A 144,179-nucleotide genomic window follows, 5' to 3' on the forward strand; every position below is an offset into this window, starting at 1 on the left:
AAAGATTGGAAGAGGGAAACTCTTAGACCATGGTGGACTGGGCCTCATACTGTTATTCTAACAACTCCTACAGCCCTTAAAGTTTCAGGTATCACCCCATGGGTCCATCACTCCAGAGTTAAGGCCAACTCAGAAGAACCCACAACCTGGTGAAGTGATCCAAATCCAGTCAACCCACTTAAACTGACCCTCAAAAGGGGAACTGGCCCCTGTGACTTCCAGCCATACTCCAGCCACACCCCGTAAGCTGGCTGGCCTGTGCGCAGCAGAAGCCTGAGGAATCAATGCTTGAACCTAGCCCAGGGGTTTGGATGCAACTCTGCCAGCCCTTGCTCCTTACTGGTGTTATAGACCTGATCTTACTTCTTACTGTTGGGCTGATAGAGACTGAACCAATAAGCTGAACATGGGACAAAAGATGCATGCTGGGTCTCACATACCTCCTCTGGATGGGAGGATTACTAAGTATTGCCTGTATATTATGCTAACCTCTCTCACCCTCATATCTGCCGCTTACCCACTTTGCCCCCAGGATTGTTATATGACATTAAGGGGGTCAAGGGCATTCAGCACCTTCACCTCCCTCCACAAAGATTGCTACAAGGGAAAAACACTCACTCTCTGTCATTCAGCCAGTGCCCCAAGGACTGTAGAGATAACCCAAAATGTCAGGAACCCATGGCACAACAAGGGCCTCCAGAGAGGGAAGTGAGCTTGCTACACTTACCTTCCTCAATGGAGGATCTCAGACGGGGGAGAGGTGCAAGTCAGGGCCCTTCAAAAAGTTATAAAGGATACCCAGGATAGGGTAATACAAGCCATAAAGGTGACCACTCCCCCAGCAGCCTACGAAGGTTTGAACCTTTCAGCCTTCAATCAGATGCTTACCAATTCCCCCACTACAGCGTTGGGCCAACACTACTGTACAAGTCCCACATAAAATACATAATCACACCCAAACCTGCTGGATGTGCTTGCCCCTCAGCCAGAGGGCTTACTTAGCGACTCCCATCGCTTTGACCTGGGAAGCTCCTGAAAATCTCAAAACCAACACCTCTGTCTTAATTGAACCCCTGGCTGCTGGGGTCCGTCTCACAAATGACAACAATCTAATCTGTACAGTCCCTGAAGGTATGAAAGGTACCTCTCTATGCAGAAGAAATTTAACCTTAACCCCTGGGGTGTTATATCTGTATTCTAATACTGATAGAACTACTGATGCTTAGTGGCCAATTGAACTCAGATATGTTATTCTGTCTTCCTAACCCCAGAGATATCCATATACACTGAAGATCAGCTCCTAACAGCCTTTAGCCCCAAGCCCGGGCTAAATGGACAGCCCTGTTGCCCATTCTGATAGGCGCAGGAATTGCAATAGGAATAGGAACTGGAATAGGGGACATAGGTTCATCCATAGGACTGTATCATAGACTATCTCAAGAGATAAATGAAGACACGGAACAGGTGGCAGATTCTCTGTTAACCTTACAAAACCAAATAAACTCTCTGGTGGCAGTGACCCTCCAAAATAGGTGACCCCTTGATCTCCTCACCTCAGAAAAAGGAGGGACTTGCATTTTTCTGGGGGAGGAATGTTGCTATTTTGTAAACCAATCAGGAATAGTTATAACTAAGGTTAAGAAACTCAAGGAAAGAATTCAACTTAGACAACAGGAAAGTATCAATCAATGGAAAGGATGTGATCTCACAGATTGGGTATCCTGACTTCCTGCCCTGGTGGGGCCCCTCCTCTCCATAATTTTACTTCTATCCATCAGCCCCTTATACTGAATGCCATGGTACGTTTTATTGAAAACACTGTTACTCGCCAAACTATTGCACGTATCTTAGCCTTCCGAGAGTACCAGCTTGTAAAACTAAAAGCTGATGCCTACTAAAGGTTTTTTTTTTAAGGCATCAAAGGGGAGAATGTTGGAGAAGTGAATAAAGTACGCTAAAGATGGACGATGGTGCTAAAACAGACTCTGGTCTCTAGCTTAGGGACCCCTCCTCCGTGTTCTTCTTCCTTTGTTTGCTATGTGTGCTAAAACCCCCACAGATATGGAGGCTGAAGACTGTAAATTGCCCTCTCCACTTGCATTCTGTGCTCAGACCTTTGGAGAAACAGTCTTCTCTAAGCCCGCTGGTGTTAAATAAATCTCCGATCCACCAAGATCTCCGAGTGTCGCTTGGTTTTTCCGCCAGCATTCCAGCCTGGTTCCATAACATGATGAATTTGCTAATATGTTTGAAATATATTCAGAAATGTTTCTGTAGCAGGAGCTAAGGAGTTTATCAGTTACAAATCATAATTAATATATCCCCTCCTCTTCCACCTAAAACATACCCAATGGAATAATATGTGTGTATCATTATCATGCACCTTACAAGACCAAAATTATTTTGATTCCAAAATTGTAATCTGGACTATTGCTTGGAACACATTATCCTCTTTGTCAATATTAAGGGAGGTCTAGAAAGACCTCAAAGGCATCACATGGAAGTGAGTCATGAAGAGTCACTGTAACATAAAAATGTTGGCAAAAGATGGTACAATACTCACTCTTTCAGTAGAGTAAGTGATAGGATATTTTTAATGCTCCTCAACTTCTCATCTCAAGGTCTGGTGAGTAGGAGTTTCATGGAAGAAGTGAAAGGAATGCAAACAATCCTCATCCCTTGAGGTGCACTGAGGGGCAGGGTACATTTGGAGTATTGGGGCTCCTTTGACTTTTGAGAGATAAACTGAATCAGAGCAGATTTTAAAGAAAGGAAGCAAAGAGCAGAAAGAGTTGGTTTGACCATTGGCTCCAGGAGGGAGGGATTAAAGAAGTGTTTGATGCTTTCCTTGCATTGTCTAACTCTAATCAGTAAGAGAAAGAGCAAACCAGTTATGAGACAAAAGCTAGTATGCATTTAAAAAGAGGAATTCTCAATCAGGAGGATGCATTAGTCATAGTGGTTACAGTCTGATGTCAGGCAAATGCTGTCCTATTTTAATGATAATGAGTCAAAAGGAAGTTCAACTGAATAAAGTAAATTTGAGTTTTATATTCTGTTGGATGTGGAAGGTAAAGGAAAGATAGACTTCTAGGAATTTTTCTCAAACGTTATAAATTTCTTCACATGAAGCAGACTTCTTATTTTTTTTTAATGTTTATGCACCCTTGAGAGACAGAGAGAGACAGAGCAAAGCAGGGGAGGGGCAGAGAGAGAGGGAGACACAGAATCCAAAGCAGGTTCCAGGCTTGGAGCTGTCAGTACAGAGCCCTACGCATGGCTGGAACTCACAGACTGTGAAATCATGACCTGAGCTGAAGTCAGACACTTAACCGACTGAGCCACCCAGGCACCCCGAAGCAGACTTCTTGATAAGTAGCTGAAACATATATTATTAATATTTTCTAAGTTAGTATGTCTCTATTTTCACATTTAAGATAATTTACTTTAATATTTAAAGCTTTAGCATTCAGCATTAAATAAATTTATGATCAAAAAAAGAACTATTGCAATTTATATAGTGGATTATCCTACTTTTGAAATATTTTGGAAAGAAGAAAGAAAAAATAATCAAATATATCTCTATATTTGAATTTCCATATAATTTGTATGGACTTGAATGATTATGACTATATAGAGTTTTATAAAAATGCAAAATTCTGTATTGTTGCTTTTAGCTTCATTTTATGAGTTAATGAGGCAATTATGCTGAGAAGCCAAAAAGATAATAGATAATCTAGATCTTTCTTTTATGCAATGTTTTCTTGACTGTACTGGAGTAACAGAGGAAGGTACAAACTGCTTTTGACCTTCCAGGGCACTTGGAATTAAATACAATATGTCAGACTTATCTTAGCACACACCATTATCATACTTCCCAACATATTAGATATGGCCCTTGCTTCCCAGTGGATGAAATGCCAGCTACAACAACATGTGACCAGTTATACTGCCATCTTAGTAAGGAAAACAGATCATTAGAAGGTAATGATTTCCATTTACATAAGCTCTATCAGTGAAACTGATTCTTCTGCTTCTATTTTTTGTATTGTTTTGCATTTGTGGGAGACTATTGTTACTCCCATGCCACCCATGCCATTTGCTCTCTTTTCAAAGTGAGCTTTCACAAACTGATGTAAAAGATTCTTAGCCAGAGTGATGTTACTAAAATGGCAATTTAGGTTGCTCTTAATTTCACCTTTCCCTCACAAGAAGAACAACTAGCAACTATTCAAGAACAAGACTCAGTTAAGAGAATCCTAAAACACAGGGGTGAGGCTGAAGTTCTGTCTCTACTACAAAGACCAAGATAGACTGTATTAGAGGGTAAGAGAAGCAGCTACACATTGACCACATTATCTCTCCTCCAGGTCAACATAATACCATACAGAGAGGTCTCTCCTGAGCCTCCAGTCCCTCCACTATGAAAAAAGAACCCAGAGGGGACAATCAACCTCCTAGACATTATGGGTTACTTTGTGGAAGACTCTACTCGGATTTTGTCCCCATAGGGGTTGCAGGGGAATCTGTGGGGTCTCAACCACTGGGAATCTAAATGTGACAGAAAAGGAGGGAAGATCTTGCAGCAACAAGCAGATGGATTTTGGTGGACTGAATTCATATCTGCAATACCAACTAGTAATTCCAACCAGAGACTTTGCTCATCTGTAGAATTAAGTCAGGGATACAACCTGACTAGCAAACCTGACAGGGTGCAGATCTGCTTGATTCAGACAAGAAGTTTTTAATAGAGTTTTCCTGGTCCCCAAACAAGGAGTTTTACTGGCTCTTACAAGGAGTTTTGATGTTCCTAGAGCCTGGTGTGCCATGCATATACAAGAAGATGAATGACAGCCCCACCCACTTGGGAGAATGTCTTCCAGCCCCATCTGACCAGATAGGGTAGCAACAACTCCTGGAAGCTGTGGAGCCCAAGAGCACTTGAGCCAAGAGGCAGGCAAGCAGAACTGATCACTTCCACAATAAAGGAAATACTGAGGTTGAAGTTCCCATGCCATGCACAGGCAGGGGGATTAATGCATAGACAAGGCTGAGGATAGCTCTTGGCCCCTCCAACATGAGAGCCTATTGGAAAATTAAGAGTAGCCTGGAGTGGCTCCTCTTCCCCCTTCCCAGGCAAGGAAGATGAGATATAGCCCCATCTACCATGGAGAATGTCTTCTAGCCTCATCAGACTAGAAGGGTTGGAGACAGCTCCTGGAAGCTTTGCAGCCCAATCACACTTGAGTCAATAGGTAGACAGAACTGGTAGTATGCAGAGCAAAGCCAGTGGCCTTGTTTGGTCAAGGCAATGGGGTGCAGGTGCATTTGAGTTAAGACAACAAGGAAAGATTTACCAGATTTAAAGATAATTCTGCTATATCTGTCAAGAAATTTATTTTGTAGCTGTTTTCATTGCTGAGTACAGGTTTCATACTGTCTCACCAGGGAACACAACTAGAGCACACAGGAAGCTGCATAGGCCATTCAACAACCTGCATACACTGGCACTTGAATAAAGAGCACAACCTATGGTTTCCCCCATCTATCAAGCAAAACCCTCTATTCACCTTACCAGGGAATTCAGTGCACACTTTGGCCCTGACCCACAAACAATGAGCTATACTAGCCCAGGGTCTTGTTCTGATGCATTGTTACAGCAAGGAAGTTAATTTAGAGCACTATCCATTACTGAATATGGTACCCAGTCCTGATCATCTAGAAATCCTGACCAGAGAATTGAAGCAACCATAGAGCTCACCCTACAGCCTCACTTGGGTAGGGAACCAAAACAGCAGTTCTATCCAATTGTTCTCAGCAAGAGGCACAACCCCATCCTCAGATCCTGAACAGTTGACTTGCCCCAAAATATACCACAAGAGCAAGACCACCTGTCCAAGGACATTACCAGAAGACATATCCAGAAACTCAAATTGAGCTCACTGGTAAAGAACTGCTTCTGTCAAAGCAAACCCATAAACTCTTGAAGAGGAACCCAATTACTCAAATGTACAGATATCAACATAAGGAATCAAGGATCATAAAAATTCAGATACAGATGACACCACCAAAGGAAACTAATAAAGCTCTTATAAATGACCATAAAGAAAAGGAGATAGGGGTTCCTGGGTGGCTCAGTTGGTTGAGTGTCCGACTTCAGCTCAGGTTATAATCTCACAGTTTGTGAGTTCAAGTCCCATGTTAGGCTCTGTGCCTATCCCATGTCCCAAGTTAGGCTCTGGAGCCTATCTCCAGGCTCTGTGTCTCCCTCTCTCTCTGCTCCTCCCCAACTCGTGCTCTGTCTCTCTGTCTCTTTCTCTCTCAAAAATAAAAATAAAACATTACAAGACATGGAGATATATAAACTGGCAGACAAAGAATTCAGAATAATACCCTTAAGGAAGTTTAGTAAACTACAAGAAAACACAGACAGACAACTTAAATAAAACTGGAAAACAGTGCATGAACAAAATGAGAAGTTTAATAAGGAAAGAAATTTTGGAGTTGAAAAATACAATAACTGAACTGAAGAATTCCATAGAGAGTTTCAAAAATGGAAATCACTATGCAGAGAGTGAATAGGTGAGATAGAGGATAGAACAATAGAAATTACCCCACCAGAAGAGCAAATACAAAAACAAAAAAAAGAATGAACAAGAATGGATAAAGTCTGTGGGAATTATGGGACACAATAAAAAGAAACTATATTCACATTATGGGAATTCCAGAAGGAAAAGAGAAGGTGAAAGAAAATATATTTAAAGAAATAATAACTAAAACTTCCTGATCTGGGGACAGAAATGGACATATAGATCCATGAAGCTCAAAGGATTCTAAATAGGTTGAATATAATCAGGCCTACATCAAAACACATTATAATTAAATTGTCAAAATTCAAAGACTAAGAAATAATTTTAAGAGCATAAAGAGATAATAAGTTTTTAAACACTCTTCAGGCCAAAATAGAATGGAATGACATATTCAAAATATTGAAAGAAAAGAGTATCAACCAAGATTTCTATACCCAGCAAAGTTGTCCATCAGAAAAAAGGAAGGGTAAAGACTTTCCTGAACAAAAAAAACTGCAGGAGTTCATTACTACCAGAACTGCCTTGCAATAAGTGCTAAAGGATGTAGTTGGCTAGAAGTAAAGAACACTAATTAACGTCACAAAAATATAAAAAGGTAGCATAAATCTCACTGGTAATGATAAATATATAGTCATAGTTGGATTCTGCAACATGGTAACAATGGTGTATAATCCACCTAAAATCCTACTTTTAAAGTTAAAGAAATAAACATTACTATGTTCATTAATATTATAATATGTTTAATGTAAAAATAATCTAATTTCAATAATTGTTTATTAGTTGCACAGTATAAAAAAGCATGTAAGCTCTAACAGCAATAACTCAAAATGTGAGAGGGAGAAGAAGTAAAAGTGTTCAGTTTGTACATTCTTTTGAAGTTAAATTACTCTTAGTTTAAAATAAGTTTTTATGGACATATCAGACAAAGGGCTAGTATCCAAAGTCTATAAAGAGCTCACCAAACTCCACACCTGAAAAACAAATAATCCAGTGAAGAAATAGGCAGAAAACATGAATAGACACTTCTCTAAAGAAGACATCTAGATGGCCAACAGGCACATGAAAAGATGCTCAATGTCGCTCCTCATCAGGGAAATACAAATCAAAACCACACTCAGATACCATCTCACACCAGTCAGATGGCTAAAATGAACAAAACAGGAGACTATAGATGCTGACAAGGATGTGGAGAAATGGGAACCCTCTTGCACTGTTGGTGGGAATGCAAACTGGTGTAGCCACTCTGGAAAACAGTGTGGAGGTTCTTCAAAAAATTAAAAATAGGCCTACCCTATGACACAGCAGTAGCACTGCTAGGAAGTCACCCAAGGGATACAGGAGTACTGATGCATAGGGGCACTTGTACCCCAATGTTTATAGCAGCATTCTCAATAATAGCTAAATTATGGAAAAAGCCTAAATGTCCATCAACTGACGATTGGATAAAGAAATTGTGGTTTATATACACAATGGAGTACTACATGGCAATGAGAAAGAATGAAATATGGCCTTTTGTAGCAATGTGGATAGAACTGGAGAGTGTTACGCTAAGTGAAATAAGTCATACAGAGAAGGACAGATTCCATATGTTTTCACTCATATGTGGATCCTGAGAAACTTAACAGAAGACCATGGGGGAGGGGAAGGGAAAAAAGTGGTTAGAGAGGGAGGGAGCCAAAACATAAGAGACTCCTAAAAACTGAGAACAATCTGAGGGTTGATGGGGGGTGCGAGGGAGGGGTGGGTGGGTGATGGGTATTGAGGAGGGCACCTTTTGGGATGAGCACTGGGTGTTGTATGGAAACCAATTTGACAATAAATTTCATAATAAAATAATAAAATAATAAAAAATAAATTAAAAATAAAATAAAATAAGGTTTTATGTGTTTAGGATATTTTATGTTAGCTACATGGTAACCAGAAGGGAAATTCCAGTAGTAATCACACAAAAGAAGATGATAAAGAACTCAAAACATACCTATAGCAAGACATCAAAACACAAAAAAAGAGGGCAGAAAAAGAAAAAAAAGGAAAAATGAAACAACAACAAAAACAACCTGAAAACAATAGATAAAATGACAACAGTATGTACTTATCTCTCAATAATAACTTCAAAAGTAAACAGATTAAATTCTCCAATTAAAAGACAAAGATTTGTGAATGGATTAAAAAAATACAGGATTCAACAGTTTGCTATCTACAAGAGATTCACTTTCAACCTTAAAGACACACATGGATTGAGAGTGAAGGGATGAAAAAAGACATTTAACCAATTGGTCAGTAAAAAAATCAGGGGTAGCTATACTTGTATCAGACTAAACTTCCACCTACACTTGAATTTTACTATTTTCTCAAAAGGGGAATGTACTGAAATGTACTTAGTGGTAACTATAGTTGCTGATAAATACATACAAAAAAGTTTATCTTCTTTTCCATTATAGATGTGGCTTTGTCTATGTATATATTGGTGATAAAGAGCTGCCTTTGCAAGGGACAATCTGTAATTCATTGTTGATGTGTCCTACTAATAGAATATAATAAATTAATTTGTATACTGTCAACACTAAGAAGGGCTCCTGCTGGCCCAACACATTTTTCACTCCATTCTCTTCTTTCTTTTATGATTTCTGAGGGAAAGTTAGATGTAATTCTTTGTTTCTCTATAACTAACTAAGTCGTTTTTCTCCATTTGGTTTCCTTCAATATTTATTCATCTTTGATTTCCTATAGTTTGAATATGATATACCTAGATGCACTTTTTTTTTTTTTTTTTTTTTTTTTTTTTTTTTTTTTTTTTTTTACTGCTTGGTGTTCTGTGATTTTCCTGAATTTTGTGGTGTCTGACCTTAATTTGGAGAAATTCTCAGTCATTATCACTTTAACTATTTTTTTTTCTGTTTTTCTTTGTTTTTTTTTTCTTTTTTCTTTATCTGGTATTCCCATCATGTGTTTGCTATACCTTTGTTGCCCCACAGAGTTGATTTTTCAGTTTATTCAGTTTTTCACTTGTTAGGATGAAGTGACAACTTCCAAGCTTCTTACATGATGGAACAGAACAGTAATACCTTCTTTGAATGTCCATTTACCTTGCTGCTAAGGACTCTGAGTTCTCTGAATTATCTTCTTAGTTTTCTTAGCACTCGGCCTCTCTGCTCTGGCTGCCACTCAAACCTTACCATTTATTTTATGATTTTGCCAAATTTTGCTTCTGACAGTTAAGCACCAACATGTGGCTTCTGTTATTTCATTCTCTTTGCTATCACAGTATCCAGCTCTATAATAGCATTGCCTCTTTTTAGCCCCAAACTCCAGTAGCAAACCACTACTGAGAATCTCAGTGGCACTTTTGTCCCTCCCACTGTTACATTTGTTATTATTTTGATAAATGGAGTATCCTTTGGTCTCTCCCATGAAAATAGCTGGTAAGATTTCCAGATTTACTCTTGTCTGGCATGTCTTATTATCTTTACATTTTGATTCTTCTGTTAAACATTTAATCTGGCAATTAAGGCAGATTAAAATTAAATTAGTGAAGTATTACTTTGAGTGAAGATTGCTTTCCCCATTGTCCACAATCCATTTTACCAATGTATTGGCAATGTCTCCTTGGTTCTCCCCAGGGTAATACAACCTGTATCATGAGGGAATACTCCAATATCCATGAACTCTCCCTCATCTAACTTTGTGTTCTGCATCACATAATCCAGGATTCTCAGAATCCAGCTGTATACATGTCCACTGGTTCCCAGTTTATAACTAACTGAATTATGCAGCTTTTTTTTTCCTTTTTTTTTGTAGTGCCAGTCCTCCTTTACCAAGCTCAGAGCATTTCTAGTAAGGGCAAGCTGAAACTAGATAGTTGCTATTTTTTTGGTTGTCAGGTGAGGCAGTGGGGATAGATCTTGAGTAGGGGCAATAATTGTCTTGTAAGGCACTTACCTCATTTTAGGCTTCTGTATGATCTACGAGTAAGGATAGGGGGAGATTCTTTTAATAGGAGTGTGTGGGCTACTTTTGCAGACCCAGCAAGTTAAGTGTATGTTGGCATTCAAAGTTATGACATGTATCCACCCAGGTATTTCAATCATAAGTCTCAAGGTCTTACTAATTCCCTGTTTGGCCCTCAGATTGCCATATGAAAGTTGGCAGGGCTGGAGATTTATCTAAAACTTTATTACTTTTCAAATTAAATCCTGAGACTGGTTCTTTGTTCTGTTTGCCTTCTAGCTGTAGGGCAGTCACATCAAGGAGATCCTTTGGCTTTCATATTTTGCCTGAATTAGTAATTAACCCCCTAACTCTGATATTATCTCTTTTAGAAGTCAGTGCTTAGCAACAGATACCAAATTTCCAAATTCTTATAGTTATCATTTCCCTTACACTAGATACATTGCACTAGCCAGCTCATCTCTTTTACTTGTATTCTTTCTCAGTTTACATTACTGAAAGGTTAGAGTTAGATTGCCACTGCATAGCAATAATTATCCATATACCACATACCATAAGTGACAAGGTTCTTATTGCCATGCGGCCACATCCAAATTACATTTCAAAGTCTGCTCCCTAGGAATACTTTTAGTACCAAGGAACAGAATATGAAATGAAGAGTTTAGTTGTTTAGTGAATACTATGATGTGCTACCTGGCTCTTCCCTTTGGAGCTATACAAACATTCTCCCATTTGCTAAGACTGGTGCCTACAGATGGTTCAAAAAGGAGTACCTTCACAGGATGCTTTATGTTTTTTGAAAAGAAAACATATCATCTAACCCAAAGTTATGTGTCCTTGTCAAGGGACACCTACATTCAATGACTGCTCTATGTAGAGGGGAAAAGCCCGATCCCTTACTTCAATTCAGGTCAACTATGAAAGGTCACTTCTGCTCTGCACTCCCTGTGGGACTGGATAAAGTCTTAGCTGTAATTACACCACAGTTCAACTTTTACTGCACTCTTACTCCCTTAAAGATGTTGTTCAGAACAGTTATCAATAAGGCTTTTGCATGTAAATCTCAGCTTCCCATAAATACAGACCTAACACGTGCACTAAATTTGTTGGGAAGTATTCTGAAGAAATGTAACTAGGATAAATAAGGAAAGCAGAAGTGAACAAAGGAAAAGGTTGACTTATAGTGTAGCTTCAAATGAAGCTTTAAGCACTTGTATGGGAAAACTTGAAGCTAGAGCTAGAATAGTCCCTCAGAACTGTCCTAAATTGTAAGGGGGTTAAGCCAGTCATTGGCCAGGTCTGTCACTTAGGAAAGGTCATAACCTTAAGGCAGCTCCTGAATGTGAGAACACTTTCCAATGAGGACACAGTTGTGGGCCATAAGGAAAAATAGTCTCTAGAAGCTAGGGATGAGCCCATTGACATCAAAAAGGATTTGGGAAGCACACCACAGTATTCACTTCAGTGTGTAAAGGTGTACATTTTAAGATTTTTATATTATCTAAAAACATTAAAATGTATATAAATTATCAATGATTATAACTACGTATCAGTTTCTTTGTCGTTAAGATCTATGAGCATTGGCAAGCACTCCATTGCAAAACTTGTGAAAATTCAGTGATCTTACTAATATTTCTTGGAAGGAGGTGGGTGTGTTCTCTTAGTTAATTATGGTTCTAATTTGGTTTCTGAGCCATCTTATCATACACTAATGGTTAATTTTGTGTGTCATTTTGTCTATTCCATGGCACCTAGATATTTGGTTGAAAACCAGTCTAGACGTTGCTGTGTACACTTTGAGTAAAGAAAAATCACCCTCTGTCATATTGTCTGGGCTTATCCAATCAGCTGAAGGTCTTGAAAGAAAAAATACTAAAATCCTTTAAGAAAGAGGGAATTCTGCCTCCAGATTGCCTTCAAACTCAAGTTGGAACATTAAGTCTCTCTTAAGTCATATCTAGGCTGCTTATCTGGTCTGAAGATTGCCAGCCCCCATAATTGAATGAGCTAATTCCTTATAATCAATCTTTCTCTCACTGTCTCTCAAACTTTTTCTCTCCCTCTCTCTTCTATCTATCTATCTATCTATCTATCATCTATCCACACATCCTATTGGTCTGTTCCTCTGAAGAACCCTAACAAGCCACACCAGACCAAATCATGTTCTATGTGTCGTTATTAAATACTACCTCAACTGCAATGTGTAACTGAATTTTTCCCTTGATTTTCACATGTATATACATACACACAAACATGCATAATCACACAAATACTAAAAGTTCAAAAAGAAATACAGTGTATTTTTGCAACATAAATGATTTAAAATATAATATTGAAATTTTATCTAAAATATTTCATATATCCTGTTTTATTCAATCAGAAAAAATAAAAATTGATCAAATTTTTAAAAAGGCAATGAAAATACATCTACAGATAATTCAGATTTTGAAAACACATGTGATAAACAGGTCAAGAACTTAAATGACAAGAGCAAGGCCTTCATCAGAGAACTAGAAATTATAAAAATCAATACAATGAAAATTTTAGAACCAAAAGAAATTACCCAGTAAGTGGTTTTAACATAAAATAAGATACAACTGAAAAGAAAATTTTAAATTGATATATGTCAGTCAGAAGAAATCTGAGTCTCTAACAGTGAGAGGCAAATGGATGGAAAATGTAGAAAAGAGCACAAGGAATGTATAAGACATTGTAAAGTATCTAACATAGACATAATTTAAGTCTGAAGAGAAGAGAAAGACAGAAAAGGGCAGGAGTACTATATGAAGAGATATTTTTTTTAAAAATTGACAAAATATATTAAGTCACATATTTAAATTCACAAAGACTCTTAAGCAAAAAATACACAGAAAAATCCATAGCTGTGCAAAAATTGTAAAATTGTTAAGTAACAAAGAAAAAGAATTTCTTGAAAGTAACCAGAAGATCAAAGATAACTTTAAATTTGAAAGAACAATAATATGTCTGATGGCTGACTTCTTAACCAAAACAATGCAAGCCAGAAACCATGTGTTAGATGACTAAAATAAAATAAGTGTTGGAACACCTGGGTGGCTCAGTCGCTTAAATGTCTGACATCTGATTTCATGATCTCACAGTTCATGTGTTCAAGCCCTGCATCGGTTCTGTGCTGACAGTACAGAGACTGCTTGAGATTTTCTCTCTCTCTCTCTCTCTCTCTCTCTTTCTCAATCTCTCTGCACCCTCCACTGCTCATTCTCACTATTAATAAATAAATAAATAAATAACTTAAAAAAAGGGTTAACTTTCTCTCCCTCTCTTCTGCCCAATACTAAAAGTGTTATTCAGAGGTATGTTTTTAGGTAGAGGCAAAAGATGCATGAAGGAATACATTAAGAGAAAATATATGGGAAAGTATGAATGTCATATGTATAAAATGATTATGCCTGATATTATTTAGAACCCAGAGAAAATAAAAATTATTAAAAAAAAAAAAAACAATAGCATAAGAATCCTGAAAGGGCAAATACAGTTAGAGCTGTAAGGTGGTTTTTTTTTCAATTATTTGGGATATAGTTAAAGTATTGATTTATAGTAAGTCTATTAATTCAAGAAAAGAAATTATAATGCCTAAAGAAACCACTGTAGAAGAATGTAAAACTAGTAAGTTAAAACAGGAAAATTTTAGAATAATAAAACTTACTAAATTAATCTAAAAGAAGACAATAGAGGAGAGCAAAAGGAATATAGAAATGGTGGTGAAGTAGAAGACCAATAATAAATACTTGATTTAAATCCAGATTAGAAAACAAAGGGATAGAAAAAAAATAGATCAAGCACAACCACTTAAAGAAGGCTAGCATAGCTATACTAATATCCTATAATTTAGGATATACATTAAACAATAAGCATTAGTGTTGATAATCAGGACATTTTATGAAGATAAAAGGATCAACTATCAGGAAGGTATAGGGGCACAGGGATGGCTCAGTCAGTTAAGTGTTGAACTCCTGGTTTTGGCTCAGGTTATGACCTCATGGTTGTAAAACCGAGCCCTGCTTTGGGTTCTGTGCTGGGTTTGAAGTCTGCTTAAGATTCTGCACTTTCCCTCTGCACTTCTCCCACTCACACATGAGCACTCTCTCTCTCTCAAAAAAAAATAATAAAATAGAAGGTATATATTTCTACATTTGAATGCTTCCAATAATATAGCTTCAAAATATGTAAACCCTAAATTTTCAAAAATAAAAAGGTAAATCAACATAGTTGGAGATTTTAATACACTTTATTCAGCAACTAATAAAACAAGTAAACATTAAAAAACACACATAAACGACCTGAGAAGATGGTGGCATAGGAGGACGCTGGGCTCACCTCCTCCTGCGATCGCTAAGATTCCCACATCTGCCTAAATAACCCAGAAAACCACCAGAAGACTAGCAGAATGGACTCTCTGGAGTTAAGCATAGTCAAGAGGCCCACAGAAGAGGGTAGGAAGGGCAGAGAGACGGTGCATGCTACTGTTATGCCCAGAATTCGTGATCCCCAAAGACCACCAGGGAGCCGAGTCCGATGCAAAAGCAAAAGAGCCTTTATTCGAGCTAGCTCGAGCTCAATCCCCTACCTGCACTGACACATCGGTGAGATACCAGGGAGAGAGAGAGAGAGTTTCAAAAGCACAAAGGTTTTATAGGGGTCTAGGGGCAGCCGATTGGCTGGGGAAGGGGCGTGGCCTTGGCCGATTGGCTGGGGAAGGGTCAGAGTCCTGTTATGCAGGTCGCTGGGCGTGTTTTGATCAGGAAGTTTGAATGGGTGAGAGGGAGGTTACTCAAGGGGAGGAGGCGTGGTCTAGGTGAAGGACACAGAACAAGATGGAGTCTGCCGGCATAGGCCCGCCCTTTCATTCCCCCCTTGTCATGTAGCTTACAGATCCAATCATGGGACCGGCTGCATTTATGGTGACAAGGGGAACAGAGTTTGGAGGTTTTACGCTAAGTTCTGGGAAGCATGTGTCCCTGGGGTGGCTCTGGGAGGTCTGATTAAGTATTGTCCCCGAGCTGGTGTCTATGATCTGCCAGGTGATGTTTTGGGGGGCGTGGGGACTCCTGGCAGCATGAGCAATGACAAGCAGAGTTGACAGAGTTACCAATATTAGGTGGGTCGAATGCTCTGTAGCTTGAGCTTGAGCAGGTTGTGTTGGTCCCGACTGATGGCCCATCGCGTGACGAAGTCCTTCTGGATCGAGGAGGGGTCCGCTGGCCGAACGTGGGTGTGATGGACCCAGGTCGCGATGCCGTCTACTTTGAGAGCGGTGGGGGTTGTCAGCACCACGATATAGGGTCCCTTCCAGCGCGGCTCGAGGGTCTCTCGGTGGTGCCTCTTGACATAGACCCAGTCTCCCGGCCTGTACTGATGAGGTGTCAGGGTCGGGCCAGCCTTGTAGATGGCACGGAGGCGCGGCCAAATGTCCTCATGCGCCCTCTGGAGCCCTCTCAAGGAAAGAAAAAGTTCTTGATCTTTAAACTCAGCAAGAAGTTCAGCTCGAAGGCTGGGAATAACAGGGGGTGGGCTGCCAAACATGATCTCGTAGGGAGTAAAACCCAGAGTGTAAGAAGTGTTTCTAACCCGGTAAAGGGCGTATGGTAGGAGAGTCACCCAGTCCCTGCCAGTCTCCATGGTTAATTTGGTAAGGGTCTCTTTTAGGGTTCTAGTCATTCTTTCTACCTGTCCTGAGCTCTGGGGCCTATAAGCACAATGTAATTTCCAGTTTGCCCCCACCGCCTTGGCTACTGCCTGTGTTACCTGCGAGATAAAAGCTGGTCCATTGTCTGATCCTACCATGGCAGGAAAACCATACCTGGGTAAGATGTCTTCTAGTAGCTTCTTAGCCACCGTCTGAGCTGTTTCATGCTTGGTTGGGTATGCCTCCACCCAGCCAGAGAAGGTGTCTGTAAATACTAAAAGGTATTTATAACCATACTTTCCTGGTTTGACTTCAGTGAAGTCGACTTCCCATTGGGCTCCCGGTCTGGTGCCTCTGAGCCTGGTTCCTTTTTTATTTGATGTGGCTCTCGCGTTGGTGAGTTGGCAGGTCTTGCAGGCAGATACAACTTGCTCTATTTTGGTGTCCTGTTGGTGAATCTTGATTCCGGCATGTCGGATTAAGTCTTTTAATTTTCGGGCCCCCATGTGAGTAGACCAATGCATGTGCTCTAATATTGAGACTCCGAGCTGGTCTGGCAGCACGAGCTCCTTGTTAGGTGTATACCACCATCCCTTTATCTCCTGGGTCATGGGGAGTTTCTTGATCTGCTGTAACTCCTCCTGGGAGTACTTGGGCTGGGCTGGTAAAACTGGGTCTCCCGGGTCTGGTAGTTGTATGGTCATGGTGGGGACTGGAGTAAGGGCTACTGCCTTGGCTGCCTGGTCAGCCTTTCGATTACCTCTAGCTACTGGGTTATCAGCTTTTTGGTGCCCTTGGCAGTGGATAATGGCTAGCTTGGCAGGAAGCCATAAGGCCATAAGCAGGTTAAGTATCTCCTGCTTATTTTTTTATAGTCCGTCTTTCTGCCGTCAGTAACCCCCTCTCCTGATAAATTGCCCCATGAATATGAGCTGTGGCAAATGCATAACGGCTGTCTGTGTAGATGTTAAGCCTTTTTCCAGCTCCCAGCATCAGCGCCTTGGTGAGGGCTATGAGCTCTGCTCACTGGGCTGACTTTCCGGAGGGTAGAGCCTCCGCCCATACGGTGTCCATTTCGGTGACCACCACTGCACCCGCATACCTGTGTCCGTCTTGCACAAAGCTGTTGCCATCAGTGAACCAAGTAGCCTCGGCATCGGGGAGGGGCCGGTCGGTCAGGTCCGTCTGGAATCCATGTACTTGTTCCAGGATTCCCGCACAGTCATGTAGTGGAGCACCTAGGTCAGGGTCGGGCAGCAGGGTTGCAGGATTGAGGGCTGCACTGGGGTGGAACTGCACTCGTGGAGGGTTGAGTAGGAGGCTCTGGTAATGAGTCATATGTGTATTGCTCATCCATCTATCCGGAGGCTGTTTCAGGACCCCTTCAATGGCGTGTGGGGTCGTGATCCAGATCTCCTGTCCTAGGGTCAGTTTGTCTGCATCCTTGACTAGGAGTGCTGTCGCCGCAATAATTCTTAGGCATGGCGGCCAGCCGGCAGCCACTGGGTCTAGTTTCTTAGACAGGTAAGCCACTGGGCGGTTCCAGGGGCCTAAGGCTTGAGTTAGAACCCCTTTTGCTATTCCCTTATGTTCGTCTACAAAGAGGTGGAAGGGTTTCATAATGTCTGGTAGGTCCAGGGTTGGGGCACTTAAGAGAGCCTTTTTTAACTGATTAAAGGCAATTTCTTCTTTTTCAGTCCATTTAAATGTTTTCCCTTCTTTGGTAGCTTCATATAGGGGCTTGGCAATCTCAGCAAAACCTGGAACCCAGAGGCGGCAGTAGCCGGCTGATCCTAGGAATTCCCTCACTTCTCTTCGGGAGGTGGGAGTAGGGATCTTTAGGACAGTTTCTTTTCTGGCATCTGATAACCGCCACTGTCCGCCCTCCAGGATATATCCCAGGTAACTTACCCTCTCCCTGCATATCTGAGCCTTCTTTTCGGATGCCCGGTACCCTAAGGCCCCCAGGGTAGCCAGCAGGTCCTGGGTCCCTCGCTCACAGTCTTTGGCCGTGTTGGCAGCAATCAGGATGTCATCTATGTACTGTAGGAGGGTGAGGCCAGGGTGCTCCCTTCTGTACTCACCAGGTCCTTGTGTAGTGCCTCGTCGAAGATGGTGGGTGAATTTTTGAATCCCTGAGGTAGCCGTGTCCAGGTGAATTGCCCACTGTAGCCCTCCTCCGGATCATGCCACTCAAAGGCTAACAAGGGTTGGCTCTGGGGTGCCAGCGGCAGACTGAAGAAGGCATCATTTAAATCTAGTACAGTATACCAGACCCTGGAGGGTGCCAAGGAGCTCAAGAGAGTATATGGGTTGGGAACAGTTGGGTGTATGTCCGCGACCCTCTTATTTACTTCCCGGAGGTCTTGTACCGGTTGATAGTCATTTGTGTGAGGCTTTTTGACCGGCAGTAAGGGGGTGTTCCAGGCAGACTGGCAAGGAACTAGTACCCCTAGGCTTCGTAGTCTCCGGATGTGTAGCTGGATCCCCTTCCGGGCCTCCTGAGACATGGGGTATTGTTTGATCCTTACCGGACTCTCTCCTGGCTCGAGCTCTACCAGGACTGGGGTCCTGTGAGCGGCTAGTCCCATCCCCCCCATCTCTGCCCAAACCGAGGGGAATTCTTGTAGCCATCTGTCTATATTATCCTCTCTCGGGAGCGCCTCCTGGTGGAGGAGGTATTCATCCTCCAGTTTCATGGTCAGGACCTGGATGGGGTGGCCCTTGCCATCGGTGACCTGAGGCCCCCCTTGTCTGAAAGTTATCTGAGCTCCAATCTTGGTCAGTAAGTCCCGTCCTAACAGCGGGTAGGGGCATTCTGGTATTACCATAAAGGAGTGGGATACCCGGCCCATTCCCAAATCTACTGTTCTTCGGGTAGTCCATGAATACTGGCTCATACCAGTTGCCCCTTGTACCCAGGACTTCTTGCTGGCTAGTTTTCCTTGTGGGGTGTGGAGGACCAAATGTTGTGCTCCGGTGTCGACAAGGAAGTCAACAGGGGTCCCTTCCACTTTAAGAGTTACCCTGGGTTCGGGGAGAGGGTCCGAACCCCGACTCCCCTAATCACTTAGTTCATCTAGCTGTAGGACTTTTACTCGATCAGTCTTGCTTCCCTTCCTGCCGGCCCTTTTTGGACAATCTCGGGCCCAATGCCCTATCTCCTTGCAGTATGCGCACTGATCCTTCTGCAGCCTCTGCTTCCCCCCCTTGGTGGTTCCTTTACCTTTTCTTGCATCGTCTGCCAGCTGCCGGAGACGGCGGTCTCGTTCCTCAGGGAAGTCAGCAGTGGTAGCTAGTAGTATTCTGGCCAGGTCTCGATCTGCTTACTGCTGGCAGCCGCCATGACGCGAGCCTGCTTGTCCTCGGGAGGCTCCTGGTTATTATATACCTTTTCGGCTACCACCAGTAAGTCCTGCAGACTTTTTTTCTCCTAGTCTATCTATTTTCTGTAATTTTCTCCTAATGTCTATGGCCGATTGGTTTACAAAGGCCATGATAACAGCTGCCTTGCTTTCCGGAGCCTCTGGATCCATGGGGGTATAGGTACGGAATGCCTCCATGATCCGTTCTAAAAAGGCAGCCGGAGATTCATCTTTTCCCTTTGTACATTTCCTACCTGGCCAAATTGGTTGGCTTTCTAGCAGCCATTCGGAGACCCCCCATTAGAGTCTGGCAGTAGACCCAGAGCCTCTCCTTACCTTCTGCCATGTTGAAATCCCACTGGGGCCGAGTTAAGGGGAAGGAGGCATCTATCTGAGCCTGGTTGGTGGTGGGATTCCCATCTGCGCCCGGAACTAGTTTTCGGGCCTCATTGAGGATTCTTTCTCTTTCTTCAGTCATGAACAGGACCTGCAAAAGCTGCTGGCAATCGTCCCACGTGGGCTGATGGGTAAAAAGAACAGAGTCTAATAAATCAATAAGCCCTGCCGGTTTCTCAGAAAACTTAGGATTCTGAGCTTTCCAATTGTAGAGGTCACTAGTGGCGAAAGGCCAATAGTGATGGGGCTGATTCCCCTCCACGTCTGGGGGTCCAGCGGCTCGCAGGGGCAGAAGAGTGGAGTCAGCAGCAGAGGCGGATTGCTCCCTCTGACACCTTTGTCTGGTAAAGGGCGGGCTTCCCACTGGAGCGTTTCCGCCTCCCGCTCTCGGAACAGCGTCTCCCTCCCCCGGAGGGGGAGGATGGTGTTCTTCCGGCATCCTAGAGGGGTTATAAGGGGGAGAAAAAATTAATTCTTCTTCAGTACCCCCCTGTAAGACAGGGTAGAGGGGTGCTGAAGGCTGGATAAGACTTTTCTTCTTCTTTGTCCCCTGCAAAGCAAGAATGGGCTTTGGTTCCAGAGGGAGCGGGGCTAGGAAGGGCTTAAGCCAAGAGGGTGGGTAGAGGCATAGTCTGAGTCTGTCCCATAACGTCCGTCCAGTAAGTCCACAGAGCAAAACAGAGAAACACAAAAACAGACAAACAGAGGGCCCCTAGAAAGTCTTCCAACTCCATGGAAGCAAAACTGAAAGCTAGCTTTTGAGGGGATTCCACATCCCTCCAAAACCAATGAGGGGATTCCATGTCCCTCCAAAACCAAAAGCTAGAAAACGGCCTCACGCCGACCAGCGGGAGCGACCCGCCTCGTCTCAGACCTTTGAGGGGATTCCACGTCCCTCCGAAACAGATGAGGGGATTCCACGTCCCTCCAGAAGGGAGAATCAGAACGTCTTCCGAAACTCCTGGCCCGTGGTCCTCCAGTGTGTCCACTTAGACCGCGTCGGGCACTACCAGAATTCCAGAAATGAGCTCACACAGAAAAGACAGAACAAACAGACAGACACTAACCGTGGCCAGTCAGGCTCTCTGGGTCGGGGGGTCCCTCGGGGTCTTGGGGATCCCGGGCCGAGCTCCCAAATGTTATGCCCAGAATTCGTGATCCTCAAAGACCACCAGGGAGCCGAGTCCAATGCAAAAGCAAAAGAGCCTTTATTCGAGCTAGCTCGAGCTCAATCCCCTACCTGCACCGACGCATCGGTGAGATACCAGGGAGAGAGAGAGAGAGAGTTTCAAAAGCACAAAGGTTTTATAGGGGTCTAGGGGCAGCCGATTGGCTGGGGAAGGGGCGTGGCCTTGGTCGATTGGCTGGGGAAGGGTCAGAGTCCTGTTATGCAGGTCGCTGGGCGTGTTTTGATCAGGAAGTGTGAATGGGTGAGAGGGAGGTTACTCAAGGGGAGGAGGCGTGGTCTAGGTGAAGGACACAGAACAAGATGGAGTCAGCCAGCGTAGGCCCGCCCTTTCACTACATAGACTGGCGGGAGGGAGCCTGGGCAGTGGAGGGGCAGCCTGCCCAATAAGGCAAAATCCCGGAAGTTTGGTTTGCAAAAGCAGAGGGGCCAGACTCCATGAGTTCTGACAGCCAGCAGGACTTAATATCTCCAATGTTAAAAGTCAACAGCTCTGCTCTCAGAGAGTGGGGAGGGGGAAGGATCCCGGGAGGGAGGGTTGTTGAGCCACGGAAGACAGAGCTCAGCTCATTAGGGGAACAAAAGTGTTGGCAAGCACTATTTCCCTCACCCATCCCCCGGCTGAAATTCCAAAGGGAACCAGTTCCCATCACCGAACTTTCTTGCACCACAAAAACGCCCAACAATGAATGTGCTTCTGTTAATCCATCCCTCCCATGGGCCTGCCTCCCTCCCCGTGCTGCAGGGCCCCTCCCACAGAGGACCATGAGGGCAAAGCTAGCTAAGCCTGCCCCTCCCACCCCTGTGCACCTTGTGGATCCACCCCCACTAATACACCCTTGGCCAGGTCCCATCAAAGCAGCACCACCAGCCTGGCAGTGTGCAAGTATCCCAGACAGGGGCCACAACACTCCACAGTGAGTCCTGCCCCTAGGAGAGGGGAAGATAGGTACACACCAGCCTGACTATGCCCAGGCACTGGGCTGGGGGCCGACATCCGATCTGACTGCAGCCCCGCCCACCAACACAAGTTACCCCAGAGAGCACAGGGGAAGTGCCCTGAGTTTGGAGCTACCACAGGAACTAGCCAAAATGACAAAATGGAAGAATTCTCCTCAAAAGAAACTCCAGGAAGTAGTGACAGCTAAGGAATTGATAAAAAATGATTCAAGCAATATAACAGAACAAGAATTTAGAATAATAGTCATAAAATTAATCGCTGGGCTTGAAAAAAGCATAGAGGACGGCAGAGAAGCTATTACTACAGAGATCAAAGGAGTAAGAAATAGTCACGAGGAGCTAAAAAATGCTATAAATGAGGTGCAAAATAGAATGGAGGTGGCCATAGCATGGATTGAACAGGAAGAGGAGAGAATAGGTGAATTAGAAGATAAAATTATGGAAAAAGAGGAAGCTGAGAAAAAGAGAGATAAAAAAAATACAGGAACAAGAGGGGAGAATTAGAGAACTAAGTGATGCAATCAAACGAAACAATATCCGTATCATAGGAATTCCAGAAAGAAGAAGAGAGAGAAAGGGGCTGAAGGTATCTTGAACAAATCATAGCTGAGAACTTCCCTGATCTGGGGAAGGAAAAAGGCATTGAAATCCAAGAGGCACAGAGAAGTCCTTTCAGATATAACTTGAATCAATCTTCTGCACAACATATCATAGTGAGACTGGCAAAATACAAGGATAAAGAGAAAATTCTGAAAGCAGCTAGGGATAAACAGGCTCTAACATACAAAGGTAGACACATAAGAATAGTAGCAGACCTATCTATTGAAACTTGGCAGGCCAGAAAGGAATGGCAGGAAATCTTCAATGTAATGAACAGAAAAAATATGGAGCCAAGAATCCTTTATCCAGCAAGCTTGTCATTCAGAATAGGAGGAGAGATAAAGGTTTTCCCAAGCAAACAAAAACGGAAGGAATTCATCACCACTAAACCAGCCCTACAAGAGATCCTCAGGGGCATTCTGTGAGTGAAATGATGCAAGGACCACAAAGTACCAGAGACATCACTACAGGCATGAAACCTACAGACATCACAATGACTCTAAACCCATATCTTTCAATAATAATACTGAATGTAAATGGACTAAATGCTCCAACAAAAAGACATAGGGTATCATAATGGATAAAAAAAAAAAAAAAAAAGACCCATCTATTTTCTGTCTACAAGACACTCATTTTAGATCTGAGAACACCTTCAGAGTGAAAGTGAGGGGACGGAGAACTATCTATCTATCATGCTACTGGAAGTCAAAAGAAAGCTGGAGTAGCCATACTTATATCAGACAAACTAGACTTTAAACTAAAGGTGGTAACAAGAGATGAAGAAGGACATTATATAATAATTACAGGATCTATCCATCAGGAAGAGCTAACAATTATAAATGTCTATGCACCGAATACGGGAGCCCCCAAATATATAAAACAATTACTCACAAACATAAGCAACCTTATTGATAAGAATGTGGTAATTGCAGGGGATTTTAGTACCCCACTTACAAAAATGGATAGATCATCTAGACACAGGATCAATAAAGAAACAAGGGCCCTGAATGATACATTGGATCAGATGGGCTTGACAGATATATTTAGAACTCTGCATCCCAAAGCAACAGAATATACTTTCTTCTTGAGTGCACATGGACCCTTCTCTAAGATAGATAACATATTGGGTCACAAAACAGCCCTTCATAAATATAAAAGAATTGAGATTGTACCATGCACACTTTCAGACCATGATGCTATGAAGCTTGAAATCTACCACAGGAAAAAGTCTGGAAAACCTCCAAAAGCATGGAGGTTAAAGAACACCCTACTAAAGAATGAATGGGCCACCCAGACAATTAGAGAAGAAATTAAAACATATATGCAAACAAATGAAAATGAAAATACAACAATCCAAACACTTTGGGATGCTGTGAAGGCGGTCCTGAGAGGAAAATACATTGCAATCCAGGCCTATATCAAGAAACAAGAAAAACCCCAAATACAAAATCTAACAGCACACCTAAAGGAACTAGAAGTGGAACAGCAGAAGAAGAGAAATAATAAAGATCAGAGCAGACACAAACAACATAGAATCTAAAGAAACTGTAGAGCAGATCAATGAAACCAAGAGTTGGTTTTTTGAAAAAATAAACAAAATTGATAAACCTTTAGCCAGGCTTCTCAAAAGGAGAAGGGAGATGACCCAAGTACATAAAATCATGAGTGAAAATGGAATCATTACAACCAATACCTCAGAAATACAAGCAATTATCAGGGAATACTATGAAAATTATATGCCAACAAATTGGACAACCTGAAGAAATGGACAAATTCCTAAGACCCAACCACTTCCAAAACTCAAACAGGAAGAAATAGAAAACTTGAGCACAACCATAACCAGCAAAGAAATTGAATCAGTTATCAAAAATCTCCCAACAAATAAGAGTTCAGGACCAGATGGCTTCCCTGTAGAATTCTACCAGACATTTAAGACAGAGATAATACCTATCCTTCTCAAACTGTTCCAAAAAATAGAAAGGGAAGGAAAACTTCAGACTCATTCTATGAAGCCAGCATTACTTTCATTCCCAAACCAGACAGGGGCCCAGAAAAAAAAGAGAACTACAAGCCAATATCCCTGGTGAATATGGATGCAAAAATTCTCAACAAGATACTAGCAAATCGAATTCAACAACATATAAAATAATTATTCACCATGATCCTGTGGGATTCATTGCTGGGTTGCAGAACTGGTTCAACATTCGCAAATCAATCAATGTGATACATCACATTAATAAAAGAAAAGGTAAGAACCATATGATCCTGGCAATCGATGCAGAAAAGCATTTGACAAAATTCAGCATCCTTTCTCAATAAAAACCCTCAAGAAAGTCGGGATAGAAGGAACATACTTAAACATCATAAAAGCCATTTATGAAAAGACCACAGCTAATATCATCCTCAATGGGGAAAAACTGAGAGCTTTCCCCCTGAGATCAGGAGCACGACGGGATGTCCACTCTCAACCACTGTTGTTTAACATAGTGTTGAAGTTCTAAAAGCATCAGCAATCAGACAACAAAAGGAAATCAAAGGCATCAAAACTGGCAACGATGAAGTCAAGCTTTCACTTTTGAAGATGACATGATACTATACACGGAATACCCGAAAGACTCCACCAAAAGTCTGCTAGAACTGATACATGAATTCAGCAAAGTTGCAGGATACAAAATCAATGTGCAGAAATCAGTTGCAGCATTCTTATACACTTAATAATGAAGCAACAGAAAGACAATAAAGAAACTGATCCCATTCACAGTTGCACCAAGAAGCATAAAATACCTAGGAATAAATGTAACACAAGATGTAAAAGATCTGTATGCTGAAAACTATGGAAAGGTTATGAAGGAAATTGAAGAAGATATAAAGAAATGGAAAACATTCTGTGCTCATGGATTGGAAGAATAAATAATGTTAAAATGTCAATACTACCCAAAGCGATCTACACATTGAATGCAATCTCAATCAAAATTGCATCAGCATTTTTCTCGAAGCTAGAACAAGCAATCTTAAAATTTGTATGGAACCACAAAAACCCACAAATAGCCAAAGTAATATTGAAGAAGAAGAAGACCAAGGCGGGGGGGGGGTATCACAATCCCAGACTTTAGCCTGTACTACAAGGCTAAAATAATCAAGACACCATGGTATTGGCACAAATACAGACACATAGACCAATGGAATAGAATAGAGACTATAGAATTGGACCCACAAAAGTATGGCCAACTAATCTTTGACAAAGCAGGAAAGAATATCTAATGGAAAAAAGTCTCTTTAACAAATGGTGCTGGGAGAACTGGACACCAACATGCAGAAGAATGAAACTAGACCACTTTCTTACACCATTCACAAAATAAACTCAAAATGGATAAAGGACCTGAATGTGAGACAGGAAACCATCAAAACCCTAGGGGAGAAAGCAAGAAAAAACCTCTCTGACCTCAGCCACAGCAATTTCTTACTTGACACATCTCCAAAGGCAAGAGAATTAAAAACAAAAATGAACCATTGGGGCCTCATGAAGATAAAATCTTCTGCACTGCAAAGGAAACAATCAACAAAACTAAAAGGCAACCAACGGAATGGGAAAAGCTATTTGCAAATGACATATCAGACAAAGGCATTATCCAAAATCTATAAAGAACTCGCCAAACTCCACACCTGAAAAACAAATAATCCAGTGAAGAAATGGGCAGAAAACATGCGTAAACACTTTTCTAAAGAAGACATCCAGATGGCCAACAGGCACATGAAATCATGCTCAATGTCACTCCTCATCAGGGAAATACAAATCAAAACTTCATTCGGATATCACCTTACACCAGTCAGAGTGGCTAAAATGAACAAATCAGGAGACTATAGATGGTGGTGAAGATGTGGAGAAATGGGAACTCTCTTGCACTGTTGGTGGGAATGCAAACTGGTGCAGCCACTCTGGAAAACAGTGTGGAGGTTCCTCAAAAAGTTAAAAATAGATCTACCCTGTGACCCAGCAATAGCACTGCTAGGAATTTACCCAAGGGATACAGGAGTGCTGATTCATTGGGGCACTTGTACCCCAATGTTTATAACAGCACTTTCAACAATAGCCAAATTATGGAAAGAGCCTAAATGTCCATCAACTGAGGAATGGGTAAAGAAATTGAGGTTTATATACACAATGGAATACTACGTCGCAGTGAGAAAGAATGAAATACAGCCATTTGTAGCAACAGGTTGGAACTGGAGAGTGTTATGCTAAGTGAAATAAGTCAGGCAGAGAAAGACATAGGTTTTCACTCATATGTGGCCCCTGAGACCACTTAACAGAAGACCATAGGGGAGGTAAAGGGAAAAAAAAAAGAGGTAGGGAGCCAAACCATAAGAGACTCTTAAAACCTGAGAATAAACTGAGGGTTGATGGGGGGTGGGAGGGAGTGGAAAGTGGGTGATGGGCATTGAGGAGGGCACCTGTTGGCGTGAGCACTGGGTGTTGTATGGAAACCAATTGACAATAAGTTTCTTATTTAAAAAAATAAACAAAATAAAAAACACATAAATAGAAGATTTTGACAACTAATATAAAAAAGAGTACATCCATATGGCCAAGAAGCGTATAAAATAATATTCAACCTCACTGGTCACCATAAAATTAATTTAAACCACAATGTGAAAGCCTATACACCCAAAACTTTTTCTTGAAAGACTGACAATAATACATATGGCAAAGACAGAAACTTACATGTGCTGTGGTTGGAGAGTAAATTGTCACAATCACGTTGGAACAATTTGACATTACTAATTAAATTCGAATATAGACATAGTCTATATAGATAATTAAATTTACTAAAATATAGGCAACAGAAATGCATGTGTATATTCATTAAGAAATATATACAAGTTGTGCCTGGGTGTTTCAATCGGGTAAGCATCTGACTCTTGATTTCGGCTCAGATCATGATCTCATGGTTTGTGGGATTGAGTTCTGCATCAGACTCTAGGCTGACAGTGCGTGACCTGCTTAGGATTCTTTTTCTCACTGTGTCTCTCTGCCCTTCCCTTTCATGTGCAGGCTCTCTCAAAATAAATAAATAAACATTAAAAAGAAGATATATATAATATATATAATATATATAATTTATTATTATTATTTATTATATATTTATATATCTATAAAGAATATATCAATATATACAATATATAAATATATAATAAATATAGTTTATATAATATATTATATATAATAATTTATATATTTATATAATCTTATTTATAAAATGTAGTAAATATGTCTTAATATAATCTACAATATATCACCTATTAATAGTATCTTATATGTATTGTATCTTTATATTATATCTATATTAATATTTTATATATTTATTATTATTTATTTATTATAAATATGAAATATTCATAGCGACAATAGTTGTAAAAGACCAAAGACTGTATGTAACTCAAATCTCATCTCTAGTAGAACAAGGAAATCAATATTGGTAAATCCATACAGTGATTATATCAGCAAAAATAAATGAATGCCATGCACAATTACCTAAATGAATCTCACAAGCATAATTATAGGTGATTGAAGCCAATTAAAAATAATCCACATCAGGGTAGCTGGGTGGCTCAGTCATTTAGGTGTCAGACCTCAGTTCAGGTCATGATCTCGCAGTTCGTGAGTTCAAGCCCCGCATCAGGCTCTGTGCTGACAGCTAGGAGCCTGGAGCCTTCTTTGGATTCTGTGTCTCCCTCTCTTTCTGCCTCTCCCCAGCTTGCACTCTGTCTCTCTCTCTGTCTCAAAAATAAATAAACATTAAAAAAAAATCCACGTCATCTTATTCTATGTATATAAATTTCAAAATAAATTGTATTCCTATAAATAGGAATAGTGATTATCTTTGGCGGAGGGAACAGTAGTTAATAGGAAGAGAACACAAGGATTGTTCTGGGGTATAAAGTTTTAGTTTTTTAACCTGAATGGTGGTTTAATGGTAATTCATCTGCAAAGCTGGGTACTTAAGAGTTTTTCCTCTATTATATGTGTTTTAATTTAAAAATCTATTTAGAATATTGGGGGTGCCTGGGTGGCTCTGTCAATTAAGCGCCCGACTTCAGCTCAGGTAATAATCTCACAGTTCATGAGTTCAAGCCCCCTGTAGGGCTCTATGTTGACAGCTCAGAGCCTGGAGCCTGCTTCCAATTCTGTGTTTCCCTCTCTCTCTGCCCCTCCCCTGCTCACACTCTGTCACTCTCTCTCTCTCTCTCTCTCAAAACTAAACATTTAAAAAATTAGAAAGAAAAATCTATTTACAATATTAAGTACATATTATTGTCACAAAAAACCCACTATTTTTCTGATTAGTTTAAACCTGTTTTTACTAAATCATTATATCTTAGTTTATTTCCAGGCTCTTCTCCTGCAGAGTGGCTTCGGGTACTCTTGCAGGATGTTCAGCAATATCCTTCAGTAAAGAACTGAAGACGCACTGTCAAACATCTTAGAAGTTACATGAATCTTTCTGAATGGTCATAATGTCAGTTTTGCTTAAATATGTAAGTTTTATACAGCATGTGTTACCACTTATCAAGTTGTCTCATTCTATATTTGGTTATCCAATAAAAAATTATCTGGTCCTTTCTTAGGAATTCAGTCTTCTGTCTATACAAGCTGACCTTAAGTTAGTAGTGAGGAATTATTCTTTCCTGCTTTTACACCAGAAATCCTCTATTTATAAATACTCTAAAACACATGTTGGACATTATATTTTAAGTTTCTCTTGCCATTCACTAATAGGAGCTAAAAAGTCTGGTGATTTTTAATTGTTGAATATTTCTATCCTATCTGCTTTTCCCTGCTGTACCATCTTACTAGACATCTAAACTGATTTTCCTCTTCCTACATACAGAATGTAAGGGGTATTTGTGTGTACACATGGGAGTGTGTATTTCTAGGCAGTCCAAATCTCTCTTTGCAACAGAGATTCAAGTATCCTCAGGTTTCCTTCTGGCTCTTGGCTATTTTCTTACTAGAAATTGTCATTTCTGCTATTATGGAAGGAACCATCCATTAAAATATACTCTTTTTTTTTGTATTTATGTTAGGTTTTTGTCTGATTTGTACTGGACAAAACATTTATTCTTTCACACACATATGTATGTAAATGTGTATATGTTTCATACTTCAAAGACTTCAAGTAGACTTCATTCATCCTAGAGACAAGGTTAAACAGACTTTTTAAAATTCCATATCTCCAAAAACCTACATTCAATAAATGACTTAAATTGTTGATTCTTCATAATGCAGAAATAAAGTCTATACAATTTTCATAAAGTTTAGACTATGGCTTTCAAAGTACTCTTTGAATTTTGTAATGGTATGAATATGAAATCCAAGATTAGTTATTTCCTAGAGCAAAGGGAAGCAAAGATGATGGTAAGAGTGACAAGGAGAAGGTTCTGGAGATACTTATATTTTCAAGTCCTTCTGAGGGAACGAAATATATATTTTTTAAGTACAGTATTTTAAGAAATTGCTTATATAATCTGTTTTTATAATTTGGTGCATTCCTTTGGTATTAATTTTTCCTTTTGAGAAATGCAATGCATGCAGACTTTAGGTAAAAGAGGAAAAGGCTTTTAATGATATCATAATGATTGGAATGTTCCTATTTAGACATGCAAACCAACACAAGAAGCATCCCTGACTGGTGCAAGATCTCTAGCTGGGGAGCCAGGGATATTTCAGAAACAATGTGTGACACTCAACAAGAGCAGCCAAAGCTGGCTTATTCATAGGGAGTATCCCCTTTGTTTTGGGTTCCATTTTTTTTTCTAGTCCTTAAAATCCCTCCCTTGTTGAGGATGCTTTTTTAAATGAGTATGTCTCAAAATAGACTTAAGGTACTGGAATCCTGCTTGTAAACATCAGGCTCTTCAGGATAAGAAAGAAAACAAAAAGAAATAAACACAGACTACCGTCTTATTAATTCATGGGCATTTTTTTCCATGGTGATCTAATCTGTTTTCTTATTTGTTTTTTGTTTTTTTTTCTAGTAGCCACATTTATTATTTTTTATATATGAAATTTATTGTCAAATTGGTTTCCATACAACACCCAGTGCTCATCCCAAAAGATGCCCCATTCAATGCCCTTCCCTCCCTCCCACCCCCCATCAACCCTCAGTTTGTTCACAGTTTTTAACAGTCTCTTATGCTTTGGCTCTCTCCCACTCTAACCTCATTTTTTTTCCTTCCCCTCCCCCATGGTTTTCTGTTAAGTTTCTCAGGATCCACATAAGAGTGAAAACATATGGTATCTGTCTTTCTCTGTATGGCTTATTTCACTTAGCATCACACTCACCAGTTCCATCCACATTGCTACAAATGGCCATATTTCATTTTTTTCTCATTGCCACGTAGTACTCCATTGTGTATATAAACAATTTCTTTATCTATTCATCAGTTGATGGACATTTAGGCTTTTCCCACAATTTGGCTATTGTTGAGAGTGCTGCTACAAACATTGGGTTACAAGTGCCCCTATGCATCAGTACTCCTGTATCCCTTGGGTAAATTCCTAGCAGTGCTACTTCTGGATCATAGGGTAGGTCTATTTTTAATTTTTTGAGGAACCTCCACACTGTTTTCCAGAGTGGCTGCACCAGTTTGCATTTCCACCAACAGTGCAAGAGGGTTCCCGTTTCTCCACATCCTCTCCAGCATCTATAGTCTCCTGATTTGTTCATTTTAGCCACTCTGACTGGCGTGAGGTGGTATCTGAGTGTGGTTTTGATTTGTATTTCCCTGATCAGGAAGGATGTTGAGCATGTTTTCATGTGCCTGTTGGCCATCTGGATGTCTTCTTTAGAGAAGTGTCTATTCATGTTTTCTGCCCATTTCCTCACTGGATTGTTTTTCGGGTGTGGAGTTTGGTGAGCTCTTTATAGATTTTGGATACTAGCCCTTTGTCCAATATGTCATTTGCAAATATCTTTTCCCATTCCGTTGGTTGCCTTTTAGTTTTCTTGGTTGTTTCCTTTGCTGTGCAGAAGCTTTTTATCTTCATGAGGCCCCAATGATTCATTTTTTATTTTAATTCACTTGCCTTTGGGCATGTGTCAAGTAAGAAATTGCTGTGGCTGAGGTCAAAGAGGTATTTTCCTGCTTTCTCCTCTAGGGTTTTGATGGTTTCCTGTTTCACATTCAGGTCCTTTATCCATTTTGAGTTTATTTTTGTGAATGGTGTAAGAAAGTGGCCTAGTTTCATTCTTCTGCATGCTACTGTGCAGTTCTCCCAGCACCATTTGTTAAAGAGACTATCTTTTTTCCATTGGATATTCTTTCCTGCTTTGTCAAAGATTAGTTGGCCATACTTTGTCAGTCTGGGGTTTCTTTTCTATTCCATTGGTGTATGTGTCTGTTTTTGTGCCAATACCATGCTGTCTTGATGATGACAGCTTTGTAGTAGAGGCTAAAGTCTGGGATTGTGATGCCTCCTGCTTTGGTCTTCTTCTTCAAAATTACTTTGGCTATTCGGGGCCTTTTGTGGTTCCATATGAATTTTAGGATTGCTTGTTCTAATTTCGAGAAGAATGCTGGTGCAATTTTGATTGGGATTGCATTGAATGTGTAGATAGCTTTGGGTAGTATTGACATTTTAACAATATTTATTCTTCCAACCCATGAGCACGGAATGTTTTCCATTTCTTTATATCTTCTTCAATTTCCTTCATAAGCTTTCTATAGTTTTCAGCATACAGATCTTTTACATCTTTGGTTACATTTACTCCTAGGTATTTTATGCTTCTTGGTGCAACTGTGAATGGGATCAGTTTCTTTATTTGTCTTTCTGTTGCTTCATTATTAGTGTATAAGAATGCAACTGATTTCTGCACATTGATTTTGTATCCTGCAACTTTGCTGAATTCATGTATCAGTTCTAGCAGACTTTTGGTGGAGTCTTTCGGGTATTCCGTGTATAGTATCATGTCATCTTCAAAAAGTGAAAGCTTGACTTCATCTTTGCCAGTTTTGATGCCTTTGATTTCCTTTTGTTGTCTGATTGCTGATGCTAGAACTTCCAACACTATGTTAAACAACAGTGGTGAGAGTGGACATCCCTGTCGTGCTCCTGATCTCAGGGGGAAAGCTCTCAGTTTTTCCCCATTGAGGATGATATTAGCTGTGGTCTTTTCATAAATGGCTTTTATGATGTTTAAGTATGTTCCTTCTATCCCGACTTTCTTGAGGGTTTTTATTGAGAAAGGATGCTGAATTTTGTCAAATGCTTTTCTGCATCGATTGCCAGGATCATATGGTTCTTACCTTTTCTTTTATTAATGTGATGTATCACATTGATTGATTTGCAAATGCTGAACCAGCTCTGTATCCCAGGAATGAATCCCACTTGGTCATGGTGAATAATTATTTTTATAAGCTGTTGAATTAGATTTGCTAGTATCTTATTGAGAATTTTTGCATCCATATTCATCAGAGATATTGGCCTGTAGTTCTCTTTTTTTACTGGGTCTCTGTCTGGTTTAGGAATCAAAGTAATACTGGTTTCATAGAATGAGTCTGAAGTTTTCCTTCCCTTTCTGTTTCTTGGAATAGCTTGAGAAGGATAGGTATTATCTGTGCTTTAAATGTCTGGTAGAATTCCCCAGGGAAGCCATGTGGTCCTGGACTCTTATTTGTTGGGAGATTTTTGATAACTGATTCAATTTCTTCACTGGTTATGGGTCTGTTCAAGCTTTCTATTTCCTCCTGTTTGAGTTTTGGAAGAGTGTGGGTGTTTAGGAATTTGTCCATTTCTTCCAGGTTGTCCAATTTGTTGGCATATAATTTTTCATAGTATTCCCTTATAATTGCTTGTATTTCTGAGGGATTTGGTTGTAATGATTCCATTTTCATTCATGATTTTATCTATTTGGGTTATCTCCCTTTTCTTTTTGAGAAGCATGGCTAGAGATTTATCAATTTTGTTTATTTTTTCAAAAAACCAACTCTTGGTTTCGTTGATCTGCTCTACAGTTTTTTTTTTATTCTATATTGTTTATTTCTGCTCTGATCTTTATTATTTCTCTTCTTCTGCTGGGTTTGGGTGTCTTTGTTGCTCTGCTTCTATTTCCTTTCGGTGTGCTGTTAGATTTTGTATCTGGGATTTTTCTTGTTTCTTGATATCGGCCTGGATTGCAATGTATTTTCCTCTCAGGACTGCCTTCGCTGCATCCCAAAGCATTTGGATTGTTGTATTTTCACTTTTGTTTGTTTCCATATATTTTTTAATTGCTTCTCTAATTGCCTGGTTGACCCATTCATTCTTTAGGTAGGGTGTCTTTAACCTCCATGCTTTTGGAGGTTTTTCCAGACTTTTTCCTGTGGTTGATTTCAAGCTTCATAGGATTGTGGGTGTGAAGTATGTATGGTATGATCTCAATTCTTGTATACTTATGAAGGGCTGTTTTGTGACCCAGTATGTGATCTATCTTGGAGACTGTTCCATGTGCACTTGAGAAGAAAGTATATTCTGTTGCTGTGCAGCGTTGTAAATATATCTGTCAAGTCCATCTGATCCAATGTATCATTCACTGCCCTTGTTTCTTTATTGACCATGTGTCTAGATGATATATCCATTGTTGTAAGTGGGGTATTAAAGTCCCCTGCAATTACCACATCTTATCAATAAGGTTGCTTATGTTTGTGAGTAATTGTTTTATATATTTGGGGGCTCCGGTATTCGGTGCATAGACATTTATAATTGTTAGTTCTTCTTGATGGATAGACCCTGTAATTGTTATATAATGCCCTTCTTCATCTCTTGTTACAGCCTTTAATTTAAAGTCTAGTTTGTCTGATATAAGTATGGCTACTCCAGCTTTCTTTTGACTTCCAGTGGCATGATAATAGTTCTCCATCCCCTCACTTTCAATCTGAAAGTGTCCTCAGTCTAAAATGAGTCTCTTTGAGACAGCAAATAGATGGTCTTGTTTTTTTATCCATTCTGATACCCTATGCCTTTTGGTTGGTGCATTTAATCCATTTACATTAAGTGTCATTATAGAAAGATATGGGTTTAGAGTCATTGTGATGTCTGTAGGTTTCATGCTTGTAGCAATGTCTCTGGTATTTTGTCTCACAGGATCCCCCTTAGGATCTCTTGTAGGGCTGATTTAGTGGTGACAAATTCCTTCAGTTTTTATTTGTTTGGGAAGACCTTTATCTCTCCCTCTATTCTAAATGACAGATTTGCTGGATAAAGGATTCTTGGCTGCATATTTTTTCTGTTCATTTTTTCGGTTCATATTTTTTCTGCCATTCCTTTCTGGCCTGCCAAGTCTCAGTAGAGAGATAGGTCACTAGTCTTATCGGTCTCCCTTTATATGTTAGAGCACGTTAATCCCTAGCTGCTTTCAGAATTTTCTCTTTATCCTTGTATTTTGCCAGTTTCACTATGATATGTCATGCAGAAGATCGATTCAAGTTTCTTGTGAAGGGAGTTCTCTGTGCCTCTTGGATTTCAATGCTTTTTTCCTTCCCCAGATCAGGGAAGTTCTCAGCTATTATTTCTTCAAGTACCCCTTCAGCACCTTTCCCTCTCTCTTCCTCCTCTGGAATACCAATTATGCGTAGATTATTTTTCTTTAGTGCATCATTCAGTTCTCTAATTTTCCCCTCATACTCCTGGATTTTTTAATCTCTCTTTTTCTCAGCTTCTTCCTTTTCCATAATTTTATCTTGTAGTTCACCTATTCTCTCCTCTGCCTCTTCAATCTGAGCTGTGGTCATCTCCATTTTATTTTGCAGGTCATTAATAGCATTTTTAGGTCCTCCTGGCTGTTCCTTAGTCCCTTGATCTCTGTAGCAATAGATTCTCTGCTCTCCTTTATACTGTTTTCAAGCCCAGTGATTAATTTTATGACTATTATTCTACATTCACTTTCTGTTATATTGTTTAAATCTTTTTTGATCAGTTCATTAGCTGTCATTATTTCCTGGAGGTTTTTTTGAGGGGAATTCTTCCGTTTTGTCAATTTGGATAGTCCCTGGAGTGGTGTAGAACTGCAGGGCACTTCCCCTGTGCTGTCTTGAATAACTTGGGTTGGTGGGCAGGCAGCAGTTAGACCTGATGTCTGCCCCCAGCCCATCGCTGGGACCACAGTCAGACTGGTGTGACTTTCTCTTCCCCTCTCTTAGGGACGATATTCACTGTGGGGTGGCATGGCCCGTCTGGGCTACTTGCACAGTGCCAGGCTTGTGGTGTTGGGGATCTGGTGTATTAGCTGGGGTGGATCAGCAAGGTGCACAGGGGTGGGAGGGGCAGTCTCAGCTCGCTTTTCCTTTGGTGATCCACTTCAGGAGGGGCCCTTTGGCACCAGGAGGGAGTCAGACCCGCTGCCTGAGGGATGGATCTGCAGAAGCACAGTGTTGTGTGTTTGCTGGGTGCAAGCAAGTTCCCTGACAGGAACTGGTTCCCTTTGGGATATTGTCTGGGGGATGGGCGAATGAGATGGCGCTGGTGAGCACCTTTGTTCCCTGCCAAGCTGCGCTCTGTTGTCGGGTCTCAACAACTCTCCCTCCCGTTGTCCTCCAGCCCTCCCGATCTCTGAGCAGATCTGTTAGCTTATAACCTTCCAGATGTTAAGTCCCGCTTACTGTCCGAACACACCCCATCTGGCCCCTCCGCCTTTGCAAGTCAGACTCGGGGGCTCTACTTTGCCAGGGGGGGGCAGCTGCCCCTCCACCCCAGGTCCATCCAGCCAGTCCGTGTAGCCCGCACTGCCTCTCCTCCCTTCCTACCCTTTTCCGTGGACCTCTTGTCTACACTTGGCTCTGGTGAATCCGTTCTGCTAGTCTTCTGGCAATTTTCTGGGTTATTTAGGCAGGTGTGGGTGGAATCTAAGTGATCCACAGGACGTGGTGAGCCCAGCGTCCTCCTATGCTGCCATCTTCTGCCATTTTCTTCCATCTGTTTTCTTATTTGAAGAGAGCTCACAAGAACTCAGATATGCCCTGTTTTGCATATATGAATTAAACACCTGATCCGGTTCCTAGGGTTTGATCTATACGACCTACATCTTTGCAACAGGTATCAGGTACATTTTGGTATAATAAAATATGCCCTGAGGTCCTTTTTCTGATCCTTTCCCCTTTATTTCTTCTCTCATTCTGACTTTCTCTTCAGTGTCTCATTCAGGACTACACAGAATTGATAATATGTGCTGCACCTGTTTGAGAATTTACATACAGAGCTGAACTATGGAAGCCTCAGTGGCAGGGCTTGGAATTGAGTAGGAGAACACTGTCCCGGCTCCCCCATGTTTGGACTAGAAGCAGAAGCCAATGTCTACACAATAAGCATGAGTTTTGGCCACACCTTCAGTGAAATTTTGCAGTCTCCAAGCTCAGCTCATGAAGTGGAGTCTCACATTCTTCACCCCCATCTTTTTTGTTTGTTTGTTTATGTCCCAACTTCCCCCCAGATGTTCCAGATACTCATGCTGTTGCTAGGTCACCAGGCCACTCCATTCAAAGGCCCCCTTTAGCTCTACTCTAAATTGAAAGTGCTTTCATGTTCCAGATTGTTCTCTATTTCCCTCTACCCCAATTCCTCCAACATTCATTTTTTTTTCTGTCCCTTCTCTTACTGATAAAACATATACTAAGATTATGTGAGTTACTGTAGTTCATAAAGTTGGAAAATAAAGGATTTGGGACTAAAATTCAACTCTTCTTTCTCTTAATCCAGCAGGTTTCTTTTTTTGATCATTTCAATATGATGATCCACTATAGTAGTTCTGAATAGCCCATTTTTTTCCCCATTATACCCTCTAAATGAATATATAACTGTTCTCCTTCCTATTTTTGATGTATGTGCTGTATTGGACCATAATTTACTTTGGCAGTAAGAAAACTGTGATCTTATTCTATAAATGTTCTACATGATCTCTTCTGGGGTAACCACTTTCTGTTTCAGTTGGAGAAAAATTGTCAAAAGTTAGTCTAACTGTATCCCATATAATATGGTCTAGACATTTGCTACCTTACCTAACTTCAACAACAGTAACAAAGGACTTGGGATGAAAAAATTAACCAGATGTTCAGAAAAGTTCTGGAAGCTGTAACTAGATTAACCTGGCAGAATGAGGAAACTATAATTGAAAAAAAAATCAAAACCAAAAAACCTTTCTTGAATTTTAACTCCAGAATTTGGTCACTATTATTGTTGTATGTCTTATAGTATCTTGGGGACACTAGGTTATCATGACCAGACCAGCAGGAGAGTTTGTTGAATGAGCTCATGTACAAATAACAGCTCCATAACACTGGGAACATTTATGAGGCTCATTATGTTTCAGTTCTTGTTTAACGGCAAGTCCCTACTTGGGCAGTGGAATCCTGCTGATTTACTACTTATCAGGAATAAATTACAGTTTAGAACTGGGATTTTTCATGGTTTTCTTTGTGTCAGCATAAATAAACTTAGCTAATAAGGCTATTTCCCTTTGCCTATTAAACTGGCTGTAAGTAAAAGGCTTACTGCCTTGTGAGACAATATCAGCAAGATGAGAGAAGTGAATCGTTTTACCTGAAAGTGTTTATAATGTCGAGGGCTTTGGGAAATAGATGTCAAATGCTGCAAGTTATCAGCATTTCCTAACACTTACTTTGAGCTTATATCTTTTCTTCCCCATCAGCTAAATAATTATTGAAGAAGCCAATAGCACTAGGGACTGAGAAGTCCTTCTTGATGAATTAAGTAGGCAGAGATGCCTCCTCATCCTAAGATGCTGCCCATTGTCGCAGTCATTCCTGTATATTGTTCTCTTAATGGAATCTAGAGTGATAGCTTCATAACCTTTGAAAAAAACTTCACGATTTTATAATTACTGAAAAAAGAAAGTGGAATGCCATTTCTAGGTCTTCATCCAGAGTGATTTCTTGGCTCTGATTCCTACATTTCATTTGCAGAAACAGCTTTTTGGTATTAGTTAACATTCAAGGAATAGTTTCAAGTTTTACAACTGCAAAAGGGTCATTATTTTTATCAGTGTGCTGGAGGTTATTTTGAGTCTGACTACGGAGGGCCTGATTCAATAAAATCTCAGCCTGAGTCTCCCAGCAGGACGCTCAAGCCATGGGAATTCAACAGGGGAGCCCACATGGGCTTCTATGATACTGAACCAGGGCTGAATTTCCATTTAATCATTCTCAAGAAATCAAAAGACACTTTGGGATTAAATAGCAAACCTTTTAACTAGGAATTCCTCAGCCAGAATGGCCAATTAGCATTTAAACTGCAGAACTAGGTTATGAAAGAGGGAATGAGTAACTGAAGAAAGGAAATATCTTCCTTATTAGTTAAAAAGGTAAACCAGAAACATGGAGTTATCACGAAATAAGCATTCTCTTCTGGGAGAAGGAAAGTACCACAGGGCTTTTATTGCAAAGGAGAATAAAAAATACCTGAATTGTTACTTATTCTCATGCTTTTAGCTTTAATTGGCAAAATTAGCTCAAGCAAATGATATTCAATGCCACCTTCTAATTATGTATTTTTATATCACATTTAGAAGATGACTCAACAGCTCAGGTTTTATATCTTAAAATAATTTAAAATTAAGTTCTTTTATACTGGAAAATGAATAATAATTCATTATATTTAGGAATGGCCCTGATTCAATTTTGTGTATTCATGAAATCTTTGGCCCATCAAAATCTCCTTCCCAATCTTCAAGTATGCACCCTCAGGGGCTTTTGGAGGCCAAATAGAATAAGAATTGGCTTAAGGAAAAAACACACATTTCTGGTATGACTGCACAGAAAGGAAAACTTTTAAAAACCTTCCAGAAATGTAGTTGAAAATGGCTCTTAAGCAACTGTTCAATCTTTTCTCATATATGACCATTCAATTTTTAGCCATTGCTCTCAGAAAACTCATAAAGTTTGTAAATTTTAAATGGTTCTCCACAAACATTAATAATGCTGTTATTGTTATGTGTTTGTATACATATTTTTAAAAATATGGTAAAGTAAAGTAGATGGTTGTTGTACTTTGCCGTGTTCTCCTTGTCAGTCCCTCACCATGATTTCTCAGACAAAGTCCATGACATGCACTCTTGTAGTATGTCACATTTGGTGAAGACTAGCAACTGTGGACTGAAGGGATCTGAGCAGTTCTTACTCTGGTTAGCTGTTTCAAAAGAGAAGATACAGTTAGAAAATATAGGTCTGTTTTGATTTTCACAAAGATGGAGAGAGGATGAATTTTGGAGATAAGGGCTAGTGATGTTAAAAATTGAATGTCCTACAATGAGTGAGATAGTTCTCACAACTTCACAATGTCTTGCTGGGTATTTGTGTAAGCAGTTATCTAATTTTCTAAGCCTAAAACCTAAATCTCTTTTATATATAAGGCAACAATTTTGCAGGATTTTAATATGTACTGATTTTCCTAATGATGCAAAAATTTATACAAATGAAGATAAGCCTAAATGCAGGCTTCTTTGGTTCAAAATTCTACCAAGAGTCGTTCAACATTTTGGAAAATTGGGTCATTGATAACATCACAGCTGCAGTATGTGAGCGTCTAACACAACACACCTGCAGACATCTAAAGTTAGCCTTCTAAGTTTAGGTCACTTACGCTATCATTGTAGATATAGGTATGAGGGGACCACTTTATAATATCTTCTAGTGTAGTTGTGCCTAAGCATAAAATACATATTTTTGTTATAAATTGTTTATTTATTTATGTTTGCTTTATTTTACATTGGGACATTGCAAAAGTTGTTTAGAATTATGTGAGTAATTTATTTATAATTTATACTAAAAATTTATATTATGTGAATAATACCTTATCAATTGATTTTATCTCAAGAGTAAAGGGGTATTCCAAACTACTATTTATAAAAAAAAAAGGGTTATTAAATCTGATAAGACTGAGGATTGTGAAATGCACAGAATAGCTGGGAATGATAAAATATACAGCATATCTGTGAGAATTTTTACATCTTAAATATGAACACACATGGAGGCACTCACACATGTACACACATATACACATAAACACAGCCTGAGCTTTAAAACAACATGCCCAAGCTTTTCAAATTGTCCATTTTAATCCTTTAGTGAGCCATGACATCAAAACATAGGTTGACCCAGAATTTTTAATGAAACAGTGGAACAAATTATAGAATGGAATGGAATGGAATGAAATGGAATGGAATAGGGTGGGGTAAAGTATGGTGGAGTGGAGTAAAGTAGTATGGCATGATGTGGCTCGGCAGAGCAATGCATAGCATAGCTTATCAGTTTTGTCTCTGTTTTATATACCTGCACTTATGAAGATATGTAAAGTACATCATTTAGTCTGGGTCAAAAAGTTTAAAGACATTGTGCTACATTATTGCTTTTTGTATAGAAAGGAAGCAACATTTTCAGGTGTTAGTCATTCATTCATCTCTATCTGAGTATAAAAGTTGGTTTTGATGGTGATTGACAGAAGAGGAAGAAATATGAAGACACCAGTGAGTACCACATACATTGTGTCCTCTATTTCACAATTGGCTAATTGGAGGTGATAGTGCTAGGCATAAAGTTAAATTCCTCACCCTTTTTTCTCTACTTAATAATTAAAATTATATAACTATAAACTACACACACATATTTATATATATATAAATATTTATATAAATACATATATATTTATTACAGTTAGTGGCATTTCCTATAGTTAGTGTAGTTAATTAATTTACAGTTAGTGGCATTTTTGCTGTTTGCCTTGTATCATTATTTGGTTTTACAAAGGTAGATAGAAATGAGCCCCCCACACTCTTGCCTCCCTTTCTTTTGTTCTCCCTTCCTTTCATTGCAGTTTGGTTCAGAGCCTATGTCTCCATGGTGCCTCTTCATCTTGACTTCCCAGAGTTCCCCACTTCAGTGATCCATAAAGTGATTCTTTCTTTTCTGCTTGTTTGAAATTTACCTCATCTCTATCTCATGTACTTGTTGAGATTAAAACAGAAATGACTTTATATATGACACTTTCTAGGATGTATTTCCATTTTTAAAGGAAGTAAGATATTAATGCAAAGGAATGAAAAGAATATAGGAGACATATTTGGCTGGAGTAAAAGGGAAATGTGGCCCTTTATAGAGTTCATTTCTTACAAGGAAACTATGAGATCCACTGCCTAAACATAAATATGGACTTAAAGCTCCAGATATTGTTTAATCTGTTACAAGCATGACAAAGATCAAGCATTCCAATATTTTTAAAAATATTATTTTAAATTATTTATCACTAAAGACAACTTTAGAAATAGACCAAAAAAAATCCAATTTCTATTGGCAGCACTCTCCTGGTCAGGCATAGTTTGAAAATTTAAAGTCATCATTGTTTAACTCTACTCTTTTTTTTGCTATTTATGTCTAAGATTTACTGAATTTTTCCAGTTTACATCCCGGGTTTTTGTTTTTGCTTTGATCCCATCTTAGTATTCCCATTGAAACTATATTCATTTAACCTACATGAAATATTTCAAGAGCCTCACAAAAATGTCTCGACTTTCTCTGATTCATGAACATTGTTATCAATATAATCCTTTAAAAACAGTAGTTTGATCATTTTACTCATTTGTGCAAAAGCAATTGTGTCCCAAAATTGCCTACAGAATAAAATATAATCTTTTCCCCTCACATTCAAGTTGCTCAACAATCTTGCTACATATTTCCTTTTACTCTTTAGATAAAAGGATTTAATTGCTACTCACTAGCTATCCCACTCACTTTTGCTGCCATGTCTTTGTTCAGTTTTATGCATCTCTCTTAATGGAATATCCTTCTCTACTATCTCTAAGGTCAAAAATTCCTTATAATCCTAAAGGACTAGAAGAAATGTCATTTCTCTAAGATATCCATAACCTTTCCCTTTCACTTCATTGCTATCCTAACATTTTATCTATATTTTTGTTTGATTTTTGACTTCTAATATATGTTTTTAATTGAAAAAGGCTTTACATACAGTAAAACAGTAAGACTTTACATACAGTAAAACACAAGATTCTTAAGAACTACACATGTGCCTATGTGTAGTAAATTCTGATGTCTTTGACAACAGCTTATTTTTTTCCATTTTTAAAACTTCATGGGCGCCTGGGTGGCGCAGTCGGTTAAGCGTCTGACTTCAGCCGGGTCACGATCTCGCGGTCCGTGAGTTCGAGCCCCGCGTCAGGCTCTGGGCTGATGGCTCAGAGCCTGGAGCCTGTTTCCGATTCTGTGTCTCCCTCTCTCTCTGCCCCTCCCCCGTTCATGCTCTGTCTCTCTCTGTCCCAAAAATAAATAAACGTTGAAAAAAATAATAAAAAAAATAAAATAAAATAAAAATAAAACTTCATATAGGAGCACCTGGGTGTCTCCATCAGTTAAGTGTCCAACCTTTGATTTTGTCTCAGGTCATGATCTTATGGTTTCGTTTGTCAGATTGAGCCCCACGTTGGGCTGCATGAGCCTCTTGGGATTCTCTCTCTCCCTCTGTCTCTCTCTTTCTCTCTGCCCTTCCTTACTTTTCACTCTCCCACTTTTGAAATAAATAAATTAACTTTAAAAAACTTCATATAAATAAATCATTTAATATTGTATAGTGTTTTCATAATCTAGTGTCTTCTTTCACTTGGAATATATTTGGGATTCAACCATGCTTTTTTCAGGTATCACAAGTGTATTCTTTTTAATGCTTAGTTGTATTCAATTGGATGAATATTTTGCAGTTTGTTCATCCATTGAAGAATATTGGATTCATTCATTGATAAACAAATGGGTTATTGCCAGCTTTTTGTTATTATTTAAAAAGCTGCTGTGGACTTTCTTCTTGTAAATATTCATTTAAATTTCTCATGAATAAATACTTAAATATTGGATTTGCTGGGTCATATGTATGTCTAGCTTTTTAAGAAACTGCCAAATCACTTGTCAAAGTTGTTGAAATGTCTTATAGTCCAAGGGACTATTGTTCTATCTTTTCATCAATTAGTCTATGTCAATTCTTTTTATTTTAGCCATCTGGTAGGAATACAAAGATAATTCATTACATTTATAATTTTAATTTTCATGATGATTAACAATGTTACGCTTTTTGTGCACTTATTATCAATGTATATAGCTTCTTTAGTAAGGTGTCCGTTTAAGACTTCTGTCCAATTTTTAAATTTTCAATGTACTTTTTATTACAGTGGTTCATTGTGGGGGTTTATTGTAGGGGTTCTTTATATCTTTTGGGTATGGATACTTTGTTAGGTATATTTATTTCAAATATTTTCTCCCCATCTGTGGTGTGACCATACATGTTCTACATCGCATATTTCTTACATACAAGTTTTAATCTAAACCATGACTTTTCAAGCCCAAAGTCAGGAATCTCATTATCTAGAATCATGTACAAATGCAGGTAAGGTCCTACAGGTGAGTTTCCTTGAATACGGTTTCTCCAATCTGAAGCTCTGTGATCTCCAGGGACATGTTATCTACATCTCACACACCCAACATACAATTATAAGACATTCATGGAACAACTACTATAGATTTTTTAAAGAGGAACAAAACAAGAAGCACATAGGAATCTATGGGCCCTAGCAATTCTGAAATACATACAGGTAGACATTTCCTATATCTTGATTACAACTCAATTCTACTGACTATAAATAATTCACTATTTCTCTTGGATCCACACACCGGGTTCTTGGTCCCTCTTTCTGCATTATCTGGCTGGTGTTTGCAGCTGAATAATTTCCCCTACCTAATTTCTACTTGTAATAGTTCAAGATTACAAGAACACTTTTTATTTTATAATGTCATTTTCCCCCAAATCTGGTGATGGTTCTACTATTACTGTTCTCTTTAAAACCAGCAGGATTCCTCTGAACCTTCTTGTACTTGATTGTTTTATGTCAAGTCCTAACCATCTGTCTCAACATAAGCCCCTTATTATATAAGATTTCTTATAAGGCAGCTGTGGGACATTATCTTTAAGATTATTACAAATCCTGGGGGAGGAGACAAGATGGTTGAACAGCATGGAAGCTTTTTGTGTGTCTTGCGTCCATGAAATACAGCCAGACTGACACTAAACCATCCTACACACCTAGAAAACTGATTGGAGGATTAACACAACAATCTGCACAACATGAATCACAGAATTCAGGAGAAAGAGAAAAAGTTCATTTTTATTTTCAATGTTTATTAAGAATATTTGTCTTTAATTTTTATTACTATATGTTTTACTTTTGTGTAATTTTTTTTCAAATTCTATTTTACTTCCATCATTTTATTTTAGTCTACTTCAGTGTATTCACCTTTTCAAATTTTCAAACAATTTCCTTTTTTTCTTTCTTCTTTCTTTTACTCTTTTTTGTTTCTTTTCTTTTTCTTGAATGCAGAAAGAGAAAATTTTCATTTTTAATTTCAATTTCTATTAAAATATTTTTATTTAATTTTTTTGCTATATCTTTTGCTTTTATGTATTTTTTCAAATTCTATTTTACTTCCATCATTTTATTTTAGTCTACTACAGTGTATTCACTTTTTCAAATTTTCAAATGATTTCCTTTTTTCTTTTTTTAATCTTTTTTCTCTTTTTCATTTCTTTTCTTTTTTCTTGAATACAGAAAAAGAAAAAAATCATATTTATTTATTTAATTTTTTTCAATATATGAAGTTTATTGTCAAATTGGTTTCCATAATTATTTTTAAACTTATTACAAATATTTTCTTTATTTTTTCTACTATATCCTTTACTTTTGTGTATATTTTTTCAAATTCTATTTTACTACCATCATCTCATTTTAGTCTATTTCAGTATATTCATTTTTTCAAATTCTCAAATGATTTCCTTTTTTTTCTTCCCTCCTCTTTTTTTCTCTAATCTATCAAACCATTTTCAACACCCAGACCAAACACACCTAGGATCTAGCATCATTTATTCGATTTGTATGTGTGTGTGTGTTTTTTCAACTTTTAATTTTAATATATTTTAATTTTAATTTTCTTTTTAATTTCAAATTTTCTACCCATTAATTTATTTTCTCCCTTAAAATGACAAAATGAAGGAATTCACCCCAAAAGAAAGAGCATGAGATTTAACCAACACAGATACAAGCAAGGTGTCTGAACCAGAATTTAGAATCACGATAATAATACTAGCTAGAGTCGAAAATATATTAGAATCCCCTTCTGCAGAGGTAAAAGAAGTAAAAAATAGCCAGAATGAAATTAAAAATGCTATAACTGAGCTGCAATCATGGATGGATGCAGCAGCGACAAGTATGTATAATGCAGAACAGAGAATCAGCAATATAGAGGACAAACTTACAGAGAATAATGAAGCAGGAAAAAAGAGGGAGATTAAGGCAAAAGAGCACGATTTAAGAATTAGAGGAATCAGTGACTCATTAAAAAGGAGTAACATCAGAATCATAGGGGTCCCAGAAGAGGAAGAGATAGAAAAAGAGGTAGAAGGGTTATGTGAGCAAATCATAGCAGAAAACTTTCCTAACCGGGAGAAAGACACAGACATCAAAATCCAGGGAGCCCAGAGGACCCCCATTAGATTCAACAAAAACTGACCATCAGCAGGGTATATCACAGTCAAATTCACAAAATACTCAGGCAAGGAGAGAATCATGAAAGTAACAAGGGAAAAAAAGTCCTTAACCTACAAGACAAGACAGATCAGGTTTGCAGCAGACCTATCCACAGAAACTTGGCAGGCTAGAAAGGAGTGGCAGGATATATTCAATGTGATGAATCAGAAAAATATGCAGCCAAGAATTCTTTATCCAGCAAGGCTGTCATTCAAAATAGAAGGAGAGATTAAAAGTTTCCCAGACAAGCAAAACTTCAAGGAGTTTGTGACCACTAAACTAGCTTTGCAAGAATTTTAAGGGGGACTCTCTGAAGGGAGAAAAGATGAAAATATGTATAAAAAATAAATAAATACCAAAGCAACAAAGATTAGAAAGGACCAGAGAACACCACCAGAAACTCCAGGTCTACAAGCATTATAATGGCAATAAATTCATCTCTTTCAGCACTCACTCTAAATGTCAATGGACTCAATGCTCCAATCAAAAGACATAGGGTAATGGAATGGATAAGAAAACAAGTTCCATCTATATGCTGTTTACAAGAGACCCACTTTAGACCTAAAGACACGTTCAGATTGGAAATAAGGGGATGGAGAACCATCTATCATGCTAATGGTCAACACAAGAAAGCCAGAGTAGCCATACTTATATCAGACAATCTAGACTTTAAAATAAAGACTATATCAAGAGATACAGAAAGGCATTGAATCATAATCAATGGGTCTATCCACCAAGAAGACCTAACAATTATAAACATTTATGCACCAAATGTGAGAGGACCCAAATATATAAATCAATTAATCACAAACATGAAGAAACTCATTGATAGTAATACCATAATAGTAGGAGACCCTAACAGCCCACTGACAGCAATGGACAGATCATCTAATCAAAAAATCAACACAGAAACAATGGCTTTGAATGACACACTGGACCATATGGACTTAACAGATATATTCAGAACATCTCATCCTAAAGCAGCAGATTATACATTCTTCCCCAGTACACATGGAACATTCTCCAGAATAGACCACATACTGGGACAAAAATCAGCCCTAAGTAAGTACAAAAAGATCGAGATCATACCGTGCATATTTTCAGACCACAACACTATGAAACTCGAAATCAACCACAAGAAAAAAATTGGAAAGGTAATAAATACTTGGAGACTGAAGAACATTCTACTAAAGAATGAATGGGCTAACCAAGCAGTTAAAGAGGAAATTAAAAAGTATATGGAAGTCAATGAAAATGATAACACCACAACCCAAAACCTCTGGGATGCAGCAAAGTCTGTCATAAGAGGAAGGTATATAGCAATCTAGGCCTTCCTAAAGAAGGAAGATCTCAGATACACAACATAACCTTACGCCTTAAGGAGCTGGAAAAAGAACAGCAAATAAAACCCAAAACCAGAAGAAGACAGGAAATAATAAAGATTAGAGCAGAAATTAATGCTATCAAGACAAAAAGAAAACAAAATAAAACAGTAGAACAGATCAATGAAACCAGAAGCTGGTTCTTTGAAAGAATTAACAAAATTGATAAACCACTAGCCAGTTTGATCAGAAAGAAAAAGGGAAGGACCCAAATAAACAAAATCAAGAATGAAAGAGGAGAGGTCACAACCAACACAGCAGAAATAAAAACAATAATAAGAGAATATTATGAGCAATTATATGCCAATAAAATGGGCAATCTGGAAGAATTGGACAAATACCTAGAAACATATACACTACCAAAACTGAAACAGGAAGAAATAGAAAATTTGAGCAGACACATAACCAGTGAGGAAATCGAATTAGTAATCTAAAATCTGCCAAAAAAAACAAGAGTCCAGGGCCAAGTGGCTTTCCAGGGGAATTCTACCAATCACTTAAGGAAGAGTTAACACCTATTCTCTTAAAACTGTTCAAAAAAATAGAAATGGAAGGAAAACTTCCAAATTCTTTCTATGAAGTCAGCATTACCTTGATTCCAAAAGCAGACAGAGACCCCACTAAAAAGGAGAAATATAGACCAATTTTCCTGATTAACATGGATGCAAAAATCCTCAACAAGATATTAGCCAACCAGATCCAAGAATACATTAAAAAAAATATTCATCACATCCAAGTGGGATTTATACCTGTGATACTGGGCTGGGTCAATATCCACAAAGCAATTAACATGATTCATCATATCAATAAAAGAAAGGACAAGAACCATATGATCCTCTCAATAGATGCAGATAAAGCATTTGACAAAATACAGCATCCTTTCTTGATAAAAACCCTCAAGAAAGTAGGGATAGAAGGAGCATACCTTGAGATCATAAAAGCCATATAAGAACAACCCAACGCTAGTATCATCCTCAATGGGGAAAAACTGAGAGCTTTCCTCCTAAGGTCAGGAACAAGACAGGGATGTCCACTCTTGCCACTGTTATTCGACATAGTATTGGAAGTCTTAGCCTCTGCAATCAGACAACACAAAGAAATAAAAGGCATCCACATTGGCCAGAAGGAGGTCAAACTTTCACTCTTTGCAGATGACATGATACTCTATATGGAAAACCCAAAAATATTCCACCAAAAAACTGCTAGAATTACTTCACGAATTCAGCAAAGTTTCAGGATATAAAATCAATGCACAGAAATCAGTTGCATGTCTATACACCAATAATGAAGCAAGAGAAAGAGAAATCAAGGAATCTATCCCATTTACAGTTGCACCAAAAACCATGTTACCTAGGAATAAATCTAATGAAAGAGGGGAAGAATCTATACACTGAAAACTCTAGAAAGCTTATGAAAGAAATTGAAGAAGACACAAAAAAATGGGAAAAGATCCCATGCTCCTGGATAGGAAGAACAAATATTGTTAAAATGTTGATACTACCCAAAGCAATCTACATATTCAAGGCAATCCCTATCAAAGTAACACCAGCATTCTTCACAGGGCTAGAACAAATAATCCTAAAATTTGTATGGAACCAGAAAAGACCCCAAATAGACAAAGCGATCTTGAAAAAGAAAACCAAAGCAGGTTTTGGTCCTGGCACAAAAAGTAGACACTCAGATCAATGGAACAGAAGAGAGGACCCAGAAATGGACCCACAAACGTATGGCTAACTGATCTTTGACAAAGCAGGGAAGAATATCCAATGGAATAGTCTTTTCAGCAAATGGTGCTGAGAAAACTGGACACAAACATGCAGAAAAATGAACCTGGACCACTTTCTTAAACCATACACAAATATAAACTGAAAATAGATGAAAGATAAATATAAGACAGGAAGCCATCAAAATCCTCAAGGAGAAAGAAGGCAAAAACCTTTTTGATCTTAGCCGCAGCATCTTCTTACTCAATACATCTCCAGAGGCAAGGGGAACAAAAGCAAAAATGAACTACTGAGACTTAATCGAAATAAAAAGCTTCTGCACAGTGAAGGAAACAATCAGCAAAACTAAAAGGCAACTGACAGAATGGGAGAAGATATTTGCAAACGACATATCTGATAAAGGGTTGGTATCCAAAAATCTATAAATAACTTATTAAACTCAACACCCAAAAAGCAAATAATCCAGTGAAGAAATGGGCAAAAGACATGAATAGACACTTCTCCAAAGAAGACATCCAGATAGCCAACCGACACATGAAAAAATGCTCCACATCACCCATCATCAGGAAAATACAAATCAAAACCACAATGAGATACCACCTTACACCTGTCAGAATGGCCAACATTAACAACTCAGGCAACAGTAGATGTTGGCAAGGATGCGGAGAAAGAGGATCTCTTTCGCATTGCTTGTGGGAATGCAAGCTGGTGCAGTCACTCTGGAAAACAGTATGGAGGTTCATCAAAAAATTAAAAATAGAACTACCCTACGACCCAGCAATAGAGCTACTATGAATTTATCCACGGTATACAGGTGTGCTGTTTCAAAGGGGCACATGAACCCCAATGTTTATAGCAGCATTATCAACAATAGCCAAACTATGGAAGGACCCCAAATATCCATCGATAGATGAATGGATAAAGAAGATGTGGTATATATATGTACACACACACACACACACACACACACACAATGGAGTATTCCTCAACAATCAAAAAGAATGAAATCTTGCCATTTTCAACTACGTGGATGGAACTGGAGGGTATTATGCTAAATGAAGTTTGGTCAGTCAGAGAAAGACAAAAATCATATGACTTCACTCATATGAGGACTTTAAGAGACAAAACAGATGAGCATAAGGGAAGGGAAACAAAAATAATATAATAACAGGGAGGGGGACAAAACAGAAGACACCCATAAATATGGAGAACAAGCTGAGGGTTACTGGAGGGGGTGTGGGAGGCAAGATGGGCTAAATGGTTAAGGGGCACTTAAGGAATCTACTCCTGAAATCATTGTTGCACTATATGCTAACTAATTTGGATGTAAATTTTAAAAAATAAAAAATAAAATTAAAAAAATATTTTAAAAAATAAAATAAAATTAGACATAAAAAAATATTAGAAACCCTAATGTGTAAAGGAGTAGATATTTCAGACACAACCATAAGAACCTTACAGGGAATTCTTTTTGTCTTTGAGATATTACCTCTACTCATTTTGAAAAATTTTTTAAACTAAGTTAGAGGAAGACTGATTTTTTTAATGTGTATTTTTTAAGACAGAGAGAGTATGGGCAAGAGGGGCAGAGGGAGAGAGGGAGACAGAGGATGCAAGGCAGGTTCTGTGCTGACAGCAGAGAGGCCCAATGCCAAGCTCAAGCCCATGAACCATGAGATCATGACATGAGCTGAAGTCAGACATTTAACTGACTGAGCCACCTAGGTGCCCCTCTTTTTGAAATCTTAATAGAAATTTTACAATCGTGCCCTTGACTTCATTGTTAGACAATGCTGTCCTAACATAATGCTGAGTGTGATTATTGCTCTGATATCGTCTCTTAATTTGAGAATCTTGGAGATGCTGGAAATAAAGTCCTACCTCCTTTATCTTCAATATTTCTTTGTCTATATTATCTCTCTTCTATCATTTTATTACAGGTAGTAGGAAAAAACCAAGTGGCACCTTCAGTATTCTACCCTGAAATCACCATCATTGACAACCTACTCAGGGGCCATCAGGCTTTTCACGACAATCTCTGCAAAATAATTACAACTTCTGTCGGCTGCCTAGTCCTTAAGCCACTACCAGACTTTTTGATTTTTGTTATAGCACTACCCCAATTGCAAGCACTAAAGTCTTAAACAGTTTTCTAATGCAGCATAAAAAACTTACCCTAAGCTTAATGATTTAGATCAATGATCATCATTTATCTTTTAAAATTCCTGTGGGTCAGAAATGCAGCAGCAGCTCAGCTCAGTGGTTCTTACTCAAGATGTCTCATGAAGTTGCAGTTAGACAGTTACTGGGTTGGAGTCATTTCAAAAGCATCTATATTCCCATGTCTGTTGCCTCAGATAGGGAAACCTAAATCTATAAAGTTGTAAAAGTTGTCTCTATCTATTCTCTGTATGTGATTGCTCCAGCATAGAAACATTAAGATAGCTGGAGTTCTTATATCCTCCCTTAAGGCTTCCAAAATGCATTTCCTGAAATAGAGAGCCAGGCAGTAATCATATTGTCATCTAGATGTAGAATTAAGTCATCTGGCACCACTTCTACCATATTCTATTCATCAAGGCATTAACAAAGGTCCAATTGGAGAGGCTATAGACCTCCTAGTTCAATGGAGAAGTATTAATATTGAACAATAAGAAGAAAATCTAGGATAAGATATATATTGAATGGGCCTTTTTCAGAAAATACAACTTACTACATGCGCTGAATTATTTTGATTGATATTTTAATGTTAAACTAACTACATTCCTGGAATAAGCACTGCTTATCTATGATGAATTTCCTTTTTATATAGTACTGATTTGATTTATTAGTAGTTTTTAAAAGTTGTTTTATGGCTTGATAAATGTGGATTTGTAATATTACTTTTATGTAATATTGTTCTTAAATTTTGGAATTAGGATTATGCAGAATTCATAAATAATTTGGGATGTGTTTAGCATTATATTTTTCTTTAAATGTTTGAGAAAGTTCAACAAAGAAGACAACTGGGTGCAGAATTACCTTTGTCAGAGGTTTTCAATCAACAATTGATTTTATTTAATAGATTTTGACTTATTCCAATTTTTTGTTTACTTCCTATGTCATTTTGATAATCTGTATCTTAAAGAGATCGTCTATTTTAACAAAGTAGTTATATGTATTGACAAAATTTGTTTTTTATAATACTGTTATTATTATCTTAATTTCAGCAGATTTTATAGTAATATCTCTCTTTTCATTACTAAAATCTGTGATTAATATTTTTTCTTGATCAGTCTAAAAGGTTATTATTTTATTAACCTATTGAGAGAATGAATTTTCTCTATATTTGTTCATTTTCTATTTCACTAATTTCCACTCTTCATTGCTTCATTCTTTTTAATGGCTTTAGTGTACATTTTTCTTTTCTTTTGTACCTTAAGATTGAAGCTTAGATCATGAGTTGAGGTCTTTCTTCTTGTCTAAAATAGGCATTTAAAGCTACACATTTCATTAATACCCCATATTTTGATATGTTGTGTTTTTACTTTTATTTAGTATATATATTTTTTTCTTAGGCATAATTTCCCTTGTGATCTTTTCTTTGGCCCCTGAGTTGTTTAAAAATGTGATCTTTTTATTTGAAGCATTCTACAATTAGCTTTGTGTTTTTGAGTTCTATTTTAGTTCCATTGTAGTTAGAAAATAAATTGCATTATCTCAATACTCTGAAATTAATGACTTATTTATGTTCTATAATATGGTTCATTTATTGAACATTTTGTGTGTACTTGAAAACGATGTGTATTATACAGCTCTAATGAAGTTTTGTACAAGTGTCAGTTAGGTCAAGTCTATCGAGAGTGATGATCAGATCTTCTATATTCTTACTATTTTTTCTTTTATTTTCAGTTTACTTTTTCTATTAATAGTTGAGACAGAAAGTTAATATCTTTAACTATAATTACAAATTTGCCTACTTGTCCTTTAATCCTCTCGGTTTTTTTATTATTATTATTACATGGAGTTACATATTCAAAAGCTCAAGTGTGGACATGTTTATTTTCTACGGAAAATTGGGGCCCATCAGATTCCCAGGATCCTCATTCATCATGAAGAAAAATTCAGAAGAGTTTCCAATCCTCTGTTTTTGCTTCATGTACCTTGATTTTCTTTTATAAAGTGCACATATATGTCTCCTTGTAGAATTGACGATTTATCTTTGTAAAATGCACTTTATCTTGAGTGATACTATGTGGTTTGAAACACACATTTGTAACCACCTAAACTTTCTTACGATTAATATTTGTATGGTGTCTTTCTCCATCATTGTATTTGTAACCTACTTGTGTCCTGATATTTAAAATGAAGCTCTTTTTGAAAGCCTAGACTGAGGTCTTGTTTTTGTTTTTGTTTTTCCCAGTCTGACAATGTGTACCTTAAATTGAAGGTTTTCATCCATTTACATGTAAAGCCTAATTGATGAAGTTCAGTGTACTGCTACCATCTTGTTAATTTTTCCCGTTGGTGCCATCTATCTTTGTTTCCTATTTTTCTCCCTTCATTGGTTCTTTTAGATTAATAAATGTTCTTTTTGTTGTCTTTGTCTTAGGGTTTCATTTTATCTTGATTATTATCTCATTTAGCTGTACCCATTTGTTTTAGCTTTAGCAGCTGCTCTGTGGTTTGTCATATATTATCAACTTATCAAAGTTTATGTTCAAATGAATATTACATACCACTTCACATATAAGATAATAAATGTATAACAGCATACTTTGCTACTTTCATTCTTTATGCTATTGTTGGTATATAATTTACTTCATCTGTTATAAACCCCATCATATATCACTATTATTTTGTTTTAAACCTTAAATTTTTTTAAATAAAATTTTAAGAAAGAATTTATTTTTTATTTATTTTTTATTTTTTATGCTTGCCCACATATTTGCCACTTCCATTGCTTTCATCTCTATGTATATGCAAATTGCCATCTGGCATTATTCTATTTCAGCCTGAAGAACATAATTTGATATTTCTTTCAGGGCAGGTCTGTGATAACAGATTCTTTGGCCTTTGTTATTTTTAAATGTCTGTATTTCAATGCCATTTTTGAAGAATGTTCACTGATTGTAGAATTTTAATTTGACATGTTATTTTTCTAGTATTTTAAAGATCTTTCTATTTCTCTGGCTTGCATTGTTTCTGATGAACAATACAATTCTTTTACTTGTTTTCTTCCCTCTATTGATATGTATTTATTTTTCTTGCTGCTTTTTATGAGTATCTTTTTATCATTGTTTTTCAGCAATATGATTATGTAGTTCTATAAGTGGCTTGTGTGTGTGTGTGTGTGGTGTGTGTGTGTGTGTTTAATCTGTTAGGGAGCTTTTTGGATCTGTGAGTTCATATATTTGAAGCTATTATTTATTCAAATATAATTTCTGCCCAAATTTCTTTCTCCTTTCCTCCTGGGACTCTAATTTCATACATGTGAGAATATTTGCTACCTACCATCCTACATGTCACTGAGACTGTGTTCATTTAATTTTACAGCATTTATTTCTGTTTCACTTTGGCTACTTCCTACTGCCATATCTTTAGATTTTCTAATTTTTTTCCTATAATATCCAATTTCCTTCAAAGCATATGAGATGATAATTTTTAATTTCATATATATGAATATATAAATATAAATATATATTTAACTTGTAGAATTTCTATTAAATATTTTCTACAATTTCCATTTCTGTACTGTGCTTGCCCCATCTGTTTCCTCATTATGACCATAATTTCCTTTGTCTTTGTTAGTTAATTATAACGTCTCTGTCATCTCTGGGTCCATTTTGATGACTTTGGGAATAAAATTTCCACTATTATGGGTCACATTTTATTTTCTTCTTTGTGTGTCTAATAATTAAAAATGAAATTTTAGTGGATATTTTGAATATTATTTTGTTAAAATCCAGTATATATACATTTTAGTATGAATATTGGTTTTGTTATGGCAGATAGTTAATATACTAACAGTTCTGCTTAATTTTTCAATGAATTTTAAAGCTTTGTTAAGGTGCATACAAAGTATCTCTGATAGGTTGAGGATAGTCTCATTTTTCTATTGAGATAAATAGAGATAAGTACCTGGGTTTTTCACTGTAGTCTCTGTGTACTGTTTATTATTTGTCCAAGAACTTAAGGAGATGCCTGTATGGATTTCCATGGCTTCCTTTCAGCGGAACTTCTTCCTTGAACTTTCCTCTTTCCTGCAAATTCCAGCTTCCCCAGCAGCCCTGAACCCTGATTTGTGCCATTTCAGTGAGCTTCTTCTTCTCTGCCTGTATGCCACATTTCCATATCTTTTCTAGAAAGTACCTCTAAGCAAAAGGCTGGATCAATCATGGCACTTACTTCACATGTTTTCATTCTCTGAAGAGTCATAATTCTGTACTGTCTGTGTTTCACTTTTATAGTTGTTTATGTTGGCAGGATTATTCTGATATGAATTATTCTATCATGATGAGAAGTAGAAGTTGCTCTCGATCAGATTTTACTTTGCATTCTGGTTCTTGTATATTCAGCCCTCTTGTGAGAATGGAAGCACCCTGAGGGCAGTGTCTATGTTTTTCCGCCAGAATATGGTATACAGCCTATATGCTTTAATTATGTTGGTTACTTAATTTTATTAAACATTTAGTCAATAAATATTTTGCATAAATAATTGAAATAACTAAAATAAAATAGCACAGACATTTTCTTTCACTTATTAAACTTTGTATATTCTGCAACAATCATGGGACTACCTGAGTTTCTAATCCTCCCTTCTTTATCTCCTGATTGAAACCTTTTAGTGTAATCAGAAAGCGTGTGAAAAACTAAGAAACATGGAGAAAAGAATCACTGACAATCATTTGGTAGTATGAGTATTTATTAAAAGCCAGTTGGAACATAATTTTTTTTTAGTTTTTGGGTTGTTTTGCAGGCTATTTTCTATAGTTGCTAAAATTCTACTTGAATAATTTTTCACAATGACACAGGCAAAGTCAACACTACTGATGACTGTGATAGCTCAGTGGTCATGAAAACCCTGATGAAGAAAAGTCAGCACAGAACACTTATGTTCCATGGAATAAGTGCCTAGTCAAAACCTACTGCATGTTAACATAGAGATTTTCTTTTAAACTAAAGAGCAAACTTGGTTTTCTCTTTTTTTAAGATTCTTGATTTTTCCAATAGGTAAGAAGCAAGAATATATTGCAGATTCTTATTATATAAGTTCTAGCAAATCATTGAACTATCAATAAGCTTTTGCTCTAATGATTTTCAAAATCAATTGAATTATTTAGACATATCTTCTTTTATCCTATGACTATCTCCTTCATTTACTTTCATACTCACTACTTGATTATGCTCATACTTGTGTAACTCCTCTTTTCTCTTCTCCTATACCTAAGAGTATCATAAAACTTCTCAGACCATGTCAACTCCACTTCCCTTAACTTACTTGAACCCACCATTTTGCTTTTTTAGTTAACTTTTGTCAACTTTCTTATAAATTCCACACAGGAATTGTCTTTTATACTTGAACTGCTGAATCCCAAAGTCATATTTTCTACTACATGTTAATAGCTATCACTCTGTGCCTAAGGACAAATTTTCTTGTGTGTGTCAAGTCACAAACCAAATGAAAACAACAGTTTTCTCTTTTGCTCTTCTTTCCCATTCTATAAACTAACCTAAGTTAGGTTTGAGGGTTGGAACTCCAGAATCATTCTGACCCACTTTCTTTTCCTCTGTTCTCACATTCTAGTCATTTTCCAATTCCTTAAAGATTCTCTCTGCCAAATGTCCTGGGTATTGATCCTCTCCATTGACTTTCATTTATTTTCTGATTTTGGACTAAAATCATTATTCTATGCTTCTATTGCATCTAATGGGTTCTGATGTCTCTTTCTGTTTTTAAATATATATGTAGCTTCCATTTTGTCAGACTGATTTTTTTCATTTGAATACCAAAGATGTTATTTTCTGCTTGAAAATGAAAACAACTTCAGGTGTTTCCATAGCTAAGTACAAGACCAAGTCCAACAATGAATGACTTCTAAGATTTTTCTTAAAAGAGCCCTTTTCCTTACCTCCCAGCACATATATATATATATATATATATATATATATATACACATATATGGATATGGATACGGATATACCTGTATGTGTATACATATGTATATACATGTATATACATATATACATATATACATGTATATATGTATATTTTTTTCTTGCATTATAAACAAACTGGACCATAAGCAGGTGCCTAAATATTTTTCCAACTTTCCTATCCTGTGCAATGGTTAATGCTATTTTATCTATGAGACAATTTCTCCCCTTCCTACTTTCTTCATATCAACCTGTTGAAGTTTTACCTAGTCTTTAAAAATGTCTAGTTTTTCTTAAGTCTGTAGTGACAATACAGCTGGATAGACTTTCACCCTTTTTAAAATTCATTATTTCATAACTGGTACATCTACAGTACATGTGTTCATTTGAACAAATACTGCTGCTTACTTCATAACAATGTTTATGCTTTTATTATTTGTGTTTTTGTCTTGGTCTTTTCTCAGTTCTTTAAAGGTTTTTGTATTAGGCTTGACTCACCTTTTAGTGTTTAATTTGTAGCATTTATTATAGTAGATGTTGCATTATAGTTATTGTAAGTCTTGACTTTCAAGGGTGGTTTCTTAACTTGGCATGCCTCATGATAGCAAGGTGCTTATGTTAACCAGTATACCCTACAAGCATTTTCACTGCAGTTACTCAAGTTGTCTCCATAAGGCACTTCACTCAAGTTTTATACCACATTTCTGCATCACCTGCAATTGTGCATTCTGCCATCTGTCTCTCTCTTTTAAAGACCTGCTGGCTTCAAAAGAACTGAGATATCCTAATGGGTTAATATGTTACTTCTTCTAAAGTAAAAACTATTGGTATTTAACAGGAACTGTGGTTAGATAAGGAGTGACTCAACTCTAGAGAATTTCAGACTGAGTGGCAGGCTGATAGGGGTGATATTTTTGGGCTCACACAATTTTCAGTATCCCACAAATCACACTCTATAAGTGGCTGACAAGTTTGTCTATGTCTGAAAGAAGAAACTGACTATTCATTTAAATATGCACCCGTGTACTCACTCACAAACATACCATGACTCTCCAATCATTTGAATGTGAGATTCTTAAGAATAAGAAATAAGAGCTATAGGATTTACTTGCCTTGGGTTCCACAAAGAGCTGATAAGGGTTCAGTAGTTGCATGAGTCTGAATTCATACAAGATAATGTTTTTATTCCAAATCATATCCTCAATTTTGTCTTGTTATGAATAGAAACGTCAATGAAAAATCAGAAAATCAAAGAAATCAGAAAAGTCCTCTTTTTCAATCAGTTGGAATATTAATATTTTGAGACTCCTCAATCTCTCTTTTAATTATAAACTTACTTCTGTTTCTAGATTAAGTCCCCAGTTTCATAATAAAAAGGAATTTTTTTATAATGAAAGGGGTTTTAGCCCCGATTTGGGGGAAATATTCACCCTCAAAATTGTACTATGGAAAGCTAAGCTCTTTATTACCAGTCTTTAAGACTGATAAAATCCACATCCACCCTCAATAAAAAATGAAGAAATATTCTAATAAAAATATTTATGCTGGGGCGCCTGGGTGGCGCAGTCGGTTAAGCGTCCGACTTCAGCCAGGTCACGATCTCGCGGTCCGTGAGTTCAAGCCCCACGGTGGGCTCTGGGCTGATGGCTCAGAGCCTGGAGCCTGCTTCGGATTCTGTGACTCCCTCTCTCTCTGACCTTCCCCCGTTCATGCTCTGTCTCTCTCTGTCCCAAAAATAAATAAAAAACGTTGAAAAATATTTATGCTATTGATTTTTTTGATAGAACAGATGGAGTATGATGATGTGGTGTCTCATCCATTTTCCTAGATACAAATTTCACATTAAAAAAATAACACTGCTAATTTCCCTCTCTCTTTCTTTCTCTCTCTCTTTCTACACACACACACACACACACACACACACACTTACTTATGGTGGTTAACACATTATGTAAGATAATCTTGGTTGACAGTAGTCACTTAATAATTCAAAAATATAGGCCAATTTTAGACCTATTGAAGACCATTTTATATGAAAATAGCATTACAAGAAATTGCAGGTAGTGACAATCATAACTTTTTAATAGTTCACATATATCTGATAAACTCACCATGTTGCCATAGTCCTCAATCTTGGATCAGTTATATTGAACTTAAAAATGTGCAGTTAGTACAGATAAAGTTTATATACACTTAGGTAAATTATTAAAAAAAATTTTGTTTTAAAAATATTTTAGAAATTTACTGCAAATTTTAAAATTTGAAATAATGTCTCACTGAAAACGAAGTACATAAAAATATGCCCCGTGAACTGGAATTAAACTAATTTACATTTAATTGAATGATGTAAATAAATGCCAAGATTAAAAAATAAGAATACATATATACATGAATATAATTTGAGTTTATATGGTTTTCATTTTAGTATGACTTTGGGAATATTGAAAATGGTTCAGCAAAGTTATCAGATACAGTTTTAATATAAAGACAGTTCTTATTTTAATTGAAAACAAAACAATATAACACAACCATAAAATTATGAAAGAATACCCATATATCTACACTTGAAAGAATTTCATTAGGACACTTATAATCTCATGACGATCTAGATTTAATAGTTTTGTACACTTTGAAAAAAGTTTTGTACACTATGAAAAAATGTATTATTCACTACCTTTCCCTGCAAAGAAGAAAATACATAAACTATAATGTGAATAAAATATGAAAAGGAAGGTAAAACAGAATCAAAGTGATTAATTAACTATGTACTCATTTCCCTATTCAACAGACAGTTTTGAATATCCACTATGTCCTTGGTACTTCATATTGGTAATGTAGCATCTGATAATAAAAGCTTCTTGTTAGTTTTTTATTGAAGAGATGGTTTTCTTTGTGCAATTCATTTTTTATATGATTATCAATTCCACGAGGAAAAGAGGTATATTTTATTTATCTCAGAATGATGCTATTCTATGAAATATATAAATATAAGGTATGCCTTTTTTTGGTAAGAAGTGTAAAATCTATTTGGAAAGATAAGATTAGCACAAAATTTAAAAAAAAAGAGAAAAATAGAAGAAAAAAAGAAAGGGAAGGAGGAAGGGCATGAGGGATGGGAGGAAGGAAAGAAGGAAGGAAGGAAGGAAGGAAGGAAGGAAGGAAGGAAGGAAGGAGAGAAGGAAGGAGGGAAGGAGGGAAAGTCCCAGGAAATGAAATATATGGATGGAGATGTATAGTATAGATTCTACACTGTGCTAGTACAGCCTGAGGTCATGAGAGGGGGGATTTAAAAAAAATGAAGTTGGGATGTGGCTGAGACTAAAAATAGACTATCAAGTGGATGTCGTTTCAAAGTGGAAGAGAAAAATACATAATTGATATGGAAAGGAAAACAAACAAACTATCACAAATGTCATTTGTGATATACCAAAAATAGCCTTTTTGGGGAATGGATGGATAGTTTGGAAAGAGAAAATAATCTGTTGGGCCTTGAATGACAGTCTAAAGAATGTGGATATGTTCAAATAGAGTAAAAATCAATTTTTTTAAAGAGGAATCCCACAAAAACATGCAGCTAGATTTAAGAAGAAAATCTTTTAGTTTGGCATTGTCCTACTCGGTATGTCAAAAAATTAGTGTTTGATGGCATTATAATAGCGTTTTGTGAAACATAAAATAGGAAATGTTTGGTTAGACAAAGTTGGGCAGTTTTCTTTACTGCAAAACTTCCAAGCTTTTAATTTTTAAATAATCACTTTTAAATCTCTAACCAGAGAAAAATGTATGTATGCACCATTTTTATACTTATTTCATAATGGGAAACAGGAACACAGTTGTGAAATGCTGTTATAAGTATTCGCTGAAACATTAAGATTACAAAGATCTTACAAGTCATTTATTGTTACTGCCTATCTGCAGTATCAAATCCACATGGACCTGTGAATTCCATGGAGCATTTAAAGACTTCATCTTGTCCAATAACAACTACTTGGTTATCTCCCCAAGACAGTCCTTTCTATCTTTACACAGCTCTAATATTAGGGAGTTCTTCTGCATGCTATTTTTTTCTAATAATCAGTCATAATTCTAGTTCTATCAAAATCTTTTTTTTTTTTTAGAAAAACTCCTTGGTATCATATTTTTTTTTAAATTTTTTTTTTCAACGTTTATTTATCTTTGGGACAGAGAGAGACAGAGCATGAACGGGGGAGGGGCAGAGAGAGAGGGAGACACAGAATCGGAAACAGGCTCCAGGCTCCGAGCCATCAGCCCAGAGCCTGACGCGGGGCTCGAACTCACGGAGCGCGAGATCGTGACCTGGCTGAAGTCGGACGCTCAACCGACTGCGCCACCCAGGCGCCCCACCTTGGTATCATATTATTGAGATTCACACCATTTCATTAAATTTCAACTATATACTTCCTGGTAAAAATATCCTGAGCAATCAGTTTTGGCAAAATCAATGAGTTGTAGTCTACTAGCCAAACAATGTATTGTGAAGAGTAGATTCATATTGACAGTCTTTGTGGTCAATATGAATTTGGAACTCCCACTTGCAATTTATGAATTTAGACACAGCCAGATAATTTATTTCTTTTTTTAAATTTTTAAAAATATTTATTTATTTATTTATTTATTTATTTATTTATTTATTTATCTAGAGAGCATGCATGAGAGCGTGCAAATTGGGGAGGGGCAGAGGGAAAGGGAGGGAGAGATTCTTAAGCAGGCTCCACCTTCAGCATGGAGCCCAACATGGGGCTTCATCTCACAAGTGACAGATCATGACCTGAGCCAAAATGAAAAGTCCAATGCTTAACTGAGTCAGCCAGGCGCCTCTCTTTTTTTGAATTTTTAAAAATTTATTATTTTTTTTTTTGAGAGAGAGAGCAGAAAGTTTATTCCTAATGACTGCTGTGAATTAGAGAAATTCTAATTCCAGATTCAAGGGTTCATGAAGAGCACTCTGATTTAGCAATAATTTTACCCCAAAATACACTGTGACATGGCATCCAAATGTAGAGTGGACAAGATAGGCCATGTGTAACTCTTGTTTGTGAGATGGATTGCGGGATGCTAGGTGTTGCTCTCTAGAACTCTTAATCTTTGTATTTCACTTTTCTTGCCTCACAGGAGTTTTAGAGATAACAAGTTATTTTTTTCTCAGAAATACAGAGTACTTATCTACTTTATGCACTTAAAATTTCATTTTTATTTAAAAATATTTCTTTACATAAAGAGCATAGAAAAATTGTGATGGAACTAGGTATTATTAAACAGAAAAACACGTAGCTTCAGAAGGATACACAATCAACTTCATGAAATAGGTTGCTTTTTGATGACACTTTTAAATTATTATATAATTTTTTCATAAAATATCACCATTTATCTTCAATACATGGATAAGCGTTTTGTTATGTGGTGATTATGATTTATAAAATGATTTATTTTGTAACTAAGGGATTATAAGTATAATCCGTTTTACAAACACTAGGGTGAGGATAAAATTAAGGATATCAGGCATCTAGAAATCTAGAAATATCCATCCTATACAAATATTTTGAAAGCAATTTTTTCCATTTGTCTATTCTTTAATTTACATCCAAGTTAGTTAGCATATAGCGCTGTAATGATTTCAGAAGTAGATTCCAGTGTTTCATTTCCTATGTATAACACCCAGTGCTCATCCTAAGTGTCTTCCTTAATGCCCCTTACCCATTTGGCCCATCCCCCCCCAAACAATCCTTCCAGAAACTCTCAGTTTGTTCTCTGTATTTAAGTCTCTTATGTTTTGTCCCCCTCCTTGTTTTTATATTATGTTTGATTCCCTTCCCTTACATTCATCTGTTTTGTATCTTAAATTCCTCATTTGAGTGATGTCATATGTTATTTGTCTTTCTCTGACTAGCTAATTTCGCAGAGTAAAATACCTTCAGGCTCCATCCACGTAGTTGCAAATGGCAAGATTTCATTCTTTTTGATTGCCGGGTAATACTCCACTGTGTGTGTGTGTGTGTGTGTGTGTGTGTGTGTATGTGTGTTTGTCACATCTTCTTTAACTATTCATCCATTGGTGGACATTTGGGGTCTTTCCATACTTTGGCTATTGTCAACAGTGCTGCTATAAACAATGGGGTGCATGTGATCCTTTGAAACAACATACCTGTATCCCTTGGATAAATACCTAGTAATGCAATTACTGGGTTGTAGGGTAGTTCTATTTTTAATTTTTTGAGGAACCTCCATTCTGTTTTCCAGAGTGACTGCACCAGTTTGCATTCTCACCAGCAGCGCAAAGGAGATCCTCTTTCTCCACATCCTTGCCAACATCTATTGTTGCCTGAGTTTTTTACTTTAACCTTTCTGACAGGTGTGAGGTAGTATCCTATTGTGTTTTTTATTTGTATTTCCCTGATGATGAGTGATGTTGAGTATTTTTTTCATGTGTCTGTTAGCCATTTGGATGTATTCTTTGGAGAAGTATTCATGGATTCTGCTAATTTCTTCACTGGATTATTTTGGGGGGGGATGTTGAGTTTGATAAGTTATTTGTAGATTTTGAATATTAACCCTTTATCTGACATGTCATTTGAAAATATCTTCTCCCATTCCATCAGTCAACTTTTAGTTTTGCTGATTGTTTCCTTCGCTTTGCAGAAGCTTTTGTTTTGATGAAGTCCCAATACTTTCTCTTGCCTCCAGAACGTGTTAAGTAAGAAGTTGCTGCGGCCAAGGTCAAAGTGGTTTTTGACTGCTTTCTCCTCCAGGATTTTGATGGCTTCCTGTTTTACATTGAGGTCTTTCATCCATTTAGAGTTTATTTTTGTGTATGGTGTAAGACAGTGGTCCAGGTTCGTTTTTCTGCAGGTCGCTGTCTAGTTTTCTCAGCACCACATTCTCAAGAGACTGTCTTTATTCCCTTCGATATTTTTTCTTGCTGTGTCAAAAATTAGTTGACCATATGTTTGTGGGTCCATTTCTGGGTTCTCTATTCTTTTCCATTGATCTGAGTGTCTGTTCTTGTGCCAGTACCATAATGTCTTGATGATTACAGCCTTGTAATACATCTTGAAGTCTGGGATGGTAATGCCTCTCTTTTCAGGATTGCTTTGACTATTTGGGGTCTTTTCTGGTTCCATACAAATTTTAGGATTGTTTGTTCTAGCTCTGTGAAGAATGCTGGTGTTATTTTGATAGGTACCACATTGAATATGTAGCTTGCTTTGGGTGGTATTGACATTTTAATGATATTTGTTCTTCCAATCCATGAGCATGAATTATTTTTCCATTTTTGGGGGTCTTCTTCAATTTTTTTCATGAACTTTCTACAGTTTTCAGTGTATGGGTTTTTCACCTCTTTGGTTAGATTTGTTTCTAGGTATTTTATGATTCTTGGTGCAATTGTAAATAGGATTGATTCCTTGATTTCTCTTTCTGTTGCTGCATTATTGGTGTATAGGAATGCATTCGATTTCTGTGCATTGATTTTACATCCTGCAACTTTACTGAATGCATGGATCAGTTCTAGCAGTTTTTTGGTGGAAATTTTTGGGTTTTCCATAGAGTATCATGTCATCTGTGAAGAGCGGAAGTTTATCTGCCTCCTTGAAGATTTGGATGGCTTTTATTTCTTTGTATTGTCTGACTGCTGAGGCTACCACTTCCAATACTATGTTGAATAACAGTGGCGAGAGTGGACATAACTGTCATGTTCCTCACCTTACAGGAAACCTCTCAGTTCTTCTCCATTGAGTGTGATTTAGCAGTGGGTGTTTCATATAGGGCTTTTATGATCTTGTGGTATGATCCTTGTATCCCTACATTCTTCAGGGTTTTTATCAAGAAAGGATTCTGTATTTTGTCAAATGCTTTCTCTGCATCTATTGAGAGAATCATGTGGTTCTTGTCCTTTCCTTATAATATGGTGTATCACATTGATTGTTTTGCAGATATTGAACCAGCCCTGCATCCCAGGTATAAGTCCCACATGGTCGTGGTGAATAATTCTTTTAATGTGTGTTGGATCCGGTTGGCTAGTATCTTGTTGAGGATTTTTGCATCCATGTCCATCAGGGAAATTGGTCTGTATATCTCCTTTTTATTTTATTTTTATTTATTTTTTTTTTTAAATTTTTTTTTTCAACGTTTATTTATTTTTGGGACAGAGAGAGACAGAGCATGAACGGGCGAGGGGCAGAGACAGAGGGAGACACAGAATCGGAAACAGGCTCCAGGCTCCGAGCCATCAGCCCAGAGCCTGACGCGGGGCTCGAACTCCCGGACCGCGAGATCGTGACCTGGCTGAAGTCGGACGCTTAACCGACTGCGCCACCCAGGCGCCCCTGTATATCTCCTTTTTAGTGGGATCTTTGGTTTTGGAATCAAAGTAATGCTGGCTTCATAGAATGAGTTTGGAAGTTTTCCTTCAATTTCTAGTTTTTAGAACAGCTTCAAAAGAATAAGTGTTAACTCTTCTTTAAGTGTTTGGTAAAATTCCACTGGAAAGCCATCTGGCCCTGGACACTTGTTTTGGGAGATTTTTGATTACTGATTCGATTTCTTTACTGATTATGTGTCTGTTCAAGTTTTCTATTTCTTATTGTTTCAGTTTGGGTTGGAATTTGTCCATTTCTTCCAGATTGCCCATTTTATTGGCATGTAATTGCTCATAATATTCTCTTATTATTGTTTGTATTTCTGCTGTGTTGGTTGTGATCTCTCCTCATTTATTCTTGATTTTATTTATTTGGGTCCTTTCCTTTTCCTTTTTGATCAAAACTGGCCAGGGGTTTATCAATTTTGTTAATTCTTTCAAAGAACAAGCTCCTCGTTTCATTGATTTTTTTCTACTATTTGTTTGTTTAATAGCATTGATTTCACTCTAATCTTTGTTTTTTCCTGTCTTCCGCTGGTTTTGGGTTTTATTTGCTGTTCCTTTTCTAGCTCTTTAAGGTGTAAGGTTAGGTTGTGTATCTGAGACTTTTCTCCCTTCCTTAGGAAGGCCTGGATTTCTATACACTTCCCTCTTATGACTGCCTTTGCTGTGTCCTGAGGCTTTGGGCTGTGGTGTTATCATTTTCATTGGCTTCAATGTACTTTTTAATTTCCTCTTTAAATTCTTGGTTACCCATTCATTATTTAGTAGGATGTTCTTTAGTCTCCAAGTATTTATTATCTTTCCAAATTTTTTCTTGTGGTCGATTTCAAATTTCATAGTGTTGTGGTCTGAAAATATGCACAGTATGATCTCCATCCTTTTGTACTTGTTGGGGGCTGATTTATGTCCCAATATGTGGTCTATTCTAGAAAATGTTCCATGTGTACTGGAGAAGAATGTACATTCTGCTGCTTTAGGATGAAATGTACTGAATATATCTGTTAAGTCCATCACTGGTCCAGTGAGTCATTCAAAGCTATTGTTTCCTTGTTGATTTTATGTTTAGATGATCTATCCATTGTTGTAAGTGAGGTGTTGAAGTCCCCTAATATTATGGTATCATTATCAATGAGTTTCTTTATGCTTGTGATTAATCGTTATACATATTTGGGTTTCCCACATTTCGAGCATAAATTTTACAATTTTTTTATTGTAAAAATTTTACAATTGTTATGTCTTCTTAGTGGATAGACCCCTTAACTATGATACAATGCCCTTCTTCATTTATTGTTACAGTCTTTATTTTTAAATCTAGATTGTCTGATATAAGTATGGCTACTCTGGCTTTCTTTTTTGACCATTAGCATGGTAGATGGTTGTCTATCCCCTTACTTTCAATCTGACGGTGACTTTAGGTCTAAAATGGTCTCTTGTAAACAATATATAGATGGATCTTGTTTTCTTATCCATTCTGTTACCCTACATCTTTTGATTGGAGTGTTTACTCCATTGACATTTAGAGTGAGTACTGAAAGATATGAATTTATTGCCATTATGTTGCCTGTAGAGTTGGAGGTTCTGGTGGTGTTCTCTGGTCCTTTGTAGTCTTTGTTGCTTTTGGTCTCTTTTTTTTTTTTTTTTTGTCTTTTCTCCCCTCAGAGAGTCCCCCTTAAAATTTCTTGTTTGGTGGTCACAGACTCTTTAATTTTTGTTTTTCTGGGAAACTTTTAATCTCTCCTTCTCTTTGGAATGACAGCCTTTCTAGATAAGGAATTCTTGCCTGCATATTTTTCCAATTCAGCCCATTGAATTTATCCTGCTACTCCTTTCTGGTCTGCCAAGTTTCTTTGGATAGGTCTGCTACAAACCTGATCTGTCTTCCCTTGTAGGTTAAGGACGTTTTTTCCCTTGCTGCTTTCATGATTCTTTCCTTGCCTGAGTATTTTGTGAATTTGACTATGATATACCTTGTTGATGGTCGGGTTTTGTTGAATCTAATGGGAGTTCTCTATGCTTCCTTGATTTTGATGTCTGTGTCTTTCTCCAGGTTAGGAAAGTTTTCCAGTATGATTTGCTCACATAAACCTCCTATCTCTTTTTCTGTCTCTTCATCTTCTGAGACCCCTATGATTTGGGTGTTATTCCTTTCTAATGAATCACCGAGGTCTCTAATTCTTATATCATGCTCTTTTGCCTTAGTTTCCCTCTTTTTTCCTGCTTCATTATTCTCCAGAGGTTTGTCCTCTATATTGCTGATTCACCGCTCTGCTTCATCCATCCTTGCCACTGTGGCATTCATTTGAGATTGCAGCTCAGTTATAGCATTTTTAATTTTGCCCTTACCAAATTTTACTTTTTTTAAATCTCTGCAGAAAGGGATTCTGTGATTTTTTTCAAGCCCAGCTAGTGGTCTTATTATCGTGATTCTAAATTCTGGTTCAGAATTTGCTTGTATCTGTGTTGATTAAGTCCCTGGCTGCCATTTCTTCCTGTTCATTCTTTTAGGGTGAATTCCTTTGTTTCCTCATTTGAAGGAAGAAAAAGAATTAACAAAATAAAAACTTAAAAAATTAAAAACACAAAAATATCAAAGGATCCTAGTTCCTAGGTATGTTTTGGTATGGTGGCTGAAATAGGCTTGATAGAATAGAGGAAAAAGGGCAAGAAAAGAAAAGAAAAAGGGAAATGTTTGAAAATTAAAAAAAAAAGTATACAATATAATAGAATAAAATGAAATGATTAAAGTAAAATAGAATTTTAAAATTTTATGGAAAGTAAAATATGTAGTAAAAATTAAAGAAAAATCTTTTTTATAAAAATGTAAAATAAGTGTTTTTCTTTTTCTGTATTCAAGGATAAGAAAATAAAAGAAAAATAAAAAAATGAATAGATGGAAACAGAAAGAAATATGAGTGAAATTACATCCAGTTTCCCCTAGAAGTCAAACTATGAAGCACTTTATAGTCCATAAAGTTAGCAGGTGGAGAGATTTGTGGTGTTTCTCTAGAGCGCAATTGGCCCAGGTGGGTGGGCTTGGTGTAGCGCTCTGTTCTTCACTAGATGGCACTGCTTAGTTTACTGGGGGGAATGTGGTGGCACCTATAGTCATACATGTGCTTGCATGGAAGGAGTTAAAATGGTATCACCCAGCTACCCAGTCGCTATTATCAAAACTCTGTGCTTTTGCCCACTGGCAATTAAGTACCCCTCCTTTGTCTCTGGTTTCTGTCCACTCCTCACTTCTACACTGTCTGTGACCAATCTGTCAGTCTTGCAGCAGCACCTTCCTCTTGAGTTTTATTTCAGTTGGGGCTGTGTTTCCAAACTCCTCACTTCCTAGAACCCTGCAGCTTTGGCCTGCTCAGACCCTCTAGGGGAGGGTCTCACTGAGCTGGTTCCGTCCCACCTCCAGGAACATTTGCACTACCACACTGCTGCAGATGCCCAGAGACTGCAGCTAGGTGCCAGCCCACCCCAGAAAAAGTTTGTGGGATCATGTAGCAGCAGTGTTTTGGGGATTATGGTAAATCAGAATATACATCTTGTGCCAGACTTCCCCCTTATGTCCTTGTTCCAACACCAGTGAACGTGGCTGTTCTCTAGGGTCTGCTGGGAACTTTGCCTGTGGGAAGGCTGCACAGCCTCTACCAAATGTCCTCCCAGCAGGGGAACTACCCCTACCCATGTGGCTTGACAACTCTTCGGACCTCACTGTCTGCTCCTGGGGATTTGTCCTTCACACCAGAGCTCCACCAGGTACCAAATTTCAGATTCTGCGCTCCCCTGTTATAGTGTCTTAATGGACTTTAAACCCTCTCCTTTCTCCTTTCTCCCTTTTTTTACAGTCCACTCTTTCTCTTTATCTCCAGCTGTTTTTGGAGGAGAGTGTTTTCCTGTACTCTGCCCCAGTCTCCATCGTCTCTTTGCAAACAAAAACAGCTCACTCCCCTTTGCAACTTCTCTCTCCCCCAGTTCATCTCCACACTGCATACCTGCTAAGTTCTGTGGTTCAAGTTGGGCAGATTATTGTGTTAATCTTCAAATTAGTTTTCTAGGTGTGCAAGCTGCATTTCAAGGATGAAAGGGCAAAAAAAAAGTTCCATGCTGCTCCATCATCGTGACCCCTCCCCTTTTAAGAGTAATTTTTGTTCATAATGTTTTATAATTCAGGTTACATGGCTCATATATTATATATATAACATGACATATTTTTATGTATAATAGATATTATCAAATATATAAATAAAGGTAAAAATGTGGTTTTACTTCTACAAGGATGAGGGAAACTAAAAAAACAGAATCTAAGGTTTTGTATAAAGGCATTTGACACAAGTAAATTCAGTGGGTAAATAATGTAACACTGAGTGTTTTAGCAGAGTGCCATGTGAGAATACGCTATTGACAAATTTGTTTATTTGGATCTTAGCTATGTTCTTTTAATATCAAACACTACTGCTTTTATGAAAAATGGAAAACTTTTTACAGTCATCATGAAAACATAAATAAGCCAAATAATTATTGTAATGATGGAAATAGTTGGAAATGTAATGTACAATTTCATATTAAATCAAAGTCAGAGTATTTTTTGGCCTGGTTTGCTAATGCTTTCTGCAACCATAAAATTTGGCTGCAAGAGGGCAATACAATACTGGTGAGAAAACACTGGAATTATTACTTTTTTTTTTACAGAAGAAAAGAAGAAGCCAAAGGAATATAACCAGTGCATGTAAAACAGTGAATGTTTACTCCCATAACAGTTGAAGAATTGTAGTTTATTTTGGATTAAAAATGCAGCCTGTAGACAAGTCTTACACCATTTGTGTTAATATCCTCAGGCACTGAAAGGCCTCACCTGGCAAGTATCTGGAAGGCCCGGCAGGCAGTGCTGCCTCTGCTCTTGGCAATGCTCACACTGGCTCACATTCACAGTGTGGAGCTGATTCTCTCCCTGCTTTAGAGGGGATGGGACCAGGAGGCATCACAGCACATGTCAAAACAAAATAAAACAAGTGCCCTGTTTTTCTTCTTGATGTAGATCCCATATTCATTATTAAAATCTAGAATTCTTAATCTTAACGAAGGGTACAAGTGACTAGAGTTAATGCAAGTTTCTCTCACTAGCACCTCTTTTATTCTCCCTTTTCTGGCCTCTCTCTTGGATGACATAGTAACAGTTTATTTCCATGAGAGACTCTGAAAAGAACTTGAATTTAAAATATTAGGTTTGTTTTTCCTCCTGCTCTCCTTGTATTTCTTTCCTAAGAAAATAGAGAACAAAAATATATTTGTGGTGCAAAGTCATTGTTTTCTTGAATCTAAAAACTTTAAAAAATACAGATGCCACAGACATGACAGTCTGGAAGATTAGGGATAAAAAACCAACTAGTTTTTTTTTTTATTTTAAGGTGTATTGTTTCTTCATTAGGGTTGATCTTGCTATAATTTCCCCCTTAATTGATTTATGTAAACATGTGCCCCTTTCGAGTTTAAAGTCTCCATTTCATGGACAATTGTCTTTGTATATCCTATTACAATGCTGCTAGTTTATACAGTTGGTACTTAGATTACATTGATAATATGGCAGACCCAAAGATTTTATTTGGGAGGGGTGCTTAATTATTTTAAATGTTATGCTTTTAATTGTGTTTTCAGAAAAAACTCAAATTTTTGTTTTTTTCCTTCAGTAAATAAGGGATCTTTTAGAGTAAGGGTTAATTTTGTTTTCATAGAAGACTTAAATCCTGGTTTTTTGTTTGTTTGTGTTTGGTTTTTGTTCGTTTGTTTCTTTTTGTGTTTTGTAAGAGTCAGATTAAAGGTATCTCCCTCAAAACTTCAAGCTGGTGATTTAGCTCTATGTAATAAATAACTTTGTTCTGATGGTTTAACTATGTCTTGGTAAACCTAGCATCAATTATGGCTATAGGCTTGATTTTTTGTATAAACTGCACCTCAGAGGAAGTTAATGCATAATAGCATATTGCTAGAAACAGTGGAAAATTTGAGCTTTTATTTTCCTATATACACAGTGAGCTGGTTGGGCTATTTAGTTGAAAAAAACATCAGCAGTGTTTAAAATTGAAGTATGTGTGTCTAATTATGTGCATAAACAATAAGCCAAGATTACAACATCTGGTACTTTTGTGTAATCCTAAATACCTGACATTAGGTTTCTCTGCAGGAGTTACCATTTTGGAAAATGGTACAGTAATACTGGCAAGGCTCAGTTGACAGGGGGCTGAGAGGGGACACAAATCTTCCTGTTTTGTTTAGTCCTCAGTAACTCAGGAGACTGCTTTTCTGGTTCATGTTCATTTTTCTCTTAAACTTTTGTACAATGAACGTCTGTATTTTTTTTTTCATGTCCGTTCCTTCCAAACCCAGCTGGCAGCGAGGGGATTGGATGTAGCTCCTCTTTCCTATTATAATAGTTCTTCCCTTTTTTAGTTTTTCCCCTTGTCAGTGTTTTCCTCCTATGTACAAAGATCCTTTTTCAGGATCATGCTGGACAGGAATCTTAGGGACTACTCTGGAAAAAGAAACTGCCATTTGTTGAGCAGCTACCATGAGCTAAGAACTACAGAGACCTTCACCCAAAGTTGTCTGGCTGATCTCCCTGCCCCAGAGTATTCAGACTTGGGAGATCTGGAAATAGGAAGAAACATAACTGCAGTCTAACCCAGAGAGGCAAAATCATTTATTCAAGTTCTCACAACTTCTTTGCAAGGGGTAAGTTGAGACAGGAAAGGAAATGAAAAAAGGAATGCACCATTGTCATAAGAATAAAAACAACCTGTTGCTCTGATAGAACAAATGACTTTTTATAATTGTAGACTCATTTCTTTAGCTGCAATATAAGTCAAATTCTATTTGTTCTTTCAGTACACTATTAGCAGTTGTTCTCACATAAAAGTCTTCACATGACACATAGAATCCTATCACAGTGCTGCCCCCTATTATTTCCATCCACCCCTGCCACACACACACACACACACATACACACACACACACACACACACACACACAGCCAAGTGTGTTTAGTATTAGAATTCTCTGTATTGTGGGCTACAGATACTTTTTGGAATGCTCCAGATTCCAATCTGTTTTCTGCTTACTTGACAAGGCTACTCCCAGACAGTGTGGGAAGTGACCAGAATGTCAGAGAGTGTGAAAGTCATTTGTGTCTGGGCTTTGTGGCCTCTATTCAGTGAAGTAGAGAGGATTGCATGAATCAGTGGGAAGAAATATTGAATTTCTTGCAAGAAAAGTAAGTGAGAAACTGTTGGACAAGACTTGGTAGTAAGCAACACAGGGACCCTGATGCTATTTTGAAACAGGTGCTTCTAGGAGCAGCAGAACATTCAAGGTTTTTTTTTTTTTTTTTTTTTTTTGAGTCTTTCTATTTTCAAAACAATGAAAACAAGAATGTGGCTAAAATATCTTCTATCCACATGATACCAAGGAGACATAGCAACATATATTTTCTAGTGTTCTTTTTTTTTGTTTAATATTTCCCTTCTACTGCAAATTATTCACAATTTTGTCCTTTTTTTCTAAATTATTTATAATATTCTTGTCTCTGTTAGACCCATGCAGGTTCCAACTGGTCTAGTAGAATTCTTCCCACGATGCAAGCTATCTTTTATCACAATTTCCTTTTTCCTCCTTTCTATTTACCTCTCTACATTTTGACAGTTAAACATGTAAAGTCTTTTTGCAAGAAATGCCTTTTTCCGTTTCTCTATCCTAAATCTTTTAGCACTTAAATTTTACTTTGCTTATTTCACTTTAACTTTTGTGTATACTGGTGATTTGTGATCTGTGTTCATATTTACTTCTACAACTAGGTTGTAACATCCTTGGAGGATGGAACGTCCCCGGAATGACAGTGAATCCCATCTCTGCACTCAAGACTCATACAGTGCCTTGATGTAACATCTTTCCAGCACATGTTGCAGAACAGATGAGGTGTTGGTTCATCAAATATTTTTCTGGGCCTAACTCATGTTTCTAAGAATATCATAAATTGCAAGAACAAGAGCTATGCATTTGACTCCCTGATACTTGGCAAATGTTAGATATTTAAAATAAATGTAAACAAATTGAAATAAGACAAGAAATCATCTGTGTTGAGCATATACTAGCATCTTGTTATTATTACCAGCTAACATTGACTATTAGACACTACCTAAAGTAGCTTTCATGCATTATCTCATTTAATTATTTCTCCTACTCTCTTAGCCCCATTTAGAGGGAAGAAAATTGAGGCACAATAATATAATTTTCCCAAGTTCACACTGCTCAACACTGGTAAAGGTGGTATTTGTATCCAAGTTGTCTGACTCCAATTTAAGCCATTAACCATTAGTACTGTAAGTAATTTATGTCTTTTAGAAATAAGTAGTACACATTTATATATTTTTATTAAGTTAAAATTTAAATATAGTAAAATTCACTTTCTTTAAGGCATAATTATATGAGTTTTGACAGATGCATACAAGGATATGACCATCAACAAAATAAAGATGTAGCATAGTTCTACCACTCCCACCAAAAAAATCCCCCTTGCTGATTTGCAGTCAATTTTTCTTGCTACCCCCAGCCCTGGCAACTACTGATCTATTTCTTATTCTTATGATTTTGTTTTTCAAAGTGAAATGATATTATACATAGTCTTTTCAATCTGGCTTCTTTCACTCAGAATACTTTTGAAATTCATCCACGTTATGGTTTAGATCAGTTGCATGCTCCATTTTGTTGCTGATTCGTATTCCATTGTATAAATTTCCATAGTTTATCCACTCATCAACTGAAGGATAACTCTATGGTTTCCATTTGTGGGTGATTATGAATGAAGTCATTATAAATATTTGCATACAGGTTTTTTTGTGAACATAGGTTTTATTTCACTTATAATACTAGAATGAGATTAATTAATAATTATAAATTTTTAATAATACCTAGAAGTGAGACTGCTCCATCATATGGTAAGTATATCTTTAGCCTTATGAGAAACTGCCAAACTGTTTTCCAAAGTTGCTGTAACATTTTGCATTTCCACCAGAAATATATACCTCCAGATCGTCATCAGCATTTGATATTGTCATTTTTTTCAAAGTTTAGCCATTTTAATAGTTTTATAATTTTAGAAATTGCATTTGGGTTTATAACTTACTTTGAGCTTTTGTTTAAAAAAATAAGGTAATGCATGGATGAAGATGTTTGTTTTTGCATATGAATGTCTAATTGTTCTAGCTCTATTTGTTAAAAAGATTATCTTTTTTCTACTTAATAGTCTTTTCACTTTGTCAAAAGTCAATAGATCATAGCCGTGTGACTGTTTATCTGGATACTTTCTTCCAGGGATTAGGAAGCTTCTATGAGAAAGGACCAAATAGTAAATATTTTAGGCTTTTTGAGGGCCATACAATCTCCATTGCAACTACTCAACTCTACCATTGCAGTGTGAAAGCAATCATAGATAATATATAAATGAATTTATCCTGGAAGCTGTAGTTTGCTGATTCTTGTTCTATTCCATTTATCTGTTTCTATTTTTATGCTAATATAATGCTGTCTTGATTAATGTAGCTTTATTTTTTTAATGTTTTTAATTTTTTGACACACACACACACACACACACACACACACACAGCGTGTCAGAGGGGAACTGGAAGAAAGAGAGGGCGACACAGAATCTGAAGCAGGCTCCAGGCTCTGAGCTGTCAGCACAAAGCCTGATGGGGGGTTGAACTCAGGAACTGCAAGATCATGACCTGAGCCAAGGTCAGACATTCAACTGACTCAGCCATCCAGGCAATCCAAGATTAATGTAGATTTAAAATAAGTCTTGATAGGGGCTCCTGGGTGGCTCAGTCGGTTGGGCGTCTGACTTCAGCTCAGGTCATGATCTCACGGTTCGTGGGTTCGAGCCCCACATTGGGCTCTGTGCTGACCGCTGAGAGCCTGGAGCCTGCTTCAGATTCTGTGTCTCCCTCTCTCTCTGACCCTCCCTCGTTCATGCTCTGTCTCTCTCTGTCTCAAAAATAAATAAACATTAAAAAAATAAAATAAAATAAAATAAGTCTTGATATTAGGGAGAGTCAATCCTTTAACTGTGATTTGAAAATTATATGACTATATGCCTTTCCCCATACATTTTGAGAATAGCTAGTTAATGTCTACAACAAATCCTGCTGGGATTTTGATTAGAATTATGTTGAATCTATAAATTGGTTTAGAGACAACTGACATCTCAGCAACTCTGAATTTTTTCTAACTATGTACTTGATCTCTCTCTCTCTCTCTTTTTTGGTCTTTTTTTATTTCTTTCATCAGTGTTTTATTTTGTTAGCAAATATGTCTTTAACACATTTTGTTAGATTTATATCTGATTTTTATATTTTGAATCCTTTCAAATTTCAATTTTTTAAAATTGTTCATTGCTGGCTAATACAGATAAAATTGAGATTTGCATATTGTCTCCATATCCTGCGACCCTGTAAACTCAAACCTTACTATTCATAGCTTGTTAATAGATACTTTAGAATGTTCTAAGAGGATAATTATATCAACTACAAATAGAATTTTCTTTCTACTATATTCATTTTATTTTAATTGATATTATTATAATTTAATTTAATTTAATTTAATTTAAATTTAATTTATTGCACTAAGACCTTCAATATGATGATAATGGGAGTGGTAAGAACAGATAGCTGTCTTTTTCTCAACCTTAGGGGGAAATAATTCAATCTTTTGCTGTGATGTATGATGTTAACTATAGTTTTTTCATAGATTCCTTTTCTCTAGCTGAGGAAGTATCCTAATTCTAACTCTGTTGAGTTTTTATCATGCCTACATGGTGAACTTTGTCAAAAATTTTTTCTGCATCTATGAAATTTTCATGTTTTTCTTCATTATGTCAACAAGGTGAATTAAATTAAATTTTTAATATTGAACTAATCTTTCATTTCCTGGATAAGTCCTACTTAGGATGATATGTTATCCTTTAATATGTTATTGGATTTGATTTGCTAGGATTTTGTTAAAGCAAAATGCCCCCTCCCACAACCCCTCCAGTAACACTCAGTTTGTTCTCCATATTTATGCATCTCTTCTGTTCTATCCGCCTCCTTGTTTTTATATTATTTGTGTTTCCCTTCCCTTACGTTCATCTGTTTTGTCTCTTAAAGTCCTCATATGAGTGAAGTCATATGATTTTTGTTTTTCTCTGAATGACTAATTTCACTTAGCATAATACCCTCCAATTCCATCCACGTAGTTGCAAATGGCAAGATTTCATTCTTTTTGAATGCCGAGTAATACTCCATTGTATATATATATATACCACATCTTCTTTATCCATTCATCTATCGGTGGACATTTGGGCTCTTTCCATACATTGGGCTCATTCCATATTGTTGATAGTGCTGCTATAAACATGGGGGTGTATGTGTCCCTTCAAAACAGCACACCTGTATCCCTTGGATAAATGCCTAGTAGTGCAATTGGTGAGTAGTAGGGTAGTTCTATTTTTAATTTTTTGAGGAACCCCCATACTGTTTTCCAGAGTGCCTGCATCAGCTTGCATTCCCACCAACAATGAAAAAGAGATCCTCTTTCTCCGCATCCTCACCAACATCTGTTGTTGCCTGAGTTGTTAATGTTAGCCATTCTGACAGGTGTCAGGTGGTATCTCATGGTGGTTTTGATTTATATTTCCCTGATGATGAGTGATGTAGAGCATTTTTTCATGTGCCAGTTGGCCATCTGGATGTCTTCCTTGGAGAAGTGTCTATTCATGTCTTTTGCCCATTTCTTCACTGGATTATTTGTTTTTTGGGTGCCGGGTTTGATAAGTTCTTTATAGATTTTAGATACTAACCCTTTATCTGATGTCATTTGCAAATATCTTCTCTCATTATGTTGGTTGTCTTTTAGTTTTGCTGATTGTTTCCTTCGCTGTGCAGAAGTTTCCTGTTCTTAGACAAAAAGAAAGATTTTCTCCCCCCAACTCTCCTACAGTTATTCTGGGGCTGTGTGATTAGTTCTGGCCACTTGGACAGAAGTGATATATGTCATTTTGAAGTTGAAACATGAGTTCTCTTTCCCTCTTTCAACCTCTGCCAAAGTTATTGTGTTTCTGTTGTGGATCCTCAACATGGAAATAGACTGGATTACTGCTTGGATTACTGCTTTGAAGTCACTGCTTGGAGTGCCACGTCCCTTGAGAACCCACATTAAGGGTGAATGGATAAGAAATTTTGTTTATAAGTCACTGAGATTTGGGGGTTAATTTGTAAGCACAGGGAAAATTAGTCCTTCTCATTAAGTAAAACTAGGATTTCAATATGTTACTATATAAAATAATAAAGATGATTATTATTTTAGTTAAAATAACTCAGTTCAAGACCATGCATGTATTGCCCCAAAGTGACCAAACTCAATTTAATATTTAACTTTGTTGTTTGGTGAAAAAAAATACACTAAAAGTCATTGCCTTTCAATGTAGTCAAGAATAGAAAGGGAATATTTCCCAACATTTTAAACTAAAACATTTTCTACAAAAACAACTCCTAGAACAGTTGGTCCATTTCCAAATGTCAAAGGGATACAGAATTAAGATTTCTAACATGAGGATACATTTGAGAGATTCAGTTTTACTTTTGTTAGATCTAAAAATAAAAAAAATGATCACTAAGCATATCTGATTATCAGGCAAGTTCAATTATACAAAATGAACTCTTTCAAAACAATTTATGTATGAATCAGTTGCTGATCATACCAGCTAAAAGGAACAATAGGCAATTGCACTCAGAAGTATACTTTTGCCCTACATTTTTTTTTTAACTTAAACTAATCACATTTAGCCACTAAATGGCATATATTACAAGCATATGGACCGGTAAGTTTAATGAAACACCAACAATTCTAACGTAGTTCATTTTGCAGTAAGAAAATGAGTTAATTGTAGCCATCTTTTTATAGTTATATGTATTAATTTTTTTAATTATTTTTTTAAATTTACATCCAAATTAGTTAGCATATGCTGCAACCATGATTTCAGGAGCAGATTACTTCTGTGCTTCCCTCCTACCTCTAAAACTGATCTGTCTCTTTCTACTTTAACTTTATTCTCTACATCCTGTTCTTGCAATGTCATGGCCTAAATCTTTTTTGTTCCTCCTTAGATCTTCTTTATAAAGATCCACTTTCATGCCTTCAACTATGTCTCCAATGATTATGATGAATAATTTGTCTACATTTTTATTCTTCAACTTTTATATAAGTTTTCCTCCAATATTTCAGCTCAAACAACACCAACATTATTTACTGAACATATGCTGTGGAGGTTACAGAAGAAACATAAAACATATCCCTAGTCTTCCAGGGCTTATACTTGAGTGGGAAGTTTTAAAGACCAGATACATGATATACTTAAAAAGCAACTTTCTTATAAAAAGAAACTTGTATAAAAAAATAAATTTGTCATCTCTCTACATCTACTACATCTCCATTCCCCATGTGGTTTACTAAACTGACTTGGGAATTTTCTATGGACTATTTCCTCTTTGATCTAAGATAGACAATCAATATATGAAGTTCTGCTGATACTTCTTTTATGTATTTATGTATTTATGTATGTATTTATTTATGTATTTATTATTTATTATTTTTTATTTTTAAAAATTTACATCCAAATTAGTTAGCATATAGTGCAACAATGATTTCAGGAGTAGATTTTCTAATGCCCTTTACCCATTTAGCCCATCCCCCCTCCCACAATCCCTCCAGTAACCCTCTGTTTGTTCTCCATATTTATGAGTCTCTTCTGTTTTGTCTACCTCCTTGTTTTTATATTATTTTGGTTCCCTTCCCTTATGTTCACCTGTTCTGTGTCCTAAAGCCCTCATATGAGTGAAGTCATATGATATTTGTCTTTCTCTGACTAATTTCACTTAGCATAATTCCCTCTAGTTCCATCCACATAGTTGCAAGTGGCAAGATTTCATTCTTTGTATTGCTGAATAATAGTCCATTGTATATATGTACCACATCTTCCTTATCCATTCATCTATCAATGGACATTTGGGCTCTTTCCATACTTTGGCTATTTTTGATAGTGCTGCTCTCAACACTAGGGTGAATGTGTCCCTTCAAAACTGCATACCTGTATCCCTTGGATAAATGCCTAGTAGTGCAACTGGTGGGTCATAGGGTAATTCTATTTTTAATTTTTTGAGGAACCTCTATATTGTTTTCCAGAGTGCCTGCACCAGCTTGCATTCACACCAGCAATGCAAAAGAGATCCTCTTTCTCTGCATCCTTGCCAATATCTGTTGTTGCCTGAGTTGTTAAGGTTAGCCATTCTGACGGGTGTCAGTGGTATCTCATTGATTTGTATTTCCCAGATGATGAGTGATGTGGAGCATTTTTTCATGTGTCAGTTGGCCATCTGGATATCTTCTTTAGAGAAGTGTCTATTCAAGTCTTTTGCCCATTTCTTCACTGGATTATTTGTTTATTGGGTGTTGAGTTTGATAAGTTCTTTATAGATTTTAGATACTAACCCCTTATCTGATATGTCATTTGCAAGTATTTTCTCCCATTATGTCAGTTGACTCTTAGTTTTGTTGATTGTTTCCTTTGCTGTGCAGAAGCTTTTTATTTTTGAGGTCTCAGTAGTACATTTTGCTTTTGTTTCCCTTGCCTCTGTAGACATGTTGAGTAAGAAGTTGCTGCAGCTAAGATCAAAGAAGTTTTTGCCTGCTTACTCCTTGAGGAGTTTTTGCCTGCTTACTCCTTGATGGCTTCCTGTCTTACATTGAGGTCTTTCATCCATTTAGAGTTTATTTTTGTGTATGGTGTAAGACAGTGGTCCAGGTTCATTTTTCTGCAGGTCGCTGTCTAGTTTTCCCAGCACCACATTCTCAAGAGACTGTCTTTATTCCCTTCGATATTTTTTCTTGCTGTGTCAAAAATTAGTTGGCCATATGTTTGTGGGTCCATTTCTGGGTTCTCTATTCTTTTCCATTGATCTGAGTGTCTGTTCTTGTGCCAGTACCATAATGTCTTGATGATTACAGCTTTGTAATACATCTTGAAGTCTGGGATGGTAATGCCTCTCTTTTCAGGATTGCTTTGACTATTTGGGGTCTTTTCTGGTTCCATACAAATTTTAGGATTATTTGTTCTTCAGCGGATACTTCTGATGAAGTATGGTTGGATTCAACGTTTTAGCACTACTTCAACTGCTATAGATTCTTAACATAACTTTCCAGTGAATCTTTTAAGTTTGTCATCCTCCTATTCCAAACTAGCTTGTTCACTGATGCTAAATTAATCTTAAAGAGATTTTCTCCCTTACAACAGAATTATGCTTTCCTAATTTGTTATATCACCTCATTTTACAAAAATCAATTTATTCATTATCATCTTACCACTTTGGTTTTATCTAAATTCTATACTTTTCAAGATCTTGATCAAAATTTAGCTTCTCCAGGAACATTTACCAGGTGAGTCACAGACTGCAAAGGTCTTTTTCTAATCCTGAATGATGATTTATTTATATTGATCTATTTGTTCTCTAGATGTTCCACATATGTCAACCTCCATTATAAGCTCTTTGAAGATACACAGTGTTTGTTCATTGTTTATAAAATAGACATATTCATCAATTACCATATTGTGTCATCCTTCCCTATTTAATATTTATAATTTTAAAATTGATAAGAATATTTAAAATATTTAGTATTAATGTGATTTATTTGCTATGTTACTTTGTAAAAAAATTTTGAATATAAAACCCTTAACTAATCATTTAATGTAATTTAATAATTTACCATAAGTTCTTACTCACCTTGCCAACTTGACCTACTTGACCCTGATGTGGGATGCTATAAAACTCATCCCATAAACAGTGTCAATTTATGCAGGCAACAAAACATTTTCAACAGTAAGGAAGCTCAGTTTAGATTGATGATAAGATTCATTTGTCAAAATCACCATTCCCATTCACATTATATTGTGAAAACAGAAAACACACATTTGCTAAAATTGGCATTCTCATCTTAACCGACTATGCAGATGGAGTGAAAAACTACAACTTGCCATCAATGTGTGGCCTGGGTTGAAGCCATATGGTCTTTCAACTGCTATAGTCTCTGGCACATGCATCTCACTGAATGCCAGCTGTATATCAGTGAATATTTCTTAGAATAAAAAGATAATATCAAATAGAAGCTTGCCACTTCTCAAACTGTGTTCGCATAAAACACATTAAAATAGATGAATAGGTTATGTTGGATCAAAATAATCTTTGGCTTATGAATTCTGCTTTTTTCCCCCTAAATGAGTCAATTAAGACAAGAAGCTTATATTTTCATCAGATACATACTACAATGAAAACAACTGTACCATCGTAAATAACATATTTAATAAATTAATTCATGATCATGCTATTATATCTAAATACAAATATAGAAAAATAAAGTATAAATGTAGGTCTCTATATAAATACAGAGTTTCTCTTTATTATATTTTTCTTTCAAAATGTATATTTCTTTGTTAATATAAAAACGAATTGTGAACATATTTGGTTTTGTCTGATAGTTAAGGCTAAAAATATGTAGACTGAAAGCCATTTGGTTTCTCTTCTAAATTGAGGCAATTTAAAAACAGATGTCAAAGCAGGCCATCATTTTTAATTATGTGGTAAATGAGTTACTCTGAAATCTTTCTAGTAGACTACTGAGAAAGAATGTCCTTGGCACAAAGACAGTTGCATGGCACAGTTGATTAGGGTCTTAAACATGATAAGACATTATTAAAAATGGGAAAATAGAAGAGGAAATAGGAGATAATGGTGACAATTGGGTGTCTTGGTTCAGTGACTGTTGGAATTATAATAAAACCTTAGCCCTTTTCAACAGATATATTTTTAAAGGCCTCCAGTGAGAAACTAGAATACAGTGGGCTCTGGAACCAGGCAACCTGGCACATATCTCAGCTTCACAACTTTCAACTTCTGTGGCCATTAACAATCTATTAATTTCTTTGTGAATCAGTTTCATCCTCTGCAAAATGTAGATAGTAATCATCTTCTACATGGGCTTAAGCAAATTAAATAACTGAATTCATATAAACCATGGTAAAATATTCCTGGAATACAGTGAACATCCAAATGCTTGCTTTTATGGATATTACTGGTTGCAGAACTTTCAGTAGAATATTACAGAAACTCATCTTGTTTATAGGGCAATCTTTCAATTTTAACCTCCATAAGTCTATGTTCTCAGGGAGAAATCCATCAACAGATTTGAATATGGAAACTTATATTCTCATAATCAAATCTCTTCATTGCAGTACCAAGTAGAGGATGTAATCAAAATAAACATTTGACATGGATTGAGAAAACCGTTTGTCACGTTTTTTTTTTGTTTTTTTGTTTTTTTGGTTTTTTTTTGGCTATTGGCTTTCATCTGGCCTGCTTAGAGGAGGTGGAAAAGCATTGTGTTCCCTGCTCAGCAGAGTCATACATTTTCATAACTTAAATGGTATGATATATGAGCCATTGGCAAAGATTTCTGGATGTCTATTATGTTTGCCTAAAATTAAATAAATGTTTAATATTTGATCAATACTCTTTCAAAAATATTTTAATCTAATTTTATTGTACTAAGACTACTTAACATGAGATCTATCTTCTTAATACATTTTAAGTATATAATACTTTATTGTTCACTATAGGTACAATGTTGTACAAGAGGTCTCTAGAGTTTATTCATCTTACCAAAATGAAATTTTATTCCTATTGATTAATAACTCACCATTTACCTCTGTTCTCATCACCTGGTAACTACTCCAGGCTTTGATTTTATGAATTTGACCATTGTGGATACAATATAATTGGAAGCATGCAGTACTTATTTTTCTGTGTTTATTAGTTAACTTAATGTTCTCTAGGTCCATCCATGTTGTCGCCTATTGTAGAATTTCCTTTTTGAAATGTTTTTTTTTAATTTTTTTAACGTTTATTTATTTTTGAGACAGAGAGAGACAGAGCATGAACGGGGGAGGGTCAGAGAGAGAGGGAGACACCGAATCTGAAACAGGCTCCAGGTTCTGAGCGGTCAGCACAGAGCCCGACGCGGGGCTCGAACTCACGACCGTGAGATCATGACCTGAGCCGAAGTCGGCCGCTCAACCGACTGAGCCACCCAGGTGCCCCTCCTTTTTGAAATTTGAATAGTACTCCTTTGATGTATACCACGTGTTTTTTTTGTTTTTTTTTTTTTTTACCATTTATTTGTCAACGGATATTCATGCTGTTTCCATATCTTAGCTACTGTGAATAGTGTTGCAGTGAATACGGGAGTGCTATATCTGTTGGAGATCTTGATTTCAATTTTTTTGGATAACCCAGAAGTGGGATTGTCAGATAATATGGCACTATTTGTATTTCTTTGAGGAATTAATGTAGTTTTCCAGAGCAGCTGCAACATCTTGCATTCCCACAACAGTACACAAGAGTTCCATTTTTTTCGCATACTTGCCAATACATGTTGTCTTTTGTTTGGATAGTAGCCATCCTGGCAAGTGTGAAGTTATATTTTGTGTGGTTTGGTTTGCCTTTCCCACCTGTTGGTCATTTGAATATCTTCTTTGAAGAACTGTCTATTCAAATCCACCTCTCATTTTTACTTTTCTTATTTAAAAAAAAATTTTTAATGTCTATTTATTTTTGAGACAGAGAGACATATTTTGAGACAGAGAGAGCATGAGTGAAAGATGAGCAGAGGGAGAGGGAGACACAGAATCCAAAGCAGGCTCCAGGTTCTGAACTGTCAGCCCAGAGCCCGACGTGGGGCTTGAACCCACGAACTGTGAGATCACAACCTAAGCCGAAGTTGGACACTTGAGTGACTGAGTCACCCAGGCACTCCTGCATGTCTCATTTTTAAATAGAGTTATTAGTTTTCTGTTATTACTGAGTTGTATGAGTTTCTTGTATATATTTTAGATATTAATCTCTTATCACATATATGGTTTGCAAATATTTTCTACAATTTCATACATTGTATTTTCACTCTTTTAATTGTTTCCTTTGCTGTGTGGAAGCTTTTTAGTTTGATGTAGTCCCACTTGTATGTTTTTGTTTTTGTTGCCTTACTTTTGGTGTTATGTCCATGAAAATTATTGTTAAGACCAATGTCAAAAAGCCTTTCCTCTCTGTTTTCTGATAGGAATTTTAATTTGTGGTCTTACATTTAAGTATCTAATCATTTTTAAAAATTTTTTAATGTTTATTTTTGAGAGAAAGAGAGACAGAGTGTAGACAGGGGAGGGGCAGAGAGAGAGGGAGACACAGAATGTGAAGCAGGATACCAGGCTTTCTGAGCTGTCTGCACAGAGCCTGATGCTGGGGCTCAAACTCATGAGCAATCATGACTTGAGCTGATAGTCGGACACTCAACTGACTGAGCCACCCAGGCGCCCCAAGTATCTAATCATTTTGAGTTGATTTTTATGTGTAGTTTAGAATAAAGATCCAATTTCATCTTTCGCATTTGAATATCCAGTTTTCCCAACACACCTTGTTGAAGAGACTATTTTTTTCCCACTGCATATTCTTGACACCCTTGTCAAAGATCAATTGATCACATATACATAGATTTATTTCTGGGATCTTTATTTGGTTTCATTGGTCTACATGTCCATATTTATGGTAGTACCATCCTGTATTGATTACTGTAGGTTTATAATATATTTTGAAATAAGAAAGTATAATACCTCCAGCTTGTTCTCAGTATCGATTAGACTATTCATGGTCTTTTGTGGTTCTATTTGAATTGTAGAATTGTTTTCTTTGTTTCTGTAAAAATAATCTTTAGGATTTTGATAAGGATTACATTGGATGTATAGATAGTTTTGGGTAGTGTAGATATTTTAACAATATTCTCCATTTCTTAAATACAGGATGTCTTTCCATGTGTTTGTGTCTTGTTTAATTTCTGTCATCAGTGATTTGTAGTTTTTAGTACATAAATCTTTCACCTCCTTAGTTACATTTATTTTGAGATATTTTATTCTTTTCAGATTGTTGTAAATAGAATTTTCTACTTTTCTTTGCAGATAGTTTGTTGTTAGTGTATAGAAATGAAAATGGTTTCTGTATGTTGATTATGTGTCCTACAACTTCATGGTAAATGTGAATTTCTTTATTTCTAGCAGTTTTTTGTTTATTTGTTTAAACTTATGGAGCTTTTAAGGTTTTCTATATACAAGATCATGCTATATGGAAACAGAGATAACTTTCTTCTTCCATTCCAATTTGGATGACTTTTATATTACCTTTTCTTTTCTAAATTCCCTGGCTAGAATGTTTAGTACAATGTTGACCAGACTGGGCATCCTTACTTTGTCCCTCATTTTAGGGGAGACACTAGCAGTTATTTTGACGTTCAGTATGATGTTAGATGTTTATATATAACCTTTATTATGTAGAGGTATTTCCCTCCAGTTCCTAGTTTGTTCAGAGTTTATATTATGAAAGGAAATTTGAATATTTTCAAATTCTTGGTTTTCATATATTGAGATAATCCTATGATTTTTATTCTTTACTCTGTTGATGTGGTATATCACACTAAATGATTTTTAAACATTGAATCATGCTTGAAACCCCTGGATAAGTCACATTTTGTCATGGTATGTGATCCTTTTAATACAATGTGCTGTTGGACTCAATTTGCCAATACTTTATTACAAATGTTTGCATCTATGTTCATCAGGAATATGGTGTGTTATTTTCTCTTCTTGTGATGTTTTTGTCTGGCCTTTATATCAGGGTAATGTTGACCTCATAAAATAAGTTTGGAAGTTTGGTGTTCTTTTTTTTTATGAGGGTTAAGGTGGGGAGGAGATAAGACGGTGATGTAGTAGGAGAACCCCAGGCTCATCTCATCCCTTGCACACAACTAGATAACTCTCAAATCATTCTGAATGCCCAAGAAATCAACTGAGGATTGACAGAACAAATGACACAAGTAAAGGAAAAGAAGAAGCCATCTTTAGGAAGATAAGAAGTTTGGAGACATGGTTGGGGGGAAGAAACAGATCACAGGTGCTGCTGATGAGAGAGAGCCATGGTCGAAGAGAGAGAGAGAGGAGCATGCACAACAGAGAGAATGCACAAGGAGAACACTTCTTTAAAGCCATTTGCTGGGAAAATGAGAAGGCCTGATTTTTGTGAGTTTTTGCAAACAGCAGGGCTTAAAGACTGTAGTTTTAAAGGTCAGAGAGCTCGGCTTGGATAGAGCCCTGATGGTGTTGTCTTACTCCTGGAGAGAAGGCAGGCAAACAACCCAGGGACAGGGACAGTGTGGAAACAGTGATTTGAGAAACATCAGGGCACAAAGGGGACAGATCATTCACTTTACATGGAGAGCATCCCTGAGAGGTAACATTCACTGAGATGTCTCTCTGGGGATACAGGAGACAGCAAACATCATTTCCCTCTCCCATTCCTCAGCATAAATACAGAGCCAGCTGCAAAGGGCAGCTTGGCCCTGACACTGGCTGTCTAGCCTACTTTCTCCAAGTCCCATGGCCCTGCAGTCTGGTGCAACTGTCCTTCACTGTCACACTTCCCTAAGTCCCATTATGGTGAGACCCTCCCCCTGAAGACTAGCACAGGTCCCTAGCCACTATCCATTCCTAAATCTTGGAGTTTTAAAAGTCAGTAGACTTGGCTGAGATAGAGCCTGAAGGACCCTGTTTTGCTCCTGGAGAGAACACAGGCAAAACAAAAAACAAAACAAAACAAAACAAAAAATAGAGGCAGATAGTGTGGAAACAACAATTTGAAAAATTCTTGGGACACACAGTGGGGAGACGATTCCTTCTTCTATGAGTATTTTCCTGAGAACAGCAAGCATGGAGGCCCCTCTCCCAGGAGAAAAGTGTTGGCTGGTGCCATTTCCCTCCCATGTCCCTGAGCAAAAACACAAAGCCACCCAACTGTGATAAACAGCCCAGTGCCAATACTTGCTGCCTGACTTGCTTACACCAGATTCCACATTCCTGTACTCTGCTGGTACTGCCCTTCCTGGTCAAGTTTGCTTCAGTCCTAGCACAGTGGACCCCATCCCCAGAAGACCAGCAGAAACCCTTGTCCACATCATGTCTCCTGATCAGAGAGTTCTGTAAGGACCTAGTGGAAGTAGCATCAGGCCTCATTTAACAAATAAACAAGAGCACGCTTAGTTAAAACTTGCCACATTCTGGCCAAGGACTGTTCACGGCAGGCAAAGAAACCCTCTGCAGATGGCGGGTCTAAAAGATAGGGCAACCAAAACACAGCAGCAGAGTGCATGCAGCACAATCACTGAAGTGCCAGGCCCTGGACACTTTATGACCTCTTATTCATAAGGCCATTACTCTCAGGCACAGGAAACATAACAGGCTTTTCTAACACACAAGAGAAGATAGAGGCTTAGATAAAATGCCAAGATGGAGGTTGTCATCCCAAATGAAACAATAAACTAAGGTTCTAGTCAGAGATCTAAGTGAAACACGTATAAGTAACATGCCTGGTGTATATGCCTGTAATCTGGGGTAAGAAATAGAAATCCATGTCCAGGAGGCACAGAGAATTCCCATGAAAATCAACAAAAGCAGGCCAACACCAAGACATATTATAATTAAATTTGCAAAATATAGTGATAAAAAAATCCTAAAACCATCAAGACAAAAGTGGTCCCTAGCTTACAAGGAAAGATCCATAAGGCTAGCTGCAAATCTCTCAATAGAAACTTGGCAAGCCAGATAGGGGTGACATGATATATTCAATGTACTGAATGGGAAAAATCTGCAACCAAGAATACTCTATCCAGCAAGATTATCATTCAGAATAGAAAGAGAAATAGACTTTCCCAGACAAACAAAAACTAAGGAGTTCATGAGCATTAATCCAGCACGATAAAAAATATTAAAGGGGAATCTTTGAGTGCAAGGGAAAGACCAAAAATGACAAAGACAAGAAAGGAACAGAAAAAAATCTCCAGAAACACAACAAAACAAATTTAAAAAATGATACTAAATACATATTTATCAATAATTACTCTGAATGTAAATGGACTAACACTCTAATCAAAGGACACAACGTGACAGAGTAGATTAAAAAATAAGACCTATATATGTGCTGCCTACAAGAGAGTCATTTTAGACCTAAAGACACCTGAAGATTTAGAGTGAGGGGATGAAAACATTTGTCATACAAATGGATTCCAAAAAAAGCTAGTTAGAGTTCATGGGTGATTCAGTCAATTAAGTGTCAGACTTTTAGTTTAGGCTCAGATCATGATCTCATAGTTTCTGGGTTTGAGCCCCAGGTCAGGCTCTACTCTGACAGCATGGAGCCTGCTTGGGATTCTCCCTCTCCCTCCTCTCTGCCCCTCCCCTACTCTCTCTCTCTCTCTCAAAATAAATTAACTTTTAAAAAATCACAGTAGTAATACTTATGTAAGACAAACTAGATTTTAAATCAAAGAGTGTAACATGAGATGAAGAAGGGCACTATATCATAATAAAGGGGACTATCCAACATAAAGATCTAACTATTGTAAATATTTATGCCCCCCAAATAAAGCACCCAAATACACAAAACAATTAACAACCAGCATTAAAGAAACTCATACAATAATAGGGAGTACATGATGGCTCTGTTAATTGAGTGCCTGGCTTATGTCATGATTTCATGGTTTGTGAGTTTGAGCCCCACGTTGGGCTATATGGTGATAGTGTGGTGCCTGCTTGGGATTCTCTCCCTTCCTTTCTCTGCCCCTCCCCTGTTTGTGCTCTCTCTCTCCCTCAAAACAAATAAAATAAGCATTAAAAATAATTTTAAAAAATAATACAATAATAGTAGGGAACTTTTAATACACACACCCTTACATCAAAAGACAGATGATCTTAGCAGAAAATCAATAAGGAAACAATGGCCTTGAGTGACACACTGGACCAGAGGCACTTAACAGTTGTATTCAGAACATTCCATCCTAAAGCAAAGAACACATTCTTTTCAAGTGCACATGGGACATTCACCAGAATCAATCACATACTAGGCCACAAATCAGTACTCCACAAGTACAGAAAGATTGAGATTATACCATCCTTCTTTTCTGACCACAATGCTGTGAGACTTGAAGTCAATAATAATAAATAAGAAATAAATTGTAAAAACTACAAATACGTGGAGATTAAAGAACATGCTACTAAACAATGGATAGGTCAACCAGTAAATCGAAGAAGAAATTTAAAAAAATACATTGAAACAAAGGAAAATGAAAACACTAAACCTTTGGGATTCAGCAAAGGCAGTCATAAGAGGAAAGTACATAGCAATACAGTGCTGTATCAAGAAACAAGAAAAATCTCAAAGAAACAATCAAATCTTATACCTAGCAGAGCTAGAAAAAGAAAAGCAAACAAAAGCCCAAATAAGCAGAAGGAAGGAAATAACAAAGAAATAAATGATATAAAGACTAAACAAACAAATTCAAACAATACAACAAATCAATGAACAAGGGGCTGGATCTTTGAAAAGTCCAATAAAATGAATAAGTCCCTAGCCAAACTTGTCAAAAAGAAAAGAGAAATGGTCAAAATATATAAAATAATAAATGAAAGAGGATAACTACTAACACCACAAAAATACAAACAATTATAAGAGAATATTATGAAAAATGATATGCCAACATTGAAGAACCTGGAAGAAATGGATAAATACTTAGAAATATTTAAACTACAAAAAGTGAAATAAGAAAGAAATAAGAAACTTTAACAGATTGATAACCAGGAAAGAAATTGAATCAGTGATCAAAAATCTCCCAAAAAACAAAAGTCTAAGGCCAGATGGCTTCACCAGGTAATTCTACCAAACATTTAAAGAAGACTTAATACCCATGATCTCAAACTATTCCAAAAAATAGAAATAGAAGAAAAATTTCCAAATTCATTCTACAAGGCCAGTATTACCCTGTTATGAAAAACTATGGATAACTATAGGCCAATATCCATGATGACAATGGATGCAAAAACTCTCACTAAAATAATAGCGAATTGGGGGTACTTGAAGAAATAATAGCTGAGAACTTCCCTGAACTGGGGAAGGAAAAAGGCATTGAAATCCAAGAGGCACAGAGAACTCCCTTCAGACGTAACTTGAATCGATCTTCTGCACGACATATCATAGTGAAACTGGCAAAATTCAAGGATACAGAGAAAATTCTGAAAGCAGCAAGGGGTAAACGTGCCCTCACATATAAAGGGAGACCTATAAGACTCGTGACTGATCTCTCTTTTGAAACTTGGCAGGCCAGAAAGAATTGGCACGAGATTTTCAGGGTGCTAGACAGTAAAAATATGCAGCCGAGAATCCTTTATCCAGCAAGTCTGTCATTTAGAATAGAAGGAGAGATAAAGGTCTTCCCAAACAAACAAAAACTGAAGGAATTTGTCACCACTAAACCAGCCCTACAAGAGATCCTAAGGGGGACCCTGTGAGACAAAGTACCAGAGACATCACTACAAGCATAAAACATACAGACATCACAATGACTCTAAACCCGTATCTTTCTATAAAAACACTGAATGTAAACGGATTAAATGCGCCAACCAAAAGACATAGGGTATCAGAATGGATAAAAAAACAAGACCCATCTATTTGCTGTCTACAAGAGACTCATTTTAGACCTGAGGACACCTTTAGATTCAGAGTGAGGGGATGGAGAACTATTTATCATGCTACTGGAAGCCAAAAGAAAGCTGGAGTAGCCATACTTATATCAGACAAACTAGACTTTAAATTAAAGGCTGTAACAAGAGATGAAGAAGGACATTATATAATAGTTACAGGGTCTATCCATCAGGAAGAGCTAACAATTATAAATGTCTATGCGCCGAATACCGGAGCCCCCAAGTATATAAAACAATTACTCATAAACAGAAGCAATCTTATTGATAAGAATGTGGTAATTGCAGGGGACTTTAACACCCCACTTACAGAAATGGATAGATCATCTAGACACACAGTCAATAAAGAAACAAGGGCCCTGAATGAGACATTGGATCAGATGGACTTGACAGATATATTTAGAACTCTGCATCCCAAAGCAACAGAATATACTTTCTTCTCGAGTGCACATGGAACATTCTCCAAGATAGATCATATACTGGGTCACAAAACAGCCCTTCATAAGTTTACAAGAATTGAAATTATACCATGCATACTTTCAGACCACAATGCTATGAAGCTTGAAATCAACCACAGGAAAAAGTCTGGAAAACCTCCAAAAGCGTGGAGGTTAAAGAACACCCTACTAACGAATGAGTGGGTCAACCAGGCAATTAGAGAAGAAATCAAAAAATATATGGAAACAAACGAAAATGAAAATACAACAATCCAAACGCTTTGGGACGCAGCGAAGAAGTCCTGAGAGGAAAATACATTGCAATCCAAGCCTATCTCAACAAACAAGAAAAATCCCAAATACAAAATCTAACAGCACACCTAAAGGAACTAGAAGCAGAACAGCAAAGGCAGCCTAAACCCAGCAGAAGAAGAGAAATAATAAAGATCAGAGCAGAAATAAACAATATAGAATCTAAAAAAACTGTAGAGCAGATCAACGAAACCAAGAGTTGGTTTTTTGAAAAAATAAACAAAATTGACAAACCTCTAGCCAGGCTTCTCAAAAAGAAAAGGGAGATGACCCAAATAGATAAAATCATGAATGAAAATGGAATTATTACAACCAATCCCTCAGAGATACAAACAATTATCAGGGAATACTATGAAAAATTATATGCCAACAAATTGGACAACCTGGAAGAAATGGACACATTCCTGAACACCCACACCCTTCCAAAACTCAATCAGGAGGAAATAGAAAGCTTGAACAGACCCATAACCAGCGAAGAAATTGAATCGGTTATAAAAAATCTCCCAACAAATAAGAGTCCAGGACCAGATGGCTTCCCAGGGGAGTTCTACCAGACATTTAAAGCAGAGATAATACCTATCCTTCTCAAGCTATTCCAAGAAATAGAAAGGGAAGGAAAACTTCCAGACTCATTCTATGAAGCCAGTATTACTTTGATTCCTAAACCAGACAGAGACCCAGTAAAAAAAGAGAACTACAGGCCAATATCCCTGATGAATATGGATTCAAAAATTCTCAATAAGATACTAGCAAATCGAATTCAACAGCATATAAAAAGAATTATTCACCATGATCAAGTGGGATTCATTCCTGGGATGCAGGGCTGGTTCAACATTTGCAAATCAATCAACGTGATACATCACATTAACAAAAAAAAAGAGAAGAACCATATGATCCTGTCAATCGATGCAGAAAAGGCCTTTGACAAAATCCAGCACCCTTTCTTAATAAAAACCCTTGAGAAAGTCGGGATAGAAGGAACATACTTAAAGATCATAAAAGCCATTTATGAAAAGCCCACAGCTAACATCATCCTCAACGGGGAAAAACTGAGAGCTTTTTCCCTGAGATCAGGAACACGACAGGGATGTCCACTCTCACCGCTGTTGTTTAACATAGTGCTGGAATTTCTAGCATCAGCAATCAGACAACAAAAGGAAATCAAAGGCATCCAAATTGGCAAAGATGAAGTCAAGCTTTCGCTTTTTGCAGATGACATGATATTATACATGGAAAATCCGATAGACTCCACCAAAAGTCTGCGAGAACTGATACATGAATTCAGCAAAGTTGCAGGATACAAAATCAATGTCCAGAAATCAGTTGCATTCTTATACACTAACAATGAAGCAACAGAAAGACAAATAAAGAAACTGATCCCATTCACAATTGCACCAAGAAGCATAAAATACCTAGGAATAAATCTAACCAAAGATGTAAAGGATCTGTATGCTGAAAACTATAGAAAGCTTATGAAGGTAATTGAAGAAGACTTAAAGAAATGGAAAGACATTCCCTGCTCATGGATTGGAAAAATAAATATTGTCAAAATGTCAATACTACCCAAAGCTATCTACACATTCAATGCAATCCCAATCAAAATTGCACCAGCATTCTTCTCGAAATTAGAACAAGCAATCCTAAAATTCATATGGAACCACAAAAGGCCCCGAATAGCCAAAGGAATTTTGAAGAAGAAGACCAAAGCAGGAGGCATCACAATCCCAGACTTCAGCCTCTACTACAAAGCTGTCATCATCAAGACAGCATGGTATTGGCACAAAAACAGACACACAGACCAATGGAATAGAATAGAAACCCCAGAACTAGACCCACAAACGTACGGGCAACTCATCTTTGACAAAGCAGGAAAGAACATCCAATGGAAAAAAGACAGCCTCTTTAACAAATGGTGCTGGGAGAACTGGACAGCAACATGCAGAAGGTTGAAACTAGACCACTTTCTCACACCATTTACAAAAATAAACTCAAAATGGATAAAGGACCTAAATGTGAGACAGGAAACCATCAAAACCTTAGAGGAGAAAGCAGGAAAAGACCTCTCTGACCTCAGCCGTAGCAATCTCTTACTCGACACATCCCCAAAGGCAAGGGAATTAAAAGCAAAAGTGAATTACTGGGACCTTATGAAGATAAAAAGCTTCTGCACAGCAAAGGAAACAACCAACAAAACTAAAAGGCAACCAACGGAATGGGAAAAGATATTTGCAAATGACATATCGGACAAAGGGCTAGTATCTAAAATCTATAAAGAGCTCACCAAACTCCACACCCGAAAAACAAATAACCCAGTGAAGAAATGGGCAGAAAACATGAATAGACACTTCTCTAAAGAAGACATCCAGATGGCCAACAGGCACATGAAAAGATGTTCAGCGTCGCTCCTTATCAGGGAAATACAAATCAAAACCACACTCAGGTATCACCTCACGCCAGTCAGAGTGGCCAAAATGAACAAATCAGGAGACTATAGATGCTGGAGAGGATGTGGAGAAACGGGAACCCTCTTGCACTGTTGGTGGGAATGCAAATTGGTGCAGCCGCTCTGGAAAGCAGTGTGGAGGTTCCTCAAAAAATTAAAAATAGACCTACCCTATGACCCAGCAATAGCACTGCTAGGAATTTATCCAAGGGATACAGGAGTACTGATGCATAGGGGCACTTGTACCCCAATGTTCATAGCAGCACTGTCAACTATAGCCAAATTATGGAAAGAGCCTAAATGTCCATCAACTGATGAATGGATAAAGAAATTGTGGTTTATATACACAATGGAATACTATGTGGCAATGAGAAAAAAATGAAATATGGCCCTTTGTAGCAACGTGGATGGAACTGGAGAGTGTGATGCTAAGTGAAATAAGCCATACAGAGAAAGACAGATACCATATGGTTTCACTCTTATGTGGATCCTGAGAAACTTAACAGGAACCCATGGGGGAGGGGAAGGAAAAAAAAAAAAAAAGAGGTTAGAGTGGGAGAGAGCCAAAGCATAAGAGACTGTTAAAAACTGAGAACAAACTGAGGGTTGATGGGGGGTGGGAGGGAGGGGAGGGTGGGTGATGGGTATTGAGGAGGGCACCTTTTGGGATGAGCACTGGGTGTTGTATGGAAACCAATTTGTCAATAAATTTCATAAAAAAAAAATACTAGCGAATTGAATCCAACATTATATTAAAAGAATCATTCACCATGATCAAGTGGGACTTATTCCTGTTTTGCAAGGGTGGTTCAATATTTGCAAGTCAATCAACATGATACACCATATTAATAAAAGAAGGGATAAGAACCACATGATCCTTTCAATGGAGGCAGAAAAAGTATCTGACAAAGTACAACATCTATTCATATAAAAGTCCTCAAGACTGTAGGGATAGAGGGAATACAACCCAACGTAAAAAAGACTATATCCAAAAATCCACAGCTAAAATCATCCTCAGTGGAGAAAAACTGGAGGAAGAGAGGGATGTCCACTCTTACCACTGTTATTTAACATAGTACCAGAAGTCCTAGTCTCAACAATCAGACAACAAAAAGAAATAAAAAGCATCTAAATAGGCAAGGAAGAACTCAAATTTTCACTATTTGCAGATGACATAATACTCTAATAGAAAATCCAAAAGACTACACCAAAAAATTACAAATTCAGCAACTTTAGAAATTCAGTAAAGTTGTAGGATACAAGATCAATGTCTATAAGTCTGTTGCCAATAAAGAAGCAGCAGAAAGAGAATCAAGGGATCAATCCCATTTACAACTGAACCAAAAACCATGAGATACCTAGAAATAAACCTAATCAGAGAAGTAAAAGATCTGTACTCTGAAAAGTATAAAACAAAGTGATGAAAGAAATTGAAGATGACACAAAGAAAAGAAAGATATTCTATGCTCATGGATTAAGAAATATTGTTAAAATGTCACAGAACTAGAACAAACAATCTTAAAATTTATATGGAACCACAGAAGACCTCGAATAGCCAAAGCAACTTTGAAAGCAAAAAGTAAATCTGGAGGCATCACAATTCCTCCAGCTTGTATTATAGCTTGTATTATAAAGCTATAGTGATCAAGACAGTATGGTACTGGTACAAAAACAGACACATAGATAAATGGAACAGAATAGAAAATGCAGAAATAGACCCATAATTATATGGTCAAGTAATCTTCAACAAAGCAGGAATGAATATCCAATGGAAAAAAGGCAATCTTTTCAACAAATGATGTTGGGAAAAGTGGACAGCAACGTGCAGAAGAATGAAACTGGACCACTTTATTATACCATATACAAAAATAATTCAAAGTGAGTGAAATACCTACATGTGGGACTGGATTCCAATAAAATCCTAGAGGAGAACACAGGCAGTAACCTCCTTGACATGGGCTATAGCAACTTCTTACTAGATGTGCCTCCTGAGACAAGGGAAACAAACCATAAATAAAGTATTGGGACTTCATCAAAATAAAAATCTTCTGGGGCCCCTGGGTGGCTCAGTAGGTTGAACGTCTGACTTCGGCTCAGGTCATGATCTCACGGTTTGTGTGTACAAGCCCTGCATCGGACTCTGTGCTGACAGCATAAAGCCTGGAGCCTGCTTCAAATTCTGTGTCTCCCTCTCTCTCTGCTCCTCCCCTGCTCATGCTCTGTCTCTCTCTTTCAAAAATAAATTTAAAAACATTAAAAAATTAAAAATAAAAATAAAAATCTTCTGCACAGCAAAGGAAACAATCAACAAAACTAAAAGGTAACCTACAAATTGGAGAAGATATTTTCAAATGACATATCTGGTTATTATTCAAAATCTATGAAGAACTTTTATAAAATTTGATACCCAAAAAGTAAATAATCCAGTTAAAATTGGTAGAAGACATGAATAGACACCTTTGCAAAGAAGACATGCAGATGGCTAACAGACACATGAAAAGATGCTCAACATCACTCATCATAAGGGAAATCGTAATCAAAACTACAATGAGATAATCACTTCACACCAGTCAGAATGACTAAAATTAACAACACAGGAAACAGCAAATGTTGGTGAGGATGTGGAGAAAGGGGAACCCTCTTAAATTGTTGATGGGAATGCAAACTGGTATAGCCACTCTGGAAAATTGTATACAGGTTCCTCAAAAAGTTAAAAATAGAAGTATCCTTTGATCCAATAATTTTAATACTGGGTTTTACCTGAAGGATACAAAAATACTGTTTTGAAGGGATATGTACATCCAAATGTCTATAGCATCATTATCAACAATAGCCAAATTATGGGAAGAGCCCAAAGGTTCATAGACTGATGAATGGATAAAGAAGTTGTGTCACACTCACATACACACACTCACAAACACACACACACACACACACACACACACACACACACACAATGACATATTACTCAGCTATTAAAAAGAAAGAAATGCTGCCATTTGCAATGACATGGATGGAGCTAGAAAGTATTATGCTAAGCAAAATAAGTCAGAGAGAGACAGATACCATATGATTTCACTCACATGTGGAAGTTCAGAAACAAAACAAAGTAACAGGGAAATAAAGAGGAAAACCAAGAAACAGATTCTTAATTCTAGATAAAGAAAACAAAGTGATGGCTACCAGAGGGAAAGCAGGTTTTGGGATGGGTTAAATACGTTATGGGGATTAAATAGGCACTTGTTGTAATGAACACCTAGTGTTGTATCTAAGCGTAGAAATGCTAAATTCTAGGAGGAGCCACGATGGCAGAACAGCATGTAAGCTTTTTGTCCATGAAATACAGCCAAACACTAAACCATCCTACACACCTAGAAAACTGACTGGAGGATTAAAACAACAACATGCACAATCTGAACCACAGAATTCAGAAGGTACATGGTGCAGAGAGCTGAACTTGGGGAGTGAGAAGCCATGAAAGGTAGGGAACCCCTTTTGCAGGCGGAGAGAGGATGGAGACTGGGAGGGGGGGAATATATGGGAATAACACCCCTCCCCAAAAGCAGCTGGAGAGAAAGTATAATATTGGAAACAGCTGCAGGGACTAAACTAAAAACAGGAGAAAGGAGAAAGGAGAGGGTTTAAATTCCATTAAGACTGTAAACAAGGGGAGCGCAAACACTGCAACTCTGCAGCTTAATACCTGGGGGTTCTCTGGTGGGAAGGGTGAATCCCCAGGAACAGAGTGGGATCCAGGAGGTTCTTGGGCCCCATGGGGAAAAGTGGTTCCACTGCTGGAAGGACATTTGGTAGAGACTGTTGAAGCCACCTGGTCCCAGCAGACCCCAGAAGGCAGCCACATTCGCTGGTGCTGGGGCAAGGTCGTTGAAGGTGAAGCCTGGTGCCATATGTGTGTTGTGATTTTCCATAATCCCTGAAATGCTGCTGCTACACTGTCTTGTGAACGTTTTTGGGGGCAGGCTGGCACCTGGCCGCAGTCTCAGGGCACCAGCAACAGCAGGGTCCAGTGGGTGTTCCTGGTGCAGCCGACATTCAGACATTGCTCATTCGGCCATTGCTCAGTGAGACCCTCCCACAGAGGGGCGGAACTGGTCAAAGCCACAGTCCTTCAGAAGTAAGGGGCCGGGGAAAACAGCCGCATCTGAGACAAAACTTGGGAGACAGGTACTGACTAGGGCCTGGTCACAAAGAATGAAAAAGCGGGGAGTGGAGGAGAGCTGAAGACAGAGGACTGGTGCGTGATTCCTGATCCAGGAGAACAGTCTGGGTAGCTGGGTGATGCCATTTTCACTGCTCCCGTGCATTGGCATATGCACCTAAGAGCACTGCAACAATCCACCCCAGTAGGCTAGCAGCACCATCTAGTGGAGAGTGGAGCTGTTACACTGAGCCCCACCCAACTGGCCCACTTTTCTTTTCAAGAACACAAGCCTCACAGCCGGCTTAATTTATTGAGTATAAAGAGCTATAAAGACTACAAAGAGGGGACTATAAAGTCCCCTAGACTGACCTCTATGGGAAAATGAAGCAATTTCAGTCCTACTTCAGTCTGTTAGAAGGTTCATCTATTCAATTCTTTTTTTCTTGTTTTTCCTTTTTCTCTTCTAAAATCCTTTTCTTTTTCTTGAATGTGGAAGGAGAAAAAAACATTTTTATTTTCAATTTTAATTAAAAATATCTTTCTTTAATTTTTATTACTATATTTTTTACTTTTTTTGTAATTTTGTTCAAATTCTACTTTACTTCCATCATTTTATTTTAGTCTAGTTCAGTGTACTCACCTTTTCAAATTTTTAAACAATTTTTTTCCTTCTTTTTCTTTTTTTCTCTTTTTCATTTCTTTTCTTTTTCATGAATGCAGAAAGAGGAAAACTTCATTTTTACTTTCAATTTCTTTTAAAAATATTTTATTTAATTTTTATTACCATATTTTTTCCTTTAATGTAAATTTTTTCAAATTCTATCTTACTCCCCTCATTTTATTTTAATCTACTACAGTTTACCACTTTTTCAAATTTTCAAATGATTTCTTTCATTTTTCTTTTCTTTTTCTTTCTCTCCTTTTTTCTTTTTTTACCATTTTTTCTTTTTCATTTATTTTCTTTTTTCTTAAATACAGAAAATGAAAAAATCACATTTATTTTTAGTTTTTACAAAAAATATTTTTACTTTGTTTTTTTCTACTATATTCTTTACTTTTGTGTATTCTTTTTCAAATTCTATTTTACCCCCATCATCTCATGTTAGTCTACTTCAGGGTATTCATTTTTTCAAATTCTCAAACGATTTCCTTTTTTATTCTTCCCCCCTTTTTTTTCTCTAATCTGTCAAACCACTTTCAACACCCAGACCAAAACACACCTAGGATCTAGGACCATCTATTTGATTTTTGTTTGTGTTTGTTTTTAATTTTAATTTTAATATTTTTATTTTAATTTTTTTAATTTCAATATTTGTACCTCATTAATTCCTTTTCTCCCTTCAAAATGACAAAATGAAGGAATTCACCCTAAAAGAAAGAGCATGAAGAAAGGACAGCCAGGGATTTAACCAACACAGATACAAGCATCATGTCTGAACCAGATTTAGAATCATGATAATAAGAATACTAGCTGGAGTCAAAAATAGATTAGAATCCCTTTCTGCAGAGATAAAAAGAAGTAAAAAATAGCCAGAATGAAATTAAAAATGCTATAACTGAACTACAATCACGGATGGATGCAGTGGCGTCAAGGATGGATGAGGCAGAACAGAGAATCAGTGATATACAGGGCAAACTTATAGAAACTAAGCAGAAAAAAAGAGGGAGATGAAGGCAAAAGCACACGATTTAAAAATTGGAGAAATCATGGGGCACCTGGGTGTGTCAGTCGGTTAAGCATCTGACTTTGACTCAGTTCATTATCTTGCGGTGCTGAGTTCAAGCTCCACATCAGGCTCTGTGCTGACAGCTCAGAGCCTGGAGCCTGTTTCATATTCTGTGTCTCCCTCTCTCTCTGACCCTCCCCCATTTATGCTCTGTCTGTGTGTCAAAAATAAATAAACGTTAAAAAATTAAAAAAAAAGAATTAGAGAAATCAGTGACTTATTAAAAAGGAATAACATCAGCATCATAGGGGTCCCAGAGGAGGAAGAGAGAAATAGGGCTAGAAGGGATATGTGAGCAAATCATAGCATAAAACTCTCCTAACCTGGGGAAAGACACAGACATCAAAATCCAGGAAGCACAGAGGATCCCATTAGGTTGAACAAAAACTGACCATCAACAAGGCATATCATAGTCAAATTCACAAAATACTCAGGCAAGGAGAGAATCATGAAAGCAGCAAGGGAAAAAAAAAAGTCCCTAACCTACAAGGGAAGACAGATCAGGTTTGCAGCAGACCTATCCACAGAAACTTGGCAGGCCAGAAAGGAGTGGCAGGACATATTCAATGTGCTAAATCAGAAAAATATGCAGCCAAGAATTGTTTATCCAGCAAGCTGTCATTCAAAATAGGAGAGATAAAAAGTTTCCCAGACAAACAAAAATTAAAGGAGTTTATGACCACTAAACCGGCCTTGCAAGAAATTTTAAGGGAAACTTTCTGAGGGGAGAAAAGATGAAATATATATATATATATATATATATATATATATATATATACCAAAAGCAACAAAAGATAAGAAAGGACCACAGTACACCACCAGAAACTCCAACTCTACAAGCATCATAATGGAAATAAATTCATATTTTTCAGTACTCACTCTAAACATCAATGGATTCAATGCTCCAATCAAAAGACATAGAGTAACAGAATAGAGAAGAAAACAAGATCCATCTATATGCTGTTTCCAAGAGACCCACTTTAGACCTAAAAGCACCTTCAGATTGAAAATAAGGGGATGGAGGGGCGCCTGAGTGGCTCAGTTGGTTGAGCATCCAACTTTGGCTCAGGTCACAATCTCATGGTCTGTGAGTTCAAGTCCCGCGTCAGGCTCTGTGCTGACAGCTCAGAGCCTGGAGCCTGCTTCAGATTCTGTGTCTCCCTCTCTCTCTCTGCCCCTCCCCCACTCATGCTCTGTCTCTCTCTCTCTCTCTGTCAAAAATAAATAAACATTAAAAAATTTAAAAAAAATAAGGGGATGGAGAACCATCTATCATGTTAATGGTCAACAAAAGACAGCTGGAGTAGCCATACTTGTATCAGACAATCTAGACTTTAAAATAAAAATTATATCAAGAGATGCAGAAGAGATATCATAATCAAGGCATCTATAGATCACGAAGAGCTAACAATTATAAACATTTATGTGCCAAAAGTGGAAACACCCAAATATATAAATCAATTAATCACAAACATGAAGAAACTCATTGATACTAATACCATAAGAGTAGGAGACTTCAACAGCCCACTCACAGCCATGGACAGATCATCTAATCAAATAAAAAACATGGAAACAATGGCTTTGAATGACCAGATTGTCATAGGACCAGATGGAATTAACAGATATATTCAGAACATTCATTCCTAAGGCAGCAGAATGTACATTCTTCTCCAGTGTACATGGAACATTCTCCAGAATAGACAACATACTGGGACACAGATTAGCCCTAAGTAAGTACAAAAAGATCGAGATCATCTTTTCAGACCACAATGCTATGAAGCTCGAAATCAACCACAAGAAAAAATTTGGAAATGTAACAAATACTTGAAGACTGAAGAACATCCTACTAAAGAATGAATGAGCTAACCAAGCAGTTAAAGAAGAAATTAAAAAGTATATGGAAATCAATGAAAATGATAACACCACAACCCAAAACCTCTGAGACGCAGCAAAGGTGGTCATAAGAGGAAAGTATATAGCAATCCAGGCCTTCCTAAAGAAAGAAGAAAGATCTTGGGTACACAACGTAACCTTACACCTTTAGGAGCTGGAAAAATAACAACAAATAAAACCCCAAACCAGAAGAAAACAGGAAAAATAAAGATTAGAGCAGAAATTAATGCTATAGAAACCAACCAACCTGGGGCACCTGGGTGGCGCAGTCGGTTAAGCGTCCGACTTCAGCCAGGTCACGATCTCTCGGTCCGGGAGTTCGAGCCCCGCGTCGGGCTCTGGGCTGATGGCTCGGAGCCTGGAGCCTGTTTCCGATTCTGTGTCTCCCTCTCTCTCTGCCCCTCCCCCGTTCATGCTCTGTCTCTCTCTGTCCCAAAAATAAATAAACGTTGAAAAAAAAAATTAAAAAAAAAAAAAAAGAAACCAACCAACCAACCAAACAAACAAACAAAAAAGCAGTAGAAGAGATCAATGAAACCAGAAGCTGGTTTTTTGAAAGAATTAACAAAATTGATAAACCACTAACTAGTTTGATCAAGAACAAAAAGGAAAGGACACAAATAAATAAAATCAAGAATGAGAGAGGTCACAACCAACACAGCAGAAATAAAAACAATAATAAGGGAATATTATGAGCAATTACATGCCAAGAAACTGGGAAATCTGGAAGAAAGGGACAAATTCCTAGAAACATACACTATCAAAACTGAAACAGGAAGAAATAGAAAATTCGAACAGACCCATAACCAGTGAGGAAATCGAATTAGTAATCTAAAATCTGCCAAAAGATAAGAGTCCAGGGCCAGATGGCTTTCCAGGGGAATTCTACCAAACATTTAAGGAAGAGTTAACACCTGTTCTCTTAAAGCTGTTCCAAAAAATAGACATGGAAGGAAAACTTCCAAACTCTTTCTATTATGCCAGCATTAACTTGATTCCAAAACCAGACAGAGACCCCACTAAAAAGGACAACTATAGACCAATTTCCCTGATGAACATGGATGCAAAAATCCTCAACAAGATGTTAGCCAACCAGATCCAACAATACATAAAAAAAATTATTCACCACGACCTAGTGGGATTTATATCTGGGATGCAGGGCTGGTTCGATATCCACAAAACAATTAATGTGATTCATCACATCAATAAAAGAAAGGACAAGAACCATATGATCCTCTCAATAGATGCAGAGAAAGCATGTGACAAAATACAGCAGCCTTTCTGGATAAAAACCCTCAAGAAAGTAGGTATAGAAGGAGCATACCTCAAGATCATAAAAGCCATATGTGAACGACCCAACGCTAATATCATCCTCAATGGGGAAAAACGGAGAGCTTTCCCCTAAGGTCAGGAACAAGACAGGGATGTCCATTCTCACCACTGTTATGCAACATAGTCTTGGAAGTCTTAGCCTCTGTAATCAGAAAACACAAAGAAATAAAAGGCATCAAAATTGGCCAGGAGGAGGTCAAACATTCACTCTTCACAGATGGCATGATACTCTACATGGAAAACCCAAAAGATTCCACCAAAAACTGCTAGAATTGATTCATGAATTCAGCAAAGTGGCAGGATATGAAATCAATGCACAGAAATCGGTTGCATTCCTATACACCAACAATGAAGCGACAGAAAGAGAAATCTAGGAAATAATCCCAAATACAGTTGCACCAAAAACCATAAAATACCTAGGAATAAATCTAACCAAAGAAATAAAAAATCTATACACTGAAAACTATAGAAAGCTTATGAAAGAGAGTGAAGAAGACACAAAAAAAAGGAAAAAGTTTCCATGATCCTGGATAGGAAGAACAAATATTGTTAAAATTTCGATACTACCCAAAGCAGTCTACATATTCAATGCAATCCTTATCAAAGTAACACATTCTTCACAGACATAGAACAAATAATCCTGAAATTTGTACGGAACCAGAAAAGACCCCAAATAGCCAAAGCAATCTTGAAAAAGGAAACCAAAGCAGGAGGCATCACAATCCCAGACTTCAAGCCATACTACAAAGTTGTAATCATCAAGACCGTGTGGTACTGGCACAAGAACACTCAGATCAATGGAACAGAATAGAGAACCCAGAAATGGACCCACAAACGTATGGCCAACTAATCTTTGACAAAATGACTTTGATAAAAAAAAATCACTAATCTTAGTTTTGTTGACTTTTTTCTATTATTTTTCTTTTTTTTCTTTTGTTTACTTTTGTTCTAATCTTAATTTTCTTCTTTTTGCTAAATTTGGGCTTGCTTTGTTCATTTTTGTTCTTTCTGTCTTTTTGACTTGTGAGGTATAAAGTTATGTTGTTTAGTTTATTTTTTTAATTAATTTTTATTCATTTTTTGAGAGACAGAGAGAGACAGAGCCCAAGCAGAGGAGGGGCAGAGAGAGATGGAGACACAGAATCCCAAGCAGGCTCCAGGCTCTTTGGGCAATGTGGAAGAAATGGACAAATACCTAGAAACATATACACTACCAAAACTGAAACAGGAAGAAATAGAAAATTTGAACAGACTCATAACCAGTGAGGAAATCGAATTAGCAATCTAAAATCTGCCAAAAGATTTGCTGTCAGCACATAGCCTGACGTGGGGCTCAGACTCACAAGCCATGAGATCATGAACTGAGCAGAAGTCAGATGCTCAACTGACTGAGCCACCCAGTCGCCCTATTTTATTTTTTAAAATGAGTTTCTCACTATGAATTTCCCTGCTAGTTCCACTTTTCCTGCATTCAATAAATTTTGATATGTTGTGTTTTCAAATTCATTTGTCTCAAGATATTTTCTAATTTCTTTTATATTTCCTCTTTGGTCTGACTGTTCATAAGTATGTTGCTGATTTCCCCATTTTTGTGAAGTTTCTGGTTTTCTCCTGCTATTGATTTCTAGTTTCATTCTATTATTTCCCTTTCTGAGGGAAACTAAGAACTGGAATTTTCTTCTATTCAATCTGTGCTGAAGAGGAGACGAGCTATGGTGTTTGTATGCCCAAATTTCTGTCTCCATTCTATTACAGGCTTCTAGACTATGGTGGACCCATCTGAGCTCCAGGATTACCAGGACAAGGTCAGCTGTCTGATGAGTCCCCTGGAAAAAAAATGGCTGACTGGATGTGTAAACCTGCTAAGAGCTGGGAATGAGAGGGTTACTTTGTATGGCACTGTGCTAGGCTCCAGGACTCTTATAGGAAAGGGCTTTCTAATTTTCTTTGGCAGTTTATGTGAGTGATTTGATGGTCACCTAGAGTGCAGGACTCTTTCATTTAGTTTCTGGATTTCTCATAAAGAAATTTGTCCATGAGTGTTTGCATAATTGGTGTATTCATGGAAGAAGGAATGATCCAGGTCTTCCTACTCTGGCATCTTGCTGATGTCACTCTCAATACCCCTTTTAAAATATTAAAATATTGTGCGGTGCCTGGGTAACTCAGTTAGTTGAGTGTCTGACTTCAGCTCAAGTCATGATCTTGTTGTTCATGAGCTCAAGCCCAGTGCCAGGCTCTGTGCTGACTGCTTCAGATTCTGTGTCTCCCACTCTCTCTGCCCCTCCCCCACTCATGCGCCTGCATTTGTGCCCACGTCCACACACTCTTTCTTTCTCCCTCTCTTGAAAACAAAGAAACATTAACAAAATTAAAATATTAAAATACTGAGAGTTAAATTTAAAAAAACCATCTAATTTATGAGATCCTTTCTTACTGCTATATGTTACCACTGCTTAGTGCTTTCTGTTTATAATAACAATAGATCTCCACAGATTCTCTAAGTTCAGCGTGAATAATAAGACTATCTCACCATAAATGTGTATAGTAAAATAATATGCATCTTAGTACCTGTTATTTCAGACAGAGATGCAAATGTTTTGTATTTTAAAATGTTGTTTCTGTTCATAGCCCTCTTTCATTTTGCTCACTTTGTAGAAATTGTTTCTAATTCTAACAGCATTGAATTTCAAAGTTCATTATTTGAGACTCTCTCTGTGTTAAATAATTCATTGTATGTTGAGAGCTCATGATTTCCAAAGCATGACACCAACATATTTGTCAGTATTTAGTTGTTCCCCACCCCAAAATCCTAAAATTAGCAGCACCTATCTAATGAAAATATGTCTTTAAAAGAAGGACAAAATGGATCTGTTCAATTCTCTATGTATATACACAGGGTTGGCAGGAAGATAAAAGTACAAATGGGAAATCCCTGAAAGCTTTGATGAGTTATAGCTGGAAGGCTTGGCAACGTTTTACATTTTTAGGAATTAGATTTTGATATTCTTTCTGTGAAAACAGTAGGCTCTGAACTGCTTTCATATCTTTTTAAGAAGGGAGTTCTCTGTTATCTCAATTGAATTTTTAGTGACCATAGTTTGGAAAGAATTAATGTTCTGAGTAGCTCTTATGAGATCCATGGGATTGTTCTGATATTTTCCTTCGGGTGTAATCTTTAGGAAAATTGTTTTAAAATCAATTTAAAGTGCATCAAAGACAGAAAACTGAAATATACTCATACGGTCACATAGTGTGTGACATTTAAAGAGGTATATCATGGTAACATAAAAGGCAATTAGAATACATACATTAAGGGGCGCCTGGGTGGCGCAGTTGGTTAAGCGTCCGACTTCAGCCAGGTCACGATCTCGCGCTCCGTGAGTTCGAGCCCCGCGTCAGGCTCTGGGCTGATGGCTCAGAGCCTGGAGCCTGTTTCCGATTCTGTGTCTCCCTCTCTCTCTGCCCCTCCCCCGTTCATGCTCTGTCTCTCTCTGTCCCAAAAATAAATAAACGTTGAAAAAAAAATTTTAAAAAAGAATACATACATTAAAATGGGGCAAAGAATTGAATGTGGGTGGGCAAAATATATTATGGAACTCAATAATCAAGGAATTTTGACAATTTTAAACAATAGTTGAAATATAAAATAACTTCAAGAGTAAAAATGAACAAATTCTGCTTAGCATAAAACAGAAAAACAACCAAAGACAAATAGCTTTCTCTGAAATAATCCCAGGTAGTTTTAGTATAATTTTGCCTGGCAAAGGAAGTGTCAGCGATTGCTAAGATGTTTTTGAACTTTCCTATTTTATTACTCTGATTTTATTTTTTCAAGGGCACAACATATATTTCAAAGGATGTGGCTATAAAATGCATTCTATATCTATCCATTTAGTCTTTTTCTTTGTCTGATATGGCTCAGTTATACAAGTGATAATGCCCCTGAAGAGCTGGCATGCTGCTTGATTTTCTCCCTAGTACACAGCTGATTGTGTATTTGGAAAAATACTGAGGTTGACAAAGCTAGAAGAAAAGTATAAAGGCAAGGATAAGCATTTTTTTTAGCTGAACAGTATTATATTTCTATAATAGTCTTCATTCACAGGTTGGTGCCATTTTGTAGTTTATTATTTATTTTAAATATTTTACAATTCATTTAATTTTTTAAATTTAATTAAATAAATTTGAAAATATTATGAATGCATTTATATAGTTTTTCCTGACGTTCATTTTGAAGCCAAATTAAAAAAAAAAAACTGGGCTGTCTCAAGCTTTACAATTTAAGTAAAATTAAAGTGAATATTATTTTGAATGATTGTCAGATGGTACAAATTTCTTCAAAAATTTTTTAAAATGTTGCTTAAAGTATTCACTCAGTAAAATGTACATAAATGAAAGTATCTGTCTTTTCAAATTTTCTGATCTGTGTTTCCGCATATGGAAAAGTTGAATGAAATTTTCTTATTAAGATTTCTGTGAAGATTGATGAAGAATGTAACAGAACCAATACATGTCTTTTTATTTTCATTCTTTTCTTTCAATAAATATAAGGTATATTAAAGATATACTGTTTATCTAAACATTACTTGTTTTAGAGACATATATTGATAATTTCTGAAGCAGTAATGGTCATTGGAGACACACTGAGAATATGTCTTAGTCATCTTCCCCCCCCCCCCCAACCCAGGGCTAAAAAGTGTTTGGTATATAAGAGACATTGAATAGTCAATTATCCAAACAGCAAATGTTTAAAACAGTCAAAATATATTTATGAAAAAATGATCCTGTATTATAAAGAGAATGTACAAAATAAATATAAAGTAGATCTGACACAAATTAATTGCAAATATAATTAATTGCATGTTTTCTGTTTTTTTTTTTTAATTTATAAGGTCCTCTGGGGAAAACAAATTAAGTTTTCCAAAGAAAATTAATCATGTTATGTATATTTCTTCTTGATAAGTTTTAAATCATTCTTTTTGCTCTATAGGGAAGATAGTGGAATAAAGACGAATTCCAGACTCTGTCTCCCTCCATACCTAGTAAAATAAATCATCACCATTTGGACAAAACAAAATCTGTATCAAACAAAGTAAACTTAAGGACTGAGTGAGCAACTTTGAAGAAATCAAAGATAAGATTTTCAGAGTAGGAAATCCTACACCTGGTAATCTCAGCATTACCAAGAAAGCCTGCAAGATCTTGCCATATTCTAGGCTTATCAGACAAATTCAGTGTGACAAATGGACTTGCTTATTTTAAGCAGAGAGAGACTTAATACAAGAAATAGAACATTTTTCAAGGACTAAAATAGTAGGAGTTGGGACTAGCAATGGATTTATTTTGTTCAGACATCATTACCATAGATACAATCTAAGGATCTGACAGTCATTATTACTGGTATATATCCACCCCTACAACCACCTCAAAACTTTCTCAAAGTTCCAGTGACCAGAAGATGGATCACTGAGTCTGGTCTCCACCACTCTTCAATGTAGCCCCAATTGGGTCTATCACTGGGACCTTGCTGTCTAGCAGAAATAGCAGCAAGATTATACCTTTCACTCCAAAGATGAATGCCAGAGATGGCATGAATACATTTAATTTCCTACTTCATCCTATTTACAAGGAATATGGAATATATATATATATATATATATATTTCCTTTGCAGCTTGTATAATAGTGTAAGGCACTTAAAAGGAGGACAAGATGGATATTAACTGCCAACTGAAGATATTCAGAGTTCCATTGTATGGTGGTTATTGGAGAATAAACTGAAAAATGCTGGAGTGTGATATCCTCTTGGCTGGGTAGAGTGGTAATTGATATAGAGTATTGGAAGTAACTCCATAGAGACAACAGAGTCATAGTCCCTAGAAAGGATTACCTTCAATCAAACTAAGGTCTTTTTCTTTCTCACTTCCACAAATTAAGCTATAAAAAATAGTCCAATCCCATATGTGAAGGCTGTATAACTAACACACAAAAGTTGCATTGTCCTAAAAATTAATCTTCAAGAGGGTAGATATATTATACATGAGTATTCACTCATAATATATCAGAGTAAATAGAAAATATGAACAGATATGTCATTTTAACCATAAGCAAGATAAAAAATATGGCATGATAGGTATGCATGTAATACTATATCTTCCCATCTTCACCTCTTTATAAATTTTTTTTTAAACGTTTATTTATTTTTGGGACAGAGAGAGACAGAGCATGAACGGGGGAGGGGCAGAGAGAGAGGGAGACACAGAATCGGAAACAGGCTCCAGGCTCTGAGCCATCAGCCCAGAGCCTGACACGGGGCTCGAACTCACGGACCGCAAGATCGTGACCTGGCTGAAGTCGGACGCTTAACCGACTGCGCCACCCAGGCGCCCCTCTTCACCTCTTTAAACAAAACAGGAACATACCTCATATTTAGGTCTGTAATCTATTTTGAGTTTAATTTCATGTATGGTGTAAAAAACTAGTCCAGTTTCATTCTTTTGCATTTAGTTGGCCTAGTTTTCTCAGCACAACTTATTAAAAAGGCTGTCTTTTCCCCATTGTAATTTTTGTTTCCTTTGTTACTGATTAATTGACCATATAACTGTGGGTTTGTTTCTGGATTCTCAATTCTACTGCATTGATTTATGAGTCTATGTTTATGCCAGTACTATACTGTTTTGATTATTACAACTTTGTAGTCAAGTTTAATATCTGGCATAGCTTCAATTTTGTTATTTTTCAAGATTGCCTTTGTTCTATAGGGTCTTGTGGTTCCATATGAATTTTAATATTTTTAATTCTAGTTCTAGAGAAATACTATTGGCACTGTGATAGAGATTGTGTTAATTCTGTAGATTGGTTTGGATAGTATAAATATTTTAACCATGTTAATTCTTCCAATCCATAAACATGGTATATTTTTCTTTTTATTTGTAATGTCTTTTATTTCTTTCATTAATGTCTTATAGCTTTCAGAGTATAGATTTTTCACCTTTTTGGCTAAATTCATTCCTGGGTATTTTATTCTTTTTGATGAAATTATAAATGAGATTGTTTTCTTAATTCCCTTTTATGCTTTCATTAAAGTGTATAAAAACACAAAATATTTGTGTACATTAAATTTATATCTTTCAGATATACTAAATTTATTTATTAGCTCTAAGTTTTATGGAGAAATCATTAGGATTTTCTATACATAGCATCATCTCATCTGCAAATAGTGTCCACTTTATTTATTCTGTACCGATTTGGATGTATATTTTTCTTTTTCTTGTCTGATTGCTATTGCTAGCACTTCCAAAACTATGTTGAATAAAAGTAGTGAGGGTAAACATTCTTGTCTTGTTTCTGATCTTAGGGAAAGGCTTTTAGTTCTTTACCACTGAGTATGATGTTAGCTGTGGGTTTGTCCTATTTGGTCCTTTTTTTTTTTTTTATTTTTTTTTATTTTTTTTTTTTATTTTTTTTTTCAACGTTTATTTATTTTTGGGACAGAGAGAGACAGAGCATGAACAGGAGAGGGGCAGAGAGAGAGGGAGACACAGAATCGGAAACAGGCTTCAGGCTCTGAGCCATCAGCCCAGAGCCTGACACGGGGCTCGAACTCACGGACCGCGAGATCGTGACCTGGCTGAAGTCGGACGCTTAACCGACTGCGCCACCCAGGCGCCCCTGGTCCTTTTTATGTTAAGGTGCATTCCCTCTAAGCCCAGTATGTTGAGAATGTTTATCACAAGTGGATGTTGAATTTTGTCAGGTGCTTTTTCTGCATCTATTGAGATAATCGTATGATTTTTATCCTTAACTTTGTTAATGTAGCATATTACATTGATTGATTTATATATATTGACCATCCTTGCATTTTGGAATAAATCCCACTGGTTTGTGGTGAATGAATTCTTTAATGTATTTTTTAATTCAGTTTGCTAATATTTTGTTGGTGATGTTTGCATCTGTGTTCATCAGAGTTATTAGTCTGTTATTTTCTCTTTTTTTGTAGTATCTTTGTCCGGTCTTGGTATCAGGGTAATGCTGGTCTCATAGAAAGAATTTAGAAGCATTTGTTTCTTTTCTATTGTTTTAAATAGCTTGGTAAGGATTGGTATTAACTCTTCTTTAAATGTTTGATTAGAACTTAACTCTGAAGTCATTTGGTCCTGGACTTTTGTTTGTTGGGCGTTTTTGATTACTCATTCAATTTTGTGACTACTAATTGCTCAAAATGTAAGGGCTAAAACTATAAAACTCCTAAAGAAAACACAGACAGTAATCTCCAACAAGTCAATTTTAGCAATCTTTTCCTGGGGGGTCCCCATGCAAGAGAAACAAAAGCAAAACTAAACAACTAAGAAGACATTAAACTGAAAAGCTTTGACTAGGTATTTACCTGAGGAAATTTAAAACACTAATTCAAAAAGGTATATGCACTTCTATGTTTATTGCAACATTATTCACAATAGGCAAGATATGTAAGCAAGCTAAGTGTTATCAGTAAATGAATAAAGCTGTTGTGGTATACAAAATGGAGAACATACACAATGGAGAATTACTTAGCCATAAAAAAGAATGAAATCTTTGCTTCCACAAAAAGATGGATGGACATAGAGAGTAGTATGCAAAATGAAATAAGTAAGAAAAAAGACAAATGCCATGACATCACTGATATGTAGAATCTAGAAGAACCATAACAAATGAACAAACAAGAGAAACAGATTCATAAATATAGAAAACAAACTAGTGGTTGCCAGAGGGAAGGACAGGGGACTAAATAAACTAGGTGAATGGGATGAGAAGGTACAGAATTACTAATGAAAGAGGAAAATAATACCGAACACCACAGAAATACAAACAATACTAATAGGATGTTATGAAAACCTATATGCCAACAAATTGGACAACTTAAAGAAATGGATAACTTCCTAGAAACATATAACCTACCAAAACTAAAGCAGGAAGAAATGGAAAATTTTATCAGACCAATTACCAGCAATGAAATTAAATCAGTAATTTAAAAACTCCCAAGAAACAAAAGTCCAGGACCAGACAGCTTCACAGGAGAAATATAACAAAAATTTAAAGAGTTAATACCTATTCTTCACAAACTGTTACAAAAAATACAATAAGAAAGAAAGTTTGACTCAGGATTGCCACAAACCTTCAATTTGTAAATAACAACAACAAATAAAAACAAGAACTACAATAACAATAAAACAAGGAAAAAAACCCCACAATATCTGCAAAGTGCAGTCAAACAAGGTCTGCTTGTATTGAGTCTTCTTATCCATGAACATAGAATGTCTCTCCACTTTTCTAGTTCTTCCTTGATTTTATTCATCATTATTTTATAGTTGTTTTCATATAGAACTTGTACATATTTGTTAGATTTATACATATAAATTTTATTTTTGGTATGCTAATATAAATGGTATTATGTTTTAAATTCCGAATTGTATTTGTTCATTGCTGATATATATGAAAAAAAAATTGCCTTTTGCATATTAACCTTGTGTACTGCAAATTTGCTTTAACTTTAATTTTATTTTTTCATCATGGTAAGTGTACTCTTTAATTCCCATCCCTTATTTCACCCATCCCCTCCAGCTATTTCCTCTATGGTAACCATCAGTTTGTACTCTATAGTTAACAGTCTGTTTCTTGGTTTTTCTCTCTCTTTCTTCGCTAATTAGCTTTGTTTCTTAAATTCTATATATGAGTGAGATCATATGGTATTTGTTTTTCTCTGGCTAATTTTGCTTAGCATTATATTCTCTAGCTCCATCAATATTGTTTGAAATGACAAGATTCATTCTTTTATGGTTGAATAATCCATTCTGTATATCTTTGTGTATACAGATATACAGACAGATAGATGATAGATGATAAGATAGATAGATAGATGATAAAGAAAACTTTTCTTTATCCATTTATCCATAGATGGATACTGGGCTTCTTCCATAGTTTGGCTATTGAAAATAATGCTGCTATAAACATAGGGGTGCATGTGTCCCTTTGAATTAGTGTTTCTGTATTTTTTGGTTTAATTCCTAGTAGTGCCATTACTGGATCATAGGTAGTTTTATTTTTAACTTTTTAAGGAGCCTCCATACTGTTTCACACAATGGTCTCAATAGTTTGCATTTCCACCAACAGTGCAAGAGGGTTCCTTTTTCTCTATATCCTCACCAACACTTGTTTCTCATGTTTTTTATTTTAGCCATTCTGACAGGCATAAGGTGATATTTCATGTGCTTTTGTTTGCATTTCCCTGATGATGAGTGATGTTGAGCATCTTTACATGTGTCTGTTGGCCATCTGGATGTCTTCTTTGGAAAGGAAAATGTCTTCTACTCATTTTTAAATGGATTATTTGCATTTTGGGTGTTGAATTTTTAAAGTTATTTATATTTTGAATACTAAACCTTTATTGGATATGTTATTTGCAAATATCTTCTCCCATTCTGTAGGTTGCCTTTTAGTTTTATTGATTGTTTCCTTTGCTGTACAGAAGGTGTTGGTTTTTTTTGTTTTTGTTTTTTGTTTTGTTGTTGTTGTTGTTGTTGTTTTTATGTAGTCCCAACAGTTTAGTTTTGTTTTTATTTCCCTTGCCTCAGGAGACTTATCTAGAAAAAAGTTGCTATGACCAACATTACTGCCTTTGCTCTCCTCTATGATTTTTATGTTTTCACATCACATTAGATCTTTAATCCATTTTGAATTTACTTTTGTGTATGGTGCAAGAAAGTAGGTCTAGAGGGAACATACCATATAGCATATAGCTTACCAGTTTTCCCAGCATCATTTGTTGGTAACACTGTCTTTTTCCTGTTGCATATTCTTGCCTCCTTTGTCAAAAATTAATTGACCATATAATTGTGGGTTTAATTTCTGGGTTTTCTGTTCTATTCCATTGATCTATGTCTCTATTTATATACCAGTACCATACTGTTTTAATCATTACAGATTTGTGATATAGTTTGAAGACTGGAATTGTGATGCATTCAGTTTTGTTTTGTTTTGTTTTCAAGATCATTTGGATATTTGAGATCTTTGTGGTTCCATACATATTTTAGGATTGTTTGTTCTAGTTCTGTGGAAAATGCTATTGGTATTTTGACAGGGGTTGCATTAAATCTGTAAATTGCTTTGGGTAGTATAGAGCTTTTAACAATATTTGTTCTTCCAATCCATCAGCATGGAATGTCTCTCCATTTCTTAGCATAATCTCAATTTTCTTTTATAAGTATCTTACAGTTTTCAGAGTACAGGTCATTCACCTCTTTGGTTTAATTTTATTCCAAGATATTTTATTATTTTTGGTGCAACTGTAAATAGGATTATTTTCTTATTTTCTTAATTTCTCTTTCTCCTGCTTCATTATTAGTGTATACAAATACAACATTCTTCTATATATATTGATTTTGTATCCTATGACTTTACTGAATTAAATTATCAGTTCTAGTAGTTTTTTGGTGGAGTCTAGTTTTCTCTATATAGTATCATGTTATCTGCAAATAGTGAGAGCTTTACTTCTTCCTTTGCAATTTGGATGCCTTTTAATCCTTTATATTTTCTGATTGCTGTGTCTAAGGTTCCAAGACTCTGTTGTATAAAACTAGTGTGAGTGTCTTGTTCACTTTTTTAATGGTGTCCTTATCTGGTTTTGGTATCATGGTGATATTGGCCTCACGGAATGAGGAAGTTTTCCTTCCTTTTGTGTTTTTTGGAGAAGAACAGATATTAACTTTTCTTAAAATGTTTGTTAAAATTCTACTGGAAAGCCATCTGGTCTTAGACTTTTGTTTGTTTGGATTTTTTTTTATTGATTCAAATTCATTTCAGGTAATTGGTCTGAACAAATTTTCCATTTCTTTCTTCTTTAATTTTGATAGATTATATGTTTCTAGGAAATTATCCATTTCTTTTAAGTTGTCCAATTTGTTGGGGTTTAGGTTTTCATAATATTCTGTTGAAATTGTTTGCCTTTCTGTGGTGTTGGTTATTATTTCTCTTTCATTAGTGATTTTATTTGGGTCCTCTCTCTCCACTCTCCACACTTTCTCTTTTTTGTTTAGTCTGGGTACAGGTTTATTGATTTTTTTTTTATCTTTTCAAAGAACCAGCTCTTGGTTTCATTTATCTATTCTATTGTTTTTTAGTTTCTATGTCATTTATTTCTGCTTTAAAATTAATTATTTCCTTTCTATTGCTGGTTTGGGGTTATGTTTGTTCTTTTTCTAGCCTCTTTAGCTGTAAAGTTAGGTTATTTATTTGAGATTTCCCTTGCTTATTGAGTTAGGCCTGCATTGCTATAAACTTCCCTCTTAGAACCACTTTTGGTGCATCCCAAAGATTTGGGACCATTGTGTTTTCATTTGTATTTGTTTCCACATAATTTTTAATTTCTTATTTGATATCTTGGTTGACTCTTGTATTGTTTAGGAGCCTGTTAATTTACCACCATGTATTTGTGCTCTTTCTATATTTTTTCATATGGTTGATATATATTTTCATAGTGTTGTGGTGAGAAAGGATAAATGGTACGACCTTGATATTTTTTAATTTGTTGAGCCTTGTATTTTTGCCTAATATGTGATCTATTCTGATGAATGTACTGTGCAAACTTGAAAAGAATGTACATTCTTCTGTTTTAGGATGGAATGCTCTAAATATGTCTGTTAAATCCCATCTGGTCCAGTGTGCCATTTAAAGCCACTCTTTCCTTGTTTATTTTTTCTTTGGATGATCTAACCATTGATGTAAGTGTGATATTAATGTCCCCTATTATTGTGTTACTATTGTTAGTTCCTTTATGTTTGTTTATTAACTGTTTCATGTATTTTGGTACTCTGATGTTAGTTGCATAAATATTTATGGTTGTTATATCCTCTTGTTGCATCATCCTCTTTATTACTATATCGTGTCCTTCTCTGTCTCTTGTTACAGCATGTGTTTTAAAAGTGTATTCTGTTCGATTTAGGTATTGCTACCCTTGCTTTCTTTTGACATTTTCATGATAAATATTTCTCCATCCCTCACTTTCAATCTACAGGTGTCTTTAAATCTAAAATTAGTCTCTGGAGGCAACATATAGATGGGTCTTCTTTCTTTTTTTTTTTCTCTTCCATCTATTCTGTCATCCTATGTCTTTTTATTGGAGCATTTAGTCCATTTATATTCAAAGTAATTGTTGATAGATATATATTTATTGTCAATTTGTTTCTTATTTTGTAGTTGTTTTCTTAGATTTTCTCTGACCCTTTGTTCTCTTGCTGTCGTCTATAGTTTGTTGTGTCTTTAGTGAAATACTTGGATTCCTTTCTCTTTATTCTTTGCATATATATTAGTGGTTTTTGATTTGTGGTTACCACTAAGTTTGTATATAATATTTTTATATACTACATTGATCGTTGCTTAAGCTTTAACCCATTCTTTACTAGCACCACCCTCCAACACATTTTAGGTATATGGTATCATATTTTACATCCTTTTATTTTTTTAATCCATTGATTGATTTTTACAGAAATATTTTACTGCTTTTGTGGTATTTACTTTTCATACTCTCACTTATGATATTTTCTTTCCACTCAAAGAATCCTCTTTTACATTTCCTATAGGGCTGGTTTAGTGGTCATGACTCCTTTCACTTTTGTTTGTTTGGAAAACTATTTCTTCTTCTATTCTGGGCAGAATATTCTTGGATGCAGATTTTTTCCCATTCACCACTTTGAATATATCATGCCACAACTTTCTGACTTGCAAAGTTTCTGCTAAAAAATCTACCAGAGCTTTTGGGGTTTCCTTTTTATGAATCTGTCTTCTTTTTTCTTGCTGCTTAGAAAATATTTTTATCACTATTTTTTGCCATGAATCTTGGTGTGGACTTCCTTGGGTTGAATTTGTGGAGATATGTTCTCTGTGTCTCCTGGGTCCAAATACCTGTGGTCTTACCAGTTATGGAGGTTTCCAGCTATTATTTCTTCGAATAAATTGTCTCCCTCCCTTTCTCTCTTTTCTTTTTCTGAGATCCCTAGAATGCAATTTGTTAAATTTATTTTTAAATAAACTCTACACCCATTGAGGCTTGAACTCACAACCCCAAGATCAAGAGTCACATGCTTTACTGACTGCCAGCTGTCCCATATAATGCAATTCTTATACACTTAATTAAGTCATTGAATTTCCTAAGTCTATTCTCAATTTGACTAATTTTCCTTCGTCAACTTGCTTAGCTTGGTTACTTTTCATTATTCCAGGTAATTAATTCATTAGCTTCATCTAGCCTGCTATTTATTCCACCAGGTGTATTTTTAATTTTATTTATTATGTTCTTCATCTATGATTGGTTCTTTTTTTTTCTCTGTGTTAAGGGCTTCACTAATGTCTTCCACTCTTTTCTCAAGTCCAGTGAGTATCTTTATGATCATTACTTTAAATTCTCTATCATACATAGTACTTATATACATTTTAATTAGGTGTCTTGCTTTGGTTTTGTCCTTTTCTTTCCATGGGGCATATTTATCTGTCTCCTCAGTTTTTCTGTTTGTGTCTCATTCTCTGTGTCAAGAGGCCAGTTACTTCTCTTGTTCTTAATGATAATAGCTTTATGAAGAAGAGATCCTGTAGTGTCCTGCAGTGCAGTGACCCCTGTTCCCCAGGGCCTGGCACTTCAGGGAGTATCTGCTAGGTGTATTGTGTGTGCTCTACTATTGAGTCTTAGCCTTTTCTCTTCATTCCAGTTGTGTTCTGAGGCTCTCTTTGCCTATTGTTGCAGTGTTTGGTCCCTACAAGGGTTGGGTGCATTTTAACAAGGTGTGGGTTTGTCTGCTTGTAAAACGAGGCCTTCTCTCACTACCACCAGAAATTTGGTTCCACAAAATAGGTGTGTCAGGAGGTATGTTGGCAGTCTTTGCACTGGTCTTCCTGGGTAAGGGGGCCCACAGTGCCAGGACAAAGGTGAACATGACTGTGAAGGGAAGATTCCCCAAAGCATGGGGATAAATGTGGGCCTTGGTGCAAGCAAGTTAGGAATGAGTGTGGGTGCTGCACTAGTTCCCACTGGTAGCCTCTGTGTATGCTGGAAGGGGAGGGAAATTTCACTTTCCAGCTCCTTTGTTCCTGGAGGCATCTTCCCATTATCCTTGTCTCTCTGGACCACACTCTGAGCTAAGCAAATCACTCTCCCTCCTGGCTGTCTCTGGTATTTTCCCAACTGCTGGTTCTAGGCTATATTTGTATGAGCTGTTTGTCCTGCTGTCTCTTAAATAGTAGGGATTCCACTTCCTAATGCCCTCATGTTAATTCTTAAAATTCCAAGCTTAAGTCCCACTGGTTGTAAAAATTCACAAAACTCAGCCCTTCTCACTTTTAAAAGCAAATGTTATGAGGATATGTCCTCCCCATTTCTGGGCTTCCTGGTACAAAAGTCTGTCTTTTATCTTTCTCAGTACTGCTGATTCCTTCCCCATCATGGACAGCCAAGGTCCATTTTGGTCCCAGACCTAATTGTTACCCTTCCCATCTCTTCAATGTGGCCTCTTGTCCATCTTCAGTTGTGGAGTTTGTTCCATCAGTCTTTGGGTCATTTTCTGTATTACTTATATTGAATTGAGTTTTATCTAGTTGTATCAAATGAGACAAAGTGAGCTTAGGGTCCTCCTACTCCATTATCTTCCTAGCCAACCCTAAATTTGCTTTAATTACTTATTAGCTCCAAGATTTTTTTTTTGGGGGGGGGGGAGAAGAGGGAGGAGGGGAAATCAAGTTTTATATTCTACATAAGTTATTTTTTTCATATGCAAAAAAAAGTTTTAGTTCCTCTTTCCTCATCTGTGTGTGTTTTATTTCCTTTCTTTGCCTTATTGCATTAGCAAGACTTCCAGTGCAATGTTGAAATGTAGTGGTAAAAAGAGACATCCTTTCTTTGTTCCTGATCTTTGCAGAAAAAGTTTGAGTTTTCATCAGTAAGTATGATGTCAGCTGTAGGGTTTGAATATATATATATATATATATATATATATATATATATATAATCAATTTGAGGAAGTTCTCCTCTATTCCTAATTTACTGACAGTTTTTATTATGAATGGGTGTTGAATTTTGTTAAGTACTTTATCTGTCTATTGATATAATCATGTGATTTTTCTTTCTTAGCCTATTTATGTAAAGACTTATAATAACTGATTTTCAATTGTTGAGACAGCCTTGTACACATGGTATAAATCACATTTGGTGATAGTGTATACATTTGTTGAATTCAACTTGCTAATACTTTGTTGAGAATTTTTACGTCTTTGTTCATTAGATTTGTGGGCTCTGTTTTTCTTTTCTTGGAATATCTTTGTCTGTTTTGATATTAAAGTAATGCTGTCCTCATAAAATCAGTTAGGAAGTATGCCTTCTGCTTCTAACCTCGGAAAGAGATTGTAAAGAATTACTATAATTTATTTCTTAAACATTTGGTAGAATTTGCTGGTGAACCCATGTAGGCCTGGTGCTTTTTTTTTTCCTTACAGTTTCCATCTTTGTACTTACAGTGCCCATCTGTTCTTGAATGCTGTCTCCTTTACCCTTAGAATAACTGTAGTTGTTTTAAATTCTGGTCGGATAATTTTAATATCTGGTTCCGAGTCTTCCTTTATATTTTCAAATTGCCTTTTGTATCTTTTTTTCTGTAACTTGTATTTTTTTCTACATAACCAGGTAAAAGGAACTGCTATAAATAGTCCCTTAGTAATGTAAGCTTGGGGAGACAGAAAATGTTCTATAGTCCTATGAGTCAATTTCAATCTGTTAATGAGCTTATGCCTCTGGAGTTCACAAGTATTTTTTTTTTCTTTCTCTTTATGTGGGAGAGGATGACTAGCATGAACTGAGTTTTGTATTCCCTACCCCCATGTAAAAGTCAATTGCTCACTCAAATTGAGTTTTTCCCCTCCCCCAGATCACTTAGGCTCTGATATAATGTCCCAGCAGATTAGGTCTGGTTAATTAATTTCTTTTGAGGGCAAACCTTGTTAAGAAAAAGAGTTCTCTGGAATATTTCAAAATAGTTTCCTTTCCTTCCAACTGTAGGAAGCACAAAGGGATTTTTCTGTATTTACTAAAGGAAACTGACCAAGCCCCTTGGTCAATGTGGGTCTTCCTATGGAGTGTGGGTATTGTGTGGGTCCTCCCATGACTGAGTCCTCCTGGAGTTTTTAACTGTCAGAGTTGCCCATACTGAGTCTCTAGCAAATCAATTACAATTCTGGTTTTCCTATTCCAACTCTGGTTTCCACAAAAGTATCTGCTCCTGGGTTTCTGTACTGATAAAATGTTATTCTCTGCATTTGCATGTCTGTGTCTCTGGTTTGGGGCCATGTTTTGCTCTGCTCCTCACCTTTCTTATGGGCATTGGAAGAGTTGATTTTTCAGCCTGTTGAGCTTTTAACGTGTTAAAAACTTGGAATGACTTCCAAGCTCCTTATGTGTGGAATTGTAAACTGGAAGTCATTTAATGTTTTTCATAAATATTTTAATTAACATTAAAGACATCTTTAAAATAATAAAATTTCTTCAAGTTAAAAAAAAGTATTTTCTGATGTTTAAAAATATCTCCCACTTTATTTCATTTTCATGATAAATTTTAAAAATCAATGCAAGTAAATGTTTTAATGTCATTCAGTTTTTCTTGGAGCAAGGAGATGATTCTTTTATTTATAAAGTAGGAGTCAACCCAATATTTCTTCTGTTTACACTACCCTACCTGTTCCCCCACCCCCCAGAACTGTGATTATCTAGTAACATAAGAAGTGGAGATCAGACTACAATTCATCCTAATAACTTTCTTGAGCATTATCAGAGCACTTAAATTTTCCTGGACAAAAAGTTTTATTTAAGTACCAATTTGCTAGTATGAAGTAGAATAAGACAAATAAGAATGGCTTCCTAAATTAATATTGGTGGAAGGAATTGAGTAAAAGGCTAGATGAGTATAAATGAGGTCTATCTTAATGAAGAAAGATTTAAGTAATAGACATGCTAGCATGTACAGTTGTCAAGGTACATATGAATCCAAGCTCTCCTTATGCATTATTTGATATTGGTAAAATTGTATGCACCAAGTAAGTTTCATAAGATTGTAAGTCCACATAGATAGAGACTGGATCTCTTTTGTTTATTATTTTCTAGTGTCTAATGCATGATGTACACTTAATAGATATTGAATAGATGCTTCTAGACCATATGACAAATTCATAAGAGACTTTCAAAAGTTGGAGATAGAATTTAGAGATGCTACCAAACACCTTAACTGCAAATTGACTCTTTTGGGTCAGAGAAAATATTCTTGTGAGAAGCTGGCTTTTCTACCAAGAAAAACGGATGGAAAAGAGTAAAGTCTCTAAAGTTATGGGAACCAAAGATCATTTGTTTCTCAGTGGGGAATTAAAAAATAATGACAAAATAAATGGAAATAAGTAAAAATCAAAACTGAAAAACCTGGGCATTACAAAATAGTTCATATTTGTAAAGAAACTAGAGATTTTCTTCTTTCTCATCTTTTCTAGTGTCATGACTATAAGAGAGAAATTCAGGGAGCCAAGCACAAATTAATAAGCTCCAAAACCCATAGAAATCCATGGGCTCCAGGGGCGCCTCGGTGGCTCAGCTGGTTGAGCATCCGACTTCGGCTCAGGTCATTATCCGGCAATCTGTGAGTTCAGCCCCGCATCCGGCTCTGTGCTGACAGCTCAGAGCTTGAAGCCTGCTTCGGATTCTGTGTCTCCCTCTCTCTCTGCCCTTCCCCCACTCATGCTCTGTCTCTATCTCTGTCAAAAATAAATAAACATTAAAAAATTAAAAAAAAAAAAGAAATCCATGGGCTCTGGAAATATTATATGTGAGGCTTTAAAGAAAGGAGAGCCCAGGAATGCCATACAAGAGTGACACGCCAATAAGAAAACCAAACCAGGAAAACACTATATCTTCAGCCACTAAAAGTGAGATAATAATATAGATGACTAGATATTTAGCAATTTAGGGATATTTAGTTTTACTTATAATACATCACACAATCAATGTCTTTTAAGAAATGTTATTTTGTAATAATTAGAATTTTTATATTTTTTGTGGAATTAGTGTTTACATGATGAATGGATTAGTGAGTGCTTGTCTTTCATAGCCAATATTTGTAGAAGAAGGAGGCAAAACTGAGAGAGCTAAAACCATACTTTATGAAATAAATTCCCTAAATGAATATGGAGGAATATTCATAGATATGTTGATGTAGATGTTATATCTATGTTGTTTCCTTTTAGTTTCTTTTTGCATAGCAGTTTTGTTTTGGGTACTGGATTAAATACATCAATAGATATTCACATATGTGGTATTTTGAATACAAAAATAACAGAACTGTGTTTGTAGTTTTGAGGAAAAGATAATTTGGCAATAGTCACACTTCAGAATGCTTCACAAGGTGTGTCTAACAGAGAATGTAGAGAGTAAGGCAGAGATCCTTTAAAGTGAGAAAGGCAATGAGAGATGCAACGTGCTCATATAAGAGGTGAATTTGGGTGTGCAAAGCATAATAACTAAAGAATAGTCCATTTCTAGTCATGATTTGGGTAAAAATAAAGCATATAGAAAACTCAAGTGGTATATGAAATAAAAAGCTGATATGTTCTATGGGTTTTAATAAAAAATGAGGTCAATTTATTGTATTTTAATGTTTATTCATTTATCAGAGAGAGAGAGAGAGAGAATGAGTGGGGGAGGGCCAGAAGAGAATCCCAAGCAGGGTCCATACTCAGTGCAGACTCAATCTCACAAAAGTGAGATCATGACCTGAGCTGAAATCAAGAGTCAGACACTTAACTGACTGAGCCACCCAGGCACACCGGAGGTAAATTAAAAGTGGCCATACTCTATTCTTTCCTGAGATTTAGAAACAGGGAGGTTCTTGGGGGAAGAAAATGAATAAAAGCTCAAGGTTTATGGAGGGATAGGCAATTTAGTAAAAGAGAAACTCAGAATAGGAATAAATTCAGAATCAATGACATATGTACTGGGATCCTGAGGCAGAAGAGATAAGTTGGGGGGAAAATGGCAACAAAAGAGAAGATGAAAAACACGTTTTAAATATTTATCACTGTAAACGTATCTACAAATGAAAGTAGGTTTTTGGGCTCAAATAATGACAGAACAAATGGAATTCTAATGGACTCAAAGAATTTAAGTGCTGCCAAGTGCCTAGCATAGTACACAGAAGTGACTTTTGGAATAAAGATTATATTTAACCTATCTTAATTTAAGAAAATGTGCAGCATAAAACTCTTTTTTGTAATATTTAAAAATGTGTTAGAAAGCATTATTTGGCAGATATCTACTTTAATTGGTAAAATATCTTTTAAAATTTTACCAGGACTTTTTCCCTCCTGAAGTTTTTGTTATCTTGTAACATATCCTGACTTTCTTTGGGCGAACATGACTCATACCTCAAGTGCTAAGAAAAGTGTTCATTAGACTCTGTGTGCGTGTGTGTGTGTGTGTGTGTGTGCATGGAATTACTAATTAAGTCAAATCTGTGTGCATGAATTTGGAAATTTAATTACTGGAGTTGGTTTTTAAAACAGATTATTACTTCAAATCTCCTAGTCCATAATAATATTTGTCCCCCATGGGCTGCAATTCTAAGAATTTTAATCATAATCCCCTTTTCAAAGTAAGAATCTTTTACAAGCCTCTTTTCATTGCATCAACTTGTTTGGCAAGCAGGAACAAATCTCAACCTTTATTTAGCAAACAACAACAACAAAACCTTTAAACTCATGGTTAAGGAAAAAAAAAAAGAGGTTAGAGTCGGAGAGAGCCAAAGCATAAGAGACTGTTAAAAACTGAGAACAAACTGAGGGTTGATGGGGGGTGGGAGGGAGGGGAGGGTGGGTGATGGGTATTGAGGAGGGCACCTTTTGGGATGAGCACTGGGTGTTGTATGGAAACCAATTTGTCAATAAATTTCATATATATAAAAAAAATAAAAAAATAAACTCATGGTTAATGCTTTCAACACTTGTAGATCTAAAGTTTATGTTTGATGTGTGTGTGTGTGTGTGTGTGTGTGTGTTTCCAAATGCAAAGGCCTGAACTTGGCATAGTTTTTTTTAATGTTTATTTACTTTGAGAGAGAGAGAGACAGAGAGAGAACACAAATGGGGGAGGGGCAGAGAGAGAGGGAGACGCAGAATCCAAAGTAGACTCCAGGTTCTGAGCTGTCAGCACAGAGCCCGAGGCAGGGTTCAAACTCACAAATCGTGAGATCATGACCTAAACGGAAGTCGGACACTTAACCAACTGAGCCACCCAGGCACCCCGGCATAGTTTTTAACTAAAATTTCAGTTCAGAAGATAGACAAGAAAAGTTGAAACCATTGGAAGATAGGTAAATACTTTCAATTTCAAATTTCCCTTCTCTCCATAGTTTCTTTATCTTCTATGATGTAATTGAAAGTATGTTAGTATAGGAGTTCAGAGATAGAGATTCTTTTTTATCTTGACCACTCACTGATGTGTATTCTTGGATATACATGGGAACCTACCCCCCAGATATACCCATTAGGAGTTTGAATAATAGTTTAGTTTCTCAGTTTCTAGAGCTCTATGAATCTCAGATGCTGTTTTCTGCTTTGTAAACATGGACTTATCTATCCAAATGGTTGTACTTTAGGTACAATTTACCAATGTTAATAGGGTAATGTCTATAAAACAACTGGAGTTGTTCATAGTACATTCTCCACTTACTGTCTTTGTGGTATGTCTTATAGGTTAAGGATGGTATAGACATTATTCACCTATGTCTGGTTATCCTCACCTTTCTGCACACATAGAAGACCACTTCAAACCAACTTACATGTAGGTTTCAGCAATAAGAAGTTTTTCTTTCTCTGCACCCTAAAATACATTGTGTTATGACAATGAAATTACAGTTAAAAATAGCCTGGACTTTGGTATCATTCAATGAATGAAGCATAGCTGCCCTGAACAGTCCCCAGGCATCCAATGAACTGGTCTCTATATAAAGATTCACCTCTAGAGATTCATTTAACATTCCCCCAGATCTGTGGAGTTGTAAAGAGGAAGGAATGTAAACATGTTTACATCTGTTATTGGATGGTGTCTTAGTCTGGTTGGGCTGCCATAACAGAACATAATGTAGCTTATAACCAACATTTATCTCTTACAGTTCTAGATGCTAAGATATCCAAAGTCAAAGTGCCAGAAGATTTGACGTCTGATGATAGGCCATTTTCTGGTTTTCAGGTGGCCATCTTGTCACTTGTCCTCACATGTAGAAAACAGTGAGAAACCTCTCCCAGTCTTTTTAAAATAAATATTACTTTCTAAAATAAGTATTACTTTCTAATACCATCACAGTGAGAATTAGGATTTCCACATATGAATTTTGGTGAGGACACAAACATACTACAGAAGATGGTTAAAAGTGTCATGAGTAAGCAACATTAAACAAGTTATGAAGCTACATGAGAAAGTTAACCATGAATGAAAGGGCTCTAGCCAGAAGCCCCCAAGGCATTGAAGAGACAAAAAGTGATCAAAGATCTGGCTAAGCAGACCAGGTTGATGAACCATAATTTCTTTTTTTTTTTTATTTATTTTTTATTTTTTTATTTTTTGGGACAGAGAGAGACAGAGCATGAACGGGGGAGGGGCAGAGAGAGAGGGAGACACAGAATCGGAAACAGGCTCCAGGCTCTGAGCCATCAGCCCAGAGCCCGATGCGGGGCTCGAACTCACGGACCGTGAGATCGTGACCTGGCTGAAGTCGGACGCTTAACCGACTGCGCCACCCAGGCGCCCCCATAATTTCTTAATCAGTTGCCACTGCATCTTGCCTGGCAACCTGGACTATCATATTCGGCAAGTTCATGCATTGTCTTCGTTAGTTAATTTAGCTTCTTTTACTCAGAATGCCATAAAAATATCATGGTTTTTAAGTCCACAGGTTATATATGTCTTCTGACCTACCTATGGATGAAAATAGAAAATTAATACAATAACGAAATGTATTTGTATAGGAACCATTGATTTAGAATAAGCTCTGTATGTATTTAATTTATTAATTTAGAATTTTAGTTGTATTGGTTTTGGAGTTATGAGGATATTTTGAAGGCTTATATACAGTACTACAAACTCAGAATTTAAATTTTACCTATTAAAGTTTCTCAAAAGTTAATACCATTAATATTATTGGCTGTTTTCATGATACCATTGTTGTTTTTTTCTGGTTATGTATTGCCACAGAACTCCCCCAAAGTAAGAGGTTAAATATGACCACCATTTTATTATATTTCATAAATTTTTGTGTCAATTATTCAGATAGGTCTCATCTGGGTGATTTTTGCATTGGTGGCTTCATCTCAGATCACTCAGAGATAGCCAGTGGCTAGACTAGTCTGGAAGAGTCAAGTTTTCATGCACATGCCTTGTGCCCCAACAGAGCCATCCAGAACATTGGATTTTACTGGGTTTCTTCATGTATTCTTAAGGCTTTGCATGGGGTCTCCCCAGCATGTAGTGAATGTTTACAAAATGGCTCAGGACTCCAAAATTCCAAAGCAGAAGGGGCCAGTCCTCTAAAGCCCAAGCCAGAAATATCACCATGTCACTTCTGTCATAGGTTTTTGGTCAAAACTATCTCAGGACATCCTTAGGGTGGGGTTGGGAGGGCAGAGAAATATATTCTATCTCTTAATGGGAAAGCTGATGGGAAAACAAGAAAGAATCTTTAATCTGCCACAACCTCAGACCAAAGGACCACACAAATGTGAAACCATGAGTTTAAGTCAAACTTAGAAATCCTGATTTAATTCTATCAATAATAAATTACCACAATAAATTAATCCTCCATTAATATAGTTCTGAGATTAAAAGATCTTTGCATTCCAGTCAAGAACTTTAGCTGTCATAAACAAATGCAACATTAAAATTTAATGCTTTATTTTTTAGAATATAACAATTGAATTAAATCTTTGTATCCACTTGTCCTTACTATTCCCTTCTACTTTTAGAAATCATTTACAAGAGTTCTACATATGATTGTCCAGTTCTATAAAAGAAGAAAATATCATTATTCAACATGTTCAAAGCTATAATAAATTTTGATGTCAAAGAAAGGACTAGCATATTAAAGTACAATAGTGTGAAATTATACCAATCTAAAGAAGTGAGTGAAAATCCTACAAGTATCTGCAACAGCAGAGACTCATATTAATTCTTTAGTTAATTAAAAGGACTTTCCATAACACCTTTGTCATGTTTCTCTCTAGTTCCTAACCCTGTGGCATGTTTTAGTGAAACTGAGAGGAGCTAACACCATATTAAAAACAAAAAGTAGGGGCGCCTGGGTGTCGCAGTCGGTTAAGCGTCCGACTTCAGCCAGGTCATGATCTCGCGGTCCGTGAGTTCGAGCCCCGCATCGGGCTCTGGGCTGATGGCTCAGAGCCTGGAGCCTGTTTCCGATTCTGTGTCTCCCTCTCTCTCTGCCCCTCCCCCGTTCATGCTCTGTCTCTCTCTGTCCCAAAAATAAATAAACGTTGAAAAAAAAAAATAAAAAAAAAAAAAAAAAAAAAAAAAAAACCAAAAAGTAAATTTTGAATTTGGAAACAAAAATACATAAACATCAGGATATGTTTTATATAAAATAAAATATAGGTATCTACACAGAAGCACCACACAAACATGTGCATACACACACACACACACACACACACACTCATGCACAGTAAATCAATTTAATAGTATCACCTTTGTATGCTTTTAATTCATAGTACCAGATTATTTTTGTTCAGGAAAACTTAATCTTTTATTTCCATTCTGTATTATATGATTGATGGGGAATACAAAGGAAAACACTGCTCCTTAAAACACATTGTTTGTATGATATAATAAAAAAGAAGTTTAGACAAGTACATGCTATATTTTCTGTGAAATAAAATATGAAGACCATTGAAGCTCATGCTGTGGATACTGTTACTTAATATTTAAAAAGTCAGTCTGGTTATTTTTATTATTATTTCAACCTTACTGAAGAAGCCAGATCATTGAATGATTGACTTAGGTCTCCTATATAAAATAGTAAAATGAATAGGGAAAAAAATACATCAAAAATAATGGCTATATATGCAAGTACTTAATTAGTTACAAATAATTAATTCATGCTTTCAAATTCAATTTTTAACTGTTAATATGCAATGATACTTTAAAGCAATATATATATTATAGCTTCAAATAAAACACCACCCACCGATCTGCAATGGAAACAATAATCTCATAGTAAGTGCTTACTTTTATAGTACTTATAACTTAAAAAAAATAGGTTTGGGGCACCTGGGTGGCGCAGTCGGTTAAGCGTCCGACTTCAGCCAGGTCACGATCTCGCAGTCCGTGGGTTTGAGCCCCGCGTCGGGCTCTGGGCTGACTGCTCAGAGCCTGGAGCCTGTTTCCGATTCTGTGTCTCCCTCTCTCTCTGCCCCTCCCCCGTTCATGCTCTGTCTCTCTCTGTCCCAAAAATAAATAAACGTTGAAAAAAAATTTAAAAAAAAAATAGGTTTATTTACTTATTTTGATAGGGAGAGAGAGAGAGAGAGCTTGTGTGAGCATGGGAGGGACAGAGAGAGAAAGAGAGAGAGAATCCCAACCAGGCTGTGTGCTCAGTGCAGAGCCCAATGCGGGACTTGAACTCACAAACTGTGAGATCATGACCTGAACAGAAATCAAGAGTCAGACACTTAACTCACTTAGCCACCTAGGAGTCCCTGTAGTACTTTTTGATGGAAAGTTTTTATTTTATAAAATTATTTTGTATTTATTACATATATGTCTTAAATTTACATTTCTGAAGTATTCTATTCTTACATTTCTGAAGTATTCTAAAACCATTATAAGGTTCGTTTTTTAAACTCGTTTATTAGAAGGTCATAAACCCTGAGGTTTATATGAACAGTTAGTATTGATATGGGAATTTCATATCAGAGGCACCTTTCATGGATTTACTTTCTTTAGGGCATTTTGATTTCTGCTTTATGTCTTGTGTACAGAATGCATACCTCCACATATTTGGAACATATATAAATAACAAAAAATTATTTGTGATTTTATGATTTTTGTTAGTAATTCAGAATAGAATGAAGTATAGATTTTTAAAGTCACCAAAAATTTTAAAAAATATGCTTCTATTTGCCCATGCATCTGTACATGTAATATTTTATTTTTCTTGCTTTTTATTCTTTTTACTCACCATTTATCTATTTTTTAATAAGTATCATTATTGACCCACCTGTTGGATACTATACCTATCTCTTTCCCCATCCAATGTAAATATGTATGTGTATAGATATTAATATAGATATAGATATAGATATAGCTATAGATGTAGATATAGATATAGATATGGAGTTAATATAAAGTGAAATATGAGTCAGTTGTGTAAAATGAGTGCCTTAAAAATTAATTCCATCCTAGATCATTAGTAAACATAGAGTATCAATAAAGTCAGGTAAAATTCTCCTGCACAACCACCAGGACATAGACTCAGAAAAGACTATCAGGATGACAGGAGATTTTGGGAACAAAGTTGCCTTTAGGAAAGAACTTAATTCAGAGTGAAGAGAGTTCAAAAAGAGGTAGTTGTCTAGCATGTGCAGAAGGATTTACATTTGTTGTATAAGTCTCCAAGGTATAGAGACATATACAAAAAAATATAAATGAGGTTTTGGCTCTCTTTATGGTATAGTTATCTCCATACTAGCAATGAGAATGGAACTGTTCACATAATAACAGTGACTTGAGTATAGTCACATGCTAAGTGGTGTAACCAAGCTTGCACAGACACTGTCCACCTAACTTGTTTACACCAGATCCATCCCCTTGCACTCTGGCGGGACTACCCTTCACAGTCAAGCTTGCCTCAGTCCCGGCAGAGTGGGTCCCTCCCCCAGAACACCAAGCACAAACCCTGCTTACACCCCATCTCCCAACCAGAGAGTTCTACAGAGCCTCAGTTTTCATGGAAGTATATCAGGTCCCATTTACAAGCAGATCAGAGCACACTTACTTAAAGCTCACTGCATTCAGGTCATGGACCAAACACTATCCATAGCAGGCAAGAAGAGACTGTGCAGGTGATTGGCTTGAAAGATAGAATAGCCAAAACACAGCAGCACAGTGCATGCATGAAGCACATACCAGAGACACTGCCCGAATTGCCATGACCTCTTCTTCATAAAGCAATTACTTTCAGGAGGAGACATAAATGGATTTTCTAACACAAAGAAAAAGACAGAGAAATACACAAAATGCCAAGAGAGAGGGATTCATCACATTTATCCCAAATGAAAGAACAAGATAAGACCATGGCCAGAGATCTAAGTGAAATAGATGTAAGTAACATGCCTGATGTATAATTTAAAGCAAAAGTCATAAGGATACTCACTGGGCTTGAGAAAAGAATAGACGACATCAGTGAGACCCTTACCATAGAGATAAAATAGTAAAAAAAATAATCAGAGATGAAGAATACAATAAACAAGATTGGAAATAGGCTTGATACAATAAACAGCAGGCTGGAAGAAGCAGAAGAATGAATTAGTGACTTAGAAGACAAAATATAATGGAAAATAATGAAGCTGAACAAAAGACAGAAGAATTATGTAACATGAAAATAGACTTAGGGAACTCAGTGGCTCAATCAAATGTAATAACATAGGAGTTCCAGAGAAAAAGAGAGAAAAGGGGGCAAAAATTTATTTCAAGAAATAATAGCAGAAAACTTCCCTAATATGGGATGGAAACAGACATCCAGATCCAGTAGGCACAGAGAACTCCCATCAAAATCAACAGTGTTGATTAAATACTGTGCTATAGGGGAGGAGCCAACATGGTGGAAGAGTGTGGAAGTTTTTTGTGTGTCTCTTATCCATGAAATATAGCCAGACCAACACTAAACAATCCTACACACCTAGAAAACTGATTGGAGGATTAACACAACAATCTGCACAACCTGAACCACAGAATTCAGCAGGTACGTGGCACAGAGAGCTGAACTTGGGGAGTGAGAAGATGAAAAAGGTAGGGAACCCCTTTTGCAGATGGAGAGAGGATGGAGACTGGGCGGGGGGGGGGGAATACAGGAAAAGCACCCATCCCCAAAAGCAGCTGGAGAGAAAGTGGAAAATTGGAAACAGCTGCAGGGACTAAACTAAAAAGGGAGAAAGGAGAAAGGAGAGGGCTTAAATTCCATTAAGACTGGAAACAAGGGGAGTGCAAAGGCTGAAACTCCACAGCTCGAAACCTGGCTGTGCTCTGGTGGGAAGGGCAAATCCCCAGGAACAGAGTGGGGTCTGGGAGGTTCTTGGGCCACACAGGGAAAAGCGGTTCCACTGCTGGAAGGACATTTGGTAGAGACTGTTGAAGACACCTGGTCCCAGCAGACTCCCAGAAAATGGCCACATTTGCTGGTGCTGGAACAAGCTCATTAAGGGTAAAGCCTGGTGCCAGATGTGTGTTGTGATTTTTCCATAATCCCTGAAATGCTGCTGCTACACTGTCTTGTGAACTTTTGGGGGGCAAGCTGGCACCTGGATGCAGTCTCAGGGCACCAGCAGCAAGGTCCAGTGGGCTTTCATGGGTGCAGCTGACATTCTGCCTTTGCTCATTCAGCCATTGCTCAGTGAGACACTCCTGCAGAGGGGAGAATGGGTCAAAGCCGCAGTCCTTGGGAAATAAGGGGCTGGGGAAAATAGCCGCATCTGAAACAAAACTCGGGAGAGAGGTACTGCCTGGGGCCTGGTCACGTACAGTGAAAAAGCTGGGAATAGACAAAAGGTGAAGACAGAAGATTGGTGTGCAATTGCTGATCAGGGAGAACAGAGTTCCGATACTAGAGACTGGGCAGCTGGGTGACGCCATTTTCACCTCTCCTGTGCAAGCGCATATGCCTACAAGCACCACAACAATTCACAAGCGCCACAACAATGCCATCTAGTGGAGAACATAGCCTATACACTAAGCCCCACACAACTGGGGCAACCTCTCTCTTCAAGAACACAAGTCTCACCGCCTACTTAGTTTATGGACTATAAAGTGCTTCATAGTCTGACTTCTAGAGGAAAACGAAGTAATTTCATTCCTATTTCAATCTGTTAGCAGGTCCATCTATTCAATTTTCTTTTTTTCACTTCTTTTCTTTTTCTTAAATACAGAAAGAGAAAAAAATTCATTTTTGTTTTCAGTTTTTATTAAAAATATTTTTCTTTAATTTTTTTTATTTTACTTTTTAATGTTGTGTCAATTTTTTCAACTTCTATTTTACTTCCATCATTTTAGTTTAGTCCACTTCAGTGTATTCACCTTTTCAAATTTGCAAACAATTTCCTTTTTTCTTTCCTTTTCTTTTTTTCTCTTTTTTGTTTGTTTCCTTTTTCTTGAATGCAGAAAGAGAAAAAAATTATTTTTATTCTCAATTTCTATTAAAAATATATTCACTTAATATTTTACTATAGTTTTGCTTTTATGTAATTTTTTTTCAAGTTCTATTTTAATTACATTATTTTCTTTTAGTCTACTACAGTGTATTCACTTTTTCAAATTTTCAAATGATTTCCTTTTTTTTCTTTTTATATATTTTCTCTTTTGCTTTCTTTTCTTTTCTGTTGAACACAGAAAAAGAAATAATTCATATTTATTTTGAATTTTTATTAAAAATATTTTTCTTTAATTTTTTCTACTATAATCTTTACTTTTGTGTATATTTTTTCAAATTCTATTTTACTCCCATCATCTCATTTTAGTCTACTTCAGTGTATTCATTTTTTCAAATTCTCAAATGATCTCTTTTTTTTTTCTTCCCCCCTTTTTTTCTCTAATCCGTCAAACCACTTTCATCACCCAGACCAAAAAACACCTAGAATCTAGCATCATCTATTCGATTTGTGTCTGTGTGTGTGTTTAATTTTTACTTTTAATATTTTTTCAATTTTAATTTTATTTTTAATTTCAATTTTTCTACCCCATTAATTCCTTTTCTCCCTTCAAAATGACAAAACGAAGGAATTCAACCCAAAAGAAAGAGCACGAACAAATGACAGCTAGGGACTTAACCAACACAGATACAAGCAAGATGTCTGAACCAAAATTTAGAATCACAATAAATCTAGCTGGAGTCGAAAATACATTAGAATCCCTTTCTGCAGGGATAAAAGAAGTAAAATATACCCAGAATGAAATTAAAAATGGTCTAACTGAGCTGCAATCACGGACGGATGCAGCGGCAGCAAGGATGTATGAGGCAGAACAGAGAATCAGTGATATAGAGGACAAACTTTTAGAGAATAATGAAGCAAAAAAAAAAGAGGGGAGATTAAGGCAAAAGAGCATGATTTAAGAATTAGAGAAATCAGTGACTCATTAAAAAGGAACAACATCAGAATTATAGGGGTCCCAGAGAAGTAAGAGAGAAATAGGGGTAGAAAGGTTGTGTGAACAAATCATAGCAGAAAACTTTCCTAGCCTGGGGAAAGACACAGACATCAAAATCCAGGGAACCCAGAGGACCCTCATTAGATTCAACAAGAACCAACTATATACAAGGTGTATCAGAGTCAGAAAATAGGCAAGGAGAGAATCATGAAAGCAGCAAGGGAAAAAAAAAGGTCCCTAACCTACAAGGGAAAACAGATAAGGTTTGTAGCAGACCTATCCATAGAAATATGGAAAGCCATAAAGGAGTGGCAGGACACATTCAGTGTGGTGAATCAGAAAAATATGCAGCCAAGAAATCTTTACCCAGCACGGCTGTCATTCAAAATAAGAGGAGAGATAAAACCTTTCCCAGACAAGCAAAACGTCAAGGAGTTTGTGACCACTAAACCAGCCTTGCAAGAAATTTTAAGGGAAACTTTCTGAGGGGAGAAAAGAAAAAAATATATAAATATAAATAAATAAATAAATAAATAAATAAATACCAAAAGCTACAAAAGATTAGAAAGAACCAAAGTACACCACCAGAAACTCCAGTCCTACAAGCATTATAATGGCCATAAATTCATCTTTCAGTACTCTAAATGTCAATGGACTCAATGCTCCAATCAAAAGACATAGTGTAACAGAATGGATAAGAAATCAAGATCCATCTATATGCTGTTTACAAGAGGCCCACTTTAGACCTAAAGACACGTTCAGATTGAAAAAAAGGGGATGGAGAACCATCTATCATGCTAATGGTCAAAAAAAGAAAGCCAGAGTAGCCATACTTATATCAGACAATCTAGACTTTAAAATAAAGACTATATCAAGTGATGCAGAAGGGCATTATATCATAATCAAGGGGTTTATTCACCAAGAAGACCTAACAATTGTAAACATTTATGTGCCAAATGTGGAACCACCCATATATATAAATCAATTAATCACAAACATAAATAAACTCATCGATAGTAATACCATAATAGTAGGAGACTTCAATACCCCACTCACAGCAGTGAACAGATCATCTAATCAATAAATCAACGTGGAAACAATGGCTTTAAATGACACACTGGACCATATGGACTTAACAGATATATTCAGAACATTTCATCCTAAAGCAGCAGCATATACATTCTTCTCCAGTGCACATGGAACATTCTCCAGAATAGAACATATACTGGGACAAAAATCAGCCTTCAGCAAGTACAAAAAGATCAAGATCATACTGTGCATATTTTCAGACCACAACACTGTGAAACTCAAAATCAACTACAAGAAAAGAAATTGGAAAAGTAACAAATACTTGGAGACTGAAGAACATCCTACTAAAGAATGAATGGGCTAACCAAGCAGTTAAAAAGGAAATTAAAAAGTATATGGAAGTCAATGAAAATGATAACAGCACAACCCAAAACCTCTAAGATGCAGCAAAGGTGGTCATAAGAGGAAAGTATATAGCAATCCAGATCTTCCTAAGGAAGGAAGAAAGATCTCAGGTACACAATGTAACCTACACCTTAAGGAGCTGGAAAAAGAAGAGCAAATAAAACCCTGAACCAGAAGACAGGAAATAATAAATATTAGAGCAGAAATTAATGCTATCGAAACCAAAAAAAAAAAAAAAAAAAAGTAGAACAGATCAATGAAACCAGAAGCTGGTTCTTTGCAAGAATTAACAAAATTGATAACCCACTAGCCAGTTTGATCAAAAAGAAAAAGGAAAGGACCCAAATAAATAAAATCAAGAATGAAAGAGGAGAGGTCACAACCAACACAGCAGAAATAAAAACAATAATAATGGAATATTATGAGCAATTATATGCCAAGAAACTGGGAAATCTGGAAGAAAGGGACAAATTCCTAGAAACATATACACTACCAAAACTGAAACAGGAAGAAATAGAAAATTTGAACACACCCATAACCAGTAAGGAAATCGAATTAGTAATTAAAAAAACTGCCTAAAAACAAGAGTCCAGGGCCAGATGACTTTCCAGGGAATTCTACCAAACATTTAAGGAAGAGATAACACCTGTTCTCTTGAAACTGTTCCAAAAAATAGAAATGGAAGAAAAACTTCCATACTCTTTCTATTATGCCAGCATTAACTTGATTTCAAAACCAGAGACCCCACTAAAAAGGGGAACTATAGACCAATTTTCCTGATTAACATGGATGCAAAAATTCTCAACAAGATATTAGCCAACCAGATCCAAGAATACATTAAAAAAAATTATTCACCACAACCAATTGGGATTTATACCTGGGATGCAGGGCTGGTTCGATATCCACAAAACAATTAATGTGATTCATCACATCAATAAAAGAAAGGACAAGAACCATATGATCCTCTCAATAGGTGCAGAGAAAGCATGTGACAAAATACAGCAGCCTTTCTGGATAAAAACCCTCAAGATAGTAGGGATAGAAGGAGCATACCTCAAGATCATAAAAGCCATATGTGAACAACCCAACGCTAATATCATCCTCAATGGGGAAAAACGGAGAGCTTTCCCCTAAGGTCAGGAACAAGACAGGGATGTCCACTCTCGCCACTGTTATTCAGCATAGTATTAGAAGTCTTAGCCTCTGCAATCAGACAACACAAAGAAATAAAAGGCATCCACATGGACCAGGAGGAGGTCAAAGTTTCATGCAGATGACATGATACTCTACATGGAAAACCCAAAAGATCCCACCGAAAAACTGCTAGAATTGATTCATGAATTCAGCAAAGTGGCAGGATATAAAATCAATGCACAGAAATCAGTTGCATTCCTATACACCAACAATGAAGTGGCAGAAAGAGAAATCAAGGAATTGATCCCATTTACAGTTGCACCAAAAACCATAAAATACCTAGAAATAAATCTAACAAAAGAAATAAAAAATCTATACACTGAAAACTATAGAAAGCTTATGAAAGAAATTGAAGAAGACACAAAAAAGTGGAAAAAGTTTCCATGCTCCTGGATAGGAAGAACAAATATTGTTAAAATTTCGATACTACCCAAAGCAGTCTACATATGCAATGCAATCCTTATCAAAGTAACACAAACATTCTTCACGGAGCTAGAACAAATAATCCTAAAATTTGTATGGAACCAGAAAAGACCCCGAATAGCCAAAGCAATCTTGAAAAAGAAAACCAAAGCAGGAGGCATCACAATCCCAGACTTCAGGCCATACTATAAAGCTGTAATCATCAAGACAGTATGGTACCGGCACAAGAACAGACACTCGGATCAATGGAACAGAATAGAGAACCCAGAAATGGACCCACAAACATATGGCCAACTAATCTTTAACAAAGCAGGAAAGGATATCCAATGGAATGAAGACAGTCTCTTCAGCAAGTGGTGCTGGGAAAACTGGACAGAGACATGCAGAAAAATGAACCTGGATCACTTTCTTACACCATACACAAAAATAAACTCAAAATGGATGAAAGACCTCAATGCAAGACAGGAAGCCATCAAAATCCTGGAGGAGCAACAGGCAAAAACCTCTTTGATCTTGGCTGCAGCAACTTCTTACTCAACATGTCTCAGGAGGCAAGGGAAACAAAAGCAAAAATGAACTACTGGGACTTACTCAAAATAAAAAGCTTCTGCACAGTGAAGGAAACAATCAGCAAAACTAAAAGGCAACTGACAGAATGAGAGAAGATATTTTCAAATGACATATCAGATAAAGGGTTAGTATCCAAAATCTATAAAGAACTTCTCAAACTCAACACCCAAAACACAAATAATCCAGTGAAGAAATGGGCCAAAGACATGAATAGACACGTCTCCAAAGAACACATCCAGATGGCCAACCAACACATGAAAAAATGCTCCACATCACTCATCATCAGGGAAATACAAATCGAAACCACCATGAGATACCACCTGATACCTGACAGAATGGCTAATATTAACAACTCAGGCAACAACAGATGTTGGGGAGGATGCAGAGAAAGAGGGTCTCTTTTCCATTGTTGGTGGCAATGCAAGCTGGTACAGCCACTCTGGAAAACAGTATGGAGGTTCCTCAAAAAACTAAAAATATACCTACCCTCCGACCTTGCAAATGCACTACCAGGCATTTATCCAAGGCATACAGGTATGCTGTTTTGAAGGGGCACTTGTACCCCCATGTTTATAACAGCACTATCAACAATAGACAAAGTAAGGAAAGAGACCAAATGTCCATCAATGGATGAATGTATAAAGAAGATGTGGTATATATATACACAGTGGAGTATTCCTCGGCACTCAAAAAGAATGAAATCTTGCCATTTGCAAGTATGTGGATGGAACTGGGGGATATTATGCTAAGTGAAATTAGTCAAAGAAAGACAAAAATCATATGACTTCACTCATATGAGGACTTTAAGAGACAAAACAAATGAACATAAGGGAAGGGAAACAAAAATAATATAAAAGCAGGGATGGGACAAAACAGAAGAGACTCATAAATATGGAGAACAAACTGAGGGTTGTGGGAGGGGTTGTGGGAGGGAGGATGTGCTAAATGGGTAAGGGGCACTAAGGAATCTACTCCTGAAATCATTGTTGCACTATATGCTAACTAATTTGGATGTAAATTTGAAAAAATAAAAAAAATCAAATCAAATAAAAAATACATACATACATACATACATACATACCTACTGTGCTATAAAATAAGAAAAGGCACACACTCCTTGTTTACTTCTTTACGTAGATCATATGATCAAAGTCTTGTTCACTTTCTCATTAAATAAAGATGATAAATATGTTAAGATACTTCCAGAACATTACTTATTAACTTTCTATGGTAACATTTAATTTGAATTACAGAAGTAGGACAGGAGATATGTAATTTTTATTCTAAGAAATTCAAATCTCTTTTCATTACAAATAAGAAACATTGTGAAATATCATATAAAATTTATATTCTTTAGAATGATATAGAAATATATTTTTTAAGTTTATTTTTTAGAGAGAAACAGAACGTGAGTGCGGAAGGGGCAGAAAGAGAGGGAGACACAGAATCTGAAGTAGGCTCCAGGCTCTGAGCTGTCAGCCCTGAGCCCAACACAGTTCTCGAACCCATGAACCATGAGGTTATGACCTGAGATAATGTCAGACACTCAACCAACTGAGCCATCCAGGCACTCCTAAAAATACATTTATTAATAATATAAGAGGTAATCATTGAAGGTTTTTCCACAGAGTACAACGTATGTTAAAAAAAAACTTTGCATTTTGCATAATTTCCCTGGGCAATGGTCATAATATTTCATTCATTTATTTATTAAGTAATTATTAAATTCTTATCATTCCAGTAACAATTCTAAGAACTACAGGTCATTTGCTTATTAAGATCCAGCCCTTCTAACTAAAAGCCAATCTAGTCACAGACTCAAAGAACAATTCATTTTAATATCATGCTCTTATTACTGAATGGAGACAATTATATATGTGACAGGATTATTCATTCAACTTTTTTTTGATATTATGTCTATTATAAAAAATTCCAAAGAACTAGAAATGTTTTGTCATCTGTAGGAAGAAGAAAAGAGAGACTATCCAAATGTGACTGAGTTGTTTTCTTTTGTTTTGCTTTTGCCTTATTGAAGTGGGTTGAGAATAGAAAGCAGGAGCAACAAACACAGAATCTTGGAAAAAATGTTTTATAGATAAAGAGATTGGAAAAAGCTTGTTGTAGAGGTTAAAGATTCTTTTGTATTTTTTTTGATAATGGAGGAGACTTTAAGATATTTCAGAACTATGGGAAAATAAATTGTGTTTTCTTCAGAAGTGAAATGTGAGACAATTAATAAAGCAAAGAAGTAAGAAGAGGTGATAACTGGAGCCTCAGAAAGGACTTCTTAAATAAGGATAGAAATACTTATTCTTGTGATAGAGGACGGATACAGACAAAGCTGCAGTTGGAGGGGATTATTTTTAAGAGATAAAACATTCACTGCTAATGATCCATTTATCCCCACATTTTAAAATCTAAGAGAAAGGGGGAATGCAGGGAAGAAAGCAGGGAACACTGAAGGTGACTGTTCCTGAGGGCATCTGTTTACCAAGAAAAATGTGTACTATGTTAATGGTAAGATAGAAGTTGCGGGGGGGGGGGGGAGTCTGTCCAAGGCAAGAGTAAAAACGTCTTCCAATGGTATGTTGGCTTAATACTAAAGGATTATACTTTCAGGATAAAGTGAACCTAAAATCTCACTCACTATAAAGAAATTTTGGGTACTAACAATAATTGAACTACTCTCAAGAAATCTGTAAGACTGTACAGCTTGCAGAAGAGAACACTCCCAGAGGACCCTGGGTGGCTCAATCAGTTGAGTGTCTGATTCTTGATTTCAGCTTAGGTCATGATCCTAGAGTTACAGAATTAAGCCCCACTTCAGGCTGTGTTTGGCATGAAGCTTGCTTGGGATTCTCTCTCTCCCTCTGCCCTTCTACCCATTCATTCTCACTCTCTCTCTAAAATAAATAAAAATAAGAATACATTGTAAATAAAGAACAGAAAGACTCCTAGATTAAAAGTCTCAAATGCACTAAGGATTACAGAGAAAGGAACTGTAAATATGTGAGTAAATCTAAACATGAATTGGCTGTATCAATAAAAATAAAAACTTGTGAGATTAATGAACAAGACAGAAGTAAATGACAAAAATAAAAGAAAGTTGGAAAGAGATTAAGAAATTTAAAGTCTTCTAAGATTATTACTCTCTAGAGGATTGTGACAATATTAAAATTAAATTTTAATGAATAGAGGTTTGAGTTTTTCTGGTGATCTATATAGAAAACAGAATCAACCATAGGCACTAATTTTTAAAAAGTGGTGTAATTAAAAGAAGTTAATTCCAAAAGAAAATATTAAAGAAGAGGAAATATGATAAAAGAAAGCACAAAATGATTAATTAAACCTACTATATCAGTATTAGCAAAAAATGTGAACAGAAACAATTCTCTAGTGAAAGGAAAAACATTATTGGCCAGAATTTTTTAAAGACTCCATCTTCTGTTTTATCTAAAACATAAGGAAACACTAAAGTTTAAAGAAAAAGGATTATAAGGGAAATAATAGCACTAAAATAATAATTAAAAAGCTGGTGTAGTTTTATGAATAGCAGACAAAATGGACTATAAGCAAAACAAAAAGCAGTATTTATAAAAATAGCATGGGGAACTTTTTAAAGATAAAATTTAATGTGCCTCAAAACATATAAACAATAATTGACATACGTATAAGGTAAAATAGACAAAGCAATCAAATTGGAAGATTTTAACATATTTTCATCAGTAGTTTTGAGAACAAACATTAATAAAATAAATTTGAAGAATGTTAACAAACATTGCCTAAAAGGCATTATAGAACAGAATTCTTTATCTAATAACTGTAGAATAAGCATTCATTTCAAATATATGCTGTACTACTTAAAAATCTGACCATTTCCTAGACCATAAATCAACTTTCAACGAATTTCAAATTGAAATAAATGGAATATATTATATATTATAGGTGCACAATTTAGTTAAGATAAAAATTAATTAGGGAAACCATAAAGCTTTCTATAATATTGGATATTAAGAAATATAGTTTTTTTAATTCACTGATCCAAGAAAACATTAAAATGACAAAATTTTGAACTGAACAATCAATAAAATGCATATCTGAAGTGCTGCGGGATTGAAGACAAACTGTAGTTTAATGGAAAATTACAGGCTTGGTGATACATATATTAAAAAGAAATACAGGAAAGTTAAACAAATATATATTTCAAGAAGTTAAAATAATAACAGAAAGAAGAACAAAACAAACTTAATGAGAGTAAAAGAAAGGAAAGATCAAAATTAAGGACAAATCAATAAACTAGAAATCAGTGAATTAGGACAGGCACAATTAATAGGTAAATCAACAAAGTGAAAAGTTGTTGTTTTTTTAATGCTAATAAAATTAAGGGGTGCCTGGGTGGCTCAGTTGGTTAAACATCTGACTTTGGCTCAGGTCATGATCTCACCATTGGTGGGTTCAAAGCCTGCATAGGGCTTTGTGATGACAACTCAGAGCCTGGAGCCTGCTTCAGATTCTGTGTCTTCCTCTTTCTCTGTCCCTCCCCTGCTTGCACTCTGTGCCTCTCTCTCTCAAAAATAAAGTTTAAATTTTTTTAAGAAAAGTCTCATTACTGTTAAGTTATTGACTTCTCCAAAAGTGAATTATAGATTCAAGTAAATTAAATTGGAATTTTTAGTAGTTTTTGCTTAATTTTCCTTTTAATTTTTAATGGAATTTGGTAAATTTATTACAAAATTTTTATAAACGTGCAAAGGACATAGCATAATTAAGACATTCTTGGAGGAGAAAACATGGGAAAACTGCCTTTTCACATATATAATCTTACTGTATATATAGCCAGATAGAAAGTATAAATTTGTTTCAGGGAAAGATAAAATAAAAAGAATAATGACTTTATGCATAACATTTAGATATTTATCTTCAATTACAGACTGGCATGTTGATTTTTTTCCCCAATATTTCTACTTGGAAGCTCAGTGAACATCTCAAATTCAATACATTCAGAATTGGACTTCCAATCATCCCCCCGGCCAAACCAAACCAGGCTTACTCTTAAATTATTTTCTTTCATACAATGTAACAATCTATTTGTATATTCTGTTGTCTCTACTTTTAATAAATGCAGTATTTGACCTTATTTTTCTACCTTTATTGCAACCATCTGGTCCAAACTATAATAGTATCTGACAGGTATTAGTACAATATCCTCCTAATTGATCTCCCTGCTTTGCTTCTTCCCTGCCCCCTCTTTTGCCACTTATCCTAACTACAGTCTATTCTCAAATTAACAGCCAGAAGGATCCTGTGAAATGTAAATCTGGTTACTCAAAAACATGCACTGGTTTTCCAAAGAAGTTACAATGGCCTAGAACCCCACATCATCTGCCCTTTAACTCCATAAACTCAGTCCCCTCTAACTCACTTTAATACAATTACATTGGCCTGCTCACTTTTTCTGTGATCTGTAAGGCATGAATTTGCCTCCTAGTTTTTACACTCGTCAATTACTCTTTACCTGGATAACCACACTGATAACTTTTAATTCTTCAAATCTTTAATGTTACCTTTTCAATGTGCTTGCTCTGACCATTCCAATTTATATTTAAACTGGGCCCTCTTCCACTCCAAGACTTCTCTTTCTTTTTTTGCTTAGAACTTATCAGCTTATTACATTTAAACAATTTATTTATTTACTATGTCCATTGTTTATTATCTGATTTTTCCCTACAAAATTATAAAATCAATGTAAATAGAAAATCTTATTCTGTATTGTTTATTGTTGAATAACATGTGCCTAGAACTGTGCCTAGAACATTGAACAGTCTACCAATTTTGAAGACACAGTTCCAAAGACAGATAATGCTACATATAATATGGAATCAAAGTTGTACCATGGTAGGAAAAATTGACAGTTTAAAAAAACAATTTGAGGAGAACTGGGAAGATGACAGTGTAGGAGGACGCTGGGCTCACCTCATTGTGCAGATCGCTTAGATTACACCCACATCCACCTAAATAACCCAGAAAACTGTGAGAAGACTAGCAGAATGGACTCTCCAGAGACAAGCATAGATAAGA

General features: G+C 36.7%; 1 protein-coding gene across 1 annotated transcript; it reads right to left on the reverse strand.

Annotated features, from left to right (window-relative positions):
- Window positions 1-16,371: 16,371 nt before the first annotated feature.
- On the reverse strand, window positions 16,372-20,112 carry LOC115518377 (the record flags this gene model as incomplete). The annotated part of the gene is given in 7 exon segments (XM_030321856.1): window positions 16,372-16,400; window positions 16,403-17,072; window positions 17,074-18,287; window positions 18,290-19,528; window positions 19,531-19,624; window positions 19,626-19,821; window positions 19,823-20,112. Coding segments are annotated over 7 exon segments (3,732 nt in total), but the record flags the coding sequence as incomplete, so codon positions are not given.
- Window positions 20,113-144,179: the final 124,067 nt, after the last annotated feature.

Source organism: Lynx canadensis, chromosome B4 (genome assembly GCF_007474595.2).
Source record: "Lynx canadensis isolate LIC74 chromosome B4, mLynCan4.pri.v2, whole genome shotgun sequence".
NCBI lineage: Eukaryota > Metazoa > Chordata > Mammalia > Carnivora > Felidae > Lynx > Lynx canadensis.